This window comes from Budorcas taxicolor, chromosome 3, assembly GCF_023091745.1.
Source record: "Budorcas taxicolor isolate Tak-1 chromosome 3, Takin1.1, whole genome shotgun sequence".
NCBI classification, from domain to species: domain Eukaryota; kingdom Metazoa; phylum Chordata; class Mammalia; order Artiodactyla; family Bovidae; genus Budorcas; species Budorcas taxicolor.
In genome coordinates, this window is record NC_068912.1 from 105,806,605 (window position 1) to 105,950,783 (window position 144,179).

A 144,179-nucleotide genomic window follows, 5' to 3' on the forward strand; every position below is an offset into this window, starting at 1 on the left:
GTCAATGTATGGCAAAACCAATACAGTATTGTAAAGCAAAATAAAGATTTTTTTTAAAAAAAGACAAATTTGGGAGATTTTCATAAAACTAATTTAATGTAAAAGACTGTTCTCTATAATTATAGTCTTCCTATATTTTAAAATAATAAAATGCCCTTTCTTTTCTGAAGCAATGCTGATAATAGATAGTTTGTTTTTTTAACACAGCATAATTACTAATTGTAAAACACTGGGTCAAACCATTTAAAAAAATGATTCGTTCTTGAAATCTGAAAGTCAGAAAATCCAAATTTAGAGGCTTTTGCTCCAATTGGGGTATTCTTTGATGTTAAACATATTTCACACATCATTGCTGAAAGTATTTAAGTGTTTTTGCAGTGTCAAATAAGTGATGAACTATAGCTGAAGGCTTTTCCACATTCATTACAATCATATGGTTTTTCTCCAGTATGAATTCTCTGATGTTTAGCAAAGGATGAATCATGCCTAAAGGCTTTCCTGCAATGACTGCATTCATAAGTTTTCACTCCAGTATAGACTCTCTAATGGATAGAAAGATGTATTCTCTGGCTAAAGGCTTTTCCACATTCCCTACATTTATATGGTCTTTCCCCAGTATGAGTTCTCTGGTGTTGAGTTAGGTATATGCTGTGGCTGTTACTGCATACACTACAAACATAGGGTTTCACACCTGTATGAATAATCTCATGTTGCCTGAGGTGTCTAATCTGGAAAAATGCTTTTCCATATTCTTTGCATGTAAAAGGTTTCTCTCTGACATGAGTTCTCAGATGCTGGATCAGTCCAATGCTTTGGCTAAATGCTTTCTCACATACACCACATTCATAGGGTTTCTCCCCAGTATGAATTCTGACATGTTGAGTAAGAGATGATGGATGTCTGAAGGTTTTCCCACATTCCTTGCACTCATAGGGTTTCTCCCCAATATGGATTCTCTGATGTGGAATAAGGGATGAGCTTTGGCTAAAGGCTTTTCCACATTCTTTACATCTGAAAGGTTTCTCTCCAGTATGAATTCTCATTATTCTGTAAGGTGAATGAACTGTTTGAAGATTTTTTCACATATATTACATTCAAAGATTTTCATTCTTGTATAATTCCTTGAATGATTAATCAAATCTAAATTGCATCTACTTTTCTTGCCAGATATGTCCTATCTATGGTGTCTTTTTTCTGGAGGGCCTACTGGTCCTATAACTTTTGAGCTCATATTAATATTTTTCTCAAATTTGTTAGATTCTTGGCCTCTCTCCTGAGTGAGCCTTTTCTTGTGGATCAAGGGGATTTGTCTCTCACCCATTCCTTGGTTCTCCTGGTGGTTTTCTAACTTGTGACATTTGGAGATTCTTCCCAATGTGGAAATCAAGGTGCTTCCTCTCATGAACCTTTCCATCATCAGGGCATGGTGTAATTCTTCCCATGAAATGTCATTCTTTAAAGTTGTTTGTTTGGTTTCTGTTTCATCCTCCAAGTCTGAAAGAAATCCAAAAATATAAATGACCCGTGTTCACTGCACTTCAAAAATAAATGGCCACAGTGCAAAGAGGAGGGAAAAATAATATATACTAGGTACAGGAAGGCTGCATAGTCTTCAAATAGGATCCTGCCACCTACAGAGATAATATGAAAATAACAAAGTGGTCAAAACAAAGAAGCTGTTAAAAGAATATGAGATAGGACTTCCCTGGTGATCAAGTGGTTAAGAATCTGCCTTGCAGTGTAGGGCATATGGGTTTGATACCTGGTTGGAGAACTAAGATCCCATATAACACCAGGCAACTGAGCCCACAATTGGAGAGCATGTGCTACAACTAGAGAGTCTATGCATCAGAACAAAAGATCCCTCATGATGCAACAAAGATCTTGCATGCTGCAACTAAGAATTGACACAGCCAAGTAAATAAATGGAGCTCTGAGGAGCTATACAAAATGAAAGGCATTAAAAAAAAATGTATGTGAAAGTGACTTTGAAAACTGAAAGGAGTTCATCCATGAGAACTGCAAGAGGAAATGGACTAAGAAGAAAACATCACTATAAGGGCAAATATCAAGAGATAAGATAGGAAGATAAGAATTTTAACACAATATCTCAACCTCCTATTTCTATGACAAAATTTTATTTACTTAAAATATTTAAGTACCTCATACATTTCACATGCTCAAATAAAACATTAAATAGTATAGAAATGCTTTCACTAAAAAAGGGTTCAGTTCAGTTCAGTCGCTCAGTCGTGTCCGACTCTTTGCGACCCCATGACTCGCAGCACACCAGGCCTCCCTGTCCATCACCATCTCCCGGAGTTCACTCAGACTCATGTCCATCGAGTCCATGATGTCATCCAGCTATCTCATCCTTGGTCGTCCCGTTCTCCTCCTGCCCCCAATCCCTCCCAGCATCAGAGTCTCTTCCAATGAGTCAACTCTTCGCATGAGGTGGCCAAAGTACTGGAGTTTCAGCTTTAGCATCTTTCCTTCCGAAGAAATCCCAGGGTTGATCTCCTTCAGAATGGACTGGTTGGATCTCCTTGCAGTCCAAGGGACTCTCAAGAGTCTTCTCCAACACCACAGTTCAAAAGCATCAATTCTTCGGCACTCAGCCTTCTTCACAGTCCAACTCTCACATCCATACATGACCACAGGAAAAACCATAGCCTTGACTGGACCTTAGTCGGCAAAGTAATGTCTCTGCTTTTCAATATGCTATCAAGGTTGGTCATAACTTTTCTTCCAAGGAGTAAGCGTCTTTTAATTTCATGACTGCAGTCACCATCTACAGTGATTTTGGAGCCCCAAAAAATAAAGTCTGGCACTGTTTCCACTGTTTCCCCGTCTATTTCCCATGAAGTGATGGGATCGGATGCCATGATCTTCGTTTTCTGAATGTTGAGCTTTAAGCCAACTTTTTCACTCTCCTCTTCACTTTCTGCCATAAGGGTGGTGTCATCTGCATATCTGAGGTTATTGATATTTCTCCCGGCAATCTTGATTCCAGCTTGTGTTTCTTCAAGTCCAGCGTTTCTCATGACGTACTCTGCATATAAGTTAAATAAGCAGGGTGACAATATACAGCCTTGACGTACTCCTTTTCCTATTTGGAACCAGTCTGTTGTTCCATGTCCAGTTCTAACTGTTGCTTCCTGACCTGCATACAGATTTCTCAAGAGGTAGGTTAGGTGGTCTGGTATTCCCATCTCTTTCAGAATTTTCAGTTTCTTGTGATCCACACAGTCAAAGGCTTTGGCATAGTCAATAAAGCAGAAATAGATGTTTTTCTGGAACTCTCTTGCTTTTTCCACGATCCAGCGGATGTTGGCGATTTGATCTCTGGTTCCTCTGCCTTTTCTAAAACCAGCTTGAACATCAGGGAGTTCACGGTTCACGTATTGCTGAAGCCTGGTTTGGAGAATTTTGAGCATTACTTTACTAGCGTGTGAGATGAGTGCAATTGTGCAGTAGTTTGAGCATTCTTTGGCATTGCCTTTCTTTGGGATTGGAATGAAAACTGACCTTTTCCAGTCCTGTGGCCACTGCTGAGTTTTCCAAACTTCCTGGCTTATTGAGTGCAGCACTTTCACAGCATCATCTTTCAGGATTTGAAATAGCTCAACTGGAATTCCATCACCTCCACTAGCTTTGTTCGTAGTGATGCTTTCTAAGGCCCACTTGACTTCACATTCCAGGATGTCTGGCTCTAGATGAGTGATCACATGATCATGATTATCTTGGTCGTGAAGATCTTTTTTATACAGTTTTTCTGTGTATTCTTGCCACCTCTTCTTAATATCTTCTGCTTCTGTTAGGTCCATACCATTTCTGTCCTTTATCAAGCCCATCTTTGCATGAAATGTTCCCTTGGTATCTCTCATTTTCTTGAAGAGATCTCTAGTCTTTCCCATTCTGTTCTTTTCCTCTATTTCTTTGCATTGATCACTGAAGAAGGCTTTCTTATCTCTTCTTGCTATTCTTTGGAACTCTGCATTCAGATGCTTATATCTTTCCTCTTCTCCTTTGCTTTTTGCCTTTCTCCTTTTCACAGCTATTTGTAAGGCCTCCCCAGACAGCCATTTTGCTTTTTTGCATTTCTTTTCCATGGGGATGGTCTTGATCCCTGTCTCCTGTACAATGTCACAAACCTCATTCCATAGTTCATCAGGCACTCTATCAGATCTAGACCCTTAAATCTATTTCTCACTTCCACTGTATAATCATAAGGGATTTGATTTAGGTCATACCTGAATGGTCTAGCGGTTTTCCCTACTTTCTTCAGTTTGAGTCTGAATTTGGTAATAAGGGGTTCATGATCTGAGCCACAGTCACCTCCTGGTCTTGTTTTTGTTGACTGTATACAGCTTCTCCATCTTTGGCTGCAAAGAATATAATCAATCTGATTTTGGTGTTGACCATCTGGTGATGTCCACGTGTAGAGTCTTCTCTTGTGTTGTTGGAAGAGGGTGTTTGCTATGACCAGTGCATTTTCTTGGCAAAACTCTATTAGTCTTTGCCCTGCTTCATTCCATATTCCAAGGCCAAATTTGCCTGTTACTCCAGGTGTTTCTTGACTTCCTACTTTTGCATTCCAGTCCCCTATAATGAAAAGGACATCTCTTTTGGGTGTTAGTTTAAAAGGTCTTGTAGGTCTTCATAGAACCATTCAACTTCAGCTTCTTCAGCATTACTGGTTGGGGCATAGACTTGGATAACTGTGATATTGAATGGTTTGCCTTGGAGACGAACAGAGATCATTCTGTCGTTTTTGAGATTGCATCCATGTACTGCATTTTGGACTCTTTTGTTGACCATGATGGCTACTTCATTTCTTCTGAGGGATTCCTGCACGCAGTAGTAGATGTAATGGTCATCTGAGTTAAATTCACCCATTCCAGTCCATTTTAGTTCGCTGATTCCTAGAATGTCGACGTTCACCCTTGCCATCTCTTGTTTGACCACTTCCAATTTACCTTGATTCATGGACCTGACATTCCAGGTTCCTATGCAATATTGCTCTTACAGCATCGGGTCTTGCTTCTATAACCAGTCACATCCACAACTGGGTATTGTTTTTGTGTTGGCTCCATTCCTTCATTCTTTCTGGAGTTACTTCTCCACTGATCTCCAGTAGCATATTGGGCACCTAATGACCTGGGGAGTTCCTCTTTTGGTATCCTATCATTTTGCCTTTTCATGCTGTTCATGGGGTTCTCAAGGCAAGAATACTGAAGTGGCTTGCCATTCCCTTCTCCAGTGGACCACATTCTGTCAGACCTCTCCACCATGACCCACCCGACTTGGGTTGCCCCGCAGGCATGGCTCGGTTTCATTGAGTTAGACAAGGCTGTGGTCCTAGTGTGATTAGATTAACTAATTTTCTGTGAGTATGATTGATTTCAGTGTGTCTGCCCTCTGATGCCTTCTTGTAACACCTACCATCTTACTTGGGTTTCTCTTACCTTGGGCGTGGGGTATCTCTTCACGGCTGCCCAGCAAAGCACAGCCGCTGCTCCTTACTTTGGACGAGGGGTATCTCCTTACCACCGCCGTTCAAGGGTAACTTCTCTCAATTTCATCTCCATTTCCTTTATTCTCTTAGGATTATGGAATGAATCTATTTAGACATTTATCAATAATATATACATGTAAATATGTGCATTTGTGTATATATGGTCATAAATATAATTCTGCATGTTTTTTAACTCAGCTATATCTTATGCACCCCCCCATGTCTGTACATTTAGATTTATATTATTCTTTATAACAACTGCATTCCACTTAGTGAAATAGTGAAAGTCGCTCAGTCATGTCCAACTATTTGCAACCCCATGGACTATACAGTCCATAGAATTCTCCAGGCCTGAATATTGAAATGGGTAGCCTTTCCCTTCTCCAGGGGATCTTACCAACCCAGGGATCAAACCCAGGTCTCTGGCATTGCAGGTGGACTCTTTACCAGCTGAGTCACAAGGGAAGTCCAAGAGTACTGGAGTGGGTAGCCTATCCCTTCTCCAGCGATCTTCCCGACCCAGGAACTGAACGAGGGTCTCTTGGATTGCAGGCAGATTCTTTACCAACTGAGCTATGAGGGAAGCCCGTATTCCACTTATAGACTTTCTTTGACTTTTCTCTACTGAAAAATATTTAGGTAGTCTCCATTTTTTCCCTTTATTTTTTATATATAAATTTGTGTATACTTCTGTCAGTGTTTCATAGGATTTACTAAAAAGAAATTATTAGGTTGGGGTATATGTGCTATTGGTGAATATGGGTGCCTTTCACTGGATTTTTATCTACATAATTATTGTCTATATAAGAGGTGAAAAATGGTTTCTTAATTTGTGACAAAATATTATCTATACTGTAAAACCTGAAAAGACAGAGAATATATATTCTATCCATAGTACACATGACACAGCATTTTCAGATGTGATTTTTATAAATCAGATGAGGGGGTTTCCTGGATTTTTACTCCAGTTTGTGCAGAAACAGGACAGCAGTGTAAAAGAGAGAGGCTCCTCAGGGATTGTGGCAGAGACTGTTAGCTGTTCACGGAAATATCTTCTCCTTATTTTTGGACACATAACTGTACTATACTTCCCAATCTTCCCTGAATTTGAGTGAAGTAACAGGTCTCCCCCATTAAGTGAATGAGAGTGAAAAGTGATGTAAGCCATTCCAGTTTGGCCCAGATGAACCCCTCTGTGATCTTCCTCTGTGCTGTGCTGTGCTGTACTTAGTCACTCAGCCGTGTCTGACTCTTTGCAACCCCCATGGACTGTAGCCCACCAGGCTCCTCTGTCCCTGGGGATTCTCCAGGCAAGAATACTGGAGTGGGTTGCCATGCCCTCCTTGTGCTTTTCCTCTACTTCTGGCCAAACTGAGATGATGAGGAGGCCCTCAAGAATGACAGAACTACCATGTGGAAGGAATCTCTGTCCCTGAATGCTAAGTGGTAAAGAACTGTCCATTGAACTAACCAACTCCTCCAGATCAATATATGAGCAAGAAAGCCCTATTCAGTTTGAGCCAAACTTTAGAGTCTATATGCTATAGTAGGTTAGCCTAACCTAACAAAGGCATAAGTGATACACCTGCATTAAGAAGGAGACTGATGAGAAGCACTGAAAAAGCAATAAGAGAGACAGAAAAGACAAATATTATTAAACTAGCTGATGGAAGAAAACAATACCACAAAGGTGGTGAGGTCTACATAACCTAATGTTGCCCTGTAGGAAAGCACCGTAAGAACTCAAACTGTGGAGGCAGAATGATTAGAATTCAAACACTGATTCCACCTAATAGTGGCTAAACGGTCATGGACAGATTTCTTAACCAAAGCGCCTTCTTTATCTCATTTGTAATATGGGGTTAAAGTAGGTACCGGACTCATAGAAACCAGCTTGGAAAACAGGGTCATTTTTACTTTTCTTAGAAGTCAAAGAAGACTATTAAAAGTCATTGGATTTGCTAAGAAGGAATTCTGTGGTGATTTCTCAAGGAGTCATGTATTATCTGAAATAAAAGTTAAATTACGCAAGTTAAAATGAGAATCAAAATTGAAGGGATAGTCATAGAATATAGGAAAAACATTTTAATGGAATCATCAGAGAAAGTCATGATAAAATGACTTAAGAACCTGGTGAAGGGTGCTGATTTTTTGGGGGGTGTTTGTCTTTTGTTGTTTCTTTTGTTTGGTTGGTTGGTTGGTTGATTTTTTTGGCTGCATTGCAGCATGAGGGATCCTAGTTCCCTGACAAGGATTGAACCCATGCTCCCTGCAGTGGAAACACAAAGTCTTCACAGAGTCTTAACCACTGGATTACCAGGGAAGTACCAAGAGCACTGTTTTATTTTTATTTTTATTTATTTATTTTTTTTGAGCGCTGTTTTAAATGAGGAGAGATCCATGGATATCTGAATGTACAAGAGAAAGAAACTATGATCAGGGCAAGGTTTAGAATGCTGGAGAAAGCAAGAAAACCACAAAAGTCAGGTCAGAAGAAATGGTAAAGGCAGTTAACCCTGAAGAGAAAGGCATCTCTTTTCCTCTGACTCCAGAGAAACTAACGAAAAGAGGCACGTGTAGGAAAGGAGGGACAGAGTGGTAATAGAGTTTTCGTGGGTCTCACCCAGGTGACTGCAGCCTTCCCCACAGCCTGGAGGAGACTTTAAGGGCTTCTCCTTAAACATAAGGGCTCCACCTGCCTTGCTCTTACCTGGACTTGGACCTCCTGAAACCTCTCTCTTCATCAGCCATGGCGCTTCTCCTTTCTCTAACTGGGAAATCACACCAGGTTTGGAAAGCTGGTATCCTGCTCACAAGAAGAAAAAACTGCATGTGCTGAGGTCAGAGAGGTATCCCAAGAATTTACAGACAGTCCTTTGTTAGTCAGACCTGCAGAGTAGAGTAGAAAGACCAGGGCAGAAAAAAACCACAGCAATTCTGACTTGCTGTTCAAACGGAACTAGAAATTTCTAACACAGAACCTGAAGCCCAAGCAGAGCAGTTCAGTTAGAAATAAAGATTCTTATTCCAATAGGCAGTTCTAGTTACAAAGGGAATCCACCCTTACCCACTGAGACCAGGTTTCCATAGTTCTCCAGCATCGCTTCCCGGTACAGATTCTGGTGAGCAGCGGCCAGATACCCCCACTCCTCCTGGGTGAAGTCCACAATTACGTCCTTGAAGGTCAATGGTTCCTAGAACATCAAATATATTTCTTTTTAGCCTGAATCAGGAAGTTGTTCTAACTTTCTCTATATGCTAAGAGATTGTAGCCAAGTTTTCCCGGACCCTCTTTTTTTTTTTTTTTAAGCAAATCTATCACAGAGGTGGAAAAACAGCCCTCCGCAGAGATTCTCCTCAGGCCAGATAGGTCTATGTCAATCTGTATGAGAAAGCCTGCCACATGTGGGAACCCATCTTGTCAGGGGAAGTTCAACTTTAAGGAATCCAATATGTTGCACTTTTCTTCCTTTGTGTGCCATTTCTCAAGGATTCTCTGTTCCTTATCAGTTCCTATTCCAGGAACGAGTAGAGCTGCACGCAGTTCTCAGGACTGAGATCATGGGAAAGGGTACCTGCTTGGATTCCTTTCAGTAACTCCCTTCAGTGACTCTTTTCAGCATCAGTGACCTTGTATGTATTAGACTATCCATTTTGTTACAACAGATGAAATTTCATTCTTTGTAATAGCTGAGTAATCATTTTACTAAAGATACATAAGCCTGCATTTCTGCTAATAAAATACCCTTGCTCCACTAGAGACCTGGGTCCCCCGTGCCCTTTCTGTCTCATTCTCGTCAGAGCGTGGAAACCTACAGAGCTCACTTTCTCACCCAGGCTTTCAAGACCTCCTTGAGAGGATGCCATGTGCCTTTGTGAGTGGTACAAGTCCTATGTATGGGCTTTACTGGTTTTCCACATAACCTGAGAGATGCTGCTCTCTCTCTCTTTTTCTGTCTTTCTTTTGGTCGACTCCAGTCCACCAGGTCCTCGTCTTTAAGGACCAACAAGTGGCGCCTGAACAGGGACCTGGAATTCACAGTATTCAGGATGGAGTAACTGGGACCTACTGAGGTCAGGTAAGTGCGGCATTATGGGACAAACAGCTGGAAAGCCCCACCATTTTTCTACTTTACTTCATTATTTATTTAAAGTTCAAAGATTTTCGGTTTCACATCAGCAAATAGAGGCTTATCTCCAAATGGTGGAAAACTATCTTGATTGTAACAATTGTAGTCATCTTATTCTTGCTGTTTGCCTTTTATATCTGTAACTATATAACGAATTTTATATCTAAGAGGTTTGAGGCATTTAAGTTACAAATGATTATTCAAGCTCCTATGATTGCCACAGGCTCTTCCAACTATTACTTGGGGCCCCTGGATCAAAGATCCTCAATATGAGGATAAAGAAAATACATTGCTTCAACAATTTAGGGCCTACACCCCTTTCCAATAGGAAAAAGTTACGGAATGATTTCTCCACCCCTTTCCCTGACAACCATATTTTCCTCAAAGCAGAAGAAAATGAAAGAGTTAAAGCTTACACAGACAGTCCGAGTCCCTATAAAGAGGAAGCAAACATTCTCACTCATGCTTTCCTTAAGACTTGTACAACAACGTATCTTGCCAGAGAACTGACGTTTCTTTAGCTCCAGAACTAATGATTACACAGCACAATGTCTTACTCATGGAAATGCTTTTCTTAGGCTCTATGTTAATGATTATAATTGTAACAAATCTTGCCTGGGAACTTGCATCTCAAGCCTTGTACCCTTGATTGCAGAGCAACACTGTATCTTGCCCAGAGACACTATCTGGAACCTGTTCTCCCTGGCTAATCTTGTGCCAAAGTTATCTCTGGATATATGTCTTGGGAAAGAGCCTAATAGAACTCATACAACATTGAGGTATTCTTTTTACCTATTCTCAACAACTAGTTGAGAAATGTATAAGGTCCCACTTAAACTACTGAGACACATACTCTTTCTACCCCCTTCTGATATCTATATCAGAAGCTTTCTCTTATCTGCCACTTTACACAAAGCTCTCAATGACTGAAACCTGTCTTTGGTCCCAGAATTAACTCTCCTTCAGAGACTACTAATCTGACAGAATCATTCACTGTAAGCTATCATCTTGGGGGCTCATCAAACAATTAAAAGAAGTTACCCTTGAAGCTTGAGATCGAATTACTCCTCAAGGAGAACCTAAACATAGCTACACTAAGATATTACAAGGGCCTAATAAAGCCTAGGCTGATTTTCTAGCTAGACTAGAAACTGTTATTTCCCACAGTGTAACTGGAGAAGAAACCAAAATACAACTAGAAAAACGTGCTTGCATATGAAAATGCAAATCAAAAATGTCAAAGGGCTATCACTCCAATACGTGAGACCAGGACTGTTATTGATTATTTGGAGGCTTGCCGCAATCTAGGGTCTGAGACAGAAAATACAAATGTTAGCTGAAACAATGGCTGCTGCTTTTAAAAAGGGAAATGAAGGATATTTTGCATATGGAGATAAGACCCATTTAAAAAAAGATTGCCCTAAGAATTAAAATTAATAAAAAATTAAAAATTTTTCCAAAAATCTACCCTTGCTGCCACAAAGAGATACACTAGGCCAAAGACTATCAATCTAAATATGATATTGAGATAAAACTTATTTTGAAAAACTTCAAACAGGGGACTCTCTAGGTCCCCTTCAACAAAAAACAGGGACAAACTCCATCTTTTCCCTCAAACAATCCCTTCTATAACACCTACTGGACTTTTTAGACCCCTACCTCCACAAACCTTCGGCCTTTAACTCGGCCGATCTAGCTTAACTTCTAAGAAAATTACTGTTCACCCTGAAATAATTGATTCAGATTATAAGAGAGAAATTCAAATTATCATGTCATCTCAGATACTATGACAATTCAAAAAAAGAGACAAAATTGCCCAATTACTTCTTTTACCTTATATTCCTATTAACTCCTCTAATGATACACAGACAAATAAATTAAGAAATACAGATCAAAAACAATCCTTATGGACATCATTGGTATCTGAATATGCCCAACCAAATATAAATATCAAAATTAATAATAAAACATTTTCTAATCTCCTCAATACTGAATCCACTATTATTTTCAAATACTTACGGCCTAAATCTTGGCTTATGCAGAAAATTTCTTACCAAATCACAGAAATTTTTCAAGCCAAAATATAAGAAATCTATCAAAACATTCAAATTTATCCTTGCGATAGACCAGAAGGCCAGCATACAACATTACAACCTTATGTGATAGATACACCCCTTAGTCTAATAGAAAGGTATTTACTTACACTATGACAAACTCAAATATATATTCCACATTTTTCCTAGGGGCCACTACTCATTTAACAAAACAATTATTAAAATAACTTAAAATTATGACAAACCTATTTGGACAGAGCAGTGGCCCCTTACAAAAGAGAAATTACAGGCTGCTAAAGAACTTATACAATTAGAATTAAAACATATTGAGAAATCTTATCCCCCTTGGAACTCTCCCATTTTTGTTATAAAAAAGAAATCTGGCAATTGGCATCTCTTAACAGACCTTTAAAAAGTTAATACATCTATGAAACCTATGGGTGCATTACAACCAGGAATCCCATCACCTACTATTCCTCAAAATTGGCATATTATTATTATAGATTTAAAAAATTGCTTTTTTACTATACCTTTACACGCACTAGTAGAGAAGGCAATGGCACCCCATTCTAGTACTCTTGCCTTAAAAATCCCATGGACAGAGGAGCCTGGTGGGCTGCAGTCCATGGGGTTGCTAAGAGTCGGACACGATTGAGCAACTTCACTTTCACTTTTCACTTTCATGCACTGGAGAAGGAAATGGCAACCCAATCCAGTGTTCTTGCCTGGAGAATCCCAGGGACGGGCAAGCCTGGAGGGCTGACGTCTATGGGGTCACACAGAGTCGGACACGACTGAAGCGACGCAGCAGCAGCAGCAGCAGCAGCAGCACACCCTCTAGACCGAGAGAAATTTGCTTTCTCTCTTCCTTATCCTAATCACACCAGGCCCCATAAATGATATCAATGGACTATATTACCTCAAGAAATGATGAATTCTCCTGCCATATGTCAATATTATGTAGCCAAAGCCCTGAAACCTATAAGAAAACAATTTCCTGACCTTCTTGTTACTCATTATATAGATGATATATTATTTTCAGCTCCATCTGTTTTAGAAACTCAACACATGTTTAATATAACTCAACAATGCTTAAAAGACTCTGGACTAATTATTACCCCTAAAAAAATCTAAGCCTCTATACCTCACCATTACTTAGGGTTTATTATTAACAGGCAACACCTTACTCCTCAACTAACGCAGATTTGTACTGATAAATTATCAACCTTAAATAATTTTCAAAAACTTTTAGATGATATAAATTGGATTAGATCTTTAGACATTGCTAATTATCAATTAATTTATTTAATACTTTGAAAGGAGATCCCAATTTAAATAGCCCTTGTTCATTTTCACAAGAGACACAAGAAAAACTCTATTTAATATCAAATAAATTGCAAAAGCAATTCCTTACATGTATTAGACTTGATTTACCTCTAAAATTATACTTCCCTCTCTTCATTCCCCCCACAGGACTTCTTGCCCAACTAAAACACCCAATAAGATGGATCTATATCCATTTTAGAGGGACAAAATCACTTACACCCTATTTTGATTTAATCGCTTTGTTATCAATGAAAGAAATAAAAAGCCATTAATTGGCTCCAATCCTCATAAAATTGTTATACCTATTAATAAATCTCAATTCTAGAACATATTACAAACTTCTATTGATTTCCAAATAGCCCTTCTGGAATATTTTGGAGAAATTTCATTTCCTTATCCTTCTAACAAGCTCTAGAATTTCTTCAAAAATACTAAATTTATTATCTCCCACATCGTCAGCTCACAACCTATACCTCAAGCTGATGTTTTCTATATAGATGGGACCAAAAATGCCAAAGCCTCATTCTGGCCTCTTAAAAAATATAAGTTTTTATACTAAATTTCATTCTGCTCAACAAAACAAATTATATGCTCTCATTCAAGTTATTTACTTACATCCTTACCCCATTAATATAGTCTCTGATTCCTTATATTCAGTTTTTGTATTAAAAAATATAAAAACCTCCACTATAAACTCCAATCAACCTGTTATTCAACAACTTTTTTCAAACTACAATCTATTATTAGAAAATGCACTTCTCCAATTTATATTACTCATATTTAAACACACTCCTGCCTTTCCAGCCCTATGACTCATGGTAATGAACAAGCTAATAAATTTGTTTCTTTTGCTACTCACAAAGAACAACACGCTTTATTACACAATAATACTGGCTCCTTACACCAAATATAGAAAATTCCATACCACCAAGCTAAAAACTTCATTAATAATTGCTCTACTTGTAAACCCTTACATCTTTGACCCATTACACAAGACAGCAGTCTTCGAAGATTAAAACCCACTGAATTATGACCAATGGATGTGACTCATTGCCCTGAACTCTCTCCATCTTCTTTCTTACATATCTGTATCAACACAAACTCTTCTCTTATCTGGGCCACACCTCTTCAAGGTGAAACTATGCAACACGTTATAACTCATCTATTAACTTGTTTTGCTATAATAGAAACTTCTAGTTCTATAAAAACAGACAATGGCCCTGCCTATATTTCGAAACACTTCAAACAATTTTTACAATCATTTTCTAATAAACATGTTACAAATATTCCTTATAATCCACACACACAAGGTATAGTCAAACAAACACATCACACACTGACACTACAAATAAAAAAATTTTAAAGGGAGAATACACAGGAACACACTACTATCTTCCTTATCTAAAACAGACTTTACTAGATTCCAACATAAGCTATTCTCTAAACCTGTAACTACTGTTAATACAGCTTTATTTGTTTTAAATTTTTTAAACTTACCGCAAGGAGATATTTTGACAAAAGCAGAAAAACATTTTGAGGCATTGAAGGATACCTCCCTTCCTCTGCCCATTTGCTATCAAGATGGGTTAACTAAACAATGAAAATCTGGAAAATTAATATTACAGAGAAAGATGTATGCTTATATTTCTCCAGATGGATCCAATGAAGTCAGTTGGCTCCTTCTTTGGAAGATCCACCCCCGGGGAACCACTGACATTCAAGATAGAGTGGAAAAGGTGAAATCCCCGGGAAGAGGAGGTTCCAGTACAAGCCATGGTGGCTTTAGAGATTTCCAAAAAAAGCCGCACTCAATGACACCTACCTCATGATCTCCCTACTTGGGGACAGATAAAAACCCTTACTAATCAAGCTGAAAATCTGGCTTCACAACAGGGAATGCCTCGGAATCCAGAAAATATTTTTGTCGCTATGCTTTGCTTTGCTTGCTTTTGCTTCCCCCGCTCAGGCTGACTTGATTAATTACACTTATTGGGCTTATATACCTAACCCCCCCTTTTATTGCAGGTTATAACATGGACAGGCATAAGACCAATCGTATCCACTAATGACTCAGTACATATGCCTCCTCCTTAGAGCCTGGAGGGGCCCTCACGCCCTGAGGAAGAAGAGAGACTAATTAATATTTCTCTGGGTTATGAAATCTTTCCTTTATACATGGGCCCAACAGAATTATACATAAATGTTAGCCAACAAACTTGGGCTTTCGTCCTGCCTCCAAAAAAGGACTATCGGACATTGCTTGAATTATTTGCTGCCCTTTCTTTTATAAGAACCATGTCAACACTATTGAAACTCTAGGGAAAGGACAAAAAACATTATGTAAAGGGTTTACTTATAAAAACTTTAAATATACTCCTGTTCATTGGGACAGATGTCAAACCAAATCAGGAAAGTTAATGTTTGTAGCCAATTACACCATTGTCGATTGGGGACCCCATGGTATATGGTTATCTGACTGTTCAGATGATATTAATAGTACTACTATTATACTACTCAAGTAACATGGAAGACTACCAATACTACGATGAACTATTACCGTGACAAAGGACTTCTTGGTGGCAGCGGTGGGATGGCACCTCCTCACCCTCAAATCGTCCTCAGTAAACAGACTGGACCTAAACAATGAGACATTTGGAAGTTTGCCACAAACACCGAAGAGCTTGTAACTTGGACTGGATATTTCACAGAGACTAGTCATGGTTCTAGTCATTATTCCTTTCATTATAATCATACATATTTCATACAAGCTTGTGTTCCCCTTCCTTGTGTTGTAGCTATAAGAAACCTACAACGTAATAAGACTTTACGTTCTATAACTTGTATAAATTGCAAACTATATACTTGTCTTAACTCCTCCATGTCTATAAAAAATGAATCCCTTCTGATTCTTTGATCTCGACGTAACCTATGGTTGCCAACAGATCTCCAGCGACCCTGAGAGGAAGGTCCCGTGGCCGGACTTGCTTCCCAGTTACTTACTAAATTACTCCAATGATCTAAATGATTCATTGGATGGCTAATTCCTGGCATTTTGGGATTAATAGCCATTAACACTGCTGCTGCTGTTGCCAGCATTGCTTTACAAACCTCAATTCAAACACACAATTTTATCCAAAATTGGACTAAGGATGCTCATACTATGTGAACCACTCAGGCTCAGATAAATGAGGAAGTTCAAGGTGAAATACAGGAAATAAAAATAGCCCTCCAATGAGTTGGAGATCAATTAATAGATTTATAAAAACAAGCTATACTAAAATGTGATTGAAATTCTACTCAATTTTGTATTAATCCAGTTCAGTTCAACTATAGTCCCTACAATTGGAAACAAATCAAATTTCATTTGCAATACTTACATGATAATGCTTCCTTAAATGTACAATTATTACCAAAAAAAAATCTTTAAAGCCTTCTCTAAGAGTCTACCCTCTTCCAACAATCTGGAAGGCTTAGCTGAACAGCTAGCTGATCAATTATCCAGGCTAGACCCTTGAAGATGGTTGCAACGCATTATACATAGTATTGTATCTGGAATTGTAATGCTAATAATTGTCCTAATGGTTATATTCATATTATACCAATGCCTTTCAACCAAAATTGTTCAAACTAAACAAACTCATTTGGTCAAGATCTTTTTTCACTTAAGTATCTACAGTTACCCCCAATTATGAAAAAATAAAAAAGGGGGAATTATCAGGGGACGTTCAACTTTAAGGAATCCAATATGTTGCACTTTTCTTCCTTTGTGTGCCATTTCTCAAGGATTCTCTGTTCCTTATCAGTTCCTATTCCAGGAATGAGTAGAGCTGCATGCAGTTCTCAGGACTGAGATTATGGGAAAGGGTACCTGCTTGGATTCCTTTCAGTAACTCCCTTCAGTTACTCTTTTCAGTGTCAGCAACCTTGTATGTATTAGACTATCCATTTTGTTACAATGGATGAAATTTCATTCTTTGTAATAGCTGAGTAATCATTTTACTAAAGATATATAAGCCTGCATTTCTGCTAATCAAATACCCTTGCTCCACTAGAGACCTGGGTCCCCCGTGTTCTTTCTGTCTTCATTCTCGTCAGAGCATGGAAACCTACAGAGCTCACTTTCTCACCCAGGCTTTCAAGGCCTCCTTGAGAGGACGCCCTGTGCATTTGTGAGCAGTACAAGTCCTGTGTATGGGTTTTATTGGTTTTCCACGTAACCCAAGAGATACTGCTTTCTCTCTCTTTTTCTCTTTCTTTTCATCGACTCCAGTCCACCAGGTCCCGGTCTGTAAAGAAGACCAACACCATCTGTGATGTGGGAAAAGCTAGAAGGAGATCTCCATGTCATTCAGCCTTCATCAGCTCCTATGGACAGTCTTTTGAAAACCATTTGGCTGATTCTCTGATGGAGGTTACAAAACAATGCCGGGAGTGTGTAAGTTGTCTCTTCCAACTCGCAGTTTGGCTGAAGGCAAAATACTCAAGAACTGTATTAAAGAAGGTTCTAAAACAGTATATAGTAATTTAAGGACAATAAAAATCAGGAATATTTGAGAAAGGGGAGAGTCCAAAAGGAGGCTAAGGCCACAAGACAGGACAGGGACCCTGGCTGGACTGAAAGAACCAGTTATAAATGAGAACATTTCTACATGAATAAGACCCTTAGCTAGGGATTTCTGTTAGTAAGAAAAGTATGCAAGAATAGCACATTTTTGGAGGGAGCATGAATTGTGCCTTGTAAGGAAGATCCCTTGACCAAAGCAGACACTGTATTGGGAAGTACGAGGGCCTGCCGTGAACAACTTACACAAGTAACCATTTGAGATTTTTTTTTAATATTACCAAATGGGAAGAGAACTCAGAAGCCAGAAGGCTGAAATAATAACAAATTCCTTAAGTATACAGACTATTTTAATGCTTTTTATGGATTGTAAATAATTCTGGAATATATTTCAGCCCTATGAGGCCAACACTAGGATCCACATTTAACCAATGAGAAAACTGAATTTGAGCAAAGTTAAAGACTTGGTGTTAGTCACTCAGTCGTGTCTGATTCTTTGTGACCCCATGAATTGTAGCCCACCAGGCTCCTCTGTCTCTGGAATTCTCCAGGCAAGAAGACTGGAGTGGGTGGCCATTTCCTTCTCTAGGGAATCTTCCCAACCTAGTGATCGAACCCGTGTCTCCTATATTGGCAGGAGGATTCTCCTACATTGGTCTGAGCCATCAGGAAAGCCCCAAAGACATGAGACTAAACCCTATACCATGTGATTTTGGAAGCTAAGATCCCTTCACTTTAAAAGTCTCCTGCTCTCTAATACCTCCTTCTACATTGGTTTTCTAATTCTCTAACTCTCTTGAGTTTCCCTGTGCTTCTCGGGTTTGGTTGTACAGAACTTTGCCTGCTGCCAGTATCACTGGCTTTCTAATGAGCTAATGTATGACTCTTGGAAGCTTTCCTTCCTTTTCTGCTCGGCCTATTTCATTTGCACCCTTTGTGACCTGTCAGCAGCTTCTCTACTCACTTCTCTTCATCTACAATTCTGCTCCTGGACATGACCAAAGATCCTCTCTCAAAGGTCTTTAAGGAAGTGCATGCATCTCCAAGAATATCAGAACCTCACTCTGTTCATTTTAAAATGTTGCTTAAAATGTTTTACAATGCTTTTCTTTCCCCTGGATGACATCTTGTGAATTTTAAGAGCAAGAATTACAGGGAGCTCCTTGGTAGCCTAGTGGTTAGGATTCTGGGCTTTCACTGCTGTGGCCCTGGGTTCAATCCCTGGTCAGGGAACTGAGATCTTGCAATCTGTCTGGCATGGCCAAAAAAAGAATTACTTTATGTACTTTTCCCACATACATACACACACACACAAAAGAAAAAAAAAACATGATTTTTAAATTTGTTGTTGGATAAATGGCTAGAGGTTTGCTAGAAACAAGAGGGTTCTTCAGGAGGGTTACTACTGGTGGGGAAATTACCTGTAAAATAAATCTATGCAGGCTGATTTCAAACAGGCTAAGAAAATCCAATCCAAGAAGTCAAACTAAAGAAAATCAAAGTACAGGGCTCTTAAAATCTAAGAAACAATTTCTTGAAAGTGACAGGAAACTCCGACCCACCTGGGATTCTGCTGTCAGGGACCCAGAGGTCACTTCATCCTTAAAACTTTCTCCCTGGGTCTCATCAGCATCCTGAGATAGCCAAGCTGGAAAAGGAAAAGAGCTATGAAGTTTGTACCTCTCCAAATCCCCCTAAATGGAAAAACTTCCTGCAGACCTGCTGAACACAGCCCCTCTCTCAATACATTCACAAAGAGGGACATTGAGAGCCACTCAAGAGCAGATTGGAGCCTCCTCATGGGAGGATCTGCTGTACATTGATTACAGGATTAATGTTTCCCAATGACCAGTGCTGGTCCAGAAGCACAGACCTACCTCAAAAATCCTCAAACGTTCCTCACTACAAGAAAGAAAAATCCAAACACTTTATCATATCACAGACTTCAAGATCCTCCACAAACAGTCCAAAGCTATTTCTCCAAGTATTTCTTGCCTCTAAACACAGGACACACCTACCACATAATCCACTCTTTGAACACACCTAGATATTAATAGCACTCAGCTCAGAACATTCCCCCAAGGCCTACACAGTGAAACACCGAGGTATCCTGGATCAGTCCAAGTGAAGTTTTATCAGATCCCCTTAATGAGAAAAATACTTCCTCTCCCCTGTATCTCCCCAAAGCTTGGTTTTTCTCTCTAATCTGGTATCTCAGGCTGCCTCCTATTATATTTATTTTTATAATTATATCCTTCAGTTGAGTATTAGTATGAGTATATGTGTAGAAACTTTATCTGGTTCACTTTTTCCCATCTTCTAGTTAAGTATAACACCCTGCCAGGCTACTAGAATTCAAGAAATACTGGCTGAATTTGACATATTAAAAATATGGGGCTTCCGTGGTGGCTCAGTGGTAAAGAATCCGCCTTCCAATGCAAGGGACATGAGTTTGATCCCTGATCTGGGACAATTCCACATGCCACAGAGCAGCTAAGCCATTATGCCGCAACTAATGAGCCCATGCTCTGCAGCCTGCGAGCTGAAACTGCTGAAGCGCCTAGAACTTGGGCTCTGCAACCAGAGAAGTCACTACAATGAGAAGCCTGCACACCCCATCTAGAGAGCAGGTAGCCTCCACTCACCGCACCTGGAGAACACCTGTGTGTAGCAACAAAGACCCAGCACAGCCATAAATAAATAATCTTTTTAGAAAATGTATGAACTAGGGAATCCCCTGGTAGTTCAGTGGTCAGAACTCTGCACTTTCACTGCTGAGGTTACAGGGTTAAAGCCCTGGTCAGGTTAACTAAGATCCCACAAGATGCAAGCAAATGAAAAAAGCAAAACAAAATAACTAGTAATTAAAGCACATGAGATAGCAGGGCTAACGGCGACCTCCAAGAGGCTCACGCCAAGGGGCACTTTCCAGGATTGCTGCTGCCAGTACCCCCGTCCCCCTGGAGACCCACTTCTGACACTCGTCTCTACAGGAGATCCTCCAATACTAGCAGTGCTCCCTTGAAAGATGAAGATCTTAAGCATCACACCTTAGAATGGAGATTTCATCCAGTAGGAAAGACACCTCCAAAAACTCTCTGTAATAGCCCTAGAAAGGCTCCTAATGGGTATTGCTAACCAATCCTCGTGCTGCTACGCTCCGGGGAATAGACTCCTGGAGTCACATGACACACCTAAAAAAAGCACCACACACTAACTAGAAATGCGGATCTGGTGACCTAAAAGTAAATATTTCCTAGAACTGAAGCAGACAGTATCACAAGAGACAGATGAGACAGCTTTCCCAACACGTCCAGACCAGGACTGTTGGAAGTTCGTCACTAAAGCTGTAATGATGACATAATGCTTCAGATAATCTTCAGTGTCTATGATCTTGATAACATAAGCACTTCAGATAAAAAAATGCCTGAGAGTTCTCCCTCCTACCCCTTCGTTTTACTCAAATTGATATTAATAGGTTTCCAATTTGTACACTTTCCCTCTGATGTAAGGCACTATTCCCAGAAAGAACTTTCTTGACATTGAGGGACAAAAGGGTTGATGAAACTAGAAAACCTGACTCTTGACTAACCACGTTTCCAGAGGAAGATCTTGGTCAAAAGGAGGAAATGTAGAAATTAGCAGAAACCTCAATTTTAAAAAGGCTTCCCTAGTGGCTCAGCTGGTAAAGAATTTGCCTGCAATGCAGGAGACCTGGGTTCGATCCCTGGGTTGGGAAGATCCCCTGGAGAAGGAAAAGGCTACCCACTCCAGTATCCTGGCCTAGAGAATTCCATGGACTGTATAGTCCACCGGGTTACAAAGAGTTGGACACGACTGAGTGACTTTCACTCACTCAATTAAATAAAATTGGGAGACCAGAAGAGGGAGCTCTCATACTCTGCAACGATAGCAGAGTCCAACAGGAAGAAGAGACTCCTCTTCTTTCATGGCAAGCATTCAGCCAGCGAAAAGCTATGGACTACTTTTAACTATAGCTCTTCCAACTTCCTTTTTCTCTATAAAAGTATTCTCCTATCCTTATCATTGGGGACTGGTACATGGTTCACAGTAGTTGCAGACCACAAATTGCAATTCTCTGCTGATTCTGAATAAACCCATCTTGGTTGGAGAAATGTTTTAAAAAGCACGTGAATTATTGTCCTTGTATTTTTCCCTTAAATTTTTATCATGAATACTGAACACCCATATACCTTCCACCTACATTCAATAATCACTGCTACTGCTGCTGCTGGTAAGTCGCTTCAGTCGTGTCCGACTCTATGCGACCCCAGAGACAGCAGCCCACCAGGCTCCCCCGTCCCTGGGATTCTCCAGGCAAGAACACTGGAGTGGGTTGCCATTTCCTTCTCCAATGCATGAAAGTGAAAAGTCAAAGTGAAGTTGCTCAGTCGTGTCCGACTCTCAGCGACCCCGTGGACTGCAGCCTACCAGGCTCCTCCGTCCATGGGATTTTCCAGGCAAGAGTACTGGAGTGGGGTGCCATTGCCTTCTCTGCAATAATCACTAACATTTGCCATATTTACTTCATTTATCTATACTTTTTCTGAGCCATTTCAGAGTTGCAGATATCATAGGACTTCTTGGAGGTCCAGTGGTAAGGACTCCACACTTTTCCGCTGCAAGGGGCGTGAATTCAATCCCTGGTGAGGGAACTAAGATTCCACTTGCTGTCATGATACCTCCTCCCTGAATACTTCGAAGAATCTTCTCCTGCATACCGTTTATCTCAGTTCAGAGAGTTAATAATATCCATCCAAATATTCAGTAAATATTCAGATTTCCTCAACTGTTCCCAAACTATCTTTTATCCTGGATATTTTTTCCCAAACCAGGAGCCAACCAAGGTTCACACACTCAAAATGGCTGTTATTCAAAGCCTCTCTTACTTTCTTCATGCTTTTAAAACACTGGTATCGTCTTACTGTATCCTCATGGTTAGGTTTATCTTACTTCTCCATCCCCTATATTTTCTTTAAATCAGAAGTTCAGCCTTTAATTTGGATCAAGTTAGTTATGACCAACCTAGATAGCATATCCAAAAGCAGAGACATTACTTTGCCAACAAAGGTCCGTCTAGTCAAGGCTATGGTTTTTCCAGTGGTCATGTGTGGATGTGAGAGTTGGACTGTGAAGAAAGCTGAGCACCAAAGAATTGATGCTTTTGAACTGTGGTGTTGGAGAAGACTCTTGAGAGTCCCTTGGACTGCAAGGAGATCCAACCAGTCCATTCTGAAGGAGATCAACCCTGGGATTTCTTTGGAAGGAATGATGCTAAAGCTGAAACTCCAATACTTTGGCCACCTCATGAGAAGAGTTGACTCATTGGAAAAGACTCTGATGCTGGAAGGGATTGGAGGCAGGAGGAGAAGGGGACAACAGAGGATGGGATGGCTGGATGGCATCACTGACTTGATGGACGTGAGTTTGAGTGAACTCCAGGAGTTGGTGATGGACAGGGAGGCCTGGCGTGCTGCAGTTCATGGGGTCGCAAAGAGTCAGACATGACTGAGCGACTGAACTGAACTGAACTGAAACATTTTAGGGAGGAATATATTATGGGTGATACCATGTGCTTTATATTACATGACTCAGAGGCACAAAATGTCAGGTCATCCCATCACTGGAACACTTGGTTAAGATAGTGACCACCAGATATTGCCACTGGAAAAGTATGTTCTTTCCCTGACATTTAGCAAGTGACTTGTGGGGGGTTATAGCTCAGATGGTAAAGAATCTGTCTGCAATGCAGGAGACCCCGGTTCGATCCCTGGGTCAGGAAGGTCCTCTGGAGAAGGGATAGACTACCCACTCCAGTATTCTTGGGCTTCCCTTGTGGCTCAGCTGGTAAAGAGTCCGCCTGCAATGCAGGAGACCTGGGATCTTCCCTGGCTTGGGAAGATACCCTGGAGAAGGGAAAGGCTACCCACTCCACTATTCTGGCCTGGAGAATTCTACGGACTGTATAGTCCATGGGGTCGTAAAGAGTCGGATATGACTGAGCAACTTTCATTTCATTTCATTTGTAGGGGTGACACTTTACACCTTGTGAATATCCTATTCCCCATCAATCTTCCAATTATTTCATTTATAGTAAAATATCCCACCATTCCTTTCACATTCATTACTAGAAGGTATTTTCTGAAAAGGATTTAAAAAGCAAGGTCAATGCATCCTTCATTCCCATAATAATATATTTTCAAAGTAAGAAAATCAGTGTCTTAATCACTTCCAATGTTGACAGATGAGTTTTCTCCCCTCTTCTTCCTCTATTTTAAGTATCACCATGAATTTGTGGAATTTTACTTATTTAAGCTGTTACCATCAATCTGGATACTTAAACTGTCTCCAGTTTGAACCGGGCTGTTGCACCCTTTAAACACAGGTCCGTTAGTCTCTGAGCTCTTCCTTGCTATTTGAGCACAAGATACTCCAGTCTCACCTGGTACTTTCCCTCCTGCCTTCTACTTCTGACCTACATACCCGGCACCTGGACAGGTCATTTGTTTGATTCACATTTCCTCACTGTAAAATATGGAAAATCAGGCAAATTCTCCCAGCCTCATATACCCACGAGGAAGTTGAAATAACATACACAGTCACGACACTAAAATACTGGTTGGGGGCTGAATTAACCACTACTATTTAGGAAAACCTCAGGCCAGGAGCAATAAAGAACTCCAGAGGCTTTTTACCCAATTGCCTCCCCAACAGATGCTTCTGCTCAGATGTCTACATTCCTTCCCACTCTGGAGGATGGTGCTCTTCCTAATCCCACCCAGCAGTCTAGTCTCACCTTCTGTAAACATCTCAGTCATGTCCTCCCACAGGGGCGCCCCCACCACGGTCTTCTTTGGATGGTGCAGCTTCACCCAGGTGCTGGCCTCGGTGGGCAAGGTGATCAGGAGTCACTGGAGCATGATGACTTCAGCACTCCTTTCTGGGGAACTCTGGCTCCGCCCACAGGGCAGAGTCCTGACTGGGCTTCTCCACTTTCTGATGAGGAAACTGCCAGAGTCTCTGACAGGAGGCTTTACAACTGCACAGGTGTCCTCCACTCTCAGGAACCCAGGGAACAAACAGCACCAAAATCCAGAGTCTGGACAGTTTTACTCTCTAGGCTCTCAAGGACCACCTCCCATCCTTGCCTCCATCTGTCTCCTCAGCAAGCAGCTGAAGGCTCCAAGTATTTATTCCCAGTCACCGTGATGGGCAGAAAACATCAGTGTTAGTGAAAAGATCTAGGAAGTTCAATCACATGGTCAGAACTTACACCAATCAATGAAAATTTCTTCTACAATAGATACACGGAGATCATGGATAGACACAGCCCACATGGTCCGAAACACTGCTGGTGTCTAGAAGCATAAAGGAATTAATAAAACCCAATTCTTTATTTTAGGCAGTCCTACCTTTAAAGTAATTTGGAAATTACAAATTTGGAAAACTCAGCGGTGGCCACAAGACTGGAAAAGGTAAGTTTTCATTCTGATCCCAAAGAAAGGCAATGCCAAAGAATGTTCGAACTACCATACAATTGCACTCATTTCACAAGCTAGCGAAGTAATGCTCAAAATCCTTCAAACTAGGCATCAACAGTATGTGAACCAAGATCTTCCAGATGTACAAGCTGGACTTTGAAAAGGCAGAGAAACCAGAGATCAAATTGCCAACATCTGGTCTTGGGCTCAGACCTAGGTTGTGTTAAAATGGTGAAATGCACCAAGAAAGTTGGAATCGTGGGCAAATACACTACGCATTATGGTGCCTCCCTCAGGAAAACAGTGAAGAAAACTGAAATCAGCCAGCACGCCAAGAATACCTGCTCCTTGTGTGGCAAAACCAAGATGAAGAGACGAGCTGTGGGCATTTGGCACTGTGGTTCCTGCATGAAAACATTGCTGGTGGTGCCTGGACCTACACACCACTGTTGCTGTCACAGAAAAGTCTGCCATCAGAAGACTGAAGGAATTGAAGGACCAGTAGAAGCACCACCATTTGATAACGCTGCTAGCCTATAGTAAATGGGTTGATTTATGTAACAAAATTACTTTGCTTATTAATTTAAAAAAAAATTCTACAACATCCACTGGATCACAGAAAAAGCAAAGGAATTCCAGAAAAACTTCTGCTTCATTGACTATGCTAAAGCCTTTGACTGTGTAGAGCACAACAAACTGTGGAAAATTCTGAAAGAGATGGGACTACCAGAGCACTTTACCTGCCTCCTGAGAAACCTGTATGCAGGTCAAGAGGCAACAGTTAGAACCAGACATGGAAAAACGGACTGGGGCCCTGGTGGCTCAGAGGTTAAAGCATCTGCCTGCAATCTGGAAGACCTGGGTTCAATCCCTGGGTCGGGAAGATCCCCTGGAGACGGAAATGGCAACCCACTCCCGTATTCTTGCCTGGAGAATCCCATGGACGGAGGAGCCTGGTGGGCTACAGTCCATGGGGTTGCAAAGCATCGGACACGACTGAGCGACTTCACTTCACTTCAAAACTGGGAAAGGAGTATGTCAGGGCTGTATATTGTCACCCTGCTTATTTAACTTATGTGCAAAGTACATCATGCGAAATACCGGGCTGGATGAACCACAAGCTGAAATCAAGACTGCCAGGAGAAATATCAACAACTTCAGATATGCAGATTATACTACCTAATGGCAGAAAGTGAAGAGGAACTAAAGAGCCTCTTGATGAGGGTGAAAAAAGAGTGAAAAAGCTGGCTTAAAACTCGACATTCACAAAACTAAGATCATGGCATCCGGTCCCATCACTTCATGGCAAATAGATGGAGGGAAAGTAGAAACAGTGACAGAATTCATATTCTTGGGCTCCAAAAGCACGGCAAATGGTGACTGCAGCCATGAAATTTAAAGATGCTTCCTCTTTGGAAGAAAAGCTATGACCAACCTAGACAGCATATTAAAAAGCTGAGACATTACTTTTTCAACAAAGGTTCATATAGTCAGAGCTATGGTTTTTCCAGTAGTCATGTACAGATGTGAGAGTTGGACCATAAAGAAGGCTGAGCAATGAAGAATTGATGCTTTTGGACTGTGGTGGTGGAGAAGACTGTTGAGAGTCCCTTGGATATCAAATCAGTCAACTCTAAAGGAAATAAAACCTGAATATTCATTGGAAGGACTGAACTGAAGCTCCAATAATTTGGCCATCCAATGTGAAGACTGGACACATTGGAAAAGACCCTGATGCTGGGAAAGATAGAAGGCAGGAGAAGAAGGCGACAGAGGATGAGATGGTTGGATGGCATCATCCACTCAATGGACACCAGTTTGAGCACACTCCAAGAGATAGTGGAGGACAGGGAAGCCTGGAGTGCTGCAGAGAGCCAGTCAGACACGGCTTAGCAACTGAACAACACTTTTAAGGTGGTCTGCGATTTGTAATCAAAAGGATCTGGGTTTGAATACAGCTCCTTCACTTGTCGGCTGTGGCAAACCACGTAATCCCACCGATTCCGTTTCCTCCTCTGTAAATGGTGATGATAAACCTTTCTCCAAAGATGGACCGGTCTGGCCCAGCCCTCGCAGCCTTTGTGTGAGCCTGACTCAGAGGCTGGGAGCACACCGCGAGCCACAGATGACGCCGGGCTGGGCGGAGGCGGCGTTTCCTAGCTTGTCCGCTTTCCAGACCCAAGGGAGCCCTGGCTCACCCCTCTCACCTGCTCTAACCGCACGCCCTAGCCCTCCGGCTGCCGCGGACCGGTCACCGTGCAGGGACAAGATGCTCCCACGTAGCGCAGCCCTGGCCGATGCGCTTGCGCGACAAGCAGCCTCGGCGCGCGGTTCCCAGCGTCCTCCGGGGCAGCCAGCCCGCCTGCGGGCGCCTCAGGGGATGCTCTCCGGGATGCGATCCCATCACTCCGGTTTGCCTGCAGCCTGGGGCTAGAACCCAGCCTAAGGCAAGCCCGCTCTTGCGGAATGACACAGAGCCTGTCTTCTCGCTCGTCCGAAGACTACGGAATAGAACCAGCTCTCCTCTGCAGGGCATAGACTTGTGAACGTTTCCGCGGGGAGATTTGAAACCCTTGACAAAGGAAAACATCTGTATCTCTTTTTTGTAGAAACAACATTGGTATAAAATGACCATACCAAAAAAAAAAATAAATAAAAAAAAAATAAAATGACCATACCACTTTCATTTAATATGTACATAGGAAAGACTGGGCTTCTCTGGTGGCTCAGAGGTTAAAACGTCTGCCTCCAATGCGGGAGACCTGGGTTCGATCCCTGGGTCGGGAAGATCCCCTGGAGAAGGAAATGGCAACCCACTCCAGTATTCTTGGCTTGGAGAATCCCCTGGACGGAGGAGCCTGGTAGGCTACAGTCCACGGGGTCGCAAAGAGTCGGACACGACTGAGCGACTTCACCTCACCTTAGAAAAGACTGAAAGTGGAATGGAATCCAGTGTTTCATTAAAAGAGTCAGACACGAGTTAGTGGCTGAACAACAACGATTAAGTAGTTTTTTGTTCTAGTATTCAAGAAGGCCTTAACGTTAATTGCTTTCCTTAACGTTAATTTCTGAAATACCACAAAATATTTCTTACCTATAATTTCACCAAGTAAAATAACCATTGCTAATTTTCAGTGCACAGACTCACCTACACACACACATACACACACCATTTTTTTTTCATGTCTTTTATGTATTTTCTGGAGAAACGATTTTACTCTAATGCTATTTTATCTTCTACATCAATAGCTTACAAAAGCAACAATTTAGAAAACAGAATAAACCAATGTCATTGCTAGCTGTTATGAACTGAATGTCTGTCTCCCCAGCCAGCCCCACAAATTCATATGTTGAAACTCTAACCCCCAGAGTAGCTGTATTTGGAATAAGAAAGTACAGATCTTCCTAAGCTTATGATGGGGTTGCATCTGGATAAACCCATAGTACATTGAAAATACCATAAGTAAAAAATGCATTTAATACACCTCACCTAGCTTAGCTTCAGACCCCATGAATCTCAGCATGCCAGGCCTCCCAGTCCATCACCAACTCCCAGAGTTCACTCAGATTCACGTCCATCGAGTCAGTGATGCCATCCAGCCATCTCATCCTCTGTTGTTCCTTCTCCTCCTGCCCCCAATCCCTCCCAGCATCAGAGTCTTTTCCAATGAGTCAACTCTTCGCATGAGGTGGCCAAAGTACTGGAGTTTCAGCTTTAGCATCATTCCTTCCAAAGAAATCCCAGGGTTGATCTCCTTCAGATTGGACTGGTTGGATCTCCTTGCAGTCCACGGGACCCTCAAGAGTCTTCTTCAACACCACAGTTCAAAAGCATCAATTCTTCGGCACTCAGCTTCCTTCACAGTCCAACTCTCACATCCATACATGACCACTGGAAAAACCATAGCCTTGACTAGATGGACCTTTGTTGGCAAAGTAATATCTCTGCTTTTGAATATGCTATCTAGGTTGGTCATAACTTTTCTTCCAAGGAGTAAGCGTCTTTTAATTTCATGCAGTGATTTTGGAGCCCCAAAAAATAAAGTCTGCCACTATTTCCACTGTTTCCCCATCTGTTTGCCAGGAACTGATGGGACCAGATGCCATGATCTTTGTTTTCTGAATGTTGAGCTTTAAGCCAACTTTTTCACTCTCCTCTTTCACTGTCATCAAGAGGCTTTTTAGTTCCTCCTCACCTTCTGCCATAAGGGTGGTGTCATCTGCATATCTGAGGTTATTGATATTTCTCCTGGCAACCTTGATTCCAGCTTGTGCTTCTTCCAGCCCAGCATTTCTCATGATGTACTCTGCATAGAAGTTAAATAAGCAGGGTGACAATATACAGCCTTGACATACTCCTTTTCCTATTTGGAACCAGTCTGTTGTTCCATGTCCTTCAGTTCAGTTCAGTCGCTCAGTCAGGTCCGAATCTTTGTGACCCCATGAATTGCAGCACACCAGGCCTCCCTGTCCATCACCATCTCCCGGAGTTCACTCAGACTCACATCCATCGAGTCAGTGATGCCATCCCGCCATCTCATCCTGGGTTGTCCCCTTCTCCTCCCGCCCTCAATCTCTCCCAGCATCAAAGTCTTTTCCAATGAGTCAACTCTTCGCATGAGGTGGCCAAAGTACTGGAGCTTCAGCTTTAGCATCATTCCTTCCAAAGAAATCCCAGGGTTGATCTCCTTCAGAATGGACTGGTTGGATCTCCTTGCAGTCCACGGGACCCTCAAGAGTCTTCTCCAACACCACAGTTCAAACGCATCAATTCTTTGGCACTCAGCCTCCTTCACAGTCCAACTCTCACATCCATACATGACCACAGGAAAAACCATAGCCTTGACTAGACGCACCTTAGTCGGCAAAGTAATGTCTCTGCTTTTGAATATACTCTCTAGGTTGGTCATAACTTTCCTTCCAAGGAGTAAGCGTCTTAATTTCATGGCTGCAGTCACCATCTGCAGTGATTTTGGAGCCCAGAAAAATAAAGTCTGACACTGTTTCTACTGTTTCCCCGTCTATTTGCCATGAAGTGATGGGACTGGATGCCATGATCTTCGTTTTCTGAATGCTGAGCTTTAAGCCAACTTTTCACTCTCCTCTTTTAGTTTCATCAAGAGGCTTTTTAGTTCTTCTTCACTTTCTGCCATAAGAGTGGTGTCATCTGCATATCTGAGGTTATTGATATTTCTCCCGGCAATCTTGATTCCAGCTTGTGCTTCTTCCAGTCCAGCATTTCTCATGATGTACGCTGCATATAAGTTAAATAAGCAGGGTGACAATATACAGCCTTGACGTACTCCTTTTCCTATTTGGAACCAGTCTGTTGTTCCATGTCCAGTTCTAACTGTTGCTTCCTGACCTGCATACAGATTTCTCAAGAGGCAGGTCAGGTGGTCTGGTATTCCCATCTCTTTCAGAATTTTCCACAGTTGATTGTGATCCACACAGTCAAAGGCTTTGGCATAGTCAATAAAGCAGAAATAGATGTTTTTCTGGAACTATCTTGCTTTTTCCATGATCCAGCGGATGTTGGCAATTTGATCTCTGGTTCCTCTGCCTTTTCTAAAACCAGCTTGAACATCAGGAAGTTCACGGTTCACGTATTGCTGAAGTGTGGCTTGGAGAATTTTGAGCATTACTTTACTAGCATGTGAGATGAGTGCAATTGTGGGGTATTTTGAGCATTCTTTGGCATTGCCTTTCTTTGGAATTGGAATGAAAACTGACCTTTTCCAGTCCTGTGACCACTGCTGAGTTTTCCAAACTTGCTGGCATATTTAGTGCAGCACTTTCACAGCATCATCTTTCAGGATTTGAAACAGCTCAACTGGAATTCGATCACCTCCACTAGCTTTGTTCACAGTGATGCTTTCTAATGTCCTTAGCCTACCTTAAATGTGCTTAAAACACTTACATTAGCCAGAGTTGGCCAAAATCATCTAGCGCAGAGCCTATTTTGTAATAAAGTATTGAAATATTTCATGTAATTTACTGAATACTATACTGAAAGTGAAAAACAGAATGGCTGTGTAGGTACAGAATGGTTGTAAGTGTATTGGTTGTTTATCCTTGTGATTGTGACTGTCTGGGAGCTGAGGCTCACTGCTATTGCACAGCATCATGGGAGAGTATTAAACCAATAATTGCTAGCTCAGGAAAAAAATAAAAATTCAAATTATAGTTTCTACTGAGTGCATATCACTTTCACACCACTGTAAAATTGAAAAATCATAAGTCAGGGACTCTCTGTAATTAACACTAAATGAGATCACAAGGGTGGGACCCTGATCCCATAGGATTAGTGTCCTTTTAAGAAGAGACAGCAGAGGGCTTAATCTTTCTCTGAAGGCAGGCACTGAGGAAAGCTAATATGAGGATTTAGCAAGAAGTCACTATGTACAGCCAGGAAGAGAGCCCTCACCAGAAAGTGATCTTGCCAGACCTTGATCTGGGACTTCTAGCTTTCAGAAGTATGAAGAAATAAATTTCCATTGTTTAAGGCACCCAGTCTATGATATTTTGTTATAACAGCCCAAGCAGACTAACACACTAGCATGTAGTATTTACAGAGTATGAAGCTTTGTTCTAAGTGCATTATATATTTTAACCAATGTGGTCCTCATAACAACCTCTTGAGGTAAATGCTATTATTATTCCTAATTTGCAGATAAGAAAACTGAGGTTTGGAGAAGTTAAGTAACTTGTCCTGCATCATACAGCTTGCAAGTGATAAATCCAAGCAGTCTGCTCTTCTACCTGCTACTAAACAATACCACAGCATAAAATATAATAAAACGTTAATGGTAAAGTCTAGGTAGTGGTACATGGATACTCACTGTAAAAGTCTTTCAACTTTCCTGTATGTTTGAATGTTTTCATAATAAAATATTGCTAAGAATAAATAAGAATTATGCAGGACCTTATCAATAAAGTCACAAAAATTACTGATTTAAATGGAAAGAATAGTGATGTACATCATGTTCATGGATTGGAATAGAACTTTCTAAATATGTCAGCTTCCTCCACTTTAATGCTCCCCAATAAAAATCTCAACTTTTCCTTTTAATAAGTTAAATGATTCTAAAGTTTACCAGGAATGGTAAGTATTCCAGAATGGCCAATAAAATTTTCCAACAATAATGATGTCAGACTTGACCTACCAATATAACTTGTATAAATTGTTTTGCCAATATAATACAAGGCTTGATAATCAAGATAAGATAAAACCAGCACCAAAATATACTCTTAAATTAATAAAACTAAATTGAAACCCTCCAAACAGACATGTTAGTTTACTTAAATTTAATATATTATAAAAGTGGAATTTCAAATTAGCAAACTGATTATGATTATTCATTAAGTGTTGTGAAGACAACTCGTTAGCCATTTAGGGAACTGTAGTAGTCTTCTTGGGCTGCTACAATTAAATACCACAAATTGGATGGCTTGTTGTTCAGTCGCTCAGCTGTGTCCGACTCTTTGCAACCCCATGGACAGCAGCAGTCCAGGCTTCCCTGTCCTTCACCATGTCCTGGAGTTTGCTCAAACTCATGTCCGTAGAGTCAGTAATGTCATCCAACCATCTCATCCTCTGTCACCCCCTTCTCCTCTTGCCTTCTATCTTTCCCAGCATCAAGGTCTTTTCCAATGGGTCGGCTGTTCACATCAGGTGGCCAAAGTATTGAAGTTTCAGCTTCAGCAAAAGTCCTTCCACTGAATATTCAGGGTTGACTTCCTTTAGGATTCACTAGTTTGATCTCCTTGCTGTCCAAGGGACTCTCAAAACTCTTCTCCAGCACCACAGTTCAAAAGCATCAGTTCTTCTGTTCTCAGCCTTCTTTATGGTCCAACTCTCACATCCCTACATGAAAGCGAAAGTGAAAGATGCTCAGCCATGTCAGACTCTTTGCAACCCCATGCATTATACAGTCCATGGAATTCTCCAGGCCAGAATACTGGAGTGGGTAGCCTTTCCCTTCTCCAGGGGAATCTTCCCAACCCAGGGATTGAACCCAGGTCTCCCACATTGCAAGTGGATTCTTTACCGGCTGAGCCACAAGGGAAGCCCAAGAATACTGGAGTGGGTAGCCTATCCCTTCTCCAGGGGATCTTCCTGACCCAGGGATCGAACCGGGGTCTCCTGCATTGCAGGCGGATTCTTTACCAACTGAGCTATTGGGGAAGTCCATCGGTACATAACTACTGGAAAAACCATAGCTTTGGCTATGTGAACCCTTGTCGGCAAAGTGATGTCTCTGCTTTAATACACTGTCTAGGTTTGTCATAGCTATTTTCCCAAGGAGCAAGCATCTTTTAATTGTGTAGCTGCAGTCACCATCTGCATTGATTTTGGTGGTATTATTTGCATATCTGAGGTTATTGATATTTCTCCCGGCAATCTTGATTCCAGCTTTTGATTCATCTAGTCTGGCACTTTGCATGATGTACCCTGCATAGAAGTTAAATAAGCAGGGAGACAATATACAGCCTTGACGTACTCCTTGCCCAATTTTGAACTAGTCTGTTGTTCCGTATTCAGTTCTAACTGCTGCTTCTTAACCTGCATACAGATTTCTCAGGAGGTAGGTAAGGTGGTCTGGTATCCCCATTTCTTTCAGAATTTTCCACAGTTTGTTGTGCTCTACACAGTCAAAGTCTTTAGCATAATCAGTGAAGCAGAAGTAGGTGTTTTTCTGGAATTTCTTTGCTTTGTCTGTGATCCAAGGAATGTTGGCAATTTGATCTCTGGTTCCTCTGTCTTTCTATACCCAACTTGTACATCTGGAAGTCCTTGGTTGATGTACCACTGAAGCCTGCCTTGAAGGACTTTGAGCATAACCTTACTAGCATGTGAAATGAGTACAGCTGTATGATAGTTTGAACATTCTTTGGTATTGCCCTTCCTTAGAATTAGAATGAAAACTAATCTTTTTCATCTGTAGATTTTATTCAAATCACCATTGCTATTCACATTTCTATTACAATGTTCAGCCTTTGTAGGGAACAAGGTATAAGAAAGGTTGGGAAGTGCTTGCAAACGAGACTCTCAACCAGGGCTGAACATTCTTGCAAATGAGATGTTCTGCCCAGTGTAGGGAACTAGGTATAAGGAAGGTTGAGAAGTGCTTGCAAACGAGACTCTCAACCAGGGCTGAACATTCTTGCAAACGAGATGTTCAGCTAGGAATCCTCTGTTTGTTCCCGTGGGAAAAGAACATTTCTTGCACACAAGGATGTTTCTCTGATTCCTCAAAAGGAACAGACCCAGGGACAAAACGGATTCTAAGTTGATAAGGAAGTCCCCCAAAACAAAGTCTTAGCTGCAGTAAATAAGTTAAGGTAAAGGTTATCTCGCCCTGCGCCTGCGCACTGTATAGTCGCTGAATTATGGTGTTTGGCAACTCGCCCTGTAGATTGTTGCGTAAAAGATATAAAGTAAAGCAGCTGTAAGAGCAAGGAGTTAAAGTAAAAAGATTCAAACCACTCTGCAGTGTTGGTGTTTCATTCCGTCGCCAGCAAGCCTTATTCTTTAGAATTACCATTTTCACCCCTGATTTCTGATAGGGTCAAAAAGAAATTAACATTATAAGTAATGACAGAGTGAGGCCCAATTTCAACTTATAATTCTTTAACTTTCTAAGTATTTTCCATCACAAATAATTGTCAACTTCCAGCAGACAAATGATGGGAAAAATGCAGGAGGAATCTATGCTAGCACTCATAATTATCTGTACTATCAACACTTCCAAGCACTTACAATGGTAAGTTTAGTTGCAGGAGCTGATACTGTTTGTGTCATATGCATACCTTTTAGACTTTTCAGTGTGCTTCAGCGATGCCAGCTGCCTGTATTTGCATCCCTGCAGCTGGGCAGGGAATTAACAGTGATTACCCTCCCAGTACCCCCACCACCAGGCTTCCCAGGTGGCTCAGTGGGTAAAGAATATGCCCACAATGCAGGAGACACAGGAGATGTGGATTCAGTCTCCAGGTTGGTAAGATCCCCTGGAGGAGGGTACAGCAACCCACTCCTTGCCTGGAGAAGTCCCACGGACAGAGGAGCCTGGCAGGTTATAGTCCATGGGGTTGAAAAGAGCTGGACACGACTGAGCAGAGATGCAAGCACCCCCACCACCTGCCTTCAGCCAATGATTCTGATCAGTTGGTTTGACAGTGCCCAGACTGCTCACACTAGATGGCATGATTCTGAGGTTATTATGCAGTTTCCCAGAGTTTCAGTGAGATTAAACTCCAGTCTCCTACAGAGAGGGCTTCCCTGGAAGCTCAGATGGTTAAGAATCCACCTGCAATGCCGGAGACCTGGGTTCGATCCCTCAGTTGGGAAGATCCCCTGGAGGAGGGCATGGCAACCCAGTGTTCCTGCCTGGAGAATCCCCATGGACAGAGGTGCCTGGCAGGCTGCAGTCCATGGGGTCTCAAAGAGTCAGACACGACTGAGCAACTAAGCACACAACACTCCTACAGAGGTAACTAGCTTAATAATGTACCTTTTACTGGCTACTTTTCTTTCTACCTCCTTCCCCCATTTCCTATTGGTATTTCCCAAATAAACTACTTGGGCCCAATCCTTTGTCAGAGTATGTTTCTGAGAGAACCCAAATCAGACAGTCACTGAAGGCATGAACAATGATCCTACAAGGCATACGGTCTTCGCATTTTTTGTTTTTGTTTTGGCCACACTGTGTGGCATGTGGGATCTTAGTTCCCTGACCAGGGACCAAATCTTCACCCCCTGCAGTGGAAGAGCAGAGTCTCAACCCCTGGACCACCAGGGTGTTTCCATGCAGTCCCTGTAACGTGAGTGCCTTACCAGTGCACACTACCCTCATTCAAAGCAATAATATCCTACATTCTATATTTAACCCAATTCTATTCCTCCTAATACACATTAAAAATAAATACAAGCACATTTACAATTTGTGTACCTTCATATATGGGAGAGGGGGAGGGACAGACAGGGAGTTTGGGGTTAGGAGATGCAAACTATAACATACTGAATGGACAGACAGCAAAGGTACCACAGGGGACAATATTCAATGTTCTGGGATAAACCATCATGGAAAAGAATATCAGAAAGAATGTATAATCTATATTACTGAGTTAATTTGCTATGGAGAAGAAATCAACACATTTTAAACCAACCACAATAAAAAATTAAAAATAAAAATTGTCTTTCAGCATCACAGTCACCCCAGCATTGAGCTTCTGCTTCCAATGAATTCATTTGGTTTATAAATCAACTTGTCACTCCACTTAAGTAATTCAGGATTTTGCTGGAGTTCTTTCTCCTCAAACGAACAACCTTCACTAACACATGAGGGTAAACAGATGATTTTCTTTCTTCTCTTGTCCTCTCTGGAACAATCTTCCAGGATGTATTGTTTTCGCTAGAGGGTGGGCACTCAAAGTTAATTCTCTTTCTCTATCCTGGGAGATAGTGGGACAGAATAAAGCCATCTTCTTCCTGCTTTCCTTAAACCCTCACAGGATTCCTAAACCAGACTGAACAGTTTTATGATAACTTTTATAGGAGAGTCATGGAAATTCAGAATTACGATCGTAATTAACTTGACCTCTCTTAAAAAGAAAGTACTTGGCACTTTGAACTTCACAGGGACTGTAGTCACAACCCTCATCCTACAGGTGTCCTTTTCCTTGAGGCTGTCAGTCCATAACTCTCTTCCCTGGGAAAACGACACCCCTTTCCAAAAGAAGGGTCTCATTCCCTGCCCTTTCTGCCTTCTTAGTCCTTGTCATATGGTCTTTAGTCCTAGTTAAAGGGAGCAGATGGAACACACGTATTTAGCTCCACTCCCTCACAAAAATCCCATCATAACTGCAGAAAAAAGGACTTAAAACCAAAGGCATAAACCCAAGGATACATTGAATAGAGAGGAGAAAAACAAAATTCTGGCAACTGAATGACGAATGGATGAATGCTTTCAGCCTTATGAGTCCTGAAAGGCTGAATCCTTAGTGAGCAGTGGGAAAGCCAAGAAGCAACCTAATTACATTCCAGAATCCCCAAAAGCAAACAAACTGCTTGTCTAGGGGTCCCTCTGAAAATGGGGAGTTCAGGCCATCCTAACCATAGAATATTGGTTGTAAATCTGTTAGAAGCAGATTCTCAGTGTCTCTACACTACTCCAGTCAGGTGACTGTCCTTTGACCATCTCTGCAGGAGATTGGAGGAGTCATTTAAGGAAAAGATAAAACAGAGGGGTCTCTGAACTGAAGAACAGCAGGCAGAGTTGAGGGGTGGGCACTAGGCTGGAAATACCGGGAACAGGGCAAGGCTATGTGGACATTTACGCACTGAACTTGAGACTCCCACTCTTCTTTCCAGAATGCTTCTACCCAGGTCTATACTCTCTGGGTAGCAAATCTGAAAAACTTCTCCAGTGACTTCACCCAGCCAAAGAGGAAAAGATCAAAAGATACTGACGTTGAAGGTTTCCAAGGATAAGCAGGCAGACCATTACTCGGTTCAGTTGCGGCAGCTCTGGTCCCATGTGCTGTGTGTGCTTAATCGCTGAGTTGTGTCCGACTCTTTGAGGCCCCATGGACTGTAGCTTGCCAGGCTCCTCTGTCCACGGGGATTCTCCAGGCAAGAATACTGGAGTGGGTTGCCAGGCCCTCCTCCAGGAGATCTTCCCAACCCAGGAATCAAACCCAGGTCTCCCACATTGCAGGCAGATTCTTTACCGTCTGAGCCACCAGGGAAGCCCATGACACCTGGGATCTCCTGATCTGGCATTCAATCCACACCAAGGCCAAGTAGGAAGAGCTGCTTGACAAAGAGAGCTCAGTTTTGAAAACCACAATTGCCTCCTTGGTGGTTCTTTTTTATTTCTAATATTTATTTATGTGGCTGCACCGGGTCTTCATTACGGCATGCAGTATCTTTAGTTGCAGCACGTGAACTCTTAGTTGCAGTATGTGGGATCTAGTCCCCTGACCAGGGATCGAATCCAGGCCCCTGCTTTGGGCGTGCAGAATCTTAGCCACTGGACCACTATGGACGTCCCATTATTGGTTCTTTATTTAGGGCTTGTAAGAGGGTCCATACAGTATTCTGGTCTACTACTAATCTACCGAATTGCAAGAGCTGAGGGAAGAAGTGCCTGTAGCCTGAATAAGAGAAACATCTGTCGTTCTGGGCTCTACTTGAAATAGGCAGCTTTTCACATCACCCCCAAAATCAGCTGGGTCAACACATCTGACTATGGTGTATGTGCTTCACAAATCCAAAGGGACTCATCTCATGCGGTACTTCTTTTTTTAATACAGCAGACAGAAAACAACTTGTTCCTTCCTTTAAAAGGATCAGCCCAACATGCCTCAGATAGTTCACTGATGTGGCAGGATTCCTTACAGATTGGTTTATATGATAGATTGCCTATTAGTTCCTGCTTAAAACAACAATAATCTTTTATTGTCTCTCACAGTTTCTCTAAGTCAGAAATTTAGACAGGGCACAGAGCAGCACCATGATGTTGGGAGCCTAACTGGAAGATGCAAAGGCAAAGAACTGGAATCATCTGAAAGTTATTTACTGTCACGTAGGCCTGGCCAGAGCTGTTGACCAGAAACCCACACGTGACTTCTCCATGTGGCCTGAGCTTTCTTAAAATATATTGGCTTGGTATGAAGGGCAAGAGTCCTGAGAGAGAGAGAGAGAGAGAACCAGGAAGAAGCCATACAGCCCTTGCATAACCTTAGCCCAGGAAGTGAGGCCGTATCTGCCATATTCTGTTGGTTAAGGCAGTTATAAAGATCTATTCATGTTCAAAGGAAGAGAAAATAGACCTCTTCCGTGGAAGAAGGCCAATGTCACGATTATAAGATGAACATGTGGGATGGGGTGTATGCCGGTGAGGCCATCTTTGGAAAATACAATCTCCTGTGGAGAGAGAACCAAAGCCTCTACACACTGAACTACTGCGTAGATCTAAGAGTTGGCACATTCCTCAGATTGGGTAGTAAACTCACACTGCTGTTCTATCACGTGGAAGCAGATTGTGTCTGATATTTTCGTTTATCAGGATAAATTACTTCTCCCAAAGTATAATGTTAAGAGACCTATGTCACACGTCAAGCATTATCCTGATTAAATTCAAAAAGGAGATGCCTTCCAGAATAGCACCTGTAATGAGGATAACCCAGTTTGAAGGTCTTAACCCAGAGTTTACCATAATTTACTGTCATCCCAAACCCATCCATCTTTTGCACCAGCTAGACTTCAAGTTAAATGGACCTGTGATTTCGTAAATCTCCCCCAGAGATGTAATACTGTTATTGGTTTGTTATTTCAGTAGGGAAGAGTTCACGGTTTTTTCAACAGTCCTTACTTCGCAGGTCAGCAAGTCAATGTAAGAAATCTATCAGTTGCTAAGGGCATCTTTTTCCAACTAGACACTCAGAAACTTGGGGGAACTGCTACAGGAGGGGTTTAAGGTTCCACTTGGTCTATGGTGAGGCTGACTTAGGTCAAAATGCCATCATTACCTGATCACCATATGCTTCCACTCTGACACATGGACAAAAATACTATGCGTAGGACGTAGTGATAGTTAACAGTTAATGTCTAACTGTTGCCCAAGTGTTTGTGTAGTTTCCCTAGTGTATTTACCCAGGTAAAATGGTAGTGGGTCCCTTGGGGGAAAGCCAGAAGATATACATTACACATTAATAGGGCTTTTACAAGCTCCATCCTCAAGAATACCTGTCTCTCCATTATTCAATAGGCTGTGAACTTAGGTCTAGCAACAGAATATGAGGCTATATTTCTATCTTATTGACATCTGTCTCCAAACCCTGAGAAAATTTGGCTATACAGATCAAGTGGGGCTTTAGTGAGCTGCCATTTGTCTGGGTCCCTAGCTTCAATTAATTAATCATCTCCGAAGATCTTGGTATCCATTCTCATTATCATAAATTGCAGGTGGGCCACTGTTAAAGGCTATCATTGGAAATGCCCAAGTCCACTGAAAATAGGAAGTACACTTCACTAGTATTCTTGGCCTATACAGAACACCCACTACGTCACGTTTTAATGAGTCTAGTACTTCTATAACAAAGTATGTCTCAAGCCATTGGGTAAAGGGAATGCAGTGTTTTATTAGGTTGGGAAAAGGAATAACATGTTTGGTAATTCGTCCCAGAATTCCTTGAGTTTTGGAATCCTTTCTCTACATTATACGAAGGAATTTCTGCCATCCTAGCTTTTAGGATTGGCCAATGTAAGGTGTGTATGCATGCCTGTGTGTTTAATCGCTAAGTCGTGTCTGACTCTTTGAGACCCCATGGACTATAGCCCCCCAGGCTCCACTGTCCATGGAATTTCCCAGGCAAGAATGCTGGAGTGGGTTGCCATTTCCTCCTCCAGGGGATCTTACAGACCCAGGGATTGAATCCACGTCTCCTGTGTCTCCTGCATTGGCAGGTGGATTCTTTACAATTGAGCCACCTGGGAATACCCTAATATAATGTTAGCTCTATCTATTTATACTAGGCCCCAGGGGACTTCCCTAGTGGTCCAGTGGTTAAGAATCCACCTACCAATGCAGGGAACATGGGTCCTATCCCTGGTCTGGGCGGACTCCACATGCCTTGGGGCAATTAAGCCCACGCACCACAACTGCTGAGCCGAAGCTGGCGTGCTGTAGAGCCTGTGCTCCGCAACGAAAACCCACTGTGGTGAGAAGCCCACGCCCACTGCAGCTAGAGAAAGCCTGTTCGCAGCAACGAAGACCCAGTACAGCCAGAAAGAAAGAAAGGTATTTTCCCTTCCTCTGAGATAAACTTTTCTTCTCTCTTAATTGAACCTTTTGACAAACAGTTCTCAATTTTAATCTAATCAAGGTATACAGATAGCAAACAAACATATGAAGATATTCAACATCACCTATTAGGCAATTATAAATTAAAACAGCAGTGAGTTACCACTACACACCTATTCAGTTCAGTCCAGTTGCTCAGTCGTGTCCGACTCTTTACGACCCCATGAATCACAGCACGCCAGGCCTCCCTGTCCATCACCAACTCCCGGAGTTCACTCAGACTCACGTCCATCGAGTCAGTGATGCCATCCAGCCATCTCATCCTCTGTCAACCCCTTCTCCTCCTGCCCCCAATCCCTCCCTATTAAAATGGCCTAAATCCCAAAACACTGACACCACCAAATGCTGGCAAGGATGTAGAGCAATAGGAACTCACTCATTTCTGGTAGGAGTGCAAATGGTTCAGCTACTTTGGAAGACACCTGACAGTTTCTTATAAAACTAAATATACACTTATCATATGATTCAACAACCATGTTCCTCGGTAATTACTCAAAGGAATTAGAAATTATGTCTACACAAAAACCTGCACACAGATGTTTATAGCAACTTTATTTATAATTGCCAAAACTTGGAAGCAATCAAGACGTCCTTCAGTAAGTGAATAGATTAAAATAAATTATGTACATTCAGACACTGAAATATTATCCAGCACTAAAAAGAAATGAGATATTAAGCCATGAAAAGACAAAAGTGCATATTACTAAGTGAAAGCAGTCAATCTGAAAAAGGCCACAAACTGTATGACTCTAGGTATATGACATTCTGGAAAAGCCCAAACTATGGAGACAGTGGGGAAGAAAAAAATCAGTAGCTTCCAGGAGTTATGGGGGAGCAAGGGATGGAGAGGCAGAGCACAGAGGATTTTCAAGATGTGAAACTACTCTGTATGATACTATAATGATGACTACATGGCATTGTACCTTTGCTAAGACCCACAGATTACAAAACACCAAAATGAAACTTAATGTAAATTATGGATTTTGGATGTTGTGATCTATTGCTATGGATTCATGGTAACAAATGTACTCCTCTGGTGCAGAATGTCAAAAGTGGAGGAGGCCAAGTGAGGGACAGAGGTGTATGGGAACTCTAAACTTTCTGATCAATTTCGTTGTGAACCTAAAACTGCTTTTAAAAATATAATCAACTAATTTTTTTTTAAAAAAAGTCTTTACCACAGAAATTTTCAGAGCCCTTTCTACTTGGATATTTATATTCTAGGTGTGCAAGAGCTGACATGACATGCAGTCTTTCCCAAGCTGATTTCAGGTTTTGTGCTGCACCTGTTAGCACCTCACGTGCCTCATGAGATGCTGTTCTGAGCGGCTTCATCTTTCCCACCCCTAATAACTTGGCCCTTGTTCAGCTCTGGTCCCCTAGATCTGGTCTTGTTTCTCAAACACGTTGTCAGCAAGGCAAGAGTGAGCTGCCTGAATCTCTGATCTGACCGTGTCACTCAACTGTTTACCACAGTTTAGGCTAAACTCATTCCTGGGCTGTAGGAAGCCCCCCATGATCTGGTCCAAACCCAGCTAGGTCCCACCTCTCATGACACCTTGACTAATATCAGACCTTAGAAACATGGAACTGCCTGTGCTTCTTGGAATGTTCTGTGCTCTTGCAGGTCTCTTTGATCACATGGTACAGTCTGCCTGGACTATTCTCCCCACCTCCACACCACTCGCTGGTTAACTCCTAACTTGCCCCTGGGACTCAGCTCAGGTGCTCTGTCCTTAGGAAGGTTTCCCCAAACTTCCTAGCTCCCATGAAGCATGTCTAAGAGATTCTAAGTCTGTTGCCCCATGATTCTGTGAGCGTCTTAAGAGCAAGGACTATGATTCATTTTTTTTCTCTTCAAAATGTTTTTTCTTCTCTCTTCAAATTCTAAAAGCTGATGGACCTTAAGGCTTAGTCCTCTTCTCTTCATGCTTTCTCCTTAGACGACTTCACCCAGTCTCGTGGCTTTACACACCCTGATGATTCTCAAACCAATACCTCCACCAAATCATTTTCAATGCAGACGTCAACCTTTGCTCTGCTCTTTTTACAGATCTCCACCAACTGCCTCCTGTTTCAGGTCTCAGTTGAAATGTAGCCTCCTTCTGACTGCTCCACCCAAATGGTCCCACACCCACCCTCTCCCCTAATCTTGTCTTACCTTGTATTATTACCACCTGAAATCAAATCATTCATTTACTTGTTTATTGGCCATCTCTCCTACCACACTATCCTATGAGATCAGGGAGTTTTGATTCACTGTTTTCTTCCAGAGCCTAAGATAGTGCTGGGCACATTGAAAGCTTTCTTTAAACACTTGTTGAATGAATTGACATAGGCCTGGCACGTAGTATTTGCTAATATTTGAGAGCAAAGTACCCTGTGTGCTAAACATACCACAGGAATCGCTTCATTTTACACAAGCCCCATTTTACACTGATACACAAGGGTTTAGTATCAGCTTTACACTGATACACAGGGCTTTAGTAGCCAGGTCACAGAGCAAGAAGGGATATGAACACTGGCAGCCTGGCTCAGAGCTTTCTGAGCCATTGTGCTATCCTCTCACACCCGGAAGTATTCAAAAGGTGTACTCGAAGGAAGGAGAAGGGGCGGGGTCTCAGTTTTTCTACTGTGGGGGGTACTTCTAGTACCGATGAGTTCCGATGGTCCAGGACTCCAGCTGGTACGGACATCCAGAGTCCACTCCCTCACAACTCTAGATGCCACTGGAAAAAGGCCACCTTTCTGACTGCCTGAGTCTTGACCTGGCCCTTGGGTATGCTCCCTAAGCTGTTCTTTTTTAATTAAAATACAGTTGATTTACAATGTTGTGCCAATCTCTGCTGTACAGAAAAGTGACTCAGTTATACACACACACACATATATATATATTTACATTCTTTTCTAAATATTCTTTTTCATTCTGGTTTATCCCAGGATACTGGCTATAGTTTCCTATGCTATAGTAGGACCTTGTTTATCCATTCTAAATGTAATCATGTTTTAAAATGCAGAAAGTGAGGGAATTGCCCCTGGAAAGCAGAAGAGCTTGGCAGAACTCACCCTCCTCCATGAGTGACACACAGTGAGAGCGAGTGAGCGGTGCTTCCCTGCAACATTTATTAAGGAATTTGCACATACACAGGAGAAAGGCAACCAGGAGTTGTGGTTCCCACAGGTGAAATCTTTTAAGCAACGTTTTCTTGTTTTAGTTTTCAAATGGGGCGAACGATGACTGAGAGGAAGGCTGCCAGGCACCCTGCCTCATACACCTGGACAGACGGGGGCGCAGGGCAGCCTGGACATACCAATATGAAACAGCAACTGGCAGGTCGGAGAGGGGAAAGGAGGAAGGGAGCTACCAATGAGATTGTAAATTTTTTTTTTAACTAAAGAAAAACTGGCAACAGTTTTGGGCTGTTGATAAATTAACTCCTCTCTGTTGTAAACCTAAAACTAAAAAACAAAAACACTCAGCACAGACGGGGAAAGAGTGGGAGGTGGAATCCACGCACACACACAAGCAGTACACACGTTAAGCTCTGCATTCCCACCGGAGGGGCTGGTCCTCCAGCCACAAAGGCAGATCCTACCGGATGAAGTCAGGGAACAGGGTGTGTGTCTTTGTGTGGGACCTTTGAAGAGTCTTTGGTGCTAAGAAAGGCTGACCGAAGCAGCAAGTCCTGAAGTCTCAGATCCAGCAAACAATTCAGCATGAAGTAGAGTCATATTTCGCTCATCCTCGCCCCAGGGCTGGGGCCAAACTGCTCTAAGACTCAAGGAGCATTTAATTCGATTTTAGTACTTCCTTAATTTCCATAAATCAGGGGAGCATGATGCCCCCTTTCTCACCCCCAAAACTTAAACCTATGGAAATACTGGGTTGGCCAAAACGTCCTTTTGGTTAACCCAATAACTCATCAACACATACAGAAGGACCTCTAATCTCTCCCCTCTTTGCCTAAAATACACCCCCTACAGACCTTTCTGAGTCTGACAGGAAGTTTCAGCTTGTGGGAAAGGTGCTCAAAGGTGTGCACATCTATCCTGCAGTCTAAGTGCCTTCTGCCAACAGTTCCTAAGGTGCGGCTGCCAGGAGAGAACCCGGGCTGAGGCTGGGGAGGGAATCAGGACAGCTGGGGGACAGGTACGACAGAAAGCAACAGAGAGGTCTGCAGGTTTGGGATGCGGTTGGGCTAGGCAGGATGCCAAGTCCTAAGTGACCGACGTCTAAACCAGAGAAGTAGGAGAGGGGGATGGGGAAAGAGGAAACACAAGGAGAGGGGGCGACGGGGAGAGTGGTAGTCATCCAGGTGTGCTGTGCCTATTTCCACATCTGAGGGCTGAGCGTCTGATTTGCTGCCTGTCCGGTCCCGCCGTTCATGGACTGTCCATAGCTCAGCATGCCGTTGGTGCCGCAGAAGTTCATCCCGGCCATCTGCTGGGTCATCTAAAAGAGAGAGAGGAGGCTTTCAGACAGGCTGTGGGCACGGGGCCAATTAGAGCAAAGGGCGGGAAGAAGTCCTTCCGCCTGTGGGGAGAGGAGAGTGAGACAAAGGGAAGCTCTGTCATGAGCAGAACTGCCCTGAACCTGCACAGATCATTCCGGGGACACCAGACCACAACGATGGAGGCCTCTGCAGAAGGGAGATGCTGTCGGAGACTAATGCTCAGGGAGGGGAAGGGGGAATCCTGGAGTGAGCTGACATAAAAGTGGCACAGGAGGTTATTCTGTTTCCCTTCCACTCTCATTCTGAAAAGGAGCCTATTGTGAACCGGCTGAAGCCAACCCTGAGAGTATAAAGAGAAGCCCCCAGCCAGCCAGAACTCCTGTCTTTCCTCCAGCAAAGAGTGTCAGGGGAAGTGCTGTGCATGCTCGAGTAGAAAGAAGACAATGAAAAGGAAACTGGACTTTTCAGAAAGAACAAAGGCAGGCAAAAAAAAAAAAAGACCAACATGTCTTCACTGTATGAGAAAGGAAGCTGCTGGGAGAAAAGGGTTGGTGGCATCAGGCCTGGGTGGGGTTGAAGCCCCTTTAGGAATCTGATTAAAAGACTGGCTCCTGGCAGTGAACAGACGAAACTATTTATCAAAGAAAAATGCCTTAAATTTCCCAAGTCTGGTACATTTTCTGGTACATTTCTTTTAGGAGAAAGGCTAACTTTTTTTTCTTCCACCAACTTTTAAAGCAAATTTCAAATTTACAGAAAGGTTGAAAGATGATTAGGGTAATGACACCCATATATCTTTCCTTAAATTCAACAATTGGTAACACTTTTGCTTTATTTTATCTTTGATATATACATATGTATCAGCTTTAAAAAATCTTTGATAGACATTGAAAATTGCAAATATTGTGACGTTTCACCTCTTAATAAGTCAGGAGGCATCTCATAAGAAGCTTCCCAGGTGGTGCGAGTGGTATAAAACCAGCCTGTCAATGCAGGAGACGAAGATCCCCTGGACAAGGGAATGGCAATCCACTCCAATATCCTTGCCTAGGAAATCCCATGGACAGAGGAGCCTGGCGGGCTACAGTCCATGGGGCCGCACAAAGTCGGACTCTTAGGTCTCATATGAATGAAGACTTTCCTAGAATCACAATACAATGAACATGTTCAAGATGTTTCACATGAATACTATATTCTAATATATATTACGTTTCATTTTTCATCTCTTTAGCCTCCTTTAACCTAAAGGAGTTTCCCTGCCATTTTTTCCTAACACCATTTGAAGAGTCTAGGCCAGTTATTTTAGAGAAAATCCTTTAATTTAGATTTATCTCATGTATTCTTACGATTGGATCCAAGTTAAATATTTTTGGCAAAAATTCTAATATATATATTTTTTGATGTGGACTACTTTTGAAGTCTATTGAATTTGTTACAATACTGCTTTTATGTTTTGGTTTTTTGGCTGTGAGGCATGTGAAATCTTAGCTTCCCCGACTAGGGATCAAACCCACACCCCTTGCATTGGAAAGTGAAATTTTAACCACTGGACCACCAGGGAAGGCCCCCCCAAATTTTATGTAAGTAATATTATATCCTTCTTAGTATAAGATATCAAGAAATGCATAATGCTAACGTGCCCCACTGTTGATAATTTTACGTTTGATCACTTATCTAAGGTTGTATCCATCATGTTCTTTCATTGTAATTAATAAGTAATCTGAAGGGTATTTCTTTGCAAATATGTGAATACCTTGTTCTTTCTATAATTATTAGCTGTCATTCTTCTGCAAAGAAGGCTTTCTCTCCCTCTATCCCACACCCATTTTTAAAAAAATATGGACTCATGGATTTTTTTTTCTTATCATACAAAGCCTAAAAGTTTACTGGGATATGTTCGAGGTGACCATTCTGAGTCAGTTCTTCCAGATACACACGCAGTAGTTTCTTTCAACGTTATATTCAAGTCCTTTGTTTCTAGGAAACATTCTTATGTTAAGTTTTAAATATATTAATCCTGTTCCACTATTTTATCTTTCTTCTTTGTGTGGGTGCTAAGTGTCTTCAGTCGTGTCCGAATCTTTGTGGCCCTGTGGATGGTAGTCCGCCAGGCTCCTCTGTCCATGGCGGTCTTCAGGCGAGAACACTGGAGTGGGCTGCCACGCCCTCCCCCGGGGACCTTCCCGGGCATGAGAGGCCCTGCATTGGCACAGGCTCCTTAGCACTAGTGCCACCTTTGGGGGTCGCCAAACACGTATTTATGTTAGATCTTCTTTGCCTAAGGTCTTTTTTTTCTGATTCTTTTTAGTGCTCTCTATATTTAGTTTCCTTTCTCTGAGCTATTTCACACCTTTCCTCTATGCCAAATATATTTTCAGTTGAATCTATTCTCCTCTGACTAACTTGTAATTCAGTCTATTTTTAAGATAATTGTGTTGTTTCTCAATTTGTTTCCTGAGTTCAGGAAACTTTCATTTCACAACTTCCAGGTATTTGTCCATTTGGGTTCTAAGTTTCTCACTTTTTGATTCAAGCTGTTTCATCTTACCTGCAAGTGTTTGTTAGAGGACATATAATTCAGGATTGTGTAACAGTTTTCTTCTATTTTGTGACTGGTTTTGGAGAAAGAATTTTCATTCCTCAAAATGTTTAGACTTCATTTTTTAGTTTCTTCTCATAATAGTTTTGCATAAGTGTCACTTGCTACTTTCTGTTTATTTTTTGTGTGTATGCCTGTTCAATCGTGTCTGGCTCTTTGTGACCCCATGAACTGCAGCCCCTCAGGCTCCCCTGTCCATGGAATTTTCCCGGCAAGAATACTGGAGTAGGTTGCCATTTCCTCCTCCAGGGTATCTTCTCCACCCAGGGATAAACCCCTCATCTCTTGCATCTCCTGCACTGGCAGGCGGATTCTTTGTAGTACCTTATTTTTCTGAATCAGCAATAACACACACAGATGAAAGGATCTGAGGAGACTTATTAAATTTCTTAGCTCAAGAGCACCCTCTTCCGTTAGTAAAGTGAAATGACTATTTGGTGGGGAGGAGAATAGTAGATCTGATTTTGTCATTCTCAATTTTTACTTCTTCACCACAAGGTCTCCTAAGGGCACCCCCTCATTCTAAGTCATCCTCATCTCTCCTAGAAACAATGCTCTGCCAAAGCTACCCCCTATAGTCCTATCTATTTTGAGTCCTTTGCTTTTGATTCTCCAAGTAACCAGAGTTATACTGCACCAGATCTCAGAACACTTCTCAGCACGTCTCTCATCAGGGCAGGGCTTTCTCTTTCTTGGGCATGTTTTATCTATGCCCTGTCACCTCTAGCCCCCCGCTCCTTCTCCTCTTTTCACATGGCCTCTCTGTGGTGCTGGCTCTGCTTGATTTCGGTGTTTTTAAAAAGCTGTTTATTGTCGGCTGTGCTGGGTCTCTGGTGCTGTGAGGGCTCTTCTCTAGTTGTGAGCAGGCGCTACTCCAGTTGCAGCGTGCAGGCTTCCCACTGCTGAGGCTTCTCTTGTTGCGGAGCACAGACTCCAGAGTGCACAGGCCTCAGTACTTGTGGCACTCAGGCTCAGTAGCTGCAGTTCCTGGGCTTCAGAGCTCAGGCTCAACAGTTGTGGTACGTGGGCTCAGCTGCTCCTCGGGATGTGAGATCTTCCTGGACCAGGGATTGAATCTGTGTCTCTTGCCTTGGCAGGCGAATTCTTTACCACTGTAGCCACCAGGGAAGCCCTGGATTTCGGTGTTATAACCGTGTAATTTGAGGTTTGTGGTATTCTATTAGGTGCAATAGTCACTGCTTATGGGTGCTTTTATTGGCACCTCTTGTTTATCTGGACAAGTTGTTTTGTTTTGATGAATGTGTAGAGAGTTTTAGAATCAGGCAATTACCCTTATTCTACAGGAACCCAAAATACCTCAGAAAGTCTGAGGTTAGATAGATCTTCTGTTAAAACAAATAAATAAACGAAGCAAATTCAAGAATGTCTCTGGCGATATCTCATTTACACTGTAAGGATTCAAAGGATAAGGGGCAGACACTAAGTGAGACGGCCTTGAGGAAGGCTCAGAACTCTTGTCCTGAGTGAAATGGAGCAGCTTACCTGAGTTAGGTTCCACTGCAGCTGCTGAGCTGGCTGAACCCCATACATAGTCTGGGGCATAGCTGCCATGCCTGCCATGTAGCCGGCCTGCTGGGTGGTCATCATTCCGTTTGGCACACCCATCATGGAGGCCTGCATGCCCCCCATATAGCCTGCAGGCATGGCCATTGGGGCAACCATCCCAGAAGCTCCTGGCTGAGCTACCATGCCTACTGGTGGGGGCATCATGCTCCCCATTAGGCTGTTAGCAGGTGCAACCCCAGGGAAGCTGGGGTAGGCAGCGGGATACGCCATCTGAGCAGGAGCCATGAACACTGCTGCCGAGAGAACAGACACACAGATTCGTGAAAGAGGAATGCACACAAGGCCAATCCAACGCTCGCTGGCTGCCCCTTCCAGCTAAGATTCCTCAGACAGATCCTCTGGCTTCTAGCGGGCTGCAGACCCAGGCACTTCCCCTTTAGGGTCCAGATCCAGACCCCGAGTCAGGCTTCACAGAGGCCAGACCCCACAGAAGCATGGCTCTGAGTTACATTAATATCTATCTCCTGATAGTGGCTTCATAAGAAATGTCATGCTCAGGCTTGTTTGGAGTATGATGTCAGGGCCCCCAGAGAAACTGCCCCTGGCACAACAAATAATTCCTGCATGGAAGGCCTCCCGTTTCTACCTGGCACACTGCCATGACCCCTGTGAACTCTACCTTGGGTGGGCATCTGAGGCGTCTGGGATCCATACAGTGACAGGATGGAGTCTTTAGACAGCTGCTTCTTGCTTGTTTCTTCTGATTTGCTCCCTGGCTCTGGAAACAGGTTCAGGTTTTCCGGAACTGAGCCAGCACTCCCTGGGGTTGGCATGGAACCTACAACCTTAGGACAAAGGGCAGGGAGGAATTGGAATGGTCCTCCTGGGGTTCTCTGTAAAGGACCTCCCTCATCTCTCAGGTGCTTCTAACATTTGCCATGAGAAAACGTGGCTCGAGTTAGTAGCTTCCTGAAACTTTTACCATAAAAACATCTGGAAACACCTAATAGTTAAGCTCTGGTACAATTCTTTGCTCTTTAGCAAAATGATGTGATTTGGTGAAAAACTAACAAATTAAAATGACCTACAAATGATGCAGCCAGAGAGAACTAAGATCCCAGTACCACTGTTTACTGGTTGTGTAACAAGAGGCTAGTCATGTAACTTTTCTGAACTCTTTCCTCATTTGGAAGACCCATCTTGCAGGATTGTGGTGAATATTTCAAATCATAAGGGAAATATACAAAATGATACACAAAATCACCCAGCACTGCCTGGTGTACACAGCAGGCATTCCACAAATGGGAGTCACTGACGGTCTCAAGCCTTTCCTATTTACAAACTCTCTGGCAATAACTCAGGCTGAGGAGCTGACTTATAGGATTAGCCTTTACAAACTGACACATCTTCAACAGAAGTTCACATAAAGGGCCCAATCTTTGGGGGCAAGAGACAAAATGGAATGAATAGGCTGTAACAGAGATGACAGGGTTAAGGGAAGAATCAAGAAAACCAAAGTCAATTCCACCAAGAATGCATGACTTGACTCCAGGATTAAGTTATCAAAAGCACCCTTTACAGAATGCTCTTTCCTCCTGAGTCACCCATAAGACTCACCTTTCTGGAAACCGAAGAAGAGGGAGATGAAACAGAGGCCAGAAGATCTAAATCCTTCTCTAGGGTATTACTGGCCTTACCATTTGTAATGGAGCAGGATACAGGAGCATCTGGAAAGAGAGGCCAAAGTTAAAATGTAGCCCTGCTTATTAAGCCCATTCCTTTCTTCTCTTCCAGACACAAAGTAGAGAAGCCCCACATGCCCCAATCACAGACCCTGAAATCTAGGCTCTGGAACCATACAGCTTGGATAAGGAGGCATCTCACAAGATTCCCAAGAACATACTGGAAAACCTGTAGCTCAGCAGAGGACAGGAGGAACTTGGGCTTCAAGGCTACATTAGCACCATTGCAAGGGAGATGCCTGGCTCCCTTCTGGCTATTTGAGGGGCAAAGCTGTGCAGGATTTATTCTCAGAGAGAAATGAAAAGTACAGACATGAGAAGCTGAAGTAGCCAATACTCAGCAGGAATGGACTGAAACAAAGTACAGTCATCAGTACTATGAAAAGTAAGAATAGGCTCTATTTCTGAAAGGGGCAGAACCACTAGCTCAGGGTTTCAAAAGTTTGGAGGAAAATGACCACAAGGTAAGGGGCCATCTCAGAAACAGGATGCACCTGGAAAACGAGAGGGCTGGGGGCAAGGCTCACAGGTGCTGGTCTAGTGAAACTTGCAAACACTTACTGAATGCTCCGTGTGTGTGGGCAAGGAGCTAAGAGCTTTAGAGGCATTATCTCATTTAGTCCTTCCAACAACATCTCTGATGTAGACTCATCATCCTCACTACAGGAGAAAAGTTATGTTGAGAGGTTGAGCAAGCTCCCCAAGGTCACAAAGATAGAGGGTGGCAGAGCTGGGACTCCGGCTTCCAAGGCCATGCGCAACCAGTACTGGGCCTGACCACTCCTCTAGTGCAGCACTGTCTCCCTAAAGACTGTCAGCACTTTTTAGAACAACTGCTCAGATGTAAAACAGCAGGAAGAACAGGACGGAACAACCTTAGTGATGAAGCCACCAACCGAACAACCCCATCTCTACCTATCTCCCCAGGATCACAGAGAATTCATCAACATTGCTGAGATTACAGGAGTGGAAAAGTCTAGCTCTTACCAAGGCCCAAGAGATCCACCGCAGGAGCTTTGGATTTTGGGGAGGTTTTCCGAGGCAGCTGTGGATCTTCTTTTTTCTGTGGCTAGGGTTAAAATATGTTACAGAAAGAAATAAGCAGGTGTTTTTGAAGCCTCTATTCCCCTCTCCAACTGTAAAGCCACAGGAATTACTGTGGCATGGATGTTGTTATTCAAAGAGAGTTACCAAAGGAACAGAACTCAGGAAGTGTTATGTGAAAAAAAACCAAATCAGAAGACAAAGTGCAGAAATCAAACCTAAAGTGAAAAACAAAGCTGTCATCTGCACTTATCTGGCTTTCTAAAGAGACAGATCTTTCCGAAACCAAGACAACCACAGACCAGGGTATCCAACAGAGGCAGTGGTTTTTGGTCCCAGGAGAAGCAAAGAATAAAGGCAGGTGTCTGATGGTACAAAAGGTAATGGCCAACACTTCTCCCAGTGATTAGAAAACCTTTAATACCAAAAGGGAACTCATTTTATAGGTTACCTAATTCGCTCTGCCAATATCACTACGGACTGTGTTCGCAGACAATACGATTCAGAATGATGCTAAAAGACCCTCAAAGGAAAACAGTAAAAAGTCTTCTTTCCCAAGATTCCAAACGTGTTAAGAGTCGTGACCCAGGGATTGAACCCGTGTCTCTTACACCTCCTGCAATGGCAGGCAGGTTCTTTACCACTAGCGCCACCTGGGAAGTCCCATCTTAGAGTATCTACTACCACGGCCATCAGGTGTCCAGTGGGAAAAGAAGAGTGCCTACTTCATTATGACAGAGCGAGAACACAAGAAGGGATGGTTTAAAATGAATTACTATGGCCTGGCTTCTGGACTGTTCTTAACAGCAACAGGAAAACCAGGTACAGAAGGCCTAAGGAGAGGACTAACGTAGCATCTGCTCAGAAGGTGTCACGGAGCCTTGGCATTCTGCCATGAAACGTGCCTCTTGCTCAGATGGGACAGGTGCCATTCCCAAGCTCCCAAAGGCAGTGTGACAGAGCAGATTGGGCAGCAACAGGCAATGGGAAAGCAGCAGAAATGGCAGTGGGTGATCTAATCCGAACGTGGCCCCCTTTAATCCCAGGTGCAATGGTGCAACGTGCTCTCAACGAGCCCTACGCCTCCCCACCCCTCCCCTCCCCTCTCCTCTCATCCACTGCCCTCCCCGCCATACATGTCAACAAACCCTGAGCCATCCACACAGCACACACACTGCCCCCACTTACCATTTTCACTTTCTCAAAAACAACAGGTTCCATTTTTTTCTCTGGAGCTGGTTCGCTCCCTCTTTTCCACTTGTTATCTTTTTCTTTCTATGATGATTAAAAAAAAAACAAGACAAAGAACAGACCCCATGGTGACTAACAGTTCAACAAATTAGAATCCTAAATGTCTCAAAAGGACACACAAATCCCTGCTGAATCTGATGCAGGAGCCTGACAAACTGTGGGAGGGTCTTGTGTGGGGCATGAGTGCTGGCCTCTTCCACCCTGGCCTCAAGGCTGTAAAGAGGCATCTTTCAAATCTCTTAAGTATCTCCCTCCTTGTTCTGTCTAATCCATGTATGACTGTTAAGTGTGCAGACCGGGTTATCTATAGAGGTTAAAACATTTCACCAGTTTGCTGTCCCTTTTGGACCCAAGTTTAACTTGCTCATCTTGGTACGGTAGTGAAAAATGTTCATCTTACTTGACATACAGCCTTCAATCAAAGGTTCTCTCCCTTACAAATATGAGCCAAAGATGAAGTGTTTCCTTATATATAAAATGTGAGTGAGAAGAGCTGTGAACTAATCCCACAGGGCTATCACCTGGATCAAAAGAATAACAGAACATAAATGTAATTTGCTATATATTAAAGGATATTGTATAAATAAAATGGATAAAGTTTGAAGTCCCCCATCTGCCTCTTCTAGCCAGAGGGTTCTGTTGTTTAGTCACTCAGTTGTGTCTGACTCTGTGACCCCATGGACTGTAGCATGCCAGGCTATCCTGTCCTTCATTATCTCCCACAGTTTGCTCAAACTCATGCCAATTGAGTCAGTGATGCCATCCAACCATCTCATCCTCTGTCACCCCCTTCTCCTGCCCTCACGAATCTTATTTGTAAAATGCAGGACAGCTGGAGCTCAAGCTCCAATACTTTGGCCACCTGACACGAACAGCCAACTCATTGGAAAAGACCCTGATGCTGGGAAAGACTGAAGGCAAAAGAAGTGGGTGGCAGAGGATGAGATGGTTGGATGGCATCACTAATTCAATGGACATGAACCTGGGTGAACTCCGGGAGACGGTGAAGGACAGGGAGGCCTGGCATGCTGCAGTCCACGGGGTCACAAACAGTTGGACACCACTTAGCAACTGAACAACAAATACACACGAAAAATGGTCGGCCCTGATCATGATCAAAAAGTGAAATTTAAAATGCACTTTTGGGCGGAATTCCCTGGCAGTCCAGTGGTTAGGACTCTGAACATTCAGTGCTGAGAATCCAGGTTTGACCTCTGGTTGGAGAAATAAGATTTCAAGCCACGAGGCATGGCCAAAAAAAACAAAAACAAAAACATTTTGGGGAGGAGAAAAAAATCTTAATAGTACTATCTAATATTGGTAGGGATGGAGTAAAACTACTCTACTCATCCAATGCTAAGAAGACAGTGTAGAACAGTACAACTTCTAAAAAATATATTGGCAAACATACGAAGAGACAAATACTGAAACCCTTTGACCAAGAGAACATTGTATCTTGTAATATACCTTAAAAAAAATAATCCAAAGCATGGAGAAAGTGACATATGCCAGGAAGTTCATTCCAGAGCAACGTATCTGAAGAGAAACGGAACCTTTATGCCACAGAGGGGAAGAGTGAAACAAGCTGTGATCTAGCTGCTCACTGAACAAGAGGCAACGATTACAAGTTGTGAAAAGTAACAAGTAAACAGGTGACAGGTAAAAACATGACGTGCTGAGTTAAAGGAAAGCAGGAAACATTCTATCCAAACATGGCACAGTTATGCCTTCAAAAAGTAACTACACAGGGAAGAATGGGGGAAACACACGGGTGACAGTCATTATGCAGAAAGAGTAGGCATGGATTTTCCAGTTTAACTTCCATATTATCTGTAAAGTGATATCATAATCACGAAGGACACACCCAGCGATGCTTGCTGCATACATAGTGTAATACGTTAATACAGAACACTTTATTTCTTGAAATTAAAAACATCTTATCTGTCTATTTAAGAAGATTACTCTTCAACAAAGCCAGTTTCTTTTAGATTTGATATTAAATGCCTTCACTCAGCAAATATTAATTCTTGGCATATAAATCTTCACAAAGATATTTTTTAAAAGTCTAAATACATCAAATAAAAGGTTTTGAAATAGCTCTTTGGCACACAGGAAACATTTCCTTTCTAACTGAAAACATTTACTGAGTAAAACAGGCTGCTTTCATGGGTATGGTACAGCAGAAACATAATTATGAATGAATACCATCTATTTCCATGCAGCACCTCTTTCCTCTTCTCCTACCTTCTGAATTACCTCAGATACCTTTTGTTTGACCTCATCTGATTTCATATGTTCTTGTACAATGAACAGAGCTAAGCAGACAGACTACAGTTTTCTACAAAGGAAAGGAAAGGTCTGTTTCTTTTGGTTTCAAACTCTTCTAGATGATGCCATCCAAGCCATAAAGGTATGCTGGGTTAAGTCTTTCTTGGAAGAGTTACGACACATCCCTTTTCTGGATGACTGTGACGTAAGAGTCCCTCATACAAAGCTGAGAAGGAATTATCGTTACCTAACTACATGTATTACCCTGCACTTACTTGCCCACGTTGAAATCAACGACCGGTTAGTGCCCCTTTTCATACAAGATCAAAAGATCGGTCTCGAGCTAATTCCAATTAGTTTGACTTTATCTGGAAGGGCTTAGAGCCCTGTGTAAATGTAATGATCTCACTGGCTAGCACATCTTCCATCAAAATAAACAACAGAGAGAGGACAGATGCTAGGTAGATAGGTCTTTTGCTAGAACTGGAGAATCCCATATTCTCCATACTTCCTTAGCTAGAGAAACAGTTGATTATTTCAAAGCAAATTTATTAGTCTTGTCAAAGGCTTTTCGAAGGTTTAAGTTAGTCATATTTATAGGTTCCCCTCTAGCTGTCATTAGTCAGGCATATTTCCTTCTTCCAGAAACCATGTTGTATTTCCTCTTGTACACTGTATTTCAGATTCTAACCACATGCCTAGGATGCAAAGTGTATTTGGCAACTGGGAGTCTCCTAAAACTCCTCTCAAGAACAAGCGTTCCATTGGCAGTCAGTCAACTGACACAATGGAAATATATGCTGGCCAAATTTAAGGAAACTCTGCTGATATAATTACATCAATTTTGGTGACTTCACTTACAGAAAAAAAAATGCACACACACGTATGTATGCACACACACACTATTCTATTTGATCTAGTATGCCCAACATATCCATATAAAGAAATAGTTTGGAAATGGGAATCATTGACATCTAAATTCAGATCATGGTAAAGAATTAACTGATGGTTGGTCCATCCCTGAGGCAAAAGTTTGCTCCATGATATCTCAGGGTCTTGATTCAATAGCTTGCTTTATTCTACTTTTTTTGTTTTTATGTTCTTAGAGTATTTTGGTAGCTGTTCTTCAGATTCTCCCCAGGCCTGATTAATAAGCAAGTTGTTTATTATGAACAAAACTTGAAAGATTTACAACCAACCCTAAAGGCGTTGATGTCCAGACTTCGGTCCATGTATTTCTTCTTCTCATATTTATCTCGAATAAATCCCTCGACCGCACTGCAAGAAGCTTATTAAGGATAAAGCAAGCAAGTCTTTCTCACAGAATGACCATAAAAGGTCCATTTGTATCCCGTGAGCATTGTTCCCCCTCTTCCTTCTGCCTGGTTTCCCCACGTGGCTCCTATCTCTTCTGGCCTATCCCTAACCCAAACCTTAAAATGCCTCCTTCGTGGCTACTGCAGGGAATCACCATTTCCTACAGCAGAAATGGGGTCCCTCTTCATTTTGACAGCAGTGGAGCCTGCGGCTGTTCTACTGATAGAATACAGGTAAAGCAGTCAGTTATCTACTTTAAAGTCCTTAAGTCAACAGGACTGAAACAGACATCTGAGTGCCCCTTAAAAAAAATATACGGGACTCCCGTGCCCCACTGCCAGATTCTGATCTGGGGTCCTCTGCAGGGCTCCAAATCTACATTTAGTAGGTTCTCCTTGTACCCACCAAAATCAAACTCTAAGAAGATGGTCTACAAGCCATGTTTTGAGAAGCACTGCCTTCAGGGAGTTTGGTTTTATGAGCTGAGTGCCATCTCCATTCGAGGGGCTGGGGGAAGAAAGTTGTGGATTAACTGGTCAACAAGTTAATTCTTTCAGGTAGGGCATAAAAAGGCATTAAAAATCAGTGGCAGTTTTGCTGAATCAACATAGCACAATAAACTATTCTTTTTATCAAACAATAGTTTCAGAGATTCAAAGACTATTGGAGATGTCACTCTATGGAAGAATTCACAGTGAACCACAGCAGTCTTAATTTGGGGATGAGTCGCCCCTGTGTGACACCACCATTCTGACATTAGAGAGTATACATGGGCTTTCTATATGTCTTGGTTGCAGGAGAGAGGAAAAGCCAGACAGACTTCAACTCATCCACATATAAAGATGGCCCAGTCAGATCATGGGTCCTGAGTCTTCTGTAACTCTCCCAAGACACTACCAACACCACCACCACCAATAAAACCATTCAGCCTTTGAAGTTGCTCCAAAAAAGATACTGGTCTATTTGAGGTCGCCGAAAGGTCTCAGGCAGGTAGGCTTCATAAAGTCGGTTTGCCTTTCCATTCCCCATCTCTTGCATGCACTGCAATCAAAAAGATGTGGAAACAAGGAATGCCACATTAGGAAAGAACTGAAAAACTTCTTATCCAACTGCATCATTTTACAGTTGAAAAGCCAACCTAGGGAGTGGCAGAACCGAGATTTAAACCTGCGTATTCTGATTTATAATCCATGATTCTCTCGGCTCTGCTCCCAACCATTTCCTTCCACAGCTGTCTTTCCTGCCACTCTGTCTCCTTTTATTGAAAGATTTGTCTAACATGATATATTTGATTCAATAGTAATTTAAGATCCCATTTGAAAGTCCACGACATAGAGCTGCCAATACAAATGTCTACTTGGCAGGCAATAATCAGTGCCTAATCAGGCAGGCAGTAATTACGAACAACTACAATTCTGAGTTTCTAGTAGCAATTAACCTATCCACTGTATTACCAACAAATATGTTTCTCATTAGGCTTTTGAAAGACTCCTTAACATTTGTGAGAGATAAATTCCAAGATTTTTAAACATCTTCAAATATAACTGAAAAATATAACTAATCTTTTAGTCCTTCAGTGAATCTATAAAGATAACCTAAAGTAACTTCTAAAGCCATTTTCTGTCAAGAATAACCTCTTACTTACAATATCAACTTTAGCAACTGGTTTTCTTTGGAGCCAGGAGATTTCCCGAAAACAAATTATATATATATATACACATTTGTAAATTACTTTAAGAAGTTTCAATGCAGGAAGAGAACAGAAAACAGGGAAGCCATATCAACCTGCAGCTCTCCAGCCAGGCTGGACTCACTAACTTAAGTGTCTCACAGTCAGCCCACCAACCTAACAGCAAGCAGGATTCATATATGCATTTCTGCAATAAAAAACATTAAAAGTATACGTGTTGGACTTCTTTTTTAAGTGAGTATCTAAAATTACAAACATTAGATCTGAAAATGATAAGGGCCTTAGAAAATAATACAAAGATCCTCCTTCATGTCTTCATGGATCCATGGGGTCCTAGTCCATAGAGTATTTGTGTTTTGAAGGAGGTAAAATATAAGTGGAATAACTTGTGTCTTAAATACAAAGATAAAAATTTTTTATTGCGGCGTTAGTGTTGAATACTTAAACTTCCCTCTACCTTCACCTTTGTGCCCAGTTTGACTGAAATTCATCTGGAACTACTTTCACATGAAGTATGGGAGCAGCTGACTCACTCCTGGGTTGTGCAAGTACCTGGATCTGTTCTTGAGTCCACTGGTCAAGGTTAACCGATTTTACCCTGGATATGTGCACCCCGAGATTCCTGTGGATTCCAGCACATCGAATGCAGATGAACACGCCAATGTTCCAGGAGGCCCATCGTGGCCCTGTGGAGGGCAGGATCAGGGGGCAATAGAGTAAAAATTAAAACAACATTCACAACCCAAACCAGAATTATTTAGGTTATCAGATAACATTTCAGCTAGAACATCAGTGAGAGAATTGTTACCACGATCACCTTTTAAATTTTTAAAAATTTTGTTTTTATTTTTTTGGCTGCGCTGTGAGGCTTGCGGGATTTTAGTTCCTTGAACAGGGACTGAACCCCAGGCCTAGCAGGGAAAGCTCTGAGTCCTAACCACTGGACTGCCAGGGAATTCCACAATCACCTTTTTTGGGTCATTGTTTTGTTAATTTTTCCAAAAATGAGCTTTTTTTAAAAAAAGTTTAAAGTGTACAATATGGTAGTCTTTAGTATATTCACACAGTTATGTATCATCGTCACTATCTAATTCCATAATGTCTTCATCCTCCCCAAGAAGAATTCTCAAGCCTAGTAGCAGGCACTTCCCATTTCCTCTAAAATTCCCCTGACCCCAGCCCCTGGCAACCACAAATCTACATTTTCTTTCTATAGATTTGCCAATTCTGGACATTTCATAGAAATATATAATGTGGGCATCTGTGTATGGAACATTAGCTTTTTTAGAGTCTCATAAAGGTTGAACTGCAAATATTATAATATTGTTACTTATGTTTTTAAAAATCCCAGGAGAACAGTGGCAGGTCATGTCACATTCTATTTAATATATTTCATGAACAGCCCTCTCTCAAGAAACTTGTTAATGGTGGTGAGACCTGGATTCAGTTTTCCTACTAGGAAAAAAGATACAGACATACCATGCCAGCTTGCAGCTAAGCCTGAAATTTAAAACTCTGTTTATCCTCCCCTCCCCACCAGGACTATAAAATATGCATCCAGATTGACTTAATAGGATCATTTCCCCTAGGGCTAATGTCCCTACTTTACCCACCTACAGCATTATCTAGATTTAAAATTGCCATATAATAAGGATGCTTATAGCAAAAAAAAAAAAAAAAATCTCAGACATGTATTTTAATATAAGATGTTACATAATCTCCCATCCCCTGCCAACTTTGCTCACCCTAATAACCACTCTGGAAAAATTTCAAACTCCTCTTCATAATTTTTATACAGGGTAAAAGCAACCTACTTTTATATGACATCTGCCAAAGATTTACTGAAAAATCACTAATATTTCTTTTGCCACTACTCCAGTAGGCAGAAACTCACCACATAAAAGAAGCATGATGTCAAGAGCTAGAGGCTGTGAAAAAGAAGTGAAAAGACACGAACTGGGTTTCTACAGAGATAAACAGAACCCGCATTTGGAACAAAAAAGGACACAAGGTTTTGGTTCTGCTGGACACAGACAATGGTGTGGTTAGTCTGAGCGTTTTGACAGAAGTTTTTGTTTTTTTTTTTAATCTTTTTACTGAAGGATAATTGCTTTACAGAATTTTGTTGTTTTCTGTCAAACCTCAACATGAATCAGCCACAGGTCTACATATATCCCCTCCCTTTTGAACCTCCCTACAATCTCCCACCCCATCCCACCCTTCTAGGTTGATACAGAGCCCCTGTTTGAGTTTCCTGAGCCATACAGCAAATTCTCGTTGGCTATCTATTTCACATATGGTGATGTAAGTTTCCACGTTACTCTCTCCATACATTTCAGCCTCTCCTCCCCTCTCCCTATGTCCATAAGTCTATTCTCTAATTTTGTTTATCCACTGCTGCCCTGTAAATAAATTCTTCAGTACCATTTTTCTAGATTCCTTGACAGAAGTTTCAATGAAGGAATGCTAGAGTTATATGGAAGAAAATTATTTTTAGAAATTTGAATCGGCAGCTATTATAAATAAGGTAATTTCTAGATAAAGATATCAGATATTACGGTTAAAAACTGAAAATACAGAAGGCTCAAGTTCTCCTTATAACCACCAGGTGGCGTTCTCTGCCTGAAATTTTATTGCAATACCCTCTTCCTGCTATAATAATCTTGATACACTCAGGTTTATCTTCTAAAAAGACCTTCAGTCCCTTCAAATCCCCAGATTTGCACAGTATATCTGCCACGTAACTAACAAGCACACAAATGATCCACACACTTCTTTCAATGGTGGTGAGTTACATAAACACAAACTGGAAAACCTAAATAGATGGAAATGAGATTCCTTAAGGTGCTGCGGGTCTATTTTGGGTCATAGTTTTTATAAGGAACTCAAGATAAATCGAAATTATACATGATTAAAAGTGGGACCAAAAGTCAATAGTTCATGTCTCTTTACCATTTTCCCTCTGCTCTAGATTCTAGAACTCATGATAAGATAGTTAAATTGCACCTGTTTGCTAACAAAATCAGAAGCCAAAAACACGAATTAAAAGTTAGCTGTGGAGTGTTACACTATTTACTTTCTGACCCTAAGTCTGGAGAAGGTGATTCCCAAACATCAAAGTCACTGTCACAACTGGGGAATTTCTCTAGATCCCATTCCAGAGTATAAGGTCTCTGAGGAATACAGGACTAAATCCTGATATTCTGAAGCTGCTAACAAGGCCTCCATATAGAAACACAGGCAATAATATTTTCACGAAAAGTCAAAGGAAAGCCTCCTTTGCCCCACTCCCACATCCCTCCTACGACCTTCTCCCAGTGAAATATGGGCTGTTCCATCTCAGACACTCAGCTTCCTTTAGTTTTATGGTGCTGGATTTATTAAGCTGTAACTTTATCCTCCATACAGGATTCCGAAATTAGAGAAAAGGAAAAGACAGGAGAGACAGTTACTTATATGGCTGAAAATATGGGGAAACGGTGTTGTTATTGCAAGTATAATCTTTGCAGCCAGCAAAAAACTGAAGTTTGAAGGTCAGCTTCAATAACAATTAGCTGCGCGACCTTCAGAAAGACACTGAAACCTCCTAGGCCTCAGTTTCCTCATCTTCAAAATGTGTACAGTAATATTCACCTTACATGCTGAGACTATGGAGAGATACTAACAAAAGAGAGCTACATATAAGAACATGGTATAGAGTGAGATTTCTGGAACCCACTTCCCATTCATCTACTTTCATTGATAACAGCGTGTTAACGCATTCATATGTCTACACCAACACTATGCAAGACCACAGAATGCTCCTGTTAGACAGGAATGTGAGTTCCAGTCCTAAAACGTCAGAACCAGAATCAATTGACTGAACAGCAGAAAGAAGAAATTTACCCTCGATACAATTTCAAAGTCTTCTAGAAAACAAGAAATTTTAGGCAGTTTTCTAAGTCTCCCCCGAAATGTTCCTTGAAATGTATTTCCTAAACCCCCACCTGTTCCCCTTCTCTGTTATACACTTCCACTCTGCCTTTGTGTCCACACATGCCTCCACTACACACACGAAGGAAGACGAGAAGCTGACAGCTATTTGACGTGTCTGGATTACACAGTACCCTGTATTGCTGCTACAAGGCCAACCTACTGGAACATGGCATTATAGGCCAAGATAATCCAGTTGTTCCATACACACTGGTCATGGCCACCAAGGAGAAAATATACAAAAGATGCCATTTTGAAGTTGAAAAGAGACTCTGAGAGGCAATATTCTGAACTGTTTTGAAAGCAAAGAGGATAGATAGTGACATAAACTGGGTAGTGATTAGCACAAAGTCATGGTTAAGTGAACATATTCAACAGGGGCCTATGAGCGGGCTCAGGAAGCATTAAGCAATATCTGGGCTTACCCTAACTATTTTCACACCTTCTAACAAGTATCTCGAGTGTTTATTTCTCCATTTGTAAAATGGAAAGCATATAGGTAAATCCAATTTACATTCAACTACTGGATGCCTTCTGCATAACTGAGTTAACTACTGATACTTGGCTGCAAATTTTTCTCGCTGCTAAAACTTCCCTCATCACAAGTGCTGCTGGGCCTAGAAGTGTTCTGTCTGGGCTTGAGAAATCAGCAGAGAGAAGAGAAGTAGACTTACAGACAGCTTGAAGTCACTATCATAATAATTACAGCTCATGAATCTCTAACTTGTAGAGTTCCAAACAATAAATGTTGAGGTGAAAAAAAAAAAAACATTGCTAAATCGATGGTTACCCATAATTAGACCTGCCAGCACCTTGGAGCTGTTGAATAGCTCTTCAACAGGAAGCGTCCAGGAAGGGAGAGAAACTCTTCCCTCTTCCCTTCAAGCCCTGTTGAATCTACCTTGGAAACTTTCCCAGAAACTATCCATTTCTACCTAGACCTTCTCCTATCTCACCCATAAGCATTCATTCTCTCTTTTTTAATGGGCATAAGATTTTTTTTTCTTGTTGGAGCTTTTAAAATGTTTTTATTGAAAAATAATTGATTTACAATGTTGTGTTAAGCATTTATTCTTTTAATATTATTTATTGAGTAGATGGTAAAGAATCCGCCTGCAATGTGGGAAACCTGGCTTTGATCCCTGGGTTGAGCAGATCCCCTGGAGAAGGGTACTGCTACTCACTCCAGTATTCTTACCTGGAGAATTCCATGCGCAGAAGAGCCTGGCAGGCTACAGTCCATGGGGTTGCAAAGAGTTGGACATGACTAAGTGACTTTCCTTTTTCACTGAGTACCTTTTATGTGCCAAATACTCTGCCTGCTAGGTACCAGGAATACAAAGGCAGAGACAGTGAAGATGAGATTCCCTAATTCAAAGAGCTCATGGACTAACAACCAATTGGTCTCCAGTCTCCCACTAGAATAATCTCTCTAAACACAAAACTACACAAATCAGGCCCCAAATATAAACTTTTCACGTAGTCGTAAACATAGAGGTGAAAATGTAAATTGGTGCAAGTTTTCTGAACAGTATATTCCAAACTGAACTCTCAATCTCTTGCCACAAAACCTTCTGTCTCCATTCTTCTCCATCTTGATCCATTCACCTCCATCTCACCTCCATTCAATCAAATGCAGCAGTCAAAAATTCATACCTCATTTATACCTCTCTCCTTCAACCACCATCTCTGCAGCATCACCAAGACCAAACCTCTCTCAAATCAGCGTGTCTCCTCTCCACGTGCAACACTGTTTCTCTAATTCAAACCCACCAGATCGCTTGGACTAGTGCAATAACCTCCTAATGAATGTCTCTCTACTTTCATATTCCTCTCTCCTCCAAACCAAACCAAAAACCATTCTCTGTGAAACAGCCAGCTTGAACTCTTTTTATTTTTAATGTGGTTATTTACAATGTTGTGTTAGTTTCAGTTCAGTTCAGTTCAGTCACTCAGTCGTGTCTGACTCTTTGCGACCTCATGAACCGCAGCACGTCAGGCCTTCCTGTCCATCACCAACTCCTGGAGTCTACCCAAACCCATGTCCATCAAGTCGGTGATGCCATCCAACCATCTCATCCTCTGTCGTCCCCTTCTCCTCCTGCCCTCAATCTTTCCCAGCATCAGGGTCTTTTCAAATGAGTCAGCTCTTCACATCAGGGGGCCAAAGTACTGGAGTTTCAGCTTCAACATCAGCCCTTCCAGTGAACACCCAGGACTGATCTCCTTTAGGATGGACTGGTTGGATATCCTTGCAGTCCAAGGGACTCTCAAGAGTCTTCTCCAACACCACAGTTCAGGTATAGAGTAAAATGAATCTGTTATATATATATATACATATACCTACTATTTTTTAGATTCTTTTCCCATATGCCGGATTGAGCTCTTAAAGAAGCAAATGTGACCCTGTTACTCAGTTGCTTAAAAGCTTTCTAGGGTGGTTGGATTAAAGTAAAAAATCCGTAACATGTCTCCAAGGACTTACATGATCTGGCCCAGCTTTTCAGCTCCGGTCACACCAGCCTTCTTTCATTTCCTCAAAACACCAACATGTTCCTTACTTAGGGCTTTTGGCCTTTGTGCAAGTCACTCCCACTACCTAAAAAGCTCTCTCCCAAAGCACCATCCATTCCTCATAGCCTGGTCAACGCCCATATATCATTAAGGTCTCAGCTGAAAAGTTTCCTCCTCAAAAGAGCTTTTCCTCAGTCCCTCAAGTTAAACCAGATTATATTCTCATTTCCATCTTCTCTTCTGGCTTTTACATTTCATTATGGAAAATTTCAAACAAGGTGAGTGTAAATAACCAGCAGCTTCAGCAATTATCAACCCCTGGCCAATTTAATTTTAGCTATACTTCCACATACTCAAGTCCCAACCCTGGAATATTTTGAAGCAAACCCCAAATATCATACCATCTATGATATATAGATATGATATGATATATAGATATATCATACCATCTATGATATATAGATATGATATGATATATAGATATATCATACCATCTATATATATCTATATATACTTTGGTATATATCTATAGAAATAAGGACTTTTTAAAGGTTAGAGACTTTCACTTCCCCTTGTTTTTTTCTCAGTTGTACCATACTTTATCACATATTTATCTGTGTGATTGCTAAACATGTCTTCTCCACTGAATTATAAGCGCCACAAAAGCAGACAGATCTGTGCCGTTCACTGTCACATTGCCAACACATAGCACAGTTGCTAGCACATAGCAGGGAGGCAAAATTTGTTTAAAAATTAATCAGAAGTAAGCAAATCCTTTGAACCCTCCTTCCCTCCTTTTCCCCCCTTGTAAGAATTCATCAGGGAAACAACAAGTCAAATACAGAAAGAAATACATTAAGAATGTTTTCAAAATATTCGTGTTCTAACAAAAAATATCAACAGATTACATAAAAGAACTATGATATCACTATAAAATTAGGGGCAAAATTTGTAGTTCTTTATTTAATACAGAAACATATACAAGTTATATTAATTATATAAAATTCGATTTTCTTTTTCCCTTAGCCATGGACTTTATTGTTTGAATATTTGCAGCTATTATTCTATACACAAATTGTAATTTCTTACCAAATTCTATATTCCATATTGCTAGGTCACTTCACTCTCCATTTTATGCCACATTTCCATTAAGAACTATTTCCCCAAATCACAATCTGCCTGATTGTGTGTTGTTCAGCTGCTAAGTTGTGTCTGACTCTTTGTGATGCCATGGACTATAGCCTGCCAGACTACTCTGTCCATGCGATTTCCCAGGCAAGAACAAAACACTGGAGCGATAAAATCTGATTTTAAACAGTACACACAGAACAAATCAAACCATTTTTAAGGATGTGAATAAATGTATATGTATGTACAGAAGAAAATCTCTACAAGAATAAATGTAAAATACTAGAAGCTATTTAATATTTCTGGGTAGAGGAGTTGTGAAATATTTGTTTTCCTATTTTTTTATATATTCTCTGACTTATTTGCAAGGAACTTGTATTACTTTTGCAATGAGAAAAAACAGTAGAGGTATTTTAAAAGCAAAATAACGCAGCCATGCATGACTCCTTAGTGTCTGCAGGATACGCTGAAACACCTTAGCATGACAGTAAAGCCCTTTCAGAGCCTGCGCTTCATGCAGGATGCGCAAGTCATCATTCTGAAATATGTCATGACTCACGCATGCCTCTCTCTACACCTAGTTCCTGCCTGGAATGGCTGTCTCCCTTATTCCCCGCCGGACAAACTCCAAAGTCGAGTCCAGTGGCCCCTCTTTCTGCGAGGCCATCAGGGGAATAAACCTTGACCTTCGTTATGGCTGCCTGCTTTGCTCTTCCCAAACTGAATATCTTATTACAGTTAGTGGCTTATAAGACTCTCTTGCCCTAAATAGACTATCAGCTCTGGAAGGCAACGACCTCATCTCATCATTATTTATCCCAAACATCTAGCACAGTGCTTGCAAGCAGTACATGCAAAATGTACTTCCTTTGGTAAATGAAGTCACCAATTAGCAAGATAAAAAGCATACCATTTTTTTTCCTGTTTTGCAAAATGAAGGGAGAAGTTTTCAAACACCTGCAAGGCCAAGATATTACACAGGAAAGGGATTAGGTTACTTTGATGGGGCTCCAAAGGCAGCACCAGTACCAATGAGTAGAAGTTGATGCTGGCACACTCTGGGGAAGAATTTCCTAACGCATAATTAAGGTTGTGTGAAAGCAAATGGAGCATATCCGGAAATAGTGGGATACCAATAAGAGTAAGTGTTCAAGAAGAGGCTGGATGATCAACTCTCAGGGAGGCAGAGAAATGATTCCTGTGCAGTGCACAGGGTAAACCATGAACTATAAAGGTCCTCCAGCTACTACAGTTCTACTGGCTGATCCTTTCCTGTTGGAAATTCAGTGGTTCTGAAAGTGTAATGTGAGCTAACATACAAAGATGTCTTGATGAATCTAAAGATATGAGATCAAATTCAATTCATGAAACCTATGACTGACATTGAAATGTGATAGACACATAAGAAAGAAGCTCCATCAACATGTTCTGGTCTGAAAAATAGAGCTCAATTTCTCTTGGACTTGGCCTGTCATTAACTGCAACATGAAACTGGAGTCAAAGCAAAGAAGAGGCCATATTTGTCTTAAGAACAATTGCAATCCCAAAGAAAGGCAATGCCAAAGAATGCTCAAACTACTGCACAATTGCACTCATCTCACATGCTAGTAAAGTAATGCTCAAAATTCTCCAAGCCAGGCTTCAGCAATACGTGAACCGTGAACTCCCTGATGTTCAAGCTGGTTTTAGAAAAGGCAGAGGAACCAGAGATCAAATTGCCAACATCTGCTGGATCATGGAAAAAGCAAGAGAGTTCCAGAAAAACATCTATTTCTGCTTTATTGACTATGCCAAAGCCTTTGACTGTGTGGATCACCATCAACTGTGGAAAATTCTGTAAAAGATGGGAGTACCAGACCACCTGACCTACCTCTTGAGAAATCTGTATGCAGGTCAGGAAGCAACAGTTAGAACTGGACATGGAACAACAGACTGGTTCCAAACAGGAAAAAGAGTACGTCAAGGCTGTATATTGTCACCCTGCTTATTTGACTTATATGCAGAGTACATCATGAGAAACGCTGGGCTGGATGAAGCACAAGCTGTAATCAAGATTGCCAGGAGAATTATCAATAACTTCAGATATGCAGATGACACCACCCTTATGGCAGAAAGTGAAGAACTAAAGAGCCTCTTGATGAAAGTGAAAGAGGAGAGTGAAAAAGTTGGCTTCAAGCTCAACATTCAGAAAACGAAGATCATGGCATCCGGTCCCATCACTCCACGGCAAATACATGGGTAAACAGTGAAAACAGTGGCTGACTTTATTTTTCTGGGCTCCAAAATCACTGCAGATGGTGACTGCAGCCATGAAATTAAAAGATGCTTACTCCTTGGAAGGAAAGTTATGACCAACCTAGACAGCATATTGAAAAGCAGAGACATTACTTTGTCAACAAAGGTCTGTCTAGTCAAGGCTATGGTTTTTCCAGTGGTCATGTATGGATGTGAGAATTGGACTATAAAGAAAGCTGAGCACTGAAGAATTGATGCTTTTGAACTGTGGTGTTGGAGAAGACTCTTCAGAGTCCCTTGGACTGCAAGGAGATCCAACCAGTCCATCCTAAAGGAGATCAGTCCTGGGTGTTCATTGGAAGGGCTGATGTTGAAGCTGAAATTCCAGTACTTTGGCCACCTGATGTGAAGAGCTGACTCATTTGAAAAGACCCTGATGCTGGGAAAGATTGAGGGCAGGAGGAGAAGGGTATGACAGAGGATGAGATGTTGGATGGCATCACCGACTCGATGGACATGGGTTTGGGTAGACTCCAGGAGTTGGTGATGGACAGGGAGGCCTGGCGTGCTGCGGTTCATGGGGTCACAAAGAGTAGGACACAATTGAGCAACTGAACTGAACTGAATGCTAGTTATCTCAGTTCCATTCATTATATCCCTTCAACCCCTGATTTACTACAAAGAAGAATACACATAAACACCAGTGGCATCTTGGAGAAATTACATAGGGCTACTAGGAGGTATGTTTACCAGCCTATTTCCATCTACTCAAAAGAGAATTCACCTAGTTCCCTATGCCAAAATAACAATAAACAGTTACTTTGAACTTCCGTAAGCAAAAACATTTTAAGGAACCATGAGGCCAAAACAAGAGCTTACTCAATCAACCTCTGCTCTCAGATTGTTCTGCAAGAGAAGTCAGTCCCTTTCCACCTGGTCCATCTTGCAAAAATGTCGTTTCCTTCTGTCAAAAAGAGACACTGTCCACATTCACGTTTTTGAAAAAAGAAGTTACGCTTTTTAAATGTTTGAAACAAAACAAATTGAAAGATTTCTGAGACTGATTAGAGAATAAAAGAAAATACTATACCAAGGAATTGAAAAATGAGAAAATCAGAGGTGGAAAGAACATTAGAAGTCATTTGGTCTAGGGACTTCCCTGGTGGTCCACTGGCTAAGACTGTGCTCCCAACCGGGGTGGGGGTGGGGGTGGGTGCGGGGTTTGATTTCTGGTTAGGGAACTAGATCTCACATGCCACAAGTATGACCCAGAACAGCCAAATAAATAAATAAATAAATTATTTTTTTAAAAAGGGAAGAAAAAGTCACTGAGTCTAAACTTCTCATTAGTTACTGAGATCCTTCCATCTGGTTCCTCCCGGAATGGAAGGCCATTTTACTGCTGGATGGCACTGAATATTAGTGAGGTCTTCTTTATACTGAGTCCCATTAATCTGCCTTCTTACCATTTTTAACCTCCTGGTGCTGCTTTTATACTCCTCCCATATTTATGTAAAATAACAATAAATGTAAGATAAAGACAGAGGTTTGGAGATTCTAGAGAGAGGAGCTATTCTACACTCAACCAAAATACAAGCCAGTTGAACCAACTTAATCCAGGAGGTCAATGACAGGACAGACGACGCAAACAAACTGCTATGCCATCCGTGGAAATGAAGCAAAGCAACACTATCCTCCTACCAGGTAACCAGGAAAAGGAGGTGAGTGAAGCAGAACACTGCTGAGCAATCACTGATAAAACAAGCAGTCAATCTACATCTCAACCCGTTTCAGCAGTTAGCTTAAAATGGTCCTTCTCTAAAGACATTAAAGCTTGCAACACTAGGAAGTCAGCAGGGAAGCAGACTGGGGACTGGGGACTGGGGTGGGGGGGGGGGGGGAGAAGACACTTCATCTTTCTCTTGTTGTTAAGCAGAGCTTGCTTAGAGACAAAACAACAGCCTTGACTTTGCTCTGGAGGCGGGGTGGCGATACAGAAAGTTAAATATAACCGAAAAAGAGCCTACAGAGAGGAATAAGTCTAAAACAATACAGCAGTCAAAGGGCCAGAGCTAAAACAAGGCCCCTGTCTACAGCGGGGTGCGGCAACTTTCTCAGCTTCTTCACACACTGGCTATCTATCTTCCTTAAAGCCTAGGAAAACCAGTCCTTGCTGAGAACTAGTCCAGTAACATACTTGCACACGTCTCATGTTATTTAACTAGCCACAAAGCTATGGCCTAAAAGGTAGTAACTGCATCTCTGAAACTCATTAAACTACTGTGAAAAGACCGAAGGAAGGGCAGTTAACTTTCAGCAAATTTAGCTTATTTGCCTTATTTTATTATTAGACGGCAGGGATTTACTGTGGCTTAGGCTCTAACTCTTCCTTTCTGGTTACCCCGTCAGTGGATGGTAACGTGCACTCAGGTGATATTTCTAGTACTAAAGAACTTCCAAACTCCCAAATCAACCAGCCTGTACCATTATTATTCAACTCTACTTCCCAGAATACTTCAGAAGGGAAAGCACCAGGTCCAAGTTGGAACTTCGTTGTTTGTTTGGCTTTGAAAAGGACATTCTGCCAAGGTACGTTCTAATGATGTCACTGCCCCATTCAAAGACATGTAACTTACACCCCCACTGTTAACTGAACTCCAAACTTCTAAATGTGGCTTAAATTCTTCCATGATTTGGGCCTTTTACTCCTTTTCTCTCTTCTATACACCAACAAAGACATCACTTCCCCTAAAACTGTGTGCAGCTGCCAGTTGCCAAGTTCCAGCACACAGAAAAATTCGAGAGGGTAACTCCCACCCACAGACACCTTTTTCTGATTTGAGGCAGACTGTGGGACTCCTTCATGGACAAGGTAAGTCCCTGGTTCTGCCCAGAAGGTCTTCAACCGCCACAGAGGTCTCTTTCCAGCCAGTCCTGGAGCAGCAGCTGTGCAGTACTGCTAGTGGTGCTCTCTGAAAATCTGAGACAAAACCCGAGTCTCCTGGGTTCCCCTGGGAGGTTCTGGTATGTGATGCTATGGTTGTTTTCATAGTAGAGAGCTGATATATTCTAAGGAGAGGGAAAAAGCTGGCCAAAACATCTGCCGGGATGAAGACTCTCACAGAAGTTGATGCTTCCCTCCACTGGAGCCCAGTCCTCTGCTACTACAAACACTGAGTATGGCAAAATGTAATAAAAATCTAAACAGGTCCACCTCTTTACTTGAGGACACAGATTTTCTCTAAAAAGAACTAAACATGAGCCCCCTAAACTTTCATTACACAGAGTAATCGTGGCTTGCTTTCAAGGACATACATGGCCACTCAAAGATACATCAAAATCTCTCCAAACCCTAGTGACTGGTGAAAAAACACCCTAAAAGCATCTCAGAAGAATGCATAACTTCAGAGGGAAAGAATGGATGGCATGGTTGAAAACACTCATTCTAGAAAAACCTAGGATTGCTTTCCCAACAAGCTGCATGATGGAGGCAAAGAGTGTGGGAAAAGAAGGGAAAAAAGGCTTGAAAACTCAAATACATGGATGAAATAGATTGTAAATGATAAAAAGAGCCAGCTAAAAATCTGACAAATAGGATAAATTTCCCTGCTCTCTTTAGAGATTTTATGGATGACACTAATTTGGAATTACACAAAAAGAATGGATCCTATATTTAAAATCGATAACCAACAAGGACCTCCTTAGAGCACATGGAACTCTGCTCAATGTCATGTGGCAGCCTGAATGGGAGGGGAGTTTGGGAGAGAATGGAGACATGTATACGTATGACTGAGTCCCTTCACTGTTCACCTGAAACTATCACAACATTGTTAATTGGCTATACCCCAGTATAAAATAAAAAGTTGAAAAAGAAAAGAAATGGATCAGAAAATGGAGACCACCTAGACTATGAATCAGAAGTCAATTCAAAGAGACTCATTATGCTGTTACTTAAATATTTCCTTAAAAAGGTTTGAAGGAGAAAAGCAAGGAACATTTTTTAAATTGTGTGAAGACAATCAAATGAAAAAGAGCTTACAAGTCAAATGAGAAATTTCCAAACTGAACGAGCCTCTCTGCAATTTGAATATTCATAACTTGAAAGTGAAATTCAAAAGCTTCTGCTGAAACTTGAAACACTGACTGAACCACAGCAAGAATATATAATGAAACTTTGCTCAAAGATAATCAAGCAGGGAATTTGCTGCTTAGAAATCAAGAAGAAACTGGACTTCCCTGGCGGTCCAGCGGTTAAGAATCAGCCTGCCAATGCCAGCCGGGGACACGGGTTCAATCCCTGGTCTGTGAAGATCCCACATGCCAGGGAGCCAACTAACCCTGTGTACCACAACTTCTGAGGCCAGTACCCTAGAGCCCACGCTCCGAAATAAGAGAAGCCGCCACAGTGAGAAGCCCATGAGCAGCTAGAGAGCAGCCCCTGCTTGCTGCGACGAGCCCACACGCAGCAGTGAAGACCCAGCACAGCCAAAAGTAAACACATTTTCAAATAAATTTTTTTAAACCACAAAAACTTAAAAAGAAGAAACTTCCTAAAGTGTACGAAAACAGCAGCAGTGTACACCAGAAGCGTAACTCATACAGAAAGCTGGCCAAAGACCTCGAGAGAGAATTGGAAAGAAACACTTCCTTCTATCAAAGATGGATCATGTCCCATGAGAAAAAAAATCCTCAACAAAGTTGGCTGGCATCTCCGTTGACTGAGAGAAAGCTCAATGAGCTAAGAAAAGAAGTGGAGACACAAACAGGCCAAAGCAGAATTTAAACTCTAGCTTCCCCCCAACCTTGCCCCCCACCCCACCCCCGACCCAGGACTCCTCTGCCTTGCTAATCAGCAAGCAGAGGCCAGAGAGGTCAGGGCAGCCCTCTCTTTCATCAGGTTCCCAGGGAAGGAGGAGTTAAAGCCCAAGGGCTGAGGGACCCAGGGTCAGGTCTGGCTTTAATCCCACAGCAGCCACGTCCTCAATATCCACAACCACAGCAGGACATCAGTCTATGCTTCCTCTCTTCAAAAGTCACCTTGTTTTCTCTCTTTTTACTTAATGGCTGTTATTCAATTGATGCTACATTTGCTCTTATGATGATTTCTAAGATAGGATTTAATATAATGCTTGTTGTTGTTAGTTGCTAAGTCGTGTGTGACTCTTTGTGACCCTATGGACTATAGTCTGCCAGGCTCCTCTGTCCATAGGATTTCCCAGGCAAGAATACTGGAATGGGTTGGTATTTCCTTCTCCAAAGGATCATCTCCACCCAGGGATCAAATCAGCGTCCCCTGCACTGGCAAGCAGATTCTTAACGACTAAGCCACTTGGGAAGCCCAATATAATGCTTAAGAACATAGTAGTCCTACTTTATTGCACTCTCTAGAATTAGATAGTATAACTGTTGTACTTTGGCTGCAATAAAAGACCCTCACTTAGTTCATTAATTGAAGCTTGATATGACCGGGTGGAGGCATTTGAAACAATACAAGAAGTGCAATAAGCTGTTATTAAAAATCTATAAAAGTAACAATACTTGTCACAAAAAATTTTTGATTGGTTTTTAAAAGAATGTAAAAACAAAACAACATCCCCAGCTAAGGTGAAGGTGAAGTCGCTCAGTCGTGTCCGACTCTTTGCGACCCCGTGGACTGTAGCCTACGAGGCTCCTCCGTCCATGGGATTCTCCAGGCAAGAATAACTGGAGTGGGTTGCCATTTCCTTCTCCAGGGGATCTTCCCGACCCAGGGATCGAACCCAGGTCTCCCGCATTGGAGGCAGATGCTTTAACCTTAAAAGCAATACTATTTTTATTGGTTTAGCCATAAATGCATAGATTAGGAGAACTCATTTTGCAACTTTTTTTTGTTTCTTGATTTTTAAATTTCTCTTTAACCTGTTATTTTGTTTAGCATATGCTTTGCTGTTTAAATTTTTTCAAATTTTATGCCAACAAAATAAAATTTTACCTTCTTAAAAAAACAAAAACAGTATGTTCATAGTTCTTTTTAAATAAATGCTCCCACGCGAAGCCAGTAGGAAAGTTGTGGGTACACAGTGCTGGGCCTCCAAGTGGGAAGACCCTCTCTTTCTGGAGAATCTTGAGATCCACCTGCAGGATCAGGTCTCTGACTATGCCAGTAACCTTAGGAAGAGGCCTGGATTTCTCTATCCGCTAAGAAATGAGTAAAAGAGCCTTAAGTGAGCAGCAGCAGCACAAAAAGGCTAGTTTGGCTTTATCCTCTGGGTTGAGCTCTCTAGAGAGAAAATTCCTGGTGGTGGGTCCTTAAATAGCACCTTTCCCATGGAGGAGGGCCTGCTGTTGAGGAAAAAAAATCAAGCAAGATATTTAAGAATCTACACTGTTTATAAACTAAGGCGAGCAACTTCAGGATTATGAAGCTGAACACGGACTGGGAACAAGCTGAGGCAGGATCAGCAATTAAACTTTCAAACAGTGACTGTTTTTCAGTTTCATATATTTTGTGGTGAGTTCTCAGTTTTGCTCCCTCTTTGTACTCAGAGTTCTGAATGGTGCTAACAGGGCTAAGAGCAAAGAATCAAAGGAAATAATCTGTGTGTATGTACCAGCTAGAGCTTTAGGGCAGAGGCAGCAGTGTGCTGAGAGCATTAATAATCCAGGAGAAGCATACAACAACGGATAGAGAAGCAGGACACGCTGGGGTCACTTGGACACCTTTTCATCTCTACCTGTGGATTCTCTTTCCTGGATTTACGTCTTGGAGGGTCTCAGTTTTGACAAGTAAGGAAAACTGGATTACTTACACTTTCTGGATGAACTTAATATACCTCCCAACAACTCTATGTGAGCTATTACTTGCAAAACATCATTTTGTGAAAATCTTGCTCCATCCACTTTCTCCAGCAAGGCTTTTTTCCTTCCTATTCTGGCTCTCTCAGAACTCCTATGGCCCTCATCTACAGTTTTTCTGTTGCTGGGTTTTATATGTTTTTATTTTGTCAGCTCCTTTAGGTAACAACTGCCTAAGTTGGCATACTTTTAAAAAACCTAGTATGAGTATTTCTCCTATGTGGACCTGAGGTTTGAATCCCTTATTATTGAACCACACAAAGGTGATTTAAATATCCTACACAGAAAATTAGGAAGAAGGGTATCCTTAATGTTCCTTGTATCCTGGTTAGCCGGGATATTTTGGCTCTAGCTAATTTCCTCTACACAAAGACCCTGCTTAAAGCATTTATGAATAAGCTAGAAGAGTGGTAGCTGAGGCAAGGCTTCTCTGAAAAGGGGAGGGAGGAAATAAAAAAGAGCTGCTTTCATTGGGGGCAGGAAGGAGATTATTTCATTAGGAGCTAAACAGTGAGACTATCTCAGTACAAACAATTGTTTGACTTGAAGGCTCCATGTGGCCAATTACTCCCACAGAGGCTCAGCTGGAATGGAACTCAGAGCCTGCCAGGACTGAGGGACAGAGCCTGACACAGGCTCAAGTGTCACGGCTCTGGGATCCCAGAACATCCCAGCAAGGACGCTCACAGAGCGCGCTCCACCCCGACCAGCAAACAGCATCATTCTGCACCCAGCCTAGTCAAGACCGTGGACTGAAAAGGGATGAGAAAAAGACGGCCCTGGGGACAAATATAAAGTGTATGCTCAGCCGCTCAGTTGTGTCTGACTCTTCTGTGACCCCATGGACTGTAGCCCGCCAGGCTCCTCTGTCCAGGGGATTTCCTAGGCAAGAATATTGTAGTGGATTGCCATTTCCTGCTCCAGGGGATCTTCCTGACATAAGGATTGAACCTGCATCTCCTGCTTAACAGGCAAATTCTTTATCACTGAGCCACCTGGAAAGCCCCAGGATTAACAAATACACACTACTCTAAATAAGATAAACAACAAGAACCTACTGTATAGCACAAGGAACTATATTCAGTATCTTTAATGATCTATAATGGAAAAGAATCACACACACACACACACACACACATATACACAAGAATAACAATCACTTTGCTGTGGATCTAAAACTACACAGTGTTGTAAATTGTACCTCAAAAAATGGTTAAAAAATTTAAAATATTTTAAAAGAATAAAATAAAACCAACATTTTGTAGGGAAAGTAATAAGGATGAAACCCAGATCTTGTAAGAAAGCTAGCACATTTCAGCCACTATCTCAATGGCTTTCATCAGGCTGGGGGGAGGACGCACATAGAGATGGATCACTGAGCTGACAGCTGGGCAATTATTTCAAGGCCAGGTGGACCTGATATTTCAAAACTTGACATTACAATTAAGCTAATTTCCTATTGCTCATGACCTCACTTCAGGAAATGGACATTAACTTGATTCACCAAAAATTATTGTCTTCACCCTCTGGGGACATTTTGTTCTTTAGGTTACTTCCGGTTAAAGCTTTAACTTCCTCTTTGCAGTAACCAGTATCTATTCATATCCTGAAAAAAATACTGAAGATGCAAAGTGAGCCTGCCCATTTGGGGGAGGCATATCTTTAGAATAAGCGACTAAAGAGGGGTGATAGAGCTCTTGACCAATGAGATAGCTCTTCATTCTCCATTCCCACTCTTCTTCCTCCACAGCAGGACTTCTCAAAAGAAGTAACTTCCCCCCAAGTGGCAATGTCAGGGTCTGGGGACATTTTTAGTTGTCACAACTGGCAGAAAGTGGGACTGGAATCTAACAGGTGAGGCCAGGGGTTCTGCCTAAACTCCTACATAGGACAACCTCTTAACAAAGTATCCAAACATGAATAGTGCTCAGGTTGAGAAGTCCTGCCCTAGAGAACCCATCTTTATTTTAAGCCATTTAGGTTGGAGCATGTGAGATATAAGAATATACCAATCCTGTAGAAAAGCTGCCTCTCTTGCTCCATAACAAGGAGATAAACACTGAGATACAGAATTTCAAAGCTGGAAAGAACTTTAAGGATTATCTAGTCCAAGCACAGCTGGAGAATCTAAGACCCAGAGAGGTCAAGTCATTCACCCAAGTTCATAGACGAGACCACCAGCTGGGCGGAGTCAGAATCATCCTTCTCCACCTGAAATGTGCTATGCACAGATAGTGCTCAGTAATAGTCACTGTATTGATGTCCTATTCTTCAAGTGCTCTTTTTTCTTCAGTTCAGTCGCTCAGTCGTGTCCGACTCTTTGCGACCCCATGAATCGCAGCACACCAGGCCTCCCTGTCCATCACCATCTCCCGGAGTTCACTCAAACTCAAGTCCATCGAGTCAGTGATGCCATCCAGCCATCTCATCCTCTGTCGTCCCCTTCTCCTCCTGCCCCAATCCCTCCCAGCATCAGAGTCTTTTCCAATGAGTCAACTCTTCTCATGAGGTGGCCAAAGTACTGGAGTTTCAGCTTTAGCGTCATTCCTTCCAAAGAAATCCCAGGGTTGATCTCCTTCAGAATGGACTGGTTGGATCTCCTTGCAGTCCAAGGGACCCTCAAGAGTCTTCTCCAACACCACAGTTCAAAAGCATCCATTCTTCGGCGCTCAGCTTTCTTCACAGTCCAACTCTCACATCTCTTACCACATACTTTTTACTCTCTGCTCCCGGAAAGCCCAATGCCTGAGCTTGTGTGTGAAGGTTCATCTCCCACCCCTTCTCACCCACAGTCCTCCGCCTCAGAGGAAGCCCAGAAGTGGAGGAGAGTGAAGAACAAGCAGCCAGGCGGAACTCACTTTTCAGTTGTTTAAAGGGAAGCTCATGCTTTTCACACAGGCAGAGAGAGGCTTTACACAAAACCTTCCGAGTCAGCAGATGGACTCGTGCACAAGACCACAGACGTGAACTTCTCCCTTTCACACCGGTGTGCCGCTTTCCCAGCAGATGGAAAACCAGTGCCAGTTTAATCGCATCACAACCGCGTGCAAAAGCTAGACGACTTTCATTCCTAAACAAACAGCAGAACAGAAATGAATCCTGGGATCAAAGTACAGCCAGTTAGTTCAGTGACACACAGAATATTAGTCATTGAAACAGCCCTGCCTTAAGGGAGCAGAGCAAAGGTGGAGATCTACCCTTCCAGAGGAAGACATTCACTACAAGGTTTCACAAGCCAGGTGTTTCACAATTGGGTATAATGAGGTACAGGTCAGAAGGGGATGGGGCAAGATGCCAGCTGTGTGGATAGAAAGTTCCTGCAAAGGGAACTTTACACAGGGGTACCCAGGGCAGGTCTCAAGGAAAAACACAGCTTCAAAAAAGCCAAAGCAAGGTTCTTCAAATTAGACAAACCTGTTCCAGCAGGGACAAAGAGAGCTTCTAAAAGCGCTGCAAGGTTATGATTAATTTCTACAGCACCTGAGAACAGCGTCTAAATATTTACTCCCATCCCACAAGAAAGGCTAAAGGGCTACTGTTTCAGCCTCCTGTTTCATACCCCCCGATACACTCCCCCGCCCAGTGATGTGTCACACTAAAACCTCCTATGGAAAGGACAGAGTGCTAGCTTTGTGACTGGCTCCAGCTTTCAACGTGGCACAGACGCCAGGAGCACACAGAAGAAATGGCACACAAAAGCAATGATCACAAAGCAACCAGGAAATTCACCTGCTGGGCTTCCTGCAATGTCGCAGAGCTTCAAATATCTGAGTTGAGAGGATAAAGGTGACTTTCAAAAAATAAAACAGGAAAAAGAGTATGACCTGAACATGCATGACTAGGATAGTGTTCACGATGCCCATAGAACATGCTCTACCCCATTCACCAAACAACATCATTCTGCACCCAACCCAGTCGAGAGTGCGCATTGGAAAGAGATGAGAAAAAGATGATCCTGGGGACAAATGTAAAGTAATTCAACCCAAAACCAAGATTTTTGTGGGTAGGAAGATAAATTAGGAGTCTGGAATTAAGATATACACACTACTATAGATAAGATAGATAAACAACAAGGACCTACCGTATAGCACAGGGAACTATATTTAATATCTTTTAATAACCTATAATGAAAAAGAATGTGTATACACACACATGTATGTGTGAGTGTCTGTGGGTGTACCTCAATCATTTTGCGGTACATCTGAAACTAACACAATGTTGCAGATTATACTCCAAAAACAATGGTTCCAGAAGCACAGACACTACGCAGCAGATGCTGAGCATCAGGTAACAGGGAAACATGGAACATGGTCCCTGTCCTTATGGAACCCACAGTTGAAAGAAAGCCTTGTAAAACAAAAGCAAAAACCAGTGGCTGTTATCCCCTTTCCACCACAGTAGGGCTTCTAATCCTTCTTCCCACTGGACTGAGTTTAAGTGAAGGAGGCCTGTATGAACAACATAAGATGCTGATCAATGGCTCGACAGAACAGTTCCACATATCAAGTACATAAATGTGCAAAGTGCACGTCAGATATAAAAATATAACTTGGCCCATCTTGCTATGATCATGTCCTGTAAATCTGTTCCTTATGGTTAAGCCTGGATTCTCCCCACCTCTCTGCTCCCATCTCAAATGTCCACTACAATGAGGCAGTTCAAAACAACAGCCCCCACAGCAAGACCGTCTCCACAGGGGCTCAACCGGAGAACCCTCTGACAACTCCTTAAAATTAGAAGGCACACATCACTACTCAACTCTGAACGCATAAATAACCCATCAGTCCAACAGCAACACCAAAATTCACACTGTCTTGTTATAAAAAATTTTATAATCCTGACAATTTAAGACCCAAATGTCCAACAACTGGGCAAGAATTAAGTAATGATATATTCAAACAGTGGAGTACAATAAAGGCATTTAAACGTTTTTAATGTCAGGAAAAATGCTTATGATAATATTAAGCAAAACAATAATGATATAAAATTATATTACAGTAGTATAAGCTTAAGTATAAATAGGTGATAAGGATTATATGAAATATCTTTTACATTACTATACTTTTTCATACTTTCCAATGATTTCCATCACAAATATGAATAACTTTCATAATGAGAAGAAGATACAGTTTTTCTTTTTTAGAGAAATAGCATTTAATGATGTTTACCTAATACGCACAACTGGCCTGGGAATCTGTTCCTATCGATCCTTAATTTGAGTCACTTGTGTCAGATGCCTATTCATAGACAAGGCTCAAAACCAAGTCAGAAGGCTCAGGGGAGCTGAGCTGGAATCTTCCTGATTCCAATGCTGTATTTAATGATGCTTCCTTTCTCTCACAGGAGAGCTAGGAATGTTAACACAACACTCACACCACCAGAAAGACCTCAAAATTCCCCTCAGTCTGAAACAGTTCCTCTAACTCATCTCCTGACATCTACCTTGGGCGAGACAAAGTTCCCAGTCCCTTAAAGCTATTCTCCCAATAAAAACGGTTCAGACACAGCAGAAGAGGCTGAGTCTTTTCATTCTTTCTTTTTCAAATCGGCTGTCACATTTCAAATGGTCTCCATTAAGTCCATTGTTTCCAGCTATTTTGAACACAAGCATCACGATTAGAATAGGGAGTTTCCTTCCTCTTTCTCATCAGAGGCCTTGGGTCAGTTATAACCCAAGTGGCAAAGTGTCAACATGAAGAGACACCAATGCCCCCTTCATCAACAGCACAGGATGGAAAATTCTGTAGGTAATTACTTTTTGAAGGCACTAGAACAAAAACCATCTAAATAATATTAAGACAATTTTAAACTCAAGACTTGAAACAGTAGAGAACTCATTTCTAAATTTACACACACACACACACACACACACACACACACACACACACACAGGGGACTTCCACTAAGATAAGAAAAGAGGAAGAAGTCAAAATTCACTGTGTGTGCCTTCAGGAAATAACACTGCAGGATTAGCATGTAAACCCACATCTCAAGATGTAAGCTCTGTGACAGAGGCACGGGGATATTTATGGACTTCCCATCACCAGCAACTGCCATGAAAGACAGTGTGGCTGTCTGCAATAGAGGGAAAGAAAAAGTGCTCTATTTCCACACATCTCTATGCGGGGACAGGCTTATCAGCTGCAGCTGAGAGTAGGTCTCTCCTCCTCCTGTATTTGCCCTATTATTTTCAGTACATCATAAAATGGAAAAGGTTACACGTTTGTTCCTTGGGTGAGGAGAAATGACATGAAGCCTGAGGGATCCGGTTCTCATTGTTTCTGATTAAGACAGTTCTTTTTGAAAGTTTTGACTTGAAATTAAGTAAGGATAAACAAAGCATTTTCCAAGTAGACTTATGAAATCCAGTACTTTCTAAATAAACCATATCCAACAGCTATTTAAAAAGCAAACCAGAATACCCATAGGAAATATACAAACGGGGAAAAGAGGGCTATGGTCAACAAAAATGGTCAGAAAGCTACTTAACATTATTTGAAAATGAGCAGCAACAATTAAATCCCAGCAACAGGCTGCAGAGGTGGGACCCCAGGGCAGGTTCCAGCCACACAAGAGGGTACATGGGGGCTCAGGGGAGTGATGCACAAACTGAAGACGACCACCAGGGTGACCTTACGCTGATGGGTGGCCACAGCTGAAGGCAGATTTGGCTCATCTCTGGGGTTTTCCACGGGGAAGAAACCTGCAGTTCAGTCATCAATGGACCAGCATCCACAAAGCCTGTGGGGGAAATACAGGATCCAGAAGAGTGGGGTAGGAAAGGAGAAAGTTTGGAAAATGGAAGAGTCAAATACAGTAGTGAAATATTGTAATTATTAAACATGAGGCTTCAAAAACACATAGGTGTACCACTTAAGGTGAAAGGGACTGGCTGGGAAGAACTGGTACTCTGGGAAGAGATATGCTTTTTATAATACCAAATTACACTTCAATCACATGTGTGAATTATAGTAATACCTGCTATGAGGAAACTAAGTTTTGGAAAAGAAGAGAAAAACAATGAAACCTATGCAGTTTTTACCACTGGTAACTTTACTCAATGAGAGGTCCTTATCCATAGCTTCTGCAGGAAAATAACCACCTAAAAGCAAACATACTCACATTCCACTGAAAAACCCTTGCTGGCCTAGTTCCACCAATTCCAATAATGTGGCAGGCGCCCAAAGGCAGGCGACCCAATTGACAAAAAAAGCACTTCTACAAAGTGCTCAACTTGTATCACATAACTCATTAAACACCTCATCATCAAGAAGGAAACTGGCAGCAATAACCTGAGAAGCCTTGTCCTTACAAGGAACAGCAGCACCCTTCTGAACAAGACAGAATATTTCTCAGGTCCAGTATAGAAGACAGCAGCGAACTTCGGCAAACTTCGGGAGACGCTGAGGAACAGAGAGGCCTGGCAGACTTCAGTCCGTGGGGCGGCAGAGTCCGGTGATCTCGCCACTCTCCCCCAGTGCTAACTGATCTAAGCTTGTTGAGGCAGGGGAACAGACAAACCAATCAAACTATTTAGAGAGATAACCAACGCAAGGAAAATTGGCTCCAGCTTAACAATCAGAAAAGTCTAATCCGTACCATGTTTTAAGGCTGCAATCCTCAAAACTCTTTGCATATCTTAAGTGCTACCTACCGAGTTTTTAGTTGTGGATGGGACAAGCTCAGTGTATACACATCATACCTAAAGCTTCCCAGAATCAGGGTGGGAACTTATTTAACTGCTCCTGGCAGAGGGAAAGTCAAATACAGATTCCACAGAAGTCATGCATCCTAATTAAACAGGCAATGACTGAGTTGTTACATTACTTCCCAGGACTAATTATTGTTTTGGCAACAGTTAAGCTCCTTTAGAAGCATTGGCCTTAACACCCTTCTTATCCTTTGTCCAAAATAACTCAACTGTTCTCTTACAAGCAGAAAGAACCGCATCTTGGGGATTCAAGTGCCTTTGCCTGTCTCAATTTGGATCCTCCCCTTCCTCCACACTATCACGGGGAACTACATCTCCCAGGCTTCCCTGCCAACTAATTTCTTGGTAAGTTCCATCAATGGGAGGAACTGATAAGGAAAAGAGGCGGGAGAAGGGCAGAAGCCAGGGTAACACTCTCTGTCTTACTTGGTCCGAGCTCCAGCTGCCACCATACAGCTCTTCTTTCCACTCATCTTGGTCACTGCAGATGGCTCAGGCTTCTGGCCTTTGCTGGCATCAGCACCTTCTAATTTCCTTAGGGCATAGGAGGTCCCAGGTGTTGCCAATCTCTGGGCTGTCTCACCAGCCCACTAACCTTCTTGGCCCTTTTATCACCTATGGAACCTAGTCCATATTAAATTCCCTCTGCTTATATCTCCTATAGTGTTTTCTGTTTCTCTGAAGGGTCCCTGACTTTTAAATATATTTTAAAAACTTAGATTTCCTAAGAATTACACAAATATTCAGAAAAGTTATAAAGGATTTCTTTTAATAAGAAACAAAGGATTCGTATCATTCAAGCAAATATTTACTGAGAGCCTGACCCGTGCCCGACCATACTAGGTGCTGGGAATACTATATTGAACAAAACAGGCACAAAACTCCTGCCCTCAGGCAGCTTACTTTCTAGTGAACTGCGGCAAATTACAATTTTAAGAAGTTAACTATGAGAGGAATATTTCTTTAAAAATAGAGGAATTTGGTAAAAGTGAATTAACTTTAAGGGGTTCTACTCTACATAGACTTGGTTCCTACCTTTTCAGTGTGGTATGCTGAACTGTCCCATTCCAGGGGCCAGTATAAAACTTCTTCAAAGTTAGTATCTACTTAAACTGGCAAATTGCTCAAACAAAAATATAACTGTGATAAGGATTTAGGGAGACACAATAATAAAAGTTAAGCACTGTATGCTTAAATGAAAAACACATGAGTGTTTGATGCAGATTCTTGCTGGGTATCTTTTTCACAGGAGCTATCACTTGGAGGAATTGAGCTTGAGTCCATTTAATGTCACTTTATCTCCTCCCTATGGCGCAGGTAGCTTCCAGTATCACATACAAACCAGCCACAATGCACATAACGAGTCAAGTGTTGTGGTCTCCAACTGCATGACATTATTTCCAAGACGGAATTTTTAGCCTGAACAGAAACAGACAATGACTCATGTGGTGAACAGTTATACAGACAACTCTGCCCAAGAAAGCTGCCACCTACATACCACGATATCAGAGGAAAAATGCAGAAAGGTTGTTTTCTGATTTATTTAAGAGCAATAGATTTGCTGAAAGGTATACTGAGAGATGTGGCTGCAGCTGCCTGTTGTTTGCACATCCAGCTTGCCAAGTGGCGCTCATGGTAAAGAATCCGCCTGCCAAATACAGGAGACACAAGAGATAAAGGTTCGATCCCTGGGTTGCGAAGATCCCCTGGAGAAACAAAAGGTAACGCACTCCAGTATTCTTGCCTGGAAAATTCCATGGGCAGAGGAGCCTGGAGGGCTACAGTCCATGGGGTCACAAAGAGTCAGACACAGCTGAACACACACACAAGCACTGAACAACCAAGGGCTTGCATAAAATACTCTTAGACTGCTTGAGTGTGAAAGCATGCTCAGCTTCAAAAATCCAAAGTCATCAACTCCAGGAACAGCATGACATCTGCGGCTGGCACCCCACTAGACTTCTTTAAGATAAATGAATGTACTCATGAAGGGAGATCTAGTGGGCACAATACTCTGACCTTCCTTACTACTCAGCAATTAGAAAACATTTCATGTCTGCTATATTTACAACTCCATTTGAGTAGCAGGTGGACTTCCAGTACTGTGCGTTTCTTACATAACAGAGAGTCTAATGCATATTCATCATTTCAGTGCCACACAGCAAGTCAACTGCAGAGCTAATCTGACGTGTCTCTGCCTACCTTAGCCCTTGTCAATCCCCAACATGTAATGAGAATATACTAAAGAATCTCACACACACATCACAGCACGTCTTGGAGGCTTTGCACGTTCTTCTTCCTCAGCTTGGAATGCAAAGTCCCCTAAATTCACCTGACAAAGTCATGCTTCTCATTTAAGACATAGCCTTCTTGTCTCTCTGAGCCATGACTTCCTAAGCAGACTTGCTTGCTTTGCTCCAACGCTTTCATTTCTCCCTGTACACAATGCTACAGTGATAATTACTACATTGCATCATTTATCTGTTTACACATCTGCTTGCCCATTAGACTATAAAATCCCTGAGACCAAAGGCCCTATCTTTTAATCTACATGTCTTGGTAGTGTCTGACACAAAGCAGGTGCTTAAGAGCATTTTCTGAATGAATACATGCAGTGTGGGATTGCACCCTCAGAAGACAAGGCATTTTGTACTTTCTATCCCACTGCTGCCAGATGAAATTTAAAGGACAGAGAGAACTAATAGGAAAATGTCTCCCAGGGAACAGGTTGAATAAGTTGATATTAAAAGACAACCTAGGGACTTCCCTGGTGGTCCAGTGGTTAAGAATCTGCCTTGCAGTGCAGGGGATGCAGGTTCAATCCCTTGTCAGGGAACTAAGATCCCACATGCCGCATAGCACCTAAGCCTGTGAACTACAGCCAAGATCTGGTGTGCCTCAACCAAGACCCTATGCAACCAAATAAATAAATAAAATAAAATAAATGACAACCTAACAGGGACTTTAATTACTGTCAGTAAAACTCTGTCAGCCTAACTACAATGGTCAGAGTTAAGGTGCATGAGCTGTAAAAGGACTGAGAGTTATTTGATCTTGGCTGGAGAAGGGTGTCTAACTAGAGATGGAAGGAAAATACCTTCTACTGTCCAGGTCTGCGGCAATTAAGAAAAAAATCTCTTAAAAGGTGCCACAGATACAGCTAAAATAATTTTAAAATGATAGCAATGTTCATGTTCTAAGGAATGATATTCAGCAAGCAATGATTTAGCTATTGACAGAAAAAAAAAGTAAAGCAAAACTAGAGATGAATCTACCAGAGTTAGAATCAAATATAGGAAATGGTTTTGGCTTAAAAACTAGGCGAGTTTTCTATTCAGTGAGTCATTCTAACTGTGGCTTCCAGTAACTAGGGTATTTAAGGGAATAAAGTCTGAAAGTGGAATGAATGAATAAAATTAAGATGAAATAAATGAGTTCAGCAATAGTAATGATAAATAGTGCTTACATGTGTGTAACACTTTAGTTTACAAGGCATTTTTATTTTTCAAATGAGGAAAGTTAAACTGAGAAAGTTAGGTGGTGTGCTAAAGGTCCCAAAGCTAAAATAAGCAGAATAATAGAGTTTAACTGGATCTCCCAATATCAAAGGGCTTCCCTGATAGGTCAGTTGATAAAGAATCTGCCTGCACTGCAGGAGACCCCAGTTCGATTCCTGAGTCAGGAAGATCTCCTGCAGAAAGGATAGGCTACCCACTCCAGTATTCTTGGGTTTCCCTTGTGGCTCAGCTGGTAAAGAATCCATCCGGAATGCACAAGAAACCTAGGTTCAATCCCTGGGTTGGGAAGATTCCCCTGGAGAAGGGAAAGGCTACCCACTCCAGTATTCTGGCCTGGAGAATTCCATGGACCATACAGTCTACGGGGTCACAGAGAGTCAGACGTGACTTTTACTTCCCAACAGAAGTCTACAGCTCTGGGACTTCCTTGGTGGTCCTTCCATTGGAAGTCCTTCCATTGGAAGAATCTGTCTTCCAATGCAGGGGATGTGGGTTTGATCCCTGGTTGGAGAACTAAGATCCCACATGCCTTGGGGCAACTAAGATCTGAAGAGGTCAAAAATAAATAAATACATATTTTTTAAAGTCTACAGCTCTGATTCTTTGAACCTGAAAGGTGAGCTTACAGGTGCTATGGACGGGGGCTAGGACACTGTCTAAGATGACTTCAATGAGAGCAGATGTTTCCAAATCATGCATATCTTTCAACTTTATACCCTGAGAGAATGGGGACACTCCTTACTGTGCATGGAGAGGGAATCTCCATGCCCTTCATGCTGTACACTTGATTGAAAAAGTGAAAGGTTGGGACTTCCCTGATGGTCCAGAGATTAAAAATCTGCCGCTAATGCAGGGATGCAGGTTCAATCCCTGGTCAGGGAACAAAGATCCCGTATGCTGCAGGGCAATGAAACCTGCATGTTCCAACTACTGGACCCACTGCAACTACTCAGCCCAAGCACCACAATGAAAGATCCCGTTAGCTGCAACTAAGACCTGACACAGCCAAAAAAAACCAAATAAGTAAATATTAAAGAAGAAAAAGAACGCAGGGTGCCATGGACTTTGGGTAACATGCTATTATTTGCATAAAAGCACTGAAAAGGAATATATTTAAATGAAATTGTCTATGTATGTATCATCTCTTAAAAGTCACATAATAAATTACCTCCAGAAGCACTGGGAAAAGCTGGTTAAGGGATCAGGGACAGGAAAACAACTTTTCACTGAATATATTCCCTTTTGAACTTTCTGAATTTTGAACCACATAAAAGTGGTTTTTCAAAAAGGAAATCTGAATTTAAGAACACGTACTAGGAGTTGGAACAAAGGCAGTGGCCAGGTGATCTGAAGTGAAACATTTCCGAGATGGAGTGTAGGAGAAGAACAGAGCAGTAAAAAGATATTACAAACTTTTTGTCAGACTCCAGAATTCTACGTGGTATTTCACAGTTGAAAGTAAATATTCCTCAAGACCATCAAATTTCTTCCGTTCTAATTCTTTGCTCATTAAACAGCTCTCATTTTTTCACGAACCTTGACACTGAGAAAGGAACATCCCAACAATGGACATAAGTATTCAGGACATCAGAAAGGTAGATCCTTTCATGGTAAATAGGATAGTGTCCGGAGAAGGCAATGGCATCTCACTCCAGTACTCCTGCCTGGAAAATCCCATGGACGGAGGAGCCTGGTGGGCTGCAGTCCATGGGGTCACTAAGAGTCGGACACGACTGAGCAACTTCACTTTCACTTTTCACTTTCATGCATTGGAGAAGGAAATGGCAACCCATTCCAGCTGTTCTTGCCTGGAGAATCCCAGGGACAGCGGAGCCAGGTGGGCTGCCATCTATGGGGTCGCACAGAGTTGGACATGACTAACGCGATTTAGCAGCAGCAGCAGCAGCAGGATAGTGTCCAGTCTAAACCACTCTCTGAAGAGGCTGATTAGGAGTTATTCCAGGCATACAGACAAAATATGGAACTGCAGAGCTACAGACTAAACCTCCAAAAATGGGACCTGGCCTCAACAAGGTGGAGTTAAACATATCTGAAATTTTCAGTATGTTTGTTCTCTCTTCTACCACAGCTTCAGTCAGCCCAAAATTTTACCCTAAAGGTCACAGTAAGTTAAAGGCTTTGGGTGATGAAACATCTTTCAGCCTAAAGCAAGTTGAAGCATTTGTTTTAAAGGTAGTACCAAAGTGGCCTCCATTCCCACATAAATTATTTCAATGCCTTAGAGGTAACTTGTGAGTCTTATGCTCAAGAGAGTTAAAAACAAAAACAAAAAACCCAGAACCAACATAACTTATACTATACAAAGAGATCACATGTTTATTCTCTATTCTGATATTCAAATTATGTATCTTATAATATCATTCTTAAATCAGGATAAGAATTTTTTTTAAGAATTACTGCCAGAGTTATTTTGAAACATTACAAAAATACCTGTTCATAGGTCTGCAGTTCAGGGTTACATCATCTGATTTTATGTTAACGGATTAGTAAGCAATCACTCACCAGGTCCTACACAATCAAGCTCTCAATTTTCTAAGTAAGAAAGGACACGAGACTTACAGATAAATACCCAAGTACAAACCTCATTTTAGCCTACGGCTTTAAAATTCCTCCTCCCACTCAATGTGTTTTTTACCAGAGCTAAGAGATAACTTAATCTATGGATTCAAGTGTCTCTTCCTTCCACGATCTGACATTTGTCCACATGACCATTACGACAACCACAGTCAGGAAAAAGGAGCGGGAAAATGAATGGGAGGAGTTCAAACAGTAGAAGGGGCTAGCTAACTCATAAACTGCGAAAACTGAGGCCACAAATATCTTGCTGACCTGAACTGAACGATGACTGACTGACACATTGTCATCTCATTTTTAATAGAATGGCCAAGTCACTGAAGCCACCAAGCCAAAATATAAAGCTAATTTGTGAAAATAAATCATTTCAGGACCCAGGATTCTACTATCAAAAGCAGTTAATAAAGTTTACAGGCCAGCAGTTACCATCTCTCATTAAGAATGAACTGACTAATGTTTTATTACCTGATCCCCAGTAATTCTGTTGATAAAGAGCAACAGAAAATTTGGAGGTGATGAATCAACCTCTCTTCTATGTGCTATGTTTTGTTGGAATATGAGTAAGTACAAGAGTGGTATGGGAAGTGGGGGATAGGGGTGGTACCGATTATAAAAATGGTATCTGACTCCCCAAACGGAGCAGTGCTCACTCAGTGGGTTGCTTCACTGTAACTCAAGATCTGTCAACTGAGGACACAAGGGAATTTGAGTCAACCCAAAGAGATATACTCCCAAATTTTAAGCCAAATCTACCCATAGAGCTAGCAGAAGATCTCATGAGAGTCAACTATAAGAAATTAACCTACTCAACATAAACTGATTCTACAATACTTTTTAAAATGAATTCTTGCCAATGCAAAAATTCAGGAAAGAAGTCGGGGGATCTACTTTCCTAATGGCACATGCCATTTACCCATGGGTAAAGGGCACTAAAATACACTACCAGGTGTCCAAATCAATGTCTCTCTCCCCCATCTCCTTACATAACCTTACTTCTGCAAAATAAAAGGTAATTAAGTAAAGGATCAATTAAGCATGTAATTCCTTTCTCAATACTGATAAAGACAAATATATTTGAATCTTTGTTGTGTACTATATGCCCAACATGCTATACGACAAACAATCCAGGTGAATTCACTGCATTATGAACAAAAGTAAATTAGCAATAGCTCCCAAACCAAAAAAGGAATTTTCCCAACTCCAATTTATATTCCAAAGAATTCAGAAAGAAAATAAGGAAACAAAATATTTGTAATCTATCAATCTCAAGTGCAAATATTTCACTAATAAGCAAGCTTTGGTAGCACACCAATTTGTAACTGTACCAAATCATGAATCTTTGAGGGCACAGAAAACAAAGACTCTGCCATGATCATATTTCATCTTTAGAAGGATCATCGCCATGGAAGTAACAAATTCGATGCAGCCCTTGTTTCCTTCTCTGCACTGATTAAGCCGATCCTGCTCTACAGCCACAATCTGCTAGTTCCTGCCACCACACACACATCAGGCCTCCAGCACACTCCACAAGCCAGGGCTAGGCTGTCTAGAAATCCGCACTGTGTCACTGCATAAGCCAGTTCCCCCCTCCACACATCCTGGAAGAGGAAAGCCACCTAAGCACTCTGTCAGATCTCAGCAAGGCTGTAAAATGACAGAAGGAACTGCTAACCAAATAGCAGGCAGCCACGCTCACCACCTTTAAAAACCATTTAAGCAGTTTTCCTCCCCGTCATCTCACTTCCCTCTCCTCCCCACCCCCTCCCCGCCCCGCTGCAGTTCACCCCCAGCTTTGCAAGCGGAAGGCTGCGAGCTGCACTGACAGTCGGCGCAGAACTCATTCAGAGCCCTGAAATGTAGACATTCTCACCTGCACACACCATGCCACTTCCCCCAACCCCGACCATCCCCGCCCCCGCCCCCCACCCCAGCCTCAACCACACACACTCGCCCTCGCAACCTCTCCCCACACCAATCCCGGCGCCCCAGAACACCTAGCAGCCTCCTCAACGAGGGAAGCACGCGTTACCATTTAGACGGTCGGGGCCCCCTAAGCTCTAGAGACCTCCCCCCTCCCCACACAGGTCGCCTCCCCCGTGTCGCCCGGAGGCTGGACCCCTCGCCCGCAAGGAAGGATGCGCTACCTTTAGACTGGCAGTCCGCACAAAACTTGTTATCCTCCTCCAGCAGCAGGTTGGCCAGGACCGCCTGGTACCGATCCACGTCCTTCACCGATTTGCCCGTCATGGCCAGGGTGCCGGCGGGGGCAGAGGGCGACGCGCCCTCCTAGCCCCCAGAAACCCCTGCCTCAGTCCGGAGGTGAGGACTCCCGGTCCCCGGCCCAGGGCACCTCCTGAGAACGCGGGAGCCCTCTCCCCTTGCCCAGTCCAGCGCCCCTTCTCCAGTCAGCCGCGCCTGTCCCCCAACTCTGCAGCCCCCTCAGGGCGGCGCCCCCTGGCGGGCTTAGGGAAAGGCCCAGGTCCCAAGGAGGCTGTCGGACCAGGCAGGGACCCTCGGCCCAGGCAACAGGGACGCTCGGGCCTCCTGCTTTTGCCGGGCGCAGAGACGACCCCCGGGCCTGCCTGTCAGCGGGCTAAGGCTCCCGCGCCTCGGTTTCCCTGGCAGCTGCCGCCTGCTCTGCCACCACCTCGGCCGCCTACTTCCGGCAGCTCTTCCTCTGCTCCTCCACCCAGCCCAGCCCGCGCATGCGCCCCGCCCCCACCGCTCCGGACTGGGCTCTTCCCTCCGCTCCGCTTCTCAAGAACCAATCCGGGCAGCAGCGAGGGGTGGGGCTTGGATGGGGCGGAGGGAGGATTGGGCACGCCCCCTGCATGTCCTTGGAAAAGAATGAATGGAGCAGGCGGAGAGCGGGTGGAGGGAGTGGAGGAAAGTGAAGGGAAACAACAAATAACTGAGCTCTTACTACGTGCCAGGCACTGTGCTGAGCGCTTTCTATGAGTGATCCCAACATTATCCCCCAAACCTCTCTATGAGTTAAAATTTTACCATCCTTATGTAACCTTTGGGTTGTGAATTCTCCAAAGCTTATTCTTTCCTTCAACAGCCAAATAGAAGAGTCCTACCTTCTAAACCTCTTAACAGAGGTCCAAAGCTATGGTTTTCCAATAGTCATTATGTATATGAGAGTTGGACCATAAAAAAGGCTGCGAGCCGAAAAATTGATGCTTTCCAACTGTGGTGCTGGATAAGACTCTTAAGTGTCCCTTGGACAGCGAGAAAATCAAACCAGTCAATCCTGAAGGAAATCAACGCTGAATATTCATTGGAAGGACTGATGTTGAAGCTGAAACGCCAATACTTCGGTCACATGATGCGAAGATCCGACTTATTGGAAAAGATCCTGATGCTGCGTAAGATTGAGGGCAGGAGGAGAAGTGGGTGATAGAGGATGTGATGGTTGAATGACATCACCAAATCAATGGACATGAGTTCAGCAAACTCCTGGAGATGGTGAAAGGGAAGCTTGGCGTGCTGCAGCCCATGGGGTCACAAAGAGTCAGACACAATGTAGTGACTGAATAACAACAACCTCCTAACACAAAATAAGGGAACATCAATCACAACCTCCCCCTGGCCACCTCTCACTTGGTATGCCTGCTCCTGCTGAATTCTGGGTTTCTCTGTTCATGAGGTCTCCTCTTATGATTATTGACATCTTTGGACATTTTTTGCCTAAACACTTGCTTGTTTAATTCCTCAGTTCTCCCAAAATAGTGCAGTTTTGTGCAAAAGACCTTTACTGAAAGTTATTTGGAGAGGTGAGATGGAGAGGAGGGGCTATTACAGTAAAACACAAGAATAGATAACTAATTAAGATGATTATTAAACATCATTGTCTAAAACCACCCTTACTACAGAGTGGCTTAAGTACAGAATTTCTCAATGGCTGTCCTTTTCTTTAGGGAACCACCTGCCATCTGGCAGATGTTTTCGTTCACTCATTCATTCTTTCAATCACCTAATAAATTGTTACTGAGAAACTTCTAAGTATGAGGCACTGTCCTGGGGCGGGGTGAGAGGGAACAATGTGATTCAGTTAATGGTTTTAAGAAGTCAATCTGGCTGCTATGGGAAGAGTGGATTTGGGAAGCTGGTAAGACCAGATGTTCAGAGTTATCTCTAGTCAAATTTTCCTCCATCTCTTTGCTTCCCTGATGGCTCAGCGGTAAAGAATCCACTTGCAATCCAGGAGACACAGTTTCAGTCCCTGGGTTGGGGAGATTCCCTGGAGAAGGAAATGGCAACCCACTCTTAATATTCTTGCCCAGGAAATCCCATGGACAGAGGAGCGTAGTGGGCTACAGTCCATGGGGTTGCAAGAGTCAGACACAACTTAGTGACTAAACTACCACACCATCTCATTACTTTCCCCTCAAAGCAAAACTTTCATCAGAAAAAAACTAAAATTTTCTGTTACTGTATTAATCAAAACAACCTGATTCTCTGTCTAAATGTCTTTCCGTCTAAAGATTTGATTTTCATAAACACATAAGTTCATTAAGGTATTTTTCCTAAACAAATTCTCAGTTCTTTCTCTAGAAGGAATTCTGCCTTCCTCTGAAGCTAATATCCTCAACCTATATCCTATTTGTAATCATTTTTCTTACATTAACTTACTTAGATTTTCTTACTTTAACACTTATTTTACTAATGAGCAAACTGAGACTTAGAATAATAAACTCCTTCATCTAGGGAGTAGTAGAGCTGGGATTTTTAACCTAGATCTCTATGATCCCACAGCCTTAGTACTGTCAGAGTTTTTGCTTATGTTATCTATCATAATCCAGAGAAAGCCCCAACAGGATAAGTAATAATATTAACATAACAATTTTTCAAAAAAATGATGAAACAGAGTCTCAAATAGATGAAAGAAAGGCTCAGGCTTACCCAGTAAATTGTAATCACTGTGCCTTAGTTCAAATACTCATCTTCATCCCGACACTATGCAAATAGACTTTTTGCCTTAGTCTAATTTTAGTTAATTTGATCCTTCCCTGTACTCTTTGGAGTAGCTGTTGTTTAGTCACTACTGCTGCTACTGCTGCTAAGTTGAGTCAGTCGTGTCCAACTCTGCGAGACCCCATGACGGCAGCCCACCAGGCTCCGCCATCCCTGGGATCCTCCAGGCAAGTTTTTCTTGGGCTGCAGTCCATAGAGTCACAAAGAGTGGGACATGACTTGTCCCACTCTTTGTGACTCTATGGGACTTGTGCAACTCTTTGTGACTCTATGGACTGCAGCCCAAGAAAAGAAAATCTATCACTGCTTCTACTTTCCCCCTTCCATTTGGCATGAAGTGATGGGACCAAATGCCATGCTTTTAGTTTTTTGAATGTTGAGTTTTAAGCCAGCTTTTTCACTCTCCTCTTTCACCCTCAAGAGGCTCTTTAGTTCCTCTTCACTTTCTGCCATTAGAGTGGTATGATCTGTGTATCTGAGGTTGTTGATATTTCTCCCAGCAGTCTTGATTCCAACTTGTGATTCATCCAGTCTGGCATTTCACTTAATGTACTCTGCATATAAGTTAAATAAGCAGGATGACTCTATGGCGAGAGCTTTCTAAATGGCAAATCTGGTTGACTGTCTCCTGCTTAAAAACCCGATAGTGCCTCTCATGATGTATGGAAACACTTCTCAAAATTTCCCATCTTGAGAGAGATTGTCTAGTCTAGTAGTTAAGCACACAGATTATGGGACCAGAATGACTGGGTTTGAATCCTGAGCTTTACCACTTACTATCTATATGACTTCTACCAGGTAACTTAACCTCTCTGTGCCTCAGCTGTTTCATCTACAAAATGTGAATGATGGTGATATTAAACACCTCTTTCATAGGATTTTTGTGACACTTAACTGAGATAACACCTGTAATATATTTAGAATAGCTCTTGGCACACAGTGAGTGATAGACAATCAATGCTCTTCACCAAATATTTTTGGCCTTCTGCCTTCTGGGCGCATGGTAGGATTTTATTTCCTGGCTCTCTTACTGTTGGGTGTGGCCAATGAGTTTGAGCAGAAAGGTTGTGTGTCCCTTCATGCTTTAAGCATTTAATCGCTGCTTTGAGACTCCTCAGATTCTCTTTCCCTCTGACATGGAAACCATCAACGTCCAAGATGGCGTTTGTCTTAGTACCATAACAGAATACCATAGACTGGGAGGCTTATAAACAGAAATGTATTTCTCATAGCTCTGGAGACTGGGAAGTAAAAGATCAAGGTGCTGAAAGTTTCTGTGAGAGCCCACTTCCTGGTTCACAGCAGGGGATGTAACACTGAGTCCTCATAAGGTGGAAGGGGCAATAGAGCTCTCCGGGTTCTTTTTATAAGGGCACTGATGGACAGGGAGGCCTGGCGTGCTGCAATTCATGGGGTCGCAAAGAGTCGGACACGACTGAGTGACTGAACTGAACTGAACTGAACTGAATCTCATTCATGCGGCTTTCCAGGTGACGCTAGTGGTAAAGAACCTGTCTTCCAATGCTGGAGACGTAAGAGACGCTGGATTGGGAAGATCCTCTGGAGGAGGGCATGGCAACCCTTTCCAGTATTCTTGCCTGGAGGATCACATGGACAAAGGAACCTAGAGGGCTACAGTCCATAGGCCGCAAAGAGTCGGACATGAAGTGACTTTGCATCCATGCACAATCTCATTCATGAGGACTCCACCCTCATGACCTGATCCCTTTTCAAAGGCTGAACTTCCTAATACAATCACATTAGGTGGCAGGATCTTAATATATGCATTTGGGGAATTATGGACTTAAACATTCAGTCCCTAACAGTGGCTGTTCTATTATTCTAAATTCCCCAGTAGCTATAAGTGAGAGCTCTCTGCCAACCCATAAAGGATATGTAGCATGGGCAAGAAATTAGCCTTCTTTGTGTTAAGCCACTGAACTTTGTGTACTTACCCCAATTGATACACCAAACATGTGCTATTGTTATTATTATTATTATTAGCACAGGAGGGAATTCCCTGGTGGTCCAGTGGTTAGAACTCTACTGGAGGGGGCATGGATTTGACCCCTGGTCAGGAAATTAAGATCCCAGGTGGTGCAGTTAAAAAAAAAAAAAAAGCAGAGGAAAGTGAATGCATATTCCAGGGTCTCAGTATATGGCCAAAGCAAACTTCTTCTCTTCCCAAGTACATATATTTGTATTGAAGTCTTGAATTTTTCCTTGACAATTCTTGCAAAAATGTTCCCTCCATTCCATACTGTGACTGTGTTATCTTGTCATTAAACTGTTTAACATTAGCTACCACCAGAGAGAAGAGTTTCTAATCTGTCTCAGTGGCTACGGGATACAGTTTGGTTGCCTATGGATTTCAGAAAACTGGGATAAATTGAAAAGACCTGACACCATATATACTCAACTTCCAGGTGACTTCTCTTCTTGGTCTTTATATCAAAATATTCTGAAACCCCAACTCACATAAATGAAAGTGCAAAATAGAAACTTGTTTTTAAACTGTTATATTAGAATAGTCACTGTGGTAAAATGCCCAGAATACTACAAAAAAAAAAAAAAAGATATGATGAATATTTTGGCACTGTTGTTATTGGAAACTATCATTAGTGTATCTTTTTGCTAAGAGATCAACTCTCCTGAGTCATATATTGAAATAAAGCAGCTTCTAATCCACTGGTCAGACACTTTACCTATTCAAGGTAATACTCAATAAAATGACTTTAGTCAAGCAAACTGAGATAACCAACCAGGACCCACTGTATAGCACAGGGAACTCTACTCAGTACTCTGTAATAACCTATATGGTAAGAGAATCTGAAACAGGATAGAAATATGTATATGTAAAACTGAATCACTTTGCTATACACCTGAAACAGACACAACATTATAAATCAATTATACTCCATTATAAAATGATGGTTTCGTTGCTAAGTCGTGTCTGACACTTGCGGCCCCATGGACTGTAGCCTCCCAGGCTCCTCTGTCCATGGGATTCTTCAGGCAAGAATACTGGAGTGGGTTGCCATTTCCTTCTCCAGGGGATCTTCCCGATCCAGGAAACAAAACCAGGTCTCTGCATTGCAGGCAGATTCTTTACCAACTGAGCTACAAGGGAAGCCTTCCATATAAAACAAAGATTGAAAATAAAGCTAGATAATTAGGTTTTCCATTTTATTACCAGCTCTTACGGTTTGTCACATGTAAATGAACTTCGTGTCTCAAGTGAACTCATAATCTAGTCAATAGCTCTCTTCAGGCAACTCTCAATTTTTTTCTCAGTGACGAGAAGTTGTGATTATTTAAAAGCTTCCACTGCCTTGCAAACACATGCCTGCGCTGGAGGCCAACTCTCTGAGCTCCGAGGCTGAGCTAGGTGCCCCTCTTCTGCTGCTCCAGTTCCCGTTTGTCTATTTGCACAGCCTGAGATTCGAGGAAGAGCCTCAATTTTCTGTTGTTGATGGAATGCTCTGTGAGAAAGCCATGTCTCTGTCAACAGCACCGTTTCTTGCTGTTCACAGCACTTTTTGGGATTCCAGGTGATCAGTTGTAGTCCCCTGCAAGGACAGAGAGATGGCTCCTCTCCAACTCTATCACACGTTGTCATCTGGGCCCAAATGGCTGGTGTGTAGTCCTACAAGGTCTTGCTTAAAGGCAGCTTAGCTGGTGTTTGAACCTCTCCCTCTCACCTAGGGGCTCAGGCCCATTGTCCAGAAACCCAAGGAGTCTGAGGGGCACAGACTTCAATGCCGTATCAACCCACCATTTTTCTCAAGACAACTTGAGCTTCTGACCTCTACTAAACATCTCAACCTCTTTTCTCTCTCTTGGTGATGGTGGTGGTTTCGTTGCTAAGTCGAGTGAACACTTGTGACCCCATGGACTATAGGGCTTCTCTGTCCATGGGATTTCCCTGGCAAGAATACTGGAGAGGGTTGCCATTTCCTTCTCTAGGGGATATTCCCGACCCAGGGATCCAACTCGCATCTCTTGCATCTCCTGTATTGGCAGGCGGATTCTTTACTGACTGAGCCACAAGGGAAGCCTCTTCTCTTTCTCAGCTTCCCAGAAAAACTTCCCATGACTATCATCAACCACTACTAATCTGGGAGAGGAGGCAGAGCCCTCTGTACCAGCAATACCTGAAACCCTGCCTAATTCAAAATCACAGCCTTCTTGCTATGTTGCTCACAGGTGCGTAATGGTGACCAGACATCACATGTGAGCAGCTGGATTGCAGCTATGGAATGATGCAGGAGAGTGGGCACCGATATTCCTATTTCTTGCATTTTCAGGGCCTAGGAGGAATTGAGCAAGTATGCCTAATGTTGCCTGGCCTACTCTGGGGACCCTGTTGTAGAATAACAAAAATTTAACCCTCATCAAATAGCAGGACACTGGGGGAAAGAGAGGATCCTAAGTTTCCAAAAAGGAAAAACAAGTCACATAAAAAGAATGCAAGAATCAGAATGGCACAGAGTTCTCAAGAACAACTCTGGAGGCCTGGGGACAATGGAAATTGCCTCCAAAATCCCAAAGGAAAAAGAATTGCCAGCTCAGAATTCTATACTAGCAAAACTATTGCTCTAGAGGCAGCACCGAGTAAAGACACTTTCAGATACACTAAATTTAAAACTTTTGCTTCCTATGCTGTGCTCCATTGCCTCCTCCTGCCGCCATCCACTCTCCACCCTTCGCCCTGCGTTGTGCCCCAAGAGGCTCTGTGCCCGGTATCAGCTCCTCCGCACATTGACTTCTGGTTGGAGTCAGCCAACTGGAGGCATGAGTGGAATATAAGAGGGCAGGAGCAAGTGGAAGCTGAGTCATTCAGGGAATTCCCTGGCAGTCCAGTGGTTCAGACCCCACGCTGTCACCGCAGGGTGCATGGGTTAGATCCCTGGTCAGGGAACTAAGATCCCACATGACATTGCAACACGACCAGAAAACTGAAAAAAGAAGACAACGATGAGTTATTTATTTCTCTGCTCCCTCCCTGCTGACATAACTACCACATTTCTAAGTGACAGCCAGCGTGCCTATGAGATAGCCCTCTCCTGTGGCCGTGGGTCTCACTATGTTCTAGGAACACCAGCTTCTCTTGCCCCTTCCAGCTTTAAGGGTAAGAGCTTCCAGTTGTTGCTAACCCCAGTGTACATCATGCCTCTTGATTTTTTCTTTTAAGCCTGCCTACATTTTGTAAAATGATTCCTTCTTTAAATTCTCCTCAATTGCCCTCTTTGTGTTGGCCATATGCTTCCTGTTGGAACCCTAACTAATTCATCTCCCAGAACGCTTACTGATGCATACTTTGTCCAAAACGACAGAGTAAATCAAGAAAAATGAAAACACCAAGTCCAAAAAAGGAGAAAATTTAGGAGGATGAGGACAGAGGCTATTCCCAGGGTGATGGTGAAGGGAAATTCCAAGGCGACAGTGATACAGCAGAATGGCTACCCTAGATTGCAGCACTGAATGGCCAGGGCCAAGAAAAATGAAATTCATAGATTAGCTGAAGTGTTGGAACCAAGGGGAAATTCTCTCTGTCAGAGGATAAGGGTATGAATTTATCATAGATTCATAGAAAATTAAACAAATAAAAATGGAGCAATTATTGACTCCAGAGGGGAAAAATTAGCCAGAAAAATGTAATCAATGAATACAAGACTCAACTGTCAATAATATTTAGTCATAATATGAGAGAGATTGAGTATTAATTGAACAAAATATTGTTATTTAACTACACTGGGAAAATGTTGGACAGGAAGTATGTGGCGCGGAATAGAGAAGGATATAAAGAAAGAAATCTAAGTGCTCATCTTCCACAACAGGACATGAATAAGCAAAGCCCCAAAGGTATATAATGGTAGTATAAGCATGTCATTTAGGTAAACTTGTAAATTCCAGAAGAAACAAGAAGAATTGAAAATGGTTGCCTCAGAGGAGTAGGGACAGGGTGGGTAGGGGTGGAGCGGGGCATTCTCCTTCGTCATTATAAGCTTCATATATTCAGATTTTTAAAATTTTATACATGTTTTACTTTGATAAGAACATTTCTAGTTAACATAATATTTTTTAAAACCCACAGTCTTTCTACGATCAATACCCATGAACTCTGAGAGATGTTTCAAAACATTTCCTGTTGAAGTGGTTTTTACTCCATGCTAAATTAGCCTCAGATAAGCATCCGCCTGGATTTTTCTCTCCATCTGCCCTCCGCACAGAGTTCCGCTCTCTGTAAATTCAGAATGCTTTTGAATGTGAGTCACAAGAAATCCAAATAACCATGGCTTAAACAAATAGTGGTTTATTTTCTCACAGAACAAGAAATCCAGAGGCAGAGCAATTATTTACATTGATTCAGCTGCCTGACAAGGCCATCAGCACCCACACTCTATCATTCTGTTTTGCCCTCATCAGGCTATTGAATTTTCACTTTCATGTTCAGTGGTTCTCAAGGGTGGTCCCCAACTCAGTAGCATCAGCATCACGTGAAAACTTACTAACAACGCAAATTCCCAGGCTCATTCCAGAGCTAGAAATAGGTCTGGGATAGGTTCCAGCAGTCTGTGTTTTAAGAAGTCCTCTGGGACTTCCCTGGTGGGCCAGTGGTTAAGAATCCGCCTGCCAATGCAAGGGACACAGGTTCAATCCCTGGTCCAGGAAGAATCTACATACCTCGGGGAAACTGAGCCTGTAAACCACAACTACTAGACCTGTGCTATAGCACCTGTGAGTCACAACTACTGAAGCCTGTGGGCTTTAGAGCCTGTGCTCCACAACAAGAGGTCACTGCAGTGAGAAGCCGGTGCACCTCAGGAAGAGATTAGCCCCTGGCCACCACAACTAGAGAAAGCCCACGTGCAGCAACGGAGACCCAGCACAACCAAAAATTAATTAATTAATTTAAAATTAAAACAAAAGAAGTCCTCTGGGTGATTCTGGTGCACGCTAAAGTTTGAGAACCACTGCTCATGTTCATCACCTCATGGTCACAAAACGGTTGTCACAGCTCAAAACATCACATTATCTTTGAAGATGGAAAGAGGGGGAAAAAATGCTTTAAATTCCTTTTATCAAGAAAGCAAAAAATTTCCCAGAACTTTCCAGCATACTTTCCCTTAAGACTCCTTAGCCAGAATCAGACTACATGACTCAACCCCTAACTACAAAGATGATGTGGAAGCCGTGTATAGCTTTCTAGGCCCTAGACTTGAAGGCAGCAGTAGAGAAAAGGGCTAGGAATGGCTGCGTACAGTAAGCAGACAGCATCTGCCACAGGGTTTATGATGGTCGGGGCCATAGACAGCATCGTTCCTGACCCCATCATGGAAAAGCAGCATCGGATCTTGTCACTCTTCTGCAAAAATAGCTTTGTGTGTGCGTGCTCACTCAGTCACGTCCCACTCTTTGCAGTCCCCTGGACTGTAGCCCACCAGGCTCCTCTGCCCCTGGAATTTTCAAGGCAGGAATACTGGAGTGGGGTGCCATTTCCTTCTCCAGGGGATCTTCCCCATCCAGAGATGGAACCCGCATCTCTTGCATCTCCTACATTGGCAGGAGAATTGTTTACCACTAGTGGCAACCCACTCCAGTGTTCTTGCCTGGAGAATCCCAGGGACGGGGGAACCTGGTAGGCTGCCTTCTATGGGGTCACACAGAGTTGGACACGATTGAAGAGACTTAGCAGCAGCAGCAGCAGCGCCACCTGAGAAGTCCTCAAAATAGCCTTAGAACCTGGCAAATTCTCCAGATGGGAGAATCTACAAGACATAGAAATTGAATTCTTATTAATATTATCTGCTTCTTATGGCATGGTGTTTCTTACCATAATTCATTATGCAGAAAGAATCCCTGCCCGGGGGAAAGAGGGGACAGAAAATCCTGTCCTACCACACTGGCTGAAAGAAACACTGTTTTAAATGTTAACATGGAGATTTGACATAGTGACTGCTTTGATACTGTTGATCAAACAGCCCATCAAGATGCCCTGTTTTGGTACACATAACACACAAAAAGGAGCGCTTAACTCTATCTAAATAGAGTTAGTTTCTAGGCAATCAAGCAGGACAGTCGAGGCAGAAAAAAAAATAAAATGAGTATTCCTGAAAGAGCAGGAAAGGAGAACAGTGAATTGTTAGAAAGGGTCCAGGTGATGAGCATTAGGAGAAGCTGGAGAAAGAGCAAAGGGCCTTGTGTGCTGTGCTGAGGAGGTTGAGCTCTACACTGTTCCTGATAAAAGCTTGGATGTCTTAACCTGGGCCCACAGATGGACTTAAACCTTGTCAATCCTCTGAAATTAGAACACGGACTTCATGGCTGTGCAGGGTGTGTTCCCTTTTCTGAGGAGTAGGCCCTAAATTTTGCTAAGATATATACAACCCAAATGAGGTTGAGAATCACTTCTTTAAGGAGTCAAAGAATTAGTCATTAGATTTTGTATTTATCACCAGAATAAATTCAGACTCCAACCAGATTCTAGGCCCAGGTTAACTAGAGAAGGACGGAGCTCAGACTAGCACCAGAGTTCCATTTTCCTGTCCAGAGTCCTTTCCTGTGAAATCTCTGAAGCGGGCACTCTCCAACAGATGCCCAGAGAGATGGGTATTCCTCCAGTGTGTGAGAAGCACCTGCTAGGCCCTACAGTTCCTCCTCTTTCCACAAACCTCTCAGTCCTGCCCTCTATCGCCTCTTTCACGTGATGAGAGAGGAGGAGACGGAGCATGTACAATGTAAGAACCACTGCTATCCGTCACGGCTGGACACTCCAGAATGGCACACGTTGCGCCAAGAAGTCACCAGAAAAATGGAACAGGAGTGAATGTTTCCAGGGCGAGTGGAATAGGTGCAAAGGACCTTGTCACCTGTGACTTGTCCCTGTGATTCCCCATAAAGAGTAGAATTAACTGGGGACTTCTGTGGTGGTGCAGTGACCTGAGACTCCACGCTCCTAATGCATGTGGTGCGGGTTCCATCCCTGGTCAGGGAACTAAGATCCCACATGCTACAATGAAGACAGTGTGCACAACTAAGACATGGTGTGGCCAAATAAATAAATATATTTATATTTATATATAAATATATGTATATTTTTTTTTAAGAGTAGGATCAGTGAGATCTCTTCCCTCCCTTGTGTCTTCAGAAGTCTTTTAACTCTGGCAGCTTACAACCACTACTTATGATGAATGAACCAGCATCAATTCAGTTCAGTCACTCAGTCGTGTCTGACTCTTTGCAGTCCCATGAACTGCAGCACGCCAGGCTTCCCTGTCTGTCACCAACTGCCAGAGTCTACCCAAACCCATGTTCATTGAGTCGTCAATGCCATCCAACCATCTCATCCTCTGTCATCCCCTTCTCCTCCTGCCCTCAATCTTTCCCAGAATCAGAATCTTTTCAAATGAGTCAGCTCTTTGCATCAGGTGGCCAAAGTATTGGAGTTTCAGCTTCAGCATCAGTCCTTCCAATGAACACCCAGGACTGTACTCCTTTAGGATGGACTCGTTGGATCTCCTTGCAGTCCACGGGAATCTCAAGAGTCTTCTCCAACACCACAGCTCAAAAGTATCAATTCTTCAGTGCTTAGCTTTCTTTACAGTCCAAATCTCACATCCATACATGACCACTGGAAAAACCATAGGCTTTACTAGATGGACCTTTGTTGACAAAGTAATGTCTCTGCTTTTGAATATGCTGTCAAGGTTGGTCATAGCTTTCCTTCCAAGGAGTAAGCATCTTTTAATTTCATGGCTGCAATCACCATCTGCAGTGATTTTGGAGCCCAGAAAAATAAAGTCAGCCACTGTTTCCACTGTTTCCCCATATATTTGCCATGAAGTGATAGGACCAGATGCCATGATCTTCGTTTTCTGAATGTTGAGCTTTAAGCAACTTTTTCACTCTCCTCTTTCACTTTCATCAAGAGGCTCTTTAGTTCTTCACTTTCTGCCATAAGAGTGGTGTCATCTGCATATCTGAGGTTATTGATATTTCTCCTGGAAATCTTGATTACAGCTTGTGCTTCACCCAGTCCAGCATTTCTCATGATGTCCTCTGCATATAAGTTAAATAAGCAGGGTGACAATATACAGCCTTGACGTACTCCTTTTCCTATTTGGAACCAGTCTGTTGTTCCATGTCCAGTTTTAACTGTTGCTTCCTGACCTGCATACAGATTTCTCAAGAGGCAGGTCAGGTGGTCTGGTATTCCCATCTCTTTCAGAATTTTCCACAGTTGATTGTGATCCACACAGTCAAAGGCTTTGGCATAGTCAATAAAGCAGAAATAGATGTTTTTCTGGAACTCTCTTGCTTTTTCCATGATCCAGCGGATGTTGGCATTTTGATCTCTGGTTCCTCTGCCTTTTCTAAAACCAGCTTGAACATTTGGAGTTCACGGTTCATGTATTGCTGAAGCCTGGCTTGGAGAATTTTGAGCATTACTTTACTAGTGTGTGAGATGAGTGCAATTGTGCAGTAGTTTGAGCATTCTTTGGCATTGCCTTTCTTTGGGATTGGAATGAAAGCTGACCTTTTCCAGTCCTATGGCCACTGCTGAGTTTTCCAAATTTACTGGCATATTGAGTGCAGCACTTTCAAAGCATCATCTTTCAGGATTTGAAATAGCTCAAATGGAATTCCATCACCTCCACTAGCTTTGTTCGTAGTGATGTTTCCTAAGGCCCATTTGACTTCACATTCCAGGATGTCTGACTCTAGGTGAGTTATCACACCATCGTGATTATCTGGGTTGTGAAGATCTTTTTTGTACGTATGAACCAGCATAGTAGGGCAGAATATTATTACTGGCTGGCTGTAGGTTGAGTGATCACATCATCATGATTATCTGGGTCATGAAGATCTTTTTTGTATGTATGAACCAGCATAGTAGGGCAGAATATTACTTACTTTTCTTAACTCAGAGAAATTACTTCATAAAAAGTGTTTTAGAAGATTATACAGAAACGTTCTTCACAGAACTAAACTGTTTGACAGTGGTGTTCTTTTTGGTTCTTTTCAATCAATTCCTGAGTTTAAGACGGCTTTTAGGTTCTCAGCCCTTCAAGTACCACATCCTTAAAATATTCATCCAGTAAACTCAGCAGACCTCCAGGTAACTGTCAGCACCCTTGAGCTGGGTGGGAATTTCCCTTCATCTAGCAAGGCGGGGCCCTGTTACCCAAGTATATTGCACAACTGGTGCCTAAACAGGAAGTAGCCCAGATTTGCACATTGCCACACAAGTCCAGTTTTGCACCAGCAAAACAATCTTCCTCTTGGTTTTGTCTCTTACCAGTAAACAGATGTATCACCCTTTGTTGAACTTTGGTCGGCTCTTGAACTACTCACGAATTCCTGGACCTCATCTGGCCAGGCTCTTATGGTGTCATAGGCAGGGATCTCAGATTTGTGCATTGCCTTCTGTGCCTTTTGTTGAAAACAGTGTGATGGGTCTGATCCGACTACTACATGTCCAGTGCTGATGTGCCCTGAGGTTTGGCTGGTTCTGTTTGGGTGTCTGCCGAAGGTCATGGCTGGGGGACCTCGTGACTTCTCCTCTGGCTCCTCTGGCCTGGTCTCTGGTACTGGATCCAGCTGGGCAGCTATTCCCTGACTTCTTGAGACAGGAATCTCATGAACAGACACCTGCTCCCCTTACTGGTGGGGAATTTACCCACACATCCTCTGAGAAGACCTGTAGTGAGTACTGTCCACCCCACCAACCTGGACTCTCTGGAAAGGTTGGAGAAAATTCTTGCTGTCTATCTGACTCACCAACCCTCTGCTGTTTCCAACAAGTGCCTATGAGATGCCATACTGGAAAAGGTGCTCCTGTGAGTGATCTTAGAAGGGATGGAAAATGGGTGTTAGAATTGCAGAGAAAATAACACTGCACGTGTTGTCATGAGGATGAGAAATAATGAAGAGCTTTCCACTTATTCTCTGCGTGACTGCAGGCAACCTACTTAACTTCTGTGTGCCTTGGCATCCTCATCTCTAACATGGGATTAAAGGATGATTCTGGGACTTTCCAAATTAGAGATACCAAGGGAACATTTCATGCAAAGATGGGCTCAATAAAGGACAGAAATGGTATGGACCTAACAGAAGCAGAAGATATTAAGAAGAGGTGACAAGAATATGCTGAAGAACTGTACAAAACAGATCTTCATGACCCAGATAATCAGAGTGGTGTGATCACTCACCTAGAGCCAGACATCCTGGAATGTGAAGTCAAATGGGCCTTAGGAAGCATCACTACGAACAAAGCTAGTGGAGGTGATGGAATTCCAGTAGAGCTATTTCAAATCCTGAAAGATGATGCTTTGAAAGTGCTGCACTCAATATGCCAGTAAATTTGGAAAACTCAGCAGTGGCCACAGGACTGGAAAAGGTCAGCTTTCATTCCAATCCCAAAGAAAGGCAATGCCAAAGAATGCTCAAACTACTGCACAATTGCACTCATCTCACACACTAGTAAAGTAATGCTCAAAATTCTCCAAGCCAGGCTTCAGCAATACGTGAACCATGAACTTGCAGATGTTCAAGCTGGTTTTAGACAAGGCAGTGGAACCAGAGATCAAAATGCCAACATCCGCTGGATCATGGAAAAAGCAAGAGAGTTCCAGAAAAACATCTATTTCTGCTTTATTGACTATGCCAAAGCCTTTGACTGTGTGGATCACAATCAACTGTGGAAATTCTGAAAGAGATAGGAATACCAGATCCACCTGACCTGCCTCTTGAGAAATCTGTATGCAGGTCAGGAAGCAACAGTTAGAACTGGACATGGAACAACAGACTGGTTCCAAATAGGAAAAGGAGTACGTCAAGGCTGTATATTGTCACCCTGCTTATTTAACTTATATGCAGCGTACATCATGAGAAATGCTGGGCTGGATGAAGCACAAGCTGTAATCAAGACTTCCGGGAGAAATATCAATAACCTCAGATATGCAGATGACACCACCCTTATGGCAGAAAGTGGAGAACTAAAGAGCCTCTTGATGAAAGTGAAAGAGGAGAGTGAAAAAGTTGCTTAAAGCTCAACATTCAGAAAACGAAGATCATGGCATCTGGTCCCATCACTTCATGGCAAATAGATGGGGAAACAAGGGGCTCCAAAATCACTGCAGATGGTGACTGTAGCCGTGAAATTTAAAAACACTTGCTCCTTGGAAGAAAAGCAATGACAAACTTAGACAGCATATTCAAAAGCAGAGACATTACTTTGTCTACAAAGATCCGTATATTCAAAGTTATGGTTTTTCCAATAGTCGTGTACAGATGTGAGAGCTGGACAATAAAATAGGCCGACTACCGAAGAACTGATGCCTTCAAACTGTGGTGCTGGAGAAGATTCTCGAGAGTCACTTGGACAGCAAGGAGATCAAACTAGTCAATCCTAAAGGAAATCAGTCCTGAATATTCACTGGAAGGACTGATGCTGAAGCTGAAGCTCCAATACTTTGGCCACCTGATGCCAAGGGCGAACTCATTGGAAAACACCCTGATGCTGGGAAAGACGAAAGCAGGAGGAGAAGGGGATGACAGAGGATGAGATGGTTGGATGGCAGCAGTGGGACATGAGTTTGAGCAAACTCCAGGATACTGTGAAGGAGAGGGGAGCCTGGCGTGCTGCCATCCATGGGGTTGCAAAGAGTTGGACATGTCTGAGTGACTGAACAACACAATATTCCATTGTATATATGTACCACACCTACTTTATCCATTCATCTGTTAGCGGACATTTAGGTTGCTTCCATTTCTTGGTTATTGTAAACAGTGCTGCTATGAACATTGAGGTGTATGTATCTTTTTGAATTAGAGTTTATGAGAGCTGATTGCTAAGCCTAGTGTTGCCATTTATGGTACAATTTTGGTTAACTCATTGGAACTCTGGAGGAATTGAAACTATTAGGTCTATAAAATCCTGGGTACAATTCTGATTAAAACATTCATATTCATAAACATAGAGTGAAAATGTCAACTTCATCAAAATTGTGTCAGTGAAATGTCTGGCACAACCTCCCTACTAATAAAAAGCAAAGCAATTACTTGGCTACTGCATGTTTTTCCTATCACAGGAGCAAACACATGAAAGATAGATAAGGTCTGGTGTTGGTGTGGGTGTAGAAAAATGTCCAGGCTCACAAACCATGGTGGGAGCATAAAAGGGGCTCCAAACTTTTTGGAAAGTGGTTTGATACCTTTTTTGCAGTGATATTTAAATGCACATACTACTGAACAAGGGAGTCCTCCTCTGGTGATAGATCCTACAGAAATAATAGCAAAAACACCTTAAGAAGCACAGTCAGTGGTATCCACTGCAGTGTTGTTTGGTAATCCTAACACATCCAAGCAGCCCAGTCTTAACATGGAGTCACATTCAAAGATGCTCAGCAATCATGGGTGGACCTAGAGATCATCATTCGTACGAAGTCAGACAAAGACAAATATTATATGGTGTCACTTATAGGCAGAATCTAAATATGATGCAAATGAATCTACATACAAAACAGAAACAGACTCACAGACAAGGAAACAAATTTATGATTACTAAAGGGAAAGGGGGATGGGGGACAAATTAGGACTATGGGATTAACAGATGCACACTACTAAATGTAAAATAGATAAACAACGAGGATTTACTGTATAGCACAAGGACTATATCCAATATCTTGTAACAAACTCTAATGGAAAAGAGTCTAGGAAAAAGAATACAGATATATACCTATGAATACTTGTGTATAACTGAATCACTTTACTGTATACCAGAAGCTAACACAATATTGTAAATCAACTATATTTCAGAAAAAATGTTCAGCCATCAAAATCAAGTGCCAGTTCATGAAAAGATGTTCAACATCACTAATTATTAGACAAATGCAAATCAAAACTACAATGAGATATCATCCACTGTACCAGCCAGAATGGCTATTATCAAAAAATCCATGAACAATAAATGCTGGAGAGGGCATGGAGAGAAGGGGACCCTCCTACACTGTTGGTGGGAATGTAGACTGGTGCAGCCACTACGGAGAACAGTATGGAAGTTCCTTAAAAAACTAAAAATAGAGCTACCATATGACCCTGCAATCCCACTCCTGGACATATATCCAGAGAAAAACACGATCTGAAAAGATACATGCACCTCAGTGTTCATTGCAACACTGTTTACAACAGCCAAGACATGGAAGTAACCTAACCTAAATGTCCATCAACAGAAGAATGGATAAGAAGATTTGGTACTTAGATACAATGGAACATTACTCAGCTGCTAAAAAAACATGAAATAATGCCATCTGCAGCAACATGGATGGACCTGGAGATTGTCATACTGAGTAAAGTAAATCATACAGAGAAGGAGGAATATCATACGACATTTCTTATATGTGCAATCTGAAAAGAAATGATACAAATGAACTTACTTATAAAACAGAAACAGGCTCACAGACTTAGAAAACAAACTTATGGTTGCCAGGGAGAAGAATGGGGATAAGGGGTAATTAGGAGTTTGGGATGAACATGTACACACTGCTGTATTTAAAACGGATAACTGACAAGGTCCTGCTCGATAGCACATGGAACTCTGCTCAATGTTATGCAGCAGCCTGAATGGGAGGGGAGATTGGGGGACAATGGAGACACGCATATGTACACCATGTACTTGGCTGTATACCAGAAACTCTCACAACATTGTTAATCAACTATACCCCAATACAAAATAAAAAGGTTGTTTTAATTTAAAAAATAAAATAAAATAATCAAGTGCCAGCAGAAAGACATTTCAATGCTTTATTTCCCAAAGGGCATTGAAGGGAAGCTGCAGCCACACTTCATCCCCTATTCTCCAGGCATCTCCCTGGCCAAACCTCCAAAGGCTCGAGGCTTCAACCTTTTCCTCTGGCCTCCTCCATTTCCTCTCTCTACCTGTACCTGGTCTGGAATAAAAGAACCTGGCAAAGGACAGAAATTTGTGTAGAAGGCAAGATAGAGGCAGGGTAAGAGGAGAAGCTGAGCAAAAACAGATTTGAATTTGATTGAGGACAGATTGTTCCTAAGGTTCAGATTGGAGAACATTGGTAACTGCAAAAAACAATAATTGGAAGCCACAACAGAGTTCTTCATTTGTGGGATATGGTTTTAATACTACGTGATTGTATACAATAGATGCAGGCATTAATAAAAGAGTATGTACTGATCAATGAAATCCATGATATGTTGAAGAAAAGCAGATTACGTGTGTGTGTGTCTGTGTGGGTAGAGAGAGAGAGCTTGAGAAAGAAAGCATTTTTAAGAGGTGGGAATCTGTATGTTACTTCTTATTTTGTTTTTTTTACACACAAAAAAATTAAAACAAATAAATGTGAACCTTTAGAGTTGAGAAGTCTCCTTTCCATCAGCAGAAAGGAAACTCCTTGAATATCCCAGGGTGTGATAGTTGGGGCTGGAAGTGTTGCCTTCTGAGCTGGGAATCAGCAGCACAATCATTAAAGCAGCAACAGTCTGGCCACCCAACACTCCTGCTTCTGCCTCTGTCATTCAAAGCTCGCATCACTCCCACAAGCACGATGACTGTCTTGGACACCTCTGCCAAAATCCTCCAGCATACCCTGCAGTGAGAGTTCACAGAACAGAATGTGTGAGCTGGAAGGAATCGTGTCCATTATTTCTCAAAGCAAACTCAGGAAGAGCCTACTTCACAGTGGACCCTGGCGGGACCACACACAGAGACACGGCAGCCAGGCAGGCACAGCCCCTGGCCTCACAGACTTACAATCTAGTGGGAGAGACTGAAAGGTCTGCGGGTACTCCAATGCCATAAAACACACCTTGCCTTGGGAAAAGTGCTGGAAGTCGTTGCAGGGGGACCACTAACCCAGGGAAGGTCCAGAAGAGGACGATGCTCGACTGGACCTGATCCTGAAGGCGATGAACAGTGACCTTGGTCATGGCACTGTGCAGCTGCAGCAGTTCAGTGAAGCCGTATAGTCGGGTGCTTGAGGCTGGACAGAGGGCAAGGTGAGAATGTCCAGTAGATAGGGACGAACAGATCGCAACAGCTGCTTTATAACAGCTGCAGTAGGAATCTGATCGGTAACCCGAAGTCCGTGCTCAGTCACTCAGTCGTGTCTGACTCCTTGTGACCCTAAGGACCATAGCCTGCCAGGCTCCTCTGTCCATGGGATTCTCCAGCCAAGAATACTGGAGTGGGTTGCCACTGCCTCCTCCAGAGGATCTTCCTGATCCACAGATCAAACCCACGTCTCCCGCCTTGCAGGCAGGTTCTTTACCACTAGCACCACTTGGGAAGTCCACCCCAAAGTCTACAGGGAGCCACTTAAGAGGTTTTTTCCATTGTTGGTTTTGGGTTTTTTAATTGAGGTAGAACGTATTAGTTTCAGGTATACAGCATATTTTGATATTTATACATATTATGGAATGATCACCAAAATAAATCTACTTAGCATCCATCACCATAGTTTCAATTTTGTGTGTGTGATAAACAACGTGTAAGATTTAGTCTCTTAGCAACTTTCACTTATGTAATACAGTATTATTAACTATCGCCATCATGCTGGACACCACATTTCCAAGGACTACTTATTTTACAACTGGAAGTTTATACCTTTTGACCACCTTCGCCTATTTCACCCACCCCACCATCACCAGTCCCTGCCTCTGGCCACCACCAATCCGTTCTCTGTATCCATGAAGTTTTTTGTTTTTCTTTTTTTGGTTCCACATATAAGTGAGATCATATGGTTGTTTTCTTTCTCAGTCTGGCTTCTTTCACTCAGCATCATGCCCCCAAGGCAAAACTCATGTTAAGAATTTTAAGCAGGAGACTAACATGATTGAATTTGTTTGGGGAAGGCCATGCTGGCTAAAATTTGCATGGATATGGTGGTAAACAGAATAATAACCTCCCAAAGATGTTCACATCCTAATCTCTGGAATTTATGAATATGTTACATTATGTGACCAAAGGGATTTTGCAGGCATGGTTAAATTAATGCTCCTGAGATGAGGAGACTATCCTAGATTAAGCAGATGAGTTCATCTTAATCACAAACATTCTTAAAAGTGAAAGTGTGGGGTGAGGAGCAGAAGAGAGGGGCAGAGGAGCTTTTGCCATGGAAGAATGGTAAGAAAGATGTAACACCACTGGCTGTGAGAAATGGAAGGGAGAGATGTGAGCCAAGGAATGTGGGAAGCCCTTAGAAGGTAGGAGAAGGAGACTTCTCAGGCAGGCCAGTGGTTAAGATTCTGTGCTCCCAATGCAGGGAGCACAGGTTTGATCCCTGGTCAGGGAACTAGGATCTCACATGCCACATGGTGTGGCCAAAATTTAAAAAAAGAGAGAGAAAAAAAAGTAGAAAAGGAAAAGAAATAGACTCTCCGCTAGAGTCTCCAGAAAGGAAAGCAGCTGTGCTCACCTCTTGATCTTAGCCCAGCGTTGGACTTCTGACCCACAGAATTTTGACATAACAAACTTCTGTTGTTCTAGGTCACTCAGTTTGTGGTAATTTTTTACAACAGCAATAAGAACTAATAATCTGCTGTAGCAGATATCTAAACAAGTGGAAGTGACTTTGGAGTTGGACAGTGGGAAGAGGCAGAAAAAACTCAGGGATATGAAACAAGAAACCCCGGATCACCTTGGACAGACTTTAGGAGAAATATGGGTGAACTGGCGAGGACTCAGAAAAAAGCACGGCCAAGAAAACAAAACAACCTGCAGAATACCTAAAGCACATGAATATACTTGTAGCAATGTGGGAGCTAGAGGCGCTGCCTGTGAGAGCACCCGCTCGGAGGAGATGAGGGACATGTCATTGGAAACTGGAGGAAAGGGTGATCCTCAGGAGCTCCCTGCCCCCCGCCCAAATTAGAATTGCGTGCCCTGCAGTTCTGTAGAAAGCAGAACGCAGATATTTCGCTGAGGAGATTTCCAAGCAAAGGGTGGAAGGGTGTGGCCTGGTTTCTTGTTACTTTTGGTAAAATGAGAGGGGAAACAGGTAAACTGAGGGAAGAACTGGTCAACAAATAAGAACCAGGACTTGATTCCGGGAGTTCTCCGCCTATCTAAACTGCATATGATATTAACATGAAAAGATTCACTGCCAGGAAAGCTCCTGGAGGGGAAAAGCTGAGGATGTGTTCAACAATCTTTTATTAATTTCTCTGAAAGATTAAAAGACTGGAGTATTCAATCACACAAGGTTTTTTGGAGATGAAGTATGTAACCCACAAATTACCCTCAGGTATCTCAACAGAAGCCAAAAATAGAAATGAAACTATCTAGGGAATATCTATGGATCCTCTTGTCTAATGGAGTGCATTCTTGGGACGAACATGAGAGACCTACAAAGTTCTTGAGAATTTCACACCAGGAGACACAGTGGAACTTGGGCTGAACGGGACAGAGAGAATGAAATAAAAGACTACACAACTCACAAAACTCTATAGACAAGAAACAGGCTGATAAAACTAGCCAGAGGGACTTCCCTGGTGGTGCACTGGATATCTATCTGCCAATACAAGGTACCTGGGTTCAGTGTCTGGTCTGGGAAGAATTCACACTCTGTGGAACAACTAAGGCCATGTGCCACAACTACTGAACCTTGGTGTTGCAACTACTGAAGTCCGTGCACCTCGAGGCTGTGCTCCACAGAGACACAACCGCAACTAGAAGCCCATGCTCCCCAATGAAGAGTAGTCTCTGCTCACTGCAACTAGAGAAAGCCTACACACAGCAACCAAACATAATAAATAAATAAATATCCAGTTCAGTTCAGTTGCTCAGTCGTCTCCAACTCTGAGACCCCATGGGCTGCAGCACGCCAGGCTTCCCTGTCCGTCACCAACTCCCAGAGCTTACTCAAACTCATGTCCATTGAGTTGGTGATGCCATCCAGCCGTCTCATACTCTGTTGTCCCCTTCTCCTCCCACCTTCAGTCTTTCCCAGAATCAGGATTTTTCGAATGAGTCAGCTCTTTGCATCAGGTGGCCAAAGTATTGGAGTTTCAGCTTCAGCATCAGTCCTTCCAATAAATATTCAGGACTGATTTCCTTTAGGATGGACTGATTGGATCTCCTTGCAGTCCAAAGGACTCTCAAGAGTCTTCTCCAACACCACAGTTCAAAAGCATCAATTCTTTGGCACTCAGTCTTCTTCACAGTCCAACTCTCACATCCATACATGACCACTGGAAAAACCATAGCTTTGACTAGATGGATCTATGTCGGCAAAATAATGTCTCTGCTTTTTAATATGCTGTCTAGGTTGGTCATAACTTTTCTTCGAAGGAGCAAGAGTCTTTTAATTTCATGGCTGCAGTCACCATCTGCAGTGATTTTGAAGCCAAAAAAAAAAAAAAAAAAAAATCTCACTGTTTCCATTGTTTCCCCATCTATTTGCTGTGAAGTGATGGGACCGGATGCCATGATCTTAGTTTTCTGAATGTTGAGTTTTAAGCCAACTTTTTCACTCTGCTCTTTCACTTTCATCAAGACGCTCTTTAGTTCTTTTTCACTTTCTGCCATAAGGGTGGTGTCATCTGTGTATCTGAGGTTATTGATATTTCTCCCAGCAATCTTGATTTCAGCTTGTGCTTCATCCAACCCAGCATTTTGCATGATGTACTCTTCATATAAGTTAAATAAGCAGGATGACAATACACAGCCTTGTCGTACTCCTTTCTTGACAAAACGTGGTCCACTGGAGAAGGAAACAGCAAACCACTTCAGCATTCTTGCCTTGAGAACCCCATGAACAGAATGAAAAGACAAAAATAAATATTAAAATGTATATATGTATAATAAATCTTTTTAAAAAACCTAGCCTGAAAAGTGAAAGTGAAAGTGAATTCGTGTCCGACTCTTTGCAACCCCATGGACTGTAGCCTACCAGGCTCCTCTGTCCATGGGATTTTCAAGAGAAGAGTACTAAAGTGGGTTGCCATTTCCTTCTCCAGGGTATCTTCCTGACCCAGGGATCAAACCTGGGTCTCCTGAGTTGTAGGTAGACGCTTTTATTGTCTGAGTCACCAGGGAAGTCTGAAACAGGTGCTATCTTTAAAGAAAAAGCAAAAATGACTCAGAAGGCAAAGCTGTAGGCCCAGAGGGCTGAACCTTGAGCTTCAGAGTATTATTCCTAAGCCTTGAAATCTAACGGAGTTTGTCCAACTTAATTTTGAAATTGCTTGGGACTGGCTATTCCTTTATCTTTTCTTTTTCTCTCTTTTTGCATGCAAATATCTATAACTGTGCCTTACGCCAGCACCACCATTCTATTTTGGGAGCAGAAAACTTGTTTTCTAGTTTCACAAGTCCACAGATGGAGAGAAACTTCGCCTCAGGATAGATTATACTGAGTGTCATCCAATTTCTAACACAGATAATTTCAATGGTGAGATTTGGGACTTTCGAGCTTGAGAGATTTGGAGGAGATTTTTGGACTTTGAGTTGATAATGTGAAAGGCTGAGACTTTGAGGGAACTTTTGAATAGGTGAATGTATTTTTTTATGTAGGACAGACACGAATGTTTCGCGAGCAGAGAGAAGATTATGGTAGGTAGAATAATAGCTCTCCAAAGATGTCCATTGGAAGGACTGATGTTGAAGCTGAAACTCCAATACTTTGGCCACCTGATGTGAAGAGCTGACTCATTGGAAAAGACCCTGATGCTGGGAAATATTGAGGGCAGGAGAAGAAGGGGACGACAGAGGATGAAATGGTTGGATGGCATCAACGACTCAATTGACATGGGTTTGGGTAGACTCCGGGGGTTGGTGATGGACAGGGAGGCCTGGCATGCTGCGTTTCATGGGGTCGCAAAGAGTCGGACATGACTGAGCAATGGAACTGAACTGAAAGATGTCCACATCCTAATCCCCAGAGTCTGTGAATCTGTTAAACTACATGGCAAGAGAGTCTTTGTAGATATCGTGAAGTTAAGGATCTTGAGATGGAGAGATTACCCTAGATTATGCCAGTGGGTCCAATGCAATCACCAGAAAATGTGATTTTTTAAAGAAAAAAAAGTAGAAGAAGAAAACAGAAGAGAGGAATCTATGAAAGAAAGCTCAGAGAGAGGTAATTCTTCTGGCTTTGAAGATGGAGGAAAGGGGTTATGAACCAAAGAATCGGGGAAGCCACAAGAAGGTGGAAAAGGCTAGGAAATGGACTCTGCCCTGGAGCTTCCAGAAGAGAACACAAGAAACAAACAAGGGGCCAAACCTAGGCAAAGAGTCCAAGTCAGACAAATTCAAACAAAAAACTCAAATTTAAGCAAGAGAATGGACTCCAGGGTTGCAGTGGGGATGGACTGATAAACACATAGTCCATGGGGTCGCAAAGAGTCAGACACAACTGAGCGACTTTCACTTCACTTCATAGCTCAGGGAAATCCAGCACTGTGGTTTATCAATGTCACACCAGACTGAAAAGGACTCGGGAAAAAATAGGGGGAGACATGGAACCAGCACCAGGATTTGGCAGGTCACAGGAGTTTGGAAGATATTCGTTGAAGCTTGAGAAGGAAGTATGACAGTTGGCATTTTCTATCCAGGTATATATGAGGACTGCCAGAGTTCAGGGGAGCAAACCTGCTTAAGATGGGGGCTTAGAATACGCACCTGATTCCAGGAAGGGCTTCCAGCTCCCCCCACTTTGCTATGGCCAAGACCTGTCCCTCCCACCCCAACCCCACTCCAGCAGGGAAGAGGGATCATGTCATCTACCTGGTGTTCTGAACATTCATCCTGTTCCCTGCCTTTGCTTACACAGTTCCTTCTACCTAAAATAACTATCCAAAGCTTGCTGGGCACTATGCTAAGCACTTGATGGCCATCAAGAGGCATGAGTGTTTCCTCCAATTACAAACGAGGAAACAGGCTCAAAGAGGTGACATGACTTGCCCAAGGTCACACAGTTTGTGGTAGAATCACACGACCCAAGTCTAGCTGAATACAAATTCTAAGTCGCGGTTCCCCAAAAGTCGTGGTCTTTTCGCTCACTGAGTTCCCACCATGTTTTATCTTCTCTCTCTTTTCCATCTCCCTAGGATTCTTCTGCCTGAGGAAAGGGCTTTCCATCCACTTTTTCAGCATGGTGTGATGCGGCCGATAACCACTAGGTGGCGGCAGAATACCAGAATCCTGATTCCGGCTGGCCAGGAGCGCGGAAGAATTGGGCAGCAAGGAGATCAAACCAGTCAACCCTAAAGGAAATCAATCCTGAATATTCACTGGAAGGACTGATGCTGAAGCTGAAGCTCCAATACTTTGGCCACCTGATGCAAAGAGCTGCCTCATTGGGAAAGACCCTGATGCTGGGAAAGACTGAAGGCAGGAGGAAAAGGGGATGACAGAGGATGAGATGGTTGGATGGCCTCATCAACTTAATGGACATGAGTCTGAGCAAGCTTTCGAGATGGTGAAACACAAGGAAGCCTGGCCTGCTGCAGTCCATGGGGTCGCAGAGAGTCAGACAAGACTGAGCGACTGAAGAACAGAAAAGGAGTTGGGCTCTCCCAGGGAGGGAGGAATGGGTGGGGAAGGGAGCCTGCCTTTTCTTCCTGACCTCCTTCCCATAAAAATGCAGAGAAGGGATCCAGGCCTTAATTCAAAAAGAAGACTTAAGAATTTGCCTCCAAGGAGAGCTGTGCTCACGCTCAGTCATGTCCAACTCTGGGACCCCAGGATGCAGCCTGCCAGGCTCCTCTGTCCGTGGGATTCTCCAGACAGGAATACTGGAGTGGGTTGCCATGCCCTTCTCCCGGGGATCTTCCCAACCCAGGAACTGAACCCACGTCTCTTGCGTCTCCCGCGTTGGCAGGCGGGTTCTTCACCACCAGCGCCACGAGGACTAGGAGCAGCAGCAAACGCAATGGCAGGCTTGTGGCAGGGACGGATTTCATTCCACACCCCGCTCTGTCATCCACTTTTGTGCGGAGCTCAAATTGCACAGCCATACACTGTGATCTCAGTGGAAAAGGGAGAAAATACACATTCCTGGTACCCACCATAAGGCAGAAACTGTGGAAACCCGGCTGAGCATTTTTGGGCAGATCATTTCTCCAAGCCTCAGTCTTCTTTTCATGAAATGGGAGTAATCAAGGGACCTATCTCATTGATAGGTTCTGATTAAGTTCTGATTAAGTTCTGGAGACTTAACCAAACGCACATAACACACGAGTGCAATGTCTCTCTTACATCAAGTGCTTTGTATATTCTTATAAATACATAATTATATTATTACAATACAAATATATACATGATGAATGCTGTTCTTAGTCGTCATTTCTAGCTAACTTTTTTTTTTCTAGCTACCATTTTTATGATTTTTGTCATTTAATTAATTCCTCACGCTTCAGGCCTGACACATAGTAAGTAGGTCCTTGGGAAATATTAGTGAAATGAACATTTTTTAAAACAATGTTCATGTTCTCTGGGCTAATCCAGGTTGTAGAGGCTTAGTTTCTGGGGGTGGAGTCTTTAAGGACCAGCTAAAAATAAGCACAACCTCTGTAGTGTACAGAACAGTATCTGTGTACAGAGACAACGTTTTGTTTCTCCTCCAAGGTTCCCTCACACAGTAGGCTTCCTTTTTATCTGAACTCCCCGCCCCAGGTGTGAGCTCTGTGAAGTGTCTACCTTGTTCAAAATTATATCTACACAGTATAAAACAGGTGTTCACTAAATAGTTGTTAAATTCCTAAACTGGGCTGAGTTCCAGTTCTGGTAAGAGTGGATGTCAAAATACTTAACATAAAAAACTGAACTATGGAACAGGAAAGTGACCAGAAGCAGGCATAAATTGAAGGAAGAGTAAGGGAGGGACTTCCCTGGTGGTACAGTGGATAACAGTCTGCCTGCCAATGCAGGGGACATGGGTTCGAGCCCTGGTTCAGGAAGATCCTACCTGCTGAGGAGTAACAGCCTGCAGGTCACAACTACTGAGCCCACGTGTTGCAACTACTGAAGCTCGCGCAGCTAGAGCCTGCGCTTCACAGGAGAAACCACTGCAATGAGAAACCCATGCACTGCAGCTTCAGAGTACTCCCTGCTCTTGGCAACTGGAGAAAGCCCATGAGCAGCAGTGAAGACCCAACACAACCAAAAATAAAATAAATAAATAAATTTAAAAATAAAGGAGCTACACTGAACCTGGATTTTCTGCTGAAGGTATTCCCCAATCTTCACAGCACAGGGAAGCTAAAAATCAGGCAGAAATCCAGAACCCTATTGTTTGATAAATCAGAGGACAAGGTTCAGGATGATCACAGTGTCTAAAATTAAAGAGGAACCTCCAAAAATGAAAGAGCCAAAAGGAGAGACGGCCAAAACTCTGTGCATAAACTGCCCTCTAATCCTTTGTTGCTGTTCAGTCTGTTAGTCTTGTCCGACTCTTTCCAGCCCCATGGACTGCAGCACACCAGGTCTCCATGTCCTTCACCGTCTCCCAGAGCTCACTCAAACTCATGTCCATTAAGTTGATGAGGCCATCCAACCATCTCATCCTCTGTCATCCCCTTCTCCTCCTGCCTTCAATCTTTCCCAGCATCAGGGTCTTTCCCAATGAGGCAGCTCTTTGCATCAGGTGGCCAAAGTATTGGAGCTTCACCTTCAGCATCAGTCCTTCCAATGAATATTCAGGGTTGATTTCCTTTAGGATTGACTGGTTTGATCTCCTTACAGTCCAAGGGACTCTCAAGAGTCTTCTGCAGCACCACAGTTCAAAAGCATCAATCCTTTGGCACTCAGCGTTAAGATCAAACTCTCATATCCATACGTGACTACTAGAAAAACCATAACTTTGACTATACAGAACTTTGTCAGCAAAGTGATGTCTCTGCTTTTTAATATGCTGTGTAGGATTGTCATAGCTTTTCTTCCAAGGAGCAAGCATCTTTTAATTTCATGGCTGCAGTCACTGTCTGCAGTGATTTTGGAGCCCAAGAAAATAAAAGTGTTATTGTTTTCATTGTTTCCCTATCTGTTTTCCATGAAGTGATTGGAACCAGATGCCATGATCTTAGCCTTTTGAATGCTGAGTTCTAATCCCTGGCTAACCTTGAATAGCACATGCATGAACAAGACTCCAAGTACCTCACGGGGAAATCAATAATGAAGGATGAGAGAACTGAGCAAAGATTTTAGCTACTGCCCACTGTAAGAATGACAGTTGGGAGTTAAATGATGCCAAGTTAGAAATTCTTAGTAAATACCCAGGACATTCTATTAACATCTCAAAAGGACCACACCTTAGGAAAAAGCTATGTATCCTATAACTAAGAGTTAGACCCTAGAAGTAGGAGCAAAACGAAAAGTAGACTTATTTTAACAAAGAGTAAAGCTAAACATCCACAAATTCAAGATGATCCCCCAGTAACTTAACTGTTGGCTGAAAAATATTTGACATTCTTTGGAGGAATATTACAAAATTCAGAGTCACTATAACACATCACTCATGTTCAGCATACGTACTGCTGCTGCTGCTGCTGCTAAGTCGCTTCAGTCGTGTCCGACTCTGTGCGACCCCATAGACGGCAGCCCACCAGGCTCCCCCATCCCTGGGATTCTCTAGGCAAGAACACTGGAGTGGATTGCCATTTCCTTCTCCACAGTATATGTACATATGCAACAAAATCAAGAAAATGTGACTCATAGTCAAATAGAAAAATAAATCAATAGGAACAGAGCCATAGGCAACTCATATCCTGGAATTACCAGCCAAGGACTTTAAAATAACCATGAAAAATACGTTTAAGAGTCCACAAGAAAGGATGATTACTTACATTAGGTTAAAAATGAGGAAGTTCAGGGGAGACTCTGAAACAATAAAAAAGAACCAAGTGGAAAGCCTAGAAATGAGAAATATAACTTCTGAAATTTAAAAATGTATTGTATATATTAATAGCAGATTTGACATAAAGAAATAATTCATAACTATAAGACAAAATAACAGGAATCAAGCAACCTGAATCACAAAGGAAAATAAAAGATTGCGGAAAAGTAATCACAAACTTCATGACCTACGGCATACTATTGAAAGCTCTAATATGTGTATAATTGGAGTTTCACAAAGATTAGAGAGAGATTATGAGGAATAGCAAAATTTTGAAGAAATATTGCTGACAAACTTCTAAATTTAACTTTTTTTAAATGCAGCAATCTATAAACTGTGGAAAATTCTGAAAGAGATGGGAATACCAGACCACCTGACCTGCCTCTTGAGAAACTTGTATGCAGGTCAGGAAGCAACACTTAGAACTGAGCATGGAACAACAGACTGGTTCCAAATAGAAAAAGGAGTACGTCAAGGCTGTATATTGTCACCCTGCTTATTTAACTTCTATGCAGAGTACATCATAAGAAACGCTAGGCTGGAAGCAGCACAGGCTGGAATCAAGATTGCCAGGAGAAATATCAATCACCTCAGATATGCAGATGACACCACCCTTATGGCAGAAAGTGAAGAGGAACTAAAAAGTCTCTTGATGAAAGTGAAAGAGGGGAGTGAAGAGGTTGGCTTAAAGCTCAACATTCAGAAAACGAAGATCATGGCATCTGGTCCCATCACTTCATGGCAAATATATGGGGAAACAGTGGAAACAGTGGCTGACTTTATTTATTTATTGGCTCCAAAATCACTGCTGAGGTGACTGCAGCCATGAAATTAAAAGACGCTTACTCCTTGGAAGGAAAGTTATGACCAACTTAGATAGCATATTAAAAAGCAGAGACATTATTTTGTCAACAAAGGTCCATCTAGTCAAGGCTATGGTTTTTCCAGTGGTCATATATGGATGTGAGAGTTGTACCATAAAGAAAGCTGAGCGCCGAAGAATTGATGGTTTTGAACTGTAGTGTTGGAGAAGACTGTTGAGAGTCCCTTGGACTGCAAGGAGATCCAACCAGTCCATCCTAAAGGAGTACAGTCCTGGGTGTTCATTGGTAGGACTGATGTTAAAGCTGAAACTCCAATACTTTGGCCACCTGATGTGAAGGGATGACTCATTTGAAAAGACTCTGATGCTGGGGAAAATTCAGGGCGGGAGGAGAAGGGGACGACAGAGGATGAGATGGCTGGATGGCATCACCAACTCAATGGACATGAGTTTGGGTAAACTCCGAGAGTTGGTGATGGACAGGGAGGCCTGGTGTGCTGCAGTTCATGGGGTCGCCAAGAATCGGATACGACTGAGCGACTGAACTGAACTGAACTGAACTAATATCAAAAAAATGTTTAGGATAATTATATTATAAATTAGGGAGGCTAAAAGGACATAAAGGGAGATAAGTTTTATACATTTCTCTGAAACTGATAAAATATGATGTTATTTATCTATAACATAATATCTCTATAGTTTTGCTTTCAGACCAATCGTAGCTTCCTAAAGTGAACTGAGAACTGTTCTCTCCTATTTTCTGGAACAGATTGTTGAGTTCTTCTGGATTCTTGCTGATGTTCTAGCTGTTGTATCAGTTGTTGAGAGAAGGATGTGCAAGTCTTCAACTCAAATTGTGCGTTTGTCTATTTCTGTTTCCCAGTTCTATCAGCTTTTTAAATAACAGTTTTGTTGAGATAGAATTCACATTCACACAGCTCATCTCCTTAAAGCACATAATTTAACGATATCTAGTATTTTCACAAAGTCGTACAATCATCACCACAGTCAATTTTAGAATATTTTCACCATCCCAGAAAAAGAAACCTGTACCTGTAAGAGTCACAGCCCATTTCTCTTCAGCCACTTCCTTCTCTCAGCTCTAGCCAATCAGTGATCTATTTTCCACCTTTACAGATTCACCTATTAGGAGCATTTTGTATTAATAAAATAATAGAATATGAGGTCCTTTGTGACTGGCTTCCTTTCCTTAGGATGTCTTCAAGGTTCATTCATGTTATAGCATGTATCAGTACTTCCTTTCTTTTTATTGCCAGTTAATATTACATTATATGTACATGAAATTTTATGTATATATTTTATCGTATTTTATTTATCCATTCATTAGTTGATGGACATTGGGGTTGTTTCCACTTTTTTACCATTGTGAGTAATGCTATAATAGACATTTATGAACAAAGAACTGCCAGGCTGTTTCCAAACTGGCAGTACCATTTTACATTCCTCTTAGCAGTGTATGAGGGTTCCAATTTCTCCTCATCCTTGCTAACATTTTCATTATCTGATTTTATATTATAGCCACACCAGTGAGTGTGAAGTAGTACCCCAATACTAGTGGTTTTGATTTGCATTTCCCTAATGAAATTAAAAGACGCTTACTCCTTGGAAGGAAAGTTATGACCAACCTAGACAGCATATTCAAAAGCAGAGACATTACTTTGCCAACAAAGGTCCATCTAGTCAAGGCTATGGTTTTTCCAGTGGTCATGTATGGATGTGAGAGTTGGACTGTGAAGAAAGCTGAGCGCTGAAGAATTGATGCTTTTGAACTGTGGTGTTGGAGAAGACTCTTGAGAGTCCCTTGGACTGTAATGAGATTCAACCAGTCCATTCTAGAGGAGATCAGTCCTGGGTGTTCTTTGGAAGGAATGATGCTAAAGCTGAAACTCCAATACTCTGGCCACCTCATGAGAAGAGTTGACTCATTGGAAAAGACCCTGATGCTGGGAGGGACTGGGGGCAAGAGAAGGGGACGACACAGGATGAGATAGCTGGATGGCATCACCAACTCGATGGAAGTGAGTTTGAGTGAACTCCGGGAGTTGGTGATGGACAGGGAGGCCTGGCGTGCTGCGATTCATGGGGTCGCAAAGAGTCGGACACGACTGAGCGACTGAACTGAACTGAACTGAACTGAATGACTAATGATGTTGTGTCCAGGCTCTGTGCATCCACTGGGAGAGATGAGGGTGAAAGGGTGTGATGTCAATGTTCCCTTCTGGTCTACTATCTGGCTTCTTGGGCCCCCGTTTTCAGGTTATTCTTGCAGAGGTAATGACTATGGCAGGTGGAAAGACAAGAACAGACATTTGAGTTTCTTTTTTTGGCATTTTGAAATGATCTTAAGCTTCTTTAATAATGTGGTGAATCACATTAATAGGTTTTCTAATTTTAAACCCAGTATAAAACCAACTTGGTCATGATGTTTCCTTTAATAGATTGCTATACTCAATGTGCTAATATTTTAAATAGGATTTTTCCATCTGTGTTCATAGGACAGATTGGCCTCCAATATTCCTTTCTGTTATGGTCCATCACTGCTTTTGATATCAAGGTTTTCTTAGCCCCGTAAAATGAGCTTGAGAGTGTTACTTATTTTTCCATTCTCTAAAAAACTTGTAGAAGATTCAAATTAGATAATCCTTTGAAGTGTTTGTCAGAGCTTGTTTTATTGACTTGTAAGAGTCTTTTGTATGTTATGCATATTAAGTCTTTGATAATGTACATGATGAATCTTTCCTTTTTTGTTTTTAATTTTATCTAAACATGTTTAATGTAAAGATATTTTAAAAGTGTTATGAAGTCAAATTTAAACATCTTTTCATAGTTTTGTCTATTGCTCAGAATAGTTTTCCTTACTATAAAACTGACTTTTTTTTCTGACTCTATATCCAATTACTTCAAAAGTTTTTGACTAATCTACCCTTTCCTCAATGACCTTAAATTTAACATTTATCATAAACTAAATATATAGGTCTTTATCATAGATTAAGATGAGTGTGATGAGTGTGAATATGCGTTCTCTCTCTTTCTTCTATCCTTGGGTTGATAAAACTCTACTTGCTATATAATATGTTTTGATCTCTGGTGGTAAAGATGTTTCTCATTTACCTTTTAAAATTTTCCTGGCTATTTTCATGCCACTTCTCTCCTAGAGTCTCTTTAGAATCAGTTTGTCAAATTTCATAAAAACTACATTCCAGGGTTTCCCTGGCGATGCAGTGGTAAACAATCCACCTGCCAATGCAGGGGACACGGTCTTGAACCCTAATCTGGGAAGATGCCACCTGCCACGAGGCAACTAAGCCTGGAAACCACAGCTACTGAGGCCACGTGCTGCAGCTATGAGGCCTGCGCGCTGTAGAGCCTGTGCTCTGCAACAGGAGAAGCCATAGCAACGAGAAGCCCCTGCACTACCACGAAGAGCAGCTGCAGCACGCTGCAACTGGAGAAAGGCCCGCACAGCCAAAAACAAATGAATAAAATTATGTTTTAAAAACTGCATTCCAATTTTGATTGGGACTGCGTGGAATTCATAGACTAAGCTGACATCTTTGCCACATTGAGTCTTCCTATCCAGGAACGTCAGTATATGACTCTCCATTTATTCCCTGGTCCTTAATAGCTATATGAGTTTGGCTGGAACCTCTGGTTCATGACTTGTGTCTAAGATTTCTCTTGATCAGCTCCTACTTGGAGCTTAAGCTTCCACTGAATTGGTTCATTTTATAAGCCCAAGTATGGTAGATTGCATTTTCCAAAAATAGCTGCACCAATATATGTTCCATCTCCCATGCTGTTTTTTGTTTTGTTTTTCTTTTGTTTGTTTGTTTGGTTGGTTTTTTTGCTTAAACAACAGAAGTTTATTTTCTCACAGTTCTGGAGGTTGGTAAATCAAGGTCAAGGTGCTGGCAGGACTGGTTTCTCCTGAGACCTCTCCCTTCTCATGTTGCAATGGCTGCCTCGTCACTGTGTCTTCACGTGGTCTTTTATGCATGTGCATTTCTCGTATCTCTGCTTCTTCCTGCTGGTCTTGGAGGGTCTCCTGGGGAGGCTGCGGCTCTCTCTTGAGACATAAAAGCTGGTGGCAAGCATACCTAGGAGTACTCACCCAAAGGCCAAGATCTTGCTTGGGCCCCATGCTCTTGAAATGTGTCAGTGACACTCCATCAAGAGGTGGGAGTCCCTGTTCTTTCCCCTTGAAACTGGGCAAATCTTTGTAATTGCCTGGACCAAAAGAATGCAGTGAAGTTAACTCTGTGTGACTTCCAAAACTAGCTCCTGGGTGGCAGTTCTGCTTTAGTCTGGTATTGTCCCACTATCTCTGAGCTGCTATGTAAGAAGTTCAGATACACTGAAGCTGCCACGTGGGAGAGACCTTGTGGCAAGCCCACAAAGGGATCAAGGACAGAGACACCCAAGAAATTCCACTTATTCCAGCCCCAGCTATTGAAGGATTCCCAGTACAGACACCAGACACGTGAGTGAAAAAGCCTTCTGGTGACTTCAACTCCAGCCACCATCTAACTGCAACCTCATAACAGACCTCAAGTTAAAAACCAACCAACAGAGCCATTCCTGAATTTCCAAGCTAAGCAGGGTTGTTGTAAGCCATTCAGTTTTTGGATGGTTTGCTATGCCGCAATAGACAATGAATACACTCATGTATCCTGTTCAAAGATGAAGCTCATCCTCTTTCCATCTTTCCACACACAGGAAAAAAACAGTACTTACTCCTCAGAGACTTTTGTGTGTTCAGCCCACAAAGAGAGGAAGAAATGAACAACATGAAACCAACAACTTTGGACATCTCGTTACTTAGAAATCCTTTACATATAATTCCACACACTCAGGCAGTGCCCACCAGCTCTCTCTTTCCTCCTCCTCTCATCTTACTTCCTACAAACTCCTAATTCTCCTTCACTCTGTTGGGCAGAGCAGTTCAGTTCTCTCAAACCCTTTCTCCCAAACTCAGGGACACTTTTCAAAGCCCAGGGCCCTTTGCCAACATGCCAAATGGAGCTGAACTTTCCCAGGTTTCATAGAGTATTCTCCTTCACTATTTTAGCTGACCTGCTTGTGGTTGTCTTCCCCACACAACAGGATTGATACAAAGAGTCCTCAATAAATCATAATGAAAGCAGAAATGTAGCAAGCACCTACTATGTGCTGCTTGTTAGGTTAAATACTTCATATGTATCGTCTCATTCAATCTTCACAAAACCCCATAAGATAGGGACTACTATTATCTCCTTTTAAAGAAGAGCAATCTGAGACTTACCAAGTGGCTCAGTGGTAAAGAATAGGCCTGCTAATGCAGGAGATGCAAGTTCGATCCCAGGGTCAGAAAGATCCCCTGGAGAAGGAAATGGCAACCCACTCCAGTATTCTTGCCTAGAGAATCCCATGAACTGAGGAATCTGGCAGGCTACAGTTTACGGGGCTGCGAAAGAGTCAGACGCAACTTAGCAACTAAACAACAACAGCAGCAAAGACTTCATACAGTTTCAGGGCCTGTGGTCATAGTTCGTGACAGAGTCAGACCCCAAAGCACTAAACCAGCATTGCTTAGTGAATGAAGAAGGCAGGAGACTGGAGAGAGGCTATCGACTCTTTGCGACCCCGTGGACTGTAGCCTACCAGGCTCCTCGGTCCATGGGATTCTCCAGGCAAGAATACTGGAGTGGGTTGCCATTTCCTTCCCCAGGGGATCTTCCCGACCCAGGGATCGAACCCAAGTCTCCCGCATTGGAGGCAGACGCTTTAACCTCTGAGCCACCAGGGAAGCCGACTATATTTGACAAGTAGGTTTTGGAAACTCTGGTAAATAAGCTGTGGGTTGTTTCTGTGAACATGGAGGAAATCACCTGGAGGTAGAGGAATGGTCAGTCCTACAGACCCTGGTGTTTAAGGGAGCTGCAGAGAAGAAAAGGCGATAGAAGAAGAAGTGCTTGGGATTTGCCTGGTGTTCCAGTGGCTAAGACTCAGTGCTCCCAATTCAGGGGACCTTGGTTCAATACCTGGTCAGGGAACTAGATTCCACGTGATTCAGCTAAAGATTCCACATGCTCCAGCAAAGATCAAAGATCTGGAGTACTTCAACTAAGACTCAGAGCAGCCAAACAAAAAAAATCTTTTTAAGAAGGATGAGTAAGCGGAAGGAGGAGGGTTGAATGGTGGATACCTGGGCAGTGAAGACTTCAAAGATAGAATGGCCAAGGCAGACCCAGGTGCCAACAGCTTCATGACTGGAGGACTAAAGAGCCTCACTGGTCTCCCAGCTGGGGTGGAAACACAGAGATGAGAGGGAGATGAGGAAGTTTAGAAACGGGATGCAGACAGATTGGCTGGTGTTAGCAGTGAAGCCGGGGGAGAAGATGAAGGGGGTATTCATAGCATGGCTGATCCAGGAAGGGCCTTTGCTGTTCAGTCGCTCAGTCTTGTCCAGCTCTTTGCTGACCGACCCCAGGGACTACAGCACACCCGGCTTCCCTGTCCTTCACTGTTTCCCGGAGTTTGCCCAGACTCTCGGCCATTAACTGGATGATGCCATCCAAACCTCTCATCCTCTGCGGTATGTTTTAATAGGGACGAGGCCTGATTGATCGTAGGTGGAGAGGAACGAGGTGGATGGAGAGCTGGGCAAAGCCTGCTACAAGGTCGGCAGAACCTGCGGTGTCCTCGGCCTGGGCCCTGGACCAGGGCACCCAGGCCCGGGCTCGCAGGCTGAAGTGGCTGAGGACAAGGCGCAAGTTATGGGAGGCAGACTGCGGGTCGGGGGAACGGGCTGGGTCCCGGAGATCGGGCTGGACAGGCAACTCGGACGGCCCTCTTCCTCTTCATGGAGGAACGGAGCCGTGGTCCCGGTCCCGCACCCTGGCCGCTCCTCGCATCACCCGGCCGAGGCCTCCGCCAAGCCCGGCGAGAGGATGGAGGGTGGGCGCTGGCGGCGGGACAGAGCGGGGCGGAGCTGGGCCGGGAACGCCAGCCTCCCTCCCCGGGTCCTCTCAGGTGACAGACCCCGCGGGCCCCCCGCCCCGCCCAGCCGCATATCCAGGAGGCCCTGCCCTCCGGGTCCGAGAGCAGCCGGAGCCGTCGCGCCAGGAGCTTCAGCCGTCGGTGCGTGCGTGGAGCCCGCATCAGTCCACCTCGAGCCCGACGCCCGCCATGGCCCCCGCGGCCGCCCCGCGTAGCCTCCTGGTTCTCCTGCAGGTGCTGGGGCTCGCCCTGGCGCAGATCGTAAGTCCTGCAGCCACTCCCGCGCCGGGCTCCGGAATGCGGGATCTGGGTCCAGGGTTCCGGATCCTGGGGTCTGACGGAGTGTTCGGCTTGACTCCCACCCTCCATTGACACCCCCTCGCCTGAGGGGCAGAAGCTCACATTCCTTCAGTAGGGGCACAAATGGGGTTGGGGGTGGAGATCTCGGCACCGTGAAAAGAGGTGGACGAGCCGGGGAGCCAGAGGGACCCTGTCCGGAGATGCTCGGCGCTGCCCGGGCCCGGCGGCGTGGAGCAGGAGCTGGCGCCGCGTCCTGGCAGCGTGGAGAGCCCAGGTGGCGGGGGAGACAATGGTGCCCATTCACGGAGCTCGGGATCCTCCGCCCCCGCCGCCTCCCAGGGGGCGCGGGCTCCAGCCAGACGCCGCTCCCGCTCGGCTGACGCTCTCCGCCGGGCTAGCGCGCCCGCGTCTCACTTCCGAGGGCCGGCTGGGGGCAGGGGCCCTCACGCGACGCGGGCGCGGGGGAGCCGGGCCGGGGCGCCGTCTGGGGCCTTGGGCGGTTCGCAGCTCGCCCGTGGGACGCCAACCTGGCACTTCTCGGTCTGGAGGTGGGGGTGGGAGCGCGGGCACCTGGCAAACGCCGGACCCCTGCCTGGGTCTAGGATGGATCGCGTTAAGAGCGCCATCCAACCGAGGACGGAGGAGCGGTGCTGGGAGACGGATGCTCTCAGGAGGAGAGAACAGGCTTGCCCTCCCTAGACATTTCGCCCCGCAACGGGCCCCATCTCTCTTCGCCTCCCCAACTTTCCCGTCGGGCTTCATCCGCACCAGGGGGAGAGGTAGGGGGTACCTATCCATCTTCAATATCTGTCGTCCATCTAAAAATAATCCAAGCAACCGTTCATTGAGGATCAAGCATCTCTAGGTACCGTCTTCCTTAACCATCCGTTACTAGAGTCATCAGCATCTCCTTCTATTCTCCACCCACGACGGCGCAGGGGCAGCGCGGTGCAGTGGAAGGAGCTGGGCAAACCTAGGACGGAACTCTAGGTGCACAGTTTACCTCCTATGATCTTTCGGAGCCTGAATCCGAACGGAGGGTGGGCGCTGACCCCTGAATCTTTCGGAGCCTGTTTCCTCACCTGCAAACTGGGGCTCGTTAGTTTCGGCTCACAGTTCTGAACCAGTCAATAAGATAACATATGTAAAGGTCCACAGTGTGTTCTCAGTGAAGGAGAGTTTACGGCTTCTCAGCGGGGAGGTGCGCCCCTGGACGCCCAGTTCCCTGCAATGTCTGAGGGCTGCCCCCTTTGTGTTTTCAGAGAGGTCCGCCAGGAGAGCCGGGGCCTCCGGGGCCCCCAGGGCCACCGGGAGTGCCTGGATCCGACGGAATCGACGTGAGTCTCTAACCCGGGACCGGCGGGGCGGGGGGGCGAGAGGCTGCCGACAAGGGAATTTTGTGTGCTCTGGGAGGGGAAGCAGGGGGTGGCGGCGGTGAGGTCGGTGCCTGGAGGTGCAGTGCCCCCAGTTGCCAGTAGGCAGCGCCGGCCTGCCCCACAAGGAGCCCGTTTGTTCTACACAAACCTCAAAGCAGCCTGGAGCGGCAGAGCCCGTTATAGCTGCTGGTGGACAAGGAGCTGCTGTTCGGTCCGCCTGCCACAGCTCACAGCGATTCCGCATCCCCCGCCCCCTCCTCCCTTTTTGGGGTGGGAGAGGCCTTAACTCCGCGCTGCTCCCTGGCAAGTCTGGGTGCCTCTTCAGGGTAGTTTGGGAGGCTTGGCCAGACCGCTGTCCAGTGGGGGCCAGACTCCAGTCTCTTCCCTTTACATTTTTATTCCCGATTTAGAAGCAGCTGGGCTCGTTCCCTGCTCTCCCCACCTTGGTGAGAGTTAAATGCCTTATTCTGGATGCTCCCCCAGGAGGTCAGCCCCATATTTACCCATCTCCACAGCTTTCTATTCAACTTGGTGCCCCCACCCTCCAACCATGGGCGCTGGGCCCCTGCCAGGCTCTCTGGCTGCCACAGGCCCTGAAATGCCTGGAGGCCTCTCTGGGGCTGAATGTGATTCCACTGGCCACGTATGTTCTCCATCAAGGAGCCTTTGTCACAGGGGAAGGAGGTCCTTCCTGCCTTGGGGACTGATTGAAGCTGCCCCCTTGGTCCCTGCCCCTGCCCCATCTCATTCTCCTGACCCCAATATACCACTGCCCCCTTCGCTTACCTCCTCTTCGTGTTTTCCTAAAAGCCCCAAAGTTTCTTCTCATACTTGCTCAAATCCAAGAGGCACCACTCTCTGAGGCAACCCTTTCACAGATCTCTTGACGGCACCGTCCCAACACTGGCATGTCTAGAACTCACTTGCATGTTGATATCACCCTCTCCAGCCTACATGGGGTTGGTCTCAATCCACCTATGGTTTTCTTGAAGGACAGGGAGCTATTTTCCTAAAAAACACGAGGTTTGAGAGGACCCAGGACAGAAAAGGAGAGGAGGACGTGGATAAGTCAACCAGGGCTTGTGTGTGTCCATCCGGGGTAGCACAAGCCGTGGTAAGCTTTCTCAACAACTTATATCTTGCAGGGTGACAAAGGGCCCCCTGGGAAAGCTGGCCCTCCGGTGAGTGCTTTTTCCCCTTGACCTTTGATGCTTCCAGGTCTCTCCTGCCTGTAGCTAATATTTGCTCCACCTCTGTTTTCAAGGGACCTAAGGGAGAGCCTGGCAAACCGGGAACAGATGGGCCAGACGGGAAGCCCGGGATTGATGTGAGTACCTACCTGACTGTCAGGTAGAGTAGGCTAGGGCTCCACCCCCTGACTTCCAAAACCCAGTTCTGGGATCTTCCCCGATCTGCTGTGCAGAGCAGGATGGAGACTCTACAGCTGTGAGTTCCCCTTACCTTCATGTGACTTGTGACGTCACACCCATGCCAGGAGCACTGAATCAGGGGCAGATGGGCATCCAGAGGGCTTAGCAGCAGTCAGAATTTAGCCTCACATTTCTGGCCTCCAAGTATTACACTTAATTCTCTGGACAGAGCTGTCCTTTTGCATCCTCACCTTTCCTCCCGTTTACCCTTCCCCACCCCACCCCCTTACAGCCCCAGGCACTACTCAAGAGAAGAACATCATTTGGTTGATAGCATGCAGTTCCAGGGGTTCATGGGCTCAAGGTCACAGGCTCCTGGACACAGGCTCCAAGGTCACTGGCTCCTGGACAGGGTTATTGGGAAGTCATCTGGTTGGGGAGACACTTGAATTAGTCATTAAAAGATGGGAGGAAAAAGTGGCCCCCCATGAATGGCCTGCTGGCTCAAGAAGTGCCCATTAGGGCTGTGAGCAGCCACAGGGTTGCTCCAACTCATCCACACCCTGCAAAGATTACAAAGCATATTGCCTTACACATAGATTTTCATAACCACCCCGAGAACCAAGCATCGATTATTAACCCATTTTGCAGATGAGAATACTAAGGCTTAGAAAAAGTTGTCAAGGGCAGACATTAAGAAAATGGCTAATCCAGACCCATATCTATCTAGGTTTTCTAGATTCCTAGACTGGAGATGTGAGATCTGGGCCAACAAATCATTGGGCCTTGGTTTCTTATCTTTCAAAAGAGGATAATCATCAAGGGCTAGTATGGGAACTGGAAGAAAGAAAAGTGAGGTGTTGATGCCCATAGGCCTTCATGCATTGTGACGAAAGGCAGCCTGGACCCAACAAAGAGAGACCTCTGGACCCACCCTATCCAACCACTGGTCAAGGAGCAGGTTTGCCCCTCACAGATGTATCTTCTTTTTCTTCTCCAGGGTCTAACTGGAGCCAAGGGGGAGCCCGGTCCTGCAGGGATCCCAGGAGTCAAGGCAAGTGGCCTGCTAGGGGTTCAGCATGGGTAATCTAGGTACCAGAGTTTAGGAGGGGCTGTGGCAGAGAGGAGCAGAAATGCAGGAGACCCCAGCCTCTGAGCCTCTCCCATTGCTTTTGCAGGGCCAGCCTGGGCTCCCAGGTCCCCCCGGCCTGCCAGTGAGTATAACCTGCAAAGGCTTTAAGGGACCCTTTGTAGGTAGGGGGATTTGTAAAAGGAGCCATGAACCTAATCTTTCCTTCTGTTTCAGGGCCCTGGCTTCGCCGGACCTCCTGTAAGTCCTCAGGGATGGGGCAGGGTCCCTGGGACTTTCAGAGGGGGAGGGTAGAGAAGGGCTTCCAGGGGACTGGCCAGCATGGGGAGGGGCCAGCATACTGTGATGGTGTCAGAAATGGGCAGACTTGTCAGAGAACCCTGGGCCTATCCACTGACTCTGAAATTCACTGGTCCTTAAAGCCCTAATTTGTCCGCCTCTTTGGGGCTGGTTGCAAAGTAGAAGTGGGGAAAGGAGCTCTGGGCACCTGTTTCTATCTTTGTGGCAGGGCTGGGCTAACCCTCTGAGGCATCCTAGCCACTGATGTCTCTGTTCCTAGGGACCACCTGGACCTGTTGGCCTCCCTGGTGAGATTGGACTCACAGGCCCCAAGGTGAGCCCCAGTCACTCCTATGCTCCCTCTGTCTCCTGCCCTCTGCCTTCAAGTGCAAGCTGAGCACCTCTCCAGGAGTTCCTGGGCCTGCTTCTGGCCACCAGGAATCTCCTCCAGGTCTGGGGCAGAAACCCCTCCTGCTGAGCACACCAACGGCAGAGCATCCTCAGCAGATCAGGCTTTGATCTCCCCAGATCTCAGGAGGGGACCTGAAGGGCAGGATGGACAAGGCAGTAGGGGGAACTGGAGCAGGGGGCAGAGGTGACCTAGCCAAGGCTGGACAAGGGTATGATTTGGGCCTTTCTTGCTTCCAGGGGGATCCTGGACCAGAGGGACCATCAGGGCCTCCGGGACCCCCTGGGAAACCGGTAAGTGTCCTCAGACCTCCCACATGGCAAGGTGTGGCTGGGGAAGGACAAGGGTCTCTGGCACAAGTCTGGGGAGAGGAGGGTTCGAGTCAGGTTCCATCTTCATACATCTTTTCTCAGGGCCGCCCTGGAACCATTCAGGGTCTGGAAGGCAGCGCGGATTTCCTGGTGAGAGGCGGGGCCTGGGGCGGGGCTAGTCCGGGGAAGGGGCGGGTCATCTTGAGAGGGGCGGGCAAGGAGACAGGTCCCATCGGAAGGTAGGGTCCCTGGGAGACGGGGAGAGGCTGCAGCGGAGAGGTGCAGCCAGGTGCGGATGGAGGAGAGGTCTTGGGAAGCACTGCTCTGTTGGTCTGGGGCAGGCCAGTGACACAGAACCCTGCGGAATTTCTCTTCCAGTGTCCAACCAACTGTCCAGCGGGCGTGAAAGGGCCCCCAGGGCTGCAGGGCGTGAAGGTGAGCTTCTGGCCCAGGTCTTGGGGGGTGGAGCAGGGGAGGGGGCGACGGGACGTACTCTAAGCTCTCTCCTTCCCCGCAGGGGCATCCAGGCAGACGCGGGCTTCTGGGAGATTCCGGCCGCCAGGGGAAGCCGGTGAGTGCGAGGGCGGAGGGCCATGGGAGAGTGTGTGTGGAGAGGGCCCTACTGGAGCCTCCCCGCATCCTTCTCCCTTCCCTTCACCTGTGGGGCTCCGGGGATGAAGCCTTGAGCTGGGAGGCAGGAGGCCTAGGCGCTAAGTCAGTGTGTCCCTGGGCAAGCCCCTTCCCTTGCTGTGCCCCCATTTCCCTATCTGTCATCCCTGGGACCCTATGCTTTCCAGGACGCCTTCCTGTATGCTCTTGCTGAGAAGAGGATGTTGTCTTTGGTTGTCTGAATATTTGTCTCTCCATCTGCCTGCCTATCTGATCTCTCTTTCCTGGCCCTTAGGGTCCCAAGGGAGATGTGGGTGCCTCTGGAGAGCAAGGCATCCCTGGACCACCGGTAAGGAACACTTTCCCCGCCCCACCTCATCCTCTCAGGAGACCTTAGTGGAGTCATTCCCTTGCTCTAGGCTCTAAATGGTGGAAGAGATGCCTGTGTCCAGCTGGTGAGGCTCTGGGGGACTAGAACCAAGGCTGCTGTCTGCCAAAAGGCTCAGCTGGGGCCCTGGTTCTGCCACTGTTCCTTTGAGTGACCCTGGCGAGTCCCTGGCATCTCTAGTCTCACTGACCATCTGTGACAGGGACTCTGTGCCTGCCTTAGGGAGACATCGAGAAGACTGGGATGGGGTTCAGGGAAGGTGTCACGACGTGGGCTTTCTAGTTGCCATCATTGTCATTCTTCTGTCTTGACAGGGTCCCCAGGGCGTCAGGGGCTACCCAGGCATGGCGGGACCCAAAGGAGAGATGGTGAGTGGGTCTGGGGGGCTGTCCTGCAAGAAAGAGCTGCCGGAACCAGCCCTCTGGCTTCTGAGGTCCAGCCAGGACTGACCCACAATCTCTCCTCTCCCCAGGGCCCTCAGGGGTACAAAGGCATGGTGGGCTCCATCGGCGCCGCCGGGTCACCTGTGAGTCTGCTCCTACTTCCTTGCCCCCGCTTTCCTCCCCTGGATGCAGCTTCTGGAGCTGCAAAGGATGTGAGTTCCCTGAGCGCATGTAACTTGGATCTCTGCCTGTCCTTCCTGCCAGGGTGAGGAAGGTCCGCGGGGACCACCGGGCCGAGCTGGAGAGAAGGGTGATGTGGTGAGTCCTCAATCACCCCTGTTGCAGTCAGGGCCCCGTGGGGGAGAGCTGGGTGGACTCAGCTCCACCCAAGCCTCAGGTGGATACACTGAGGTGCACACGTGTGTCTGCGTGTGTGCACATGTAGACGCATATCTGTGTGTGTGCACATGTATACGCCCGTGCACATGTGTTATTCTGTGTGTCTGTGCATGTGGGTGGCTGATGTTAGGGGAGAATATCTGTGCCCGTAGCCCAGCTAGCCCAGCAGCTCCTTCCTCCAAGCCTCGCCTACTGCTGGTCAAATTCAGGCTTAGGGAGAAGCTGTAGGATCCAGTCCCACAGTCACCAGGCCAGACAATGAAATTCCAGCAAATCAGTCATGGGGCTAATGAGATTTGGCCCAGATCCCAGATCTCTTAATGCTCTCCTTTTTAAAATTAATAAGAGTATTTCTTCTGAGCAATTTTGAGTTTACAGAAAAATTGACCAGAAAGTAAAGTTAGGGGTTTTGTTGTTATTGTTAGTTTTTATTATTATTATTATTATGCAAGTCTTTAAACATATGCAAAAGTAGGGAGAATAATATAGTGAACCCTTATGTCCCTCTCTCCCCAAACTAATCTTTTGCCACACTCACTTTATCCATCCCCTTCTCCCTTTCTTTCCTTTACTCTGATATTTTCAAGCAAATAACATTATGTTGTGTTACCCATTTCACTTTTCAATGTATCTCTTAAAAATAAGGTTCCTCACATAACCACAATATCACTATCACACAAGCAACGTTATCCAGTTATTCCTGAACATAATCTAATGATCAGCTTGTGCTCAATTTTTCCTAATGATTTCAACAATGTCTCTTCAGGGTTCTTGTTCAAATCAAGACCCAAACCAAGCCCACACATTGTCTTTGGTCGCTGGGTTTCTTCACATCAGTGCCACTCAGGGCCTTGGTGGGTCACACTGGCTCCTCCCCTGTCCTGCCACTGCTCCCGCGCAGCCTGCTTGATGCCCACCTCTGCTCCCTCCCGCTGGGTCCAGGGCAAAGTCACACAACGAGCACCCTCTCCACCAGCCCCTGCCCAGCATGGCCTGTGCCACAGGGACCCTGGGACTCAGAGGTCACTGTTCTCAGCAGTTCTCTGAATAGCCAGACTGGGATTCAGCCTCCTGAAGGTGGTCTGCTCTCTGTCTACTTTGCAGGGGAGCCCAGGAGTTCGAGGACCCCAGGGACTAACAGGCCCAAAGGGAGCAACCGTAAGTAGACAGAGGGCAGGGTCCAGGCGGGTCTCCAAGCCCCCAGAGGAGGAGGAGCCTGGGGTTCTAGACTGAACTCTGTTGCCAGTGGGCTGGCTCTGTCACCTCGGGAAATGCCCTCTTTCTGTGCCTCGGTTTTTTTCACCTGTAAATAGAGTGGTGATGTAGGAGGGGTCTTGAGACACTCATCACCCACACAAGGGAAGGACTGTCACCCATCCCCTGAAATCCCTTCCCACTTCCATTCCACTCCCCCAGTTGGCTGCTGGGGCTTCCCAAGCTGACCAGGCCCACTTCCCACCTGCACACTGCCCCCCACAGAGGGACGTGGATGGGAGCCCTGACCCCAGGCATCTCCCCATTGTGAATCTCCCTTCAATTTTCCTGCTGAGCAGGGACCCCCAGGCATTGACGGCAAGGACGGGACCCCAGGCACACCTGGAGTGAAGGTAGGAGTGCGGACGGCCCCTGGGATGGGGGTGAGGGTCAGAGGTCCTCCCAACTGAGGCTCTGAGTCCCGCTGCACTGAGCCTGGAGGCCTCGGAGCCTCAAGTGTGTCACCAACACATTCCTTCTTGCTTCGGGGCCTCAGTCTCCCTGCCTGCACTCGGGTGGGGGCCATGGACCCCCCGGCTGGAGCTCTCATTTATGCCTCTGGTTCTGTCTCTCGCAGGGCAGTGCAGGACAGGTGGGGCGGCCGGGAAACCCAGGCCACCAGGGCCTAGCGGTGAGTACAGGGTGGAGCCGTGGGGGCCGCCACAGGGCAAGTCGCTTCTCCTCCACCGAGAGCCCAGGCACTCTGTGGCCCACTTCCCCAAAGTGGGGTGAGTGGCTGATGAGGTGGAAGTCACATACTCAGGACTTGTGCTCTGGACCTTGTCCCTGCTCAGCTCAGGCCTTCTCACCAATTGCGGCCTGGCTTAGGCCTCATCATTTGGACAGCCGCCCCAGGCTTCTCTTAGATTATACCAACCCTCCATGTTGGCTAAGTGGAGTCTGACTGTTTCCCTGCTAAATATCTTCCATGGTGCTCCCCCGTCCCTGTTCCCCAGCCCCCCCCCACCCCCCCACCCCCACTGCCTCCAGGAAAATGTCATTCTGTCCAGTCATTCAGCAGAGTCACCGAGGTGTAGGAAGTGGCAGGGGAACGGTTATGACCAGGCTAGCTACACTCCTCATCCTCACAGCTCATCTTAGCATCCAAGGACCACCATAATCTGACCCGTCAGCCACTGCCTCTCTTCACCCTCTCCCTTCTCAACAGAGCCTTAGCTTTTCTACCACCACACCTTCAGGCCTTACTGGTTCCTCTTTTTGGAATGCCCTTCCCATCTCTGAGTCTTTTCACAATTCAGGCCCACCTCCGTCCCCCACCTTCTGGGAACCCCCATCCTTCCCTGCCAGGGATACTTGAGGACTGCTAACATATCCATGTGCAGACCGTGTTCCTGTGTGCACTCGCGTGTGCTCCTCTTCTCCCCGTGGACCACAGGCCTTGGAAAGCAGGTCTTTCTGTCACTATCTCTTGTCTCAGCAGGGATTCGGGGCTGGGCACAGTCAAGTTCATGGCTGGGCCTTTTGCTCTTCAGCTCCCACAAGGCGAGAGAGGAATCTGGGAGGCAAAATAGCAGATGCTCAGGGCTCCCTGCTGCCAAGGGAGAAACTGACATCAGCTTCCTTCTACAGGGTGTGCCTGGTATGCCTGGGACAAAAGGAGGCCCTGGGGACAAGGTAAGGTGACCCCAGGCTGGGGGCAGAGAGTTGGCTTCATCTGAGCAAGGGAGCCTGAGGGCAGGGACCAGGGGTGTGGCTTAAAGACTGCAAGGTCCAGGCCTTCTCAGGCTCAGAGACTGGGCTTGAACACAGATTCATTGGGCCTAATCACCTCCCTCCTGTTGCCTCCCTCCCACCTCTCATCCTGGCTAGAGAACAGGATGGCATGGCTGCAAGTCAGTGGAGTCCAGAGGCCCTGACTAAGAACCCGTTCCGCTTCTCAACTCATTGGCTTCTCCAAGGCCAAGGGCCTGACTAGGCTACACAGACTGACCTTAGAACTCTTTTCCTGCAGGGTGAGCCAGGCCGGCAGGGCTTCCCTGGAGTCTCCGGGCCCCCCGGGAAGGAGGTAAGTGCCCCCTCCTCTGACTCAAGGGCTCATCTTGCTTTGCTTCCTCCCCATCCCTCCCTCCAGGCCTGAGGACTCTGCTTTTAGCCTGTGGAGCCAGAGTGAGACTGTGGGGTGGAGCCCTAGCTTCAGAGTGCCCTTGGGGCCAGTCAGGACTCTGACGCTAACCCAGGAAAGCTCTCCTCTCTCTCCACCCCCCTTTCCCTATGTACAGTGCAAAGAGGATGGGGCTGCTTCTGTCCTGGGGTATGACCTCTCTAGATGACTGGGGCTGACAATCCAGCAGGCAGACTCATTCACTCATTGCATAAAAGAAAGAAAAGAAAGAAAGTGAAGTTGCTCAGTCGTGTCCGACTCTTTGCGACCCCATGGACTGTAGCCTACCACGCTCTCCGTCCATGGGATTTTCCAGGCAAGAGGACTGGAGTGGGTTGCCATTTCCTTCTCCATCACTCACTGCTTAAACATTCACCAAATATCTGCAACCCACTAGACACTGAGATAGACAGTCTCCTATTTACATAGAGCTTACAGATTTGTGAGAAAGACACTGAATTAAAGACTCCGAATGTATTGGGTCTTATGAAGGAAAAGGACAGGGACCCAAAGAAAGAAGGTGAAGGAAGTCTTCCCTGATGACGTAAATTAGCTGAGCCCCAGGAGTGGGTAGGGGTTGGTCAGGTGTGGAAAGGAGGGAGGGACCCTCCAGGCTACTGCTCACCTCCGGATTTCTCTGTCCCCCAGGGAGAACCAGGGCCTCGAGGAGAAATCGGTCCCCAGGGCATCATGGGGCAGAAGGTAAGTGCCTGGCACAGTGGTCCCTCCCTGGGGGCCTCTGCAGCAGCTGGCACTGCTGGACCCAGAATCTGGGTGCTCTCAAAGCTCCATCGTGAGGCCTCCCCAGCCAGGACCTCAGTCTGCTGGTCTGTGAAGTGGAGCCAAGGACCTCCATGGTGGTGACCGCAGGAATAGAGGCCGCGCTGACCATGCAGGGTCTGGGATCTGGCAGGGAGAGGCTGCCCCCGCTGATGGCTGGGGTGTGACCTTCATTTTCCATTTCAGGGTGACCACGGTGAGAGGGGGCCAGTGGGGCAGCCAGGCCCTCAAGGTCGGCAGGTAAGTACAGGGCAGCTGAGACGGGCTCTGGGAGTACGTCTGGGCACCTTGTCTGACTTATTCCTCTGGTTTCTTTTCTCCTCAGGGCCCCAAAGGGGAACAGGGTCCTCCCGGAATTCCAGGGCCCCAAGGCTTGCCAGGCATCAAGGGAGACAAGGTACTAACTGGGACTGAAAAATACAAGGGGAAGAGGCCTTCAGATTCTGAGGGAGGGGTCAGTGGAGCTCCAGTGCCTCAAATCCACCTGGAAAAATGACCCCTTGCCGGTCCCCAGGGACCCTGGGGAGCGAGGTGGAGCTTCGGAGGCGGCTGTGGCTGGGAGCCTGGGTTGGGGAGCCAGGCCCAGCCTGCCCTGGATGGGAGCTCACCAGGCTCTGAACTCCCCAATTCCAACAGGGTTCCCCAGGGAAGACAGGGCCCCGCGGTGGAGTGGTGAGTGCCAGCAACCCGCCTTCCCCCCAAACCCCCTCACCCCCACCCCCAGGGCATCTCTCGCATCGCATCGGGATGGGGGCGCGGGGGTGTCGGGCCGCGGCGACATGACCCTGTCTCAATCTGCAGGGCGACCCGGGGGTGGCTGGCCTCCCCGGAGAGAAAGGAGAGAAGGTGAGCGGGCTGCGCGGGGTGGAGGAGGGGAGCAGCGGGCGGGCCTGGGTACCCCACCGCCTCGGGACAGCACCTCCTTGTGCCTACAGGGCGAGTCGGGCGAGCCGGGACCCAAAGGACAGGTGAGTCCTGCAACTGTGACGCCACCTTCCCCCGCTCCTGCCGCCCCTCGCCCCCACCCCCCACCCCCGCCCCGTTGCCTCAGCGCCGCTGGGGACTAGCCCCTCGACTCCCCCGGCTTCCCTGCCCCCCACGCCATCCTTCCCTTACTCCGGCATAACCCCCCACCCCCCACCCCTGCGCGTGCGTCCCCTGATTCCCGCTGGGAACCCAACCCACCCCGCAGCAAGGAGTCCGCGGAGAACCTGGCTACCCCGGCCCCAGCGGAGATGCGGGAGCCCCGGGGGTGCAGGGCTACCCGGGGCCTCCGGGCCCTCGCGGACTGGTTGGAGACCGAGGCTTGCCGGGACAGCCCGGGAGGCAGGGCGTGGCGGTGAGTTGGCCTCCAGGGGAGGAGTCTCTTAGGGAACGCACCTCTTTGGGTTGGTTGCTGCTTATCCCCTCAAAGGCTGGGAGTTCCTTCCCTGAGGCTGGTACCCGAGATCAGAGAGGATGGGTGTGGGTGCTGGAGGGATTTCAGTCAGATGCTGAAAATACCTCGGGTGAGAAAATGGGAACAGGAAGGGGTCATAGCACCAGAGCAGTCAGACCTGGCAGCCAGGGGCTTCTTCCTGAAAGACCTCCTCTGCTTTCAGGGCCGAGATGCTAGTGACCAGCACATCGAGGACGTGGTGCTGAAGATGCTGCAAGGTGAGGGGGCACCAACTCCTCCTCCTCACCTCCAGGGCATCGCCACCTTTCAGAAGACTGACTCTCCATGTGGCCTTGTGGGAAAGTCACGAGCTCTGCTTCCAAGGGGTTGGGGACCTTACCTATGTCCTCACCCACTCAGGACCTTTGATGTCTGCAGAACAGCCTGAGGAAGGGGGAGGTTGACCCCCGGCTGTTCTGTCTGCACATCCAGAGGCCAGGATGCTCTGCCTTCCCAGTTTTACTGAGCCACACCCACCTTACAGACTTCTCTGTCTCCTCCCTCCCTCCAGAGCAACTGGCAGAAATGGCTGTGAGTGCCAAGAGGGAGGCCCTGGGTGCGACTGGGATGATGGGTCCTCCAGGACCCCCTGGGCCTCCTGGGTACCCGGGAAAACAGGGACCCCATGGGCACCCTGGCCCTCGGGGCGTTCCTGGCATCGTGGGAGCCGTGGGTCAGATTGGCAACACCGGGCCCAAGGGTGAGTGCTATTCTGTGGTGGCTGGGAGATGGGGATTTGGCCAAGACCAGCCTCCTGGGGTCTCAGTTATGCCGGCTGATGGCTCAGCCTCCTGTTTTCTCTCTTTCATCATTCCCCTTCCTAGGATGAGGTATAGACATTCTCACCCATGGCTCTTCCATATAACTCCTGGGCTTGCTTTTCAGTAGCAAATTGATAGAAACAAATGTACTAATTTATAGCCTGGGTTTTTTTTTGGGGGGGGGGGGATGTTGTTTCTGTTTTAAATTGACTTAGTGGTACTCCAATGGCAACCCACTCCAGTACTCTTGCCTGGAAAATCCCATGGATGGAGGAGCCTGGTAGGCTGCAGTCCATTGGGTTGCAAAGAGTCAGACACAACGAAGCGACTTCACTTTCACTTTTCACTTTCATGCATTGGAGAAGGAAATGGCAACCCACTCCAGTGTTCTTGCCTGGAGAATCCCAGGGACCGGGGAGCCTGGTGGGCTGCCGTCTATGGGTCGCACAGAGTCAGACATGACTGAAGTGACTTAGCAGCATAAACATCCCTCCATGTCTCTAAAAGAGGGGAGGCAGATGAACAAAACAGTAAGGAAGGCAAGCTTGAGTCAGAGCAGGTGTTGAATCCAGACTCCCTCACTTTCTCATTGTGGCTCTTGGACAAGTTACCCATTAATATTCCTGGGTCTTAGATTTATCGTCTGTGAAATGGAGATAGTTATAGCAACAATCTTATAGTTGCCAGGAGGATTACATTTAGAGGTACTTTACATGGAGTTGGTATATACTAAATGCCGACTGTTGACATTATCAGACACTTTCCTGTAATGAACTTTATCAGCTTTATAGTCTTCCATCCTTTGGACTTGCCTTTACTTAGTCAGTTCTGCAGTCATTTCCAACTGTCTCCTATTATAAACTAGCACAAAATAGAAATAATTATTGTGTGTGAAGTAGAAAATAAATAGCAAGCCAAGAAGAAAAAAAATTTTTCCTATTCTAAAAAATTAAGGCTCGGTTCTTTCTCTGCAGGAAAACGTGGAGAGAAGGGTGATCAGGGAGAAGTTGGCCGTGGGCACCCCGGGATGCCTGGGCCCCCGGGGATCCCAGGTAAGACCGTGGCCCTGCCCAGTAGCAGTCCTGTCCCTCAGTCCTGGGATTAATGACCCAACACAACTGGGTCTCTTCCATGGAGGCCTCCCTCGTGCGCTCACAACATGAGACCATCTCAGTCCCATGCATCTAATTTTTGCATCCCTTTGGAGCAGCCAGGAGCCTCTGGGTCAGGTCTGGCTGGCAACTGGACAGCTGGGATTCCGAGGACTTCCTGGGTTACACAAAAATCTGCTTCATGGAGGGAAGGGAAGGGGCATTTATTCCCCTGACTCACTGACTGGGAGTAATGGACCATGAGACATGACTCTCTTAGAACCTGTGTCTGGGGCAGAGTCCCTTCTTTCTATGGTGTCCTTGACTTCAGTTTCCCTGGGAGACTGAGGAATTCAAAGGCTGAGATAGGAGGAGGCCTTGATGTCTTGACCTTTTCCCTTCCCTAGGACTGCCTGGCCGGCCTGGTCAGGCAATCAATGGCAAAGATGGAGATCGAGGGGCTCCAGGGGCCCCAGGAGAGGCAGGTCGACCTGGCCTGCCAGGCCCCGTGGGGCTGCCAGGCTTCTGTGAACCTGCAGCCTGCCTTGGAGCCTCAGCCTACGCCTCTGCACGCCTCACGGAGCCTGGATCCATCAAAGGGCCATGAGCATCAGGCCAAGACAGAGCCCAGTGGGCATCCTGGGGGGGAAAGGACTCAGGCCCCTCTGGGTGGACATGCACCCCATGCCTCAGTCCAGGAAACTAGCTTTTCCAGGACCTTCCATCTGGGATCCAGGAGTCCTGAGGAAAAGGAAATTCTAAAACATGGGGGAAGGGAAGGGAGGGCA

At 44.1% G+C, this 144,179-nt stretch overlaps 3 protein-coding genes across 3 annotated transcripts; 1 reads left to right on the forward strand and 2 right to left on the reverse strand.

Moving 5' to 3' along the window:
* Positions 1–339: 339 nt before the first annotated feature.
* On the reverse strand, positions 340–24,530 carry ZFP69B (ZFP69 zinc finger protein B). The gene is given in 7 exon segments (XM_052638249.1): positions 340–371; positions 374–1,045; positions 1,048–1,494; positions 8,229–8,324; positions 8,586–8,712; positions 19,152–19,237; positions 24,407–24,530. Coding segments are annotated over 7 exon segments (1,584 nt in total).
* Positions 24,531–44,081: 19,551 nt separating this feature from the next.
* SMAP2 (small ArfGAP2) lies at positions 44,082–92,000 on the reverse strand. The gene is made up of 10 exons (XM_052637229.1): positions 91,504–92,000; positions 59,405–59,538; positions 58,118–58,203; positions 57,045–57,123; positions 53,515–53,601; positions 52,270–52,351; positions 51,158–51,267; positions 50,220–50,385; positions 49,517–49,833; positions 44,082–45,413 (listed from the first exon to the last, which is right to left on the reverse strand). Exons 1-10 carry the CDS (start codon positions 91,604–91,606, stop codon positions 45,288–45,290), a joined length of 1,290 nt encoding a protein of 429 aa, XP_052493189.1. The 5' UTR covers positions 91,607–92,000; the 3' UTR covers positions 44,082–45,287.
* Positions 92,001–129,220: 37,220 nt separating this feature from the next.
* Positions 129,221–143,998, forward strand: COL9A2 (collagen type IX alpha 2 chain). Its single transcript, XM_052637421.1, has 32 exons — positions 129,221–129,292; positions 130,594–130,668; positions 131,853–131,888; positions 131,972–132,034; positions 133,078–133,131; positions 133,256–133,291; positions 133,384–133,407; positions 133,727–133,780; positions 134,095–134,148; positions 134,269–134,316; positions 134,545–134,601; positions 134,684–134,737; positions 135,071–135,124; positions 135,478–135,531; positions 135,636–135,689; positions 135,811–135,864; positions 137,050–137,103; positions 137,499–137,552; positions 137,777–137,830; positions 138,790–138,834; positions 139,172–139,225; positions 139,970–140,023; positions 140,288–140,341; positions 140,427–140,498; positions 140,738–140,773; positions 140,903–140,947; positions 141,037–141,069; positions 141,294–141,440; positions 141,703–141,757; positions 142,051–142,239; positions 143,275–143,352; positions 143,799–143,998. Exons 1-32 carry the CDS (start codon positions 129,221–129,223, stop codon positions 143,996–143,998), a joined length of 2,067 nt encoding a protein of 688 aa, XP_052493381.1.
* Positions 143,999–144,179: the final 181 nt, after the last annotated feature.

Coding starts and splice junctions, on each gene's coding strand:
- COL9A2 (XM_052637421.1), top strand. CDS start 129,221: ATGGCCCCCGCGGCCGCCCCGCGTAGCCTCCTGGTTCTCCTGCAGGTG. Junction 133,781..134,094: donor TTGGACTCACAGGCCCCAAG/GTGAGCCCCAGT, acceptor TCTTGCTTCCAG/GGGGATCCTGGACCAGAGGG. Junction 134,149..134,268: donor CGGGACCCCCTGGGAAACCG/GTAAGTGTCCTC, acceptor ATCTTTTCTCAG/GGCCGCCCTGGAACCATTCA.
- SMAP2 (XM_052637229.1), bottom strand. CDS start 91,606: ATGACGGGCAAATCGGTGAAGGACGTGGATCGGTACCAGGCGGTCCTG. Junction 58,204..59,404: donor GGACTCAAGAACAGATCCAG/GTACTTGCACAA, acceptor TTTTGATTGCAG/TGCATGCAAGAGATGGGGAA. Junction 50,386..51,157: donor CTTCTTCGGTTTCCAGAAAG/GTGAGTCTTATG, acceptor CTTTGTCCTAAG/GTTGTAGGTTCCATGCCAAC.